We start from the raw sequence: 121,896 nt of genomic DNA on the forward strand, positions 1-121,896 counted from the left end.
TCTGGTCAGGGCAGTGTACAGGACGAGGTAGCGGGCGAAGAGGAGGTGGAGGATGAGGAGGATGATGGGGATGAGTATATTTTTAATAAGGAAGCTTTCCCGGGGGCACTGGAAATTGGTTGCGTGGCAAGGCCGGGTTCTGGTTTTTTGAGGGACACAAGTGACGTAGATTTGCTTGAAACTGCCCCTCAACCAATCACAACCGCAGATTTGACAACTGGAACTTTGGCCCACATGGCGGATTATGCCTTACGTATCCTCAAAAGGGACACACGCATTACTAAAATGATGAACGATGACGATTACTGGTTGGCCTGCCTCCTTGATCCACGCTATAAAGGCAAATTGCAAAATATTATGCCACATGAAAACTTGGAACTAATATTAGCAACCAAACAATCAACTCTTGTTGCACGTTTGCTTCAGGCATTCCCAGCACACAGCGCCCGTGATCGTTCTCACACGAGCTCCAGGGGGCAGCAGACCAGGAGTGTTAGTGGTGCACACATCAGAAGTGGCGTTGGACAGAGGGGTTTTCTGACCAGGTTGTGGAGTGATTTTGCTATGACCGCAGACAGGACAGGTACTGCTGCATCAATTGAAAGTGACAGGAGACAACATTTGTCCAGTATGGTTACTGTTGTGAATTCTGTGGCAGAGCTCCCTCCTGTGATCACAAGTGGTACTTCGGCTGATTCTCTCTGTGAGCTTCTGTTGGTGGAGGGAAGTGGTACTGCGGCTTCTGAGTTTCCTCCCTCAGGTGATCTGGTGAGGTCGTTAGGTGCTTCTCTACTTAACTCCACCTAATGCTTTGTTCCTGGCTTCCTGTCAATGTTCCAGTGTTGGACTTGCTTTTCCCTGGATCATTCCTGTGGCCTGCTGCTCTGCATAGCTAAGTTCTTCTTTGCTATTTGTTTGCTATTTTTTCTGTCCAGCTTGTCTAATTTGTTGCTGGAAGCTCTGGGACGCAAAGGGTGTACCTCCGTGCCGTTAGTTCGGTACGGAGGGTCTTTTTGCCCCCTTTGCGTGGTTTTCTTTAGGGTTTTGTGTAGACCGCAAAGTTACCTTTTCTATCCTCGCTCTGTTAAGAAAGTCGGGCCTCACTTTGCTGAATCTATTTCATCTCTACGTTTGTCTTTTCATCTTAACTCACGGTCATTGTGTGTGGGGGGTTGCCTTTTCCTTTGGGGTATTTCTCTGGGGCAGGGTAGGCTTATTTTCTATCTTCGGGCTGGTTGGTTTCTCGGGCTGTGCCGGGTTGCGTGGGCAGAGTTGGGCGCAGTCCGTGGCTGCCTCTGGTGTTGTTTGGAGAGGATTAGGGATTGCGGTCTGCGGACTTCCCACGTCTCAGAGCTCGTTCTATGATTTTGGGTTATTGTCAGATCACTGTATGTGCTCTGACCGCTATGTCCATTGTGGTACTGAATTGCCTTTCATAACAGGTTACTAACTATTTTTCATCCCTTATCGATGTTCTCCCTCAACCGTCATTCCCATTTGATTACTAGGCATCAAAATTAGACACCTGGCCAGAATTGGCAGAATATGCATTGCAGGAGCTTGCTTGCCCGGCAGCTAGTGTCCTATCAGAAAGAGTATTCAGTGCTGCAGGTTCAATATTAACCGAAAAAAGGACTCGTCTGGCTACCCAAAATGTTGATGATCTAACATTCATTAAAATGAACCACAACTGGATTTCGAATTCTTTTGCCCCACCTTGCCCGGAAGACACCTAGCTTTCCTATGAAAAGCTCTTGCCTGTGGACTACTGTGAATTACTTTTCGAATGTCTAATTTGCAGCAGCTGATTGTCCAGCATACGACATGTTTACACCTCCCTAAATGGCCAAACTCCCCACACGGGGCCGTGGTATCGCGACTTGGCGCAAGCACCCGTGAGAGTGCTGTTTGTCTGAAGAGGTGGGTGTGCCCGCTTTTGTTCGACGGCACTGCCACTGGGCCCCTCATAGTACAATAAAGTGTCTCTGGCGGTGGTGGTGCGCACCCAACGTCAGACACACTGTTGTAACATGAGGGGCCCTGGGCCTGTACCGCCGGCCACAAGAGAGTTCACCCAACCCCAGGTCAAACATTGCTTTACCACTTCCACAGTTATCTCTCACACTTCCACCAATGTTTAGTCTATGCGCTGACATCCTTCCATTCCTGCCACTGACAATACCATTGTGTTGACATGAATGATGGTACTTAACATAGTCAGGGGCAGTGTCCTCTATTTATCACAGTAAATACTTTGCGCTAAATTAGTAGGTCTGAAACTACGCAGAGGATCCCACCCCTGAACCTAATGATTGCACCCTTTAGTGTTTTCGTTTTGTTTTAATGCGAGACATTCACATTTATTTATTGTTTTGGACTACTAACTGGCAGACACTCATTACAATCGGCCTCCGCTGACCAGACCACTGCTGCCCGTCTACCCCTGGAATCAATTTTAAATTGCCTACAGCCAGCCCATTTTATTATGTTAGGCCTTTGAAGCCTGTCTGCGGCCCGTTCTTTCAACTACTACTACACTGACCTGTCTACTGCTGCCCGTGTACCCCTGGAACCAATTTTAAATTGCCAACAGCCCTATTTTTTTATGTTAGGCCTTCGAAGCCTGTCTGCGGTCCCTCCTTCCACTAGGCCTCCACTGACCATTCTACTGCTGCCCGTGTACCCCTGGAACCAATTTTAAATTGCCAACAGCCCTATTTTGTTATGTTAGGCCTTCGAAGCCTGTCTGCGGTCCCTTCTTTCTACTACTACTACACTGACCAGACCATTGCTGCCCGTGTACCCCTGGAACCAATTTTAAATTGCCTACAGCCCAATTTTTTTATGTTAGGCCTTCGAAGCCTGTCTGTGGTCCCTCCTTCCACAAGGCCTCCACTGACCATTCTACTGCTGCCCGTGTACCCCTGGAACCAATTTTAAATTGCCCACAGCCAGCTCAATTTTTTTTATGTTAGGCCTTCGAAGCCTGTCTGCGGTCCCTCCTTCCACTAGGCCTCCACTGACCATTCTACTGCTGCCCGTGTACCCCTGGAACCAATTTTAAATTGCCAACAGCCCTATTTTGTTATGTTAGGCCTTCGAAGCCTGTCTGCGGTCCCTTCTTTCTACTACTACTACACTGACCAGACCATTGCTGCCCGTGTACCCCTGGAACCAATTTTAAATTGCCTACAGCCCAATTTTTTTATGTTAGGCCTTCGAAGCCTGTCTGCGGTCCCTCCTTCCACTAGGCCTCCACTGACCATTCTACTGCTGCCCGTATACCCCTGGAACCAATTTTAAATTGCCTACAGCCCAATTTTTTTATGTTAGGCCTTCGAAGCCTGTCTGCGGTCCCTCCTTCCACTAGGCCTCCACTGACCATTCTACTGCTGCCCGTGTACCCCTGGAACCAATTTTAAATTGCCTACAGCCCAATTTTTTTATGTTAGGCCTTCGAAGCCTGTCTGCGGTCCCTCCTTCCACAAGGCCTCCTCTGACCATTCTACTGCTGCCCGTGTACCCCTGGAACCAATTTTAAATTGCCAACAGCCCTATTTTGTTATGTTAGGCCTTCGAAGCCTGTCTGCGGTCCCTTCTTTCTACTACTCCTACACTGACCAGACCACTGCTGCCCGTGTACCCCTGGAACCTATTTTTTATTGCATAGAGCATCCTTTTTTTAATAGTAGGCGTACAAAGTCTGTCTGCGGTCCACTATTGAAATTGTCCTCCACTGCCCAGAGCAATGCTGCCTGTGTACCCCTGTAACCTTTTTTAAGCTGCAGTGAGCCACATTTTTGGTTTAAGGCCTACTACCTGTGTCTGTCTGCGCCACTCAATTCAGCTGTGTTCCTTTGAAAAAAGCTGAGCGTCAATAGTCTTGTTTTCAGCCTCTAGGAATTTTAAAACTGCATTGGGGGTACAACTTTGGTAGGGCCTACTAACGGTGTCTGCCGCCCCAAGGTGTGCCCCAGGTTTCGTCCACATTGCTTCGGTCTTCCGACTCTCGTTTAGTAGTTGTAGAAAACTACACTGCATTAAGCCTACAAATTGGGTATGGGGTGTAGAGAGATGGTGTGTTCCACTCCAAGGTGTTCCCCAGGTTTCCTCGCCATTGCTTCGATCTTAATGCTCTCGTTTAGTAGTTGTTGGAAACTACGATGCATTAGGCCTACAAATTGGGTATGGGGTGTAGAGAGATGGTGTGTTACACTCCAAGGTGTTCCCCAGGTTTCCTCTCCATTGCTTCGATCTTCTGGCTCTCGTTTAGTAGTTGTTGGAAACTACACTGCATTAGGCCTACAAATTGGGTATGGGGTGTAGAGAGATGGTGTGTTCCACTCCAAGGTGTTCCCCAGGTTTCCTCGCCATTGCTTCGATCTTAATGCTCTCGTTTAGTAGTTGTTGGAAACTACACTGCATTAGGCCTACAAATTGGGTATGGGGTGTAGAGACGGTGTGTTCCACTCCAAGGTGTTCTCCAGGTTGCCTTTCCTGAGCTTCTATCTTCAGGCTCTCGTTTAGTAGTTGTTGGAAACTACACTGCATTAGGCCTACAAAATGGGTATGGGGTGTAGAGAGATGGTGTGTTCCACTCCAAGGTGTTCCCCAGGTTTCCTCGCCATTGCTTCAATCTTAATGCTCTCGTTTAGTAGTTGTTGGAAACTACGCTGCATTAGGCCTACAAATTGGGTATGGGGTGTAGAGAGATGGTGTGTTACACTCCAAGGTGTTCCCCAGGTTTCCTCTCCATTGCTTCGATCTTCTGGCTCTCGTTTAGTAGTTGTTGGAACCTACACTGCATTAGGCCTACAAATTGGGTATGGGGTGTAGAGAGATGGTGTGTTACACTCCAAGGTGTTCCCCAGGTTTCCTCTCCATTGCTTCGATCTTCTGGCTCTCGTTTAGTAGTTGTTGGAACCTACACTGCATTAGGCCTACAAATTGGGTATGGGGTGTAGAGAGATGGTGTGTTCCACTCCAAGGTGTTCCCCAGGTTTCGTCCACATTGCTTCGGTCTTCCGACTCTCGTTTAGTAGTTGTAGAAAACTACACTGCATTAGGCCTACAAATTGGGTATGTGGTGTAGAGAGATGGTGTGTTCCACTCCAAGGTGTTCCCCAGGTTTCCTCGCCATTGCTTCGATCTTAATGCTCTCGTTTAGTAGTTGTTGGAAACTACACTGCATTAGGCCTACAAATTGGGTATGGGGTGTAGAGACGGTGTGTTCCACTCCAAGGTGTTCTCCAGGTTGCCTTTCCTGAGCTTCTATCTTCAGGCTCTCGTTTAGTAGTTGTTGGAAACTACACTGCATTAGGCCTACAAAATGGGTATGGGGTGTAGAGAGATGGTGTGTTCCACTCCAAGGTGTTCCCCAGGTTTCCTCTCCATTGCTTCGATCTTCTGGCTCTCGTTTAGTAGTTGTTGGAAACTACACTGCATTAGGCCTACAAATTGGGTATGGGGTGTAGAGAGATGGTGTGTTCCACTCCAAGGTGTTCCCCAGGTTTCGTCCACATTGCTTCGGTCTTCCGACTCTCGTTTAGTAGTTGTAGAAAACTACACTGCATTAGGCCTACAAATTGGGTATGGGGTGTAGAGAGATGGTGTGTTACACTCCAAGGTGTTCCCCAGGTTTCCTCTCCATTGCTTCGATCTTCTGGCTCTCGTTTAGTAGTTGTTGGAAACTACACTGCATTAGGCCTACAAATTGGGTATGGGGTGTAGAGAGATGGTGTGTTCCACTCCAAGATGTTCCCCAGGTTTCCTCGCCATTGCTTCGATCTTAATGCTCTCGTTTAGTAGTTGTTGGAAACTACACTGCATTAGGCCTACAAATTAGGTATGGGGTGTAGAGACGGTGTGTTCCACTCCAAGGTGTTCTCCAGGTTGCCTTTCCTGAGCTTCTATCTTCAGGCTCTTGTTAAATAGTGGTTAAATGGAACAACTGCATTTGGCGTACTAGTTGGTTTGGGGCCTACTAACAGTGTCTGCCGCTCCTTGCTGTTTTCCTGGTTTCCTGTCCTGAAATTCCATTTTCAGGCTCTCGTTAAGTAGTTGTTAATGTTAGACTGCATTTGGCCTAGTTGGGTTGGGGCCTACTATCGGTGTCTGCCACTCCTTGCTGTTCTCCTCCACTGAACAAAGCTGTGCCGCCTGTTTACTACGGTTGCCAATTTTGAACTGCATTTCGACTACTTACTGATTTGGGCCTACTCTCTGTGTCAGCCTCTCATTCCAGTTGTCCTCCACTGCAATGCCCCCTGGTTAGTCCTGTGTTACCAATTTTGAACTGCATTTAGCCCACTTTATTCTTTGGGCCTATATCTGTGTTTCCTCCTCATCCTGCCCATTGCCCAGCCAGTGATAGATGAGTCTGCTGGTACATTGACCCATAACGCAAAATTCCCCGTGCACGCTACACTGCAAGATTGTGACCCTGCTGAAAGTCAGGTTCCTCTTCCCGCATACCATACCACCTTACACGGGGACAAAGAGGAAGGTGCAGATGAAAGTGCAGGTTCCTTCATCAGGTGGGGGAGGAATACTAGTTGGCGACGTCACTGGCACAGGGCCTCTCATAGTACGCAAAAGTGTTGCTGCCGGTGGGAGGCGCCCCCGCCGTGCAAACACACCGCTGTACTTTGAGGGGCCCTGTGCCAGTGCCAATGCCAACAAGTGGGCCCCCCCTGCTTGCTCAGGATCTCAGCACTTGCAAAGTTGAAATACTTACCTCTCCCTGCTCCACTGCCGTGACGTGTTCCAGATTTCCTGGGCCCACTAATTACTTGAACCAGCCCTACCCCCCACAACTTTAGCCAAATGACCCCCAATTTCAAATGCCTTCCAATTATTATAAGCTAAATTACGATTGACAAGCTTCAGTAAAAAGAATGGATGTTTTTGCCATTAAAATGGGCAGTGTAGGTGTTTTCCTGGCCTCCACTCACTGCCGACTATGCTGCCCCATTGACTTGCATTGGGTTTCGTGTTTCGGGCGATACCCGACTTTTCGCGATAATCGGCCGATTCCACTCGACTCGACTTCTAAGATAGTCAGGTTTCGCGAAACACGACTCGACTCTAAAAAGGTCAAGGTCGCTCAACCCTAGTCCTCTTTACTGTGTCCAGGGGATGTCCTCTTTACTGCGTCTAGGGGATGTACTCTTTATTTCGTCCAGGGGATGTCCTCTTTACTGCGTCCTGGGGATGTATTCTTGACTGCGTCCAGGGGATGTCCTCCTCACTGCATCCAGGGGATGTCCTCCTTACTACAAAGAGAATGTAGGATGACTGTCCCACCCTCGCGGTTAATCAAACGTCTTGAGAAACAATGGAGTTGCTGCAAGTCTGGAGGATATTTAATACTAAGTCAATAGATGGCCAAAACATGACCATATGGACCTCATCCATCACCCCCAAGGATTATGGGATCCTCCATCATCGTCAACATCTCACCGAGGTAGTTTACAAGATCTTACCAGCCGCCCCACGGCTCGCTGCACATCTTTATTCCTCAGACTGTAGATGACAGGGTTTAACATTGGGGTGATGACCGTGTAGAAAACCGCCACCATCTTGTCTGTATCTTCGGTGGCTACGCTCTTGGGTTGAATGTACATGAACATAGCTGTCCCGTAGAATATGGTCACCACCACTAGATGAGAAATACATGTAGAAAAAGCTTTGTATCGTCCAGAATGGATTCGGACAATGGAGACAAAAATCCTGAAATAGGAAATCATGATTAAACTAAGGGGGACGCAGAGCAGCACGGTGCTCCCTACCAGCTTAACAATGTTATTGATGTAGATATCGGTGCAGGAGAGTTGTAGTAACAGTGGGACCTCACAGAAGAAGTGGTTGATTATGTTAGGACCACAGTAGGTGAGACGATAAGTGAAATACATGTCCATGGATGAGATGATGCAGCCGGCCACCCATGAAGAACCGATCATCCAGACGCACACAATGCTATTCATAATCGCATTGTATCGTAGAGGGTCACATATAGCAACAAAGCGATCATAAGCCATGAAGGCCAGAAGAATACACTCCGTCTCCCCCAACCAAAGGTAAAAATAAACCTGCAGGGCACAGCCCATGAAGGAAATGGTCTTCTCCAACACAAGAAAGTTTACCAGCATCTTGGGAACGATGATGATCGTGTAGAAGATGTCCAAAAAGGACAGGCTGGACAGAAAGTAATACATGGAGTTGTGGAGGCGCGAGTCTGTTCTTACGGAAAGGATGAGACAAAGGTTAGCTACCAGAGTGAATGCGTAGATGATCAGGAAGATGTGGAAGAGTAAGACTTGGATTGAAGGGTCAGTAGAGAGGCCGATGAGGATGAACTCTGTTACTGTGCTAGAGTTAGTAGGATACATGGTGAATATCGTCAAACTGTGGGAAAATATCAACATTTTAACATGTTTAAAATAAATATATATGAAATATCAGCATTTTAAGGATTATTAAAAGTGGGTTTCAAAAGCATCCATGACAGAAGCTGCAAAATTCACACTTCTAAGCCTAAACGTCTCCATGCAATGGAGGATTATGATCGAGCCTCAGGAAAGATGCAGGCCTCAGCATTGCATTGGGAACCACATTATCTGAAGATCAGCGATCTGTTGTGTGCAGGCCGGAGTAAAGAGGTGGCCGTTATCCAAAATGTCCCTATTTCGAGAAGCCGAGAGTTGGCGGCTTCATTCCTGGTGGCCTGTAATGGGCTTGTACTGGTGATAGATGCAGTTCCCAGTGGGGTAAGGTTCATGTATCAGGTATTTATGGCAGATCCTGTTGACAACGATAATCAGTGGGATTAATCATTGTGCTCCTGGGTTATACCTGGAGGCCTCGAGTGGCTTATTCCTGAATACGTAGTTTCTCCAATGTCCTAATGTGATGAAGGGTTTGGTATATATATAAATTTATAGTTGATGGTCCACGTTGGTCATACAGTGGTGCTTGAAAGTTTCTGAAGCTTGGAGAACTTTGAACTTTTTCTGCGTAAATCTAACCTAAAACTTCATCAAATGTTCACATCAGTCTTGAAAGCGGATAAAGAACCAAATTAATCAAACAAGTCAACGATGTTAGACTTTGGGTTTTTTTATATTGAGGGAAATGATCCAATTTTACATCTTTGACTAAGAAAAGTATGTGACCCTTTGCTTTCAGTTTGACCTCTTTTTTTGCAGCAAGAATCCAAATGTTTGGCGGCACGGTGGCTCAGTGGTTAACACTGCAGTCTTGCAGCCCCGGAGTCCTGGGTTCAAATCCCTCAAAGGACAAAGAGGCAAGGAGTTTGTGGGGACAGTGATGATGTCTGTAAAGTTGGTTGATGATGGTGCTATAAAAGTGAGTAAAAAACAAATATTTCTGGCAATTGCAGATTATTCCTGCACATCTGCTTGGAGGAATTTTAGCCCAATCCTCCCTATGTTGGTAATTTCTCCATGAACTGCTTCCGTCAGATCGTTCCACGATATTTCTATAGGATTAATCCCCAGAGCTTTTTTCGGTGTTGCGTTTCTGTTTTTCGCTCCCCTCCTTCCCAGAGCCATAATCTTTTTAATTTTTTCATCAATATGGCCATGTGAGGGCTTATTTTTTGCGGGACGAGTTGTACTTTTGAACGACAACATTGGTTTTACCATGTTCTGTACTAGAAAACGGGAAAAATATTCCAAGTGCGGTGAAATTGCAAAAAAAAAGTGCAATCCCACACTTGTTTTGTTGTTTGGCTTTTTTGCTAGGTTTACTAAATGCTTAAACTGACCTTCCATTGTGATTCTCCAGGTCATTACGAGTTCATAGACACCAAACATGTCTAGGTTCTTTTTTATTTAAGTGGTGAAAAAAATTCCAAACTTTGCTAAAAAAAAAGAAAAATTGTGCCATTTTCCGATACCCGTATTGTCTCCATTTTTCATAATTTTGGGTCAGGTGAGGGCTTATTTTTTGCTCGCCAAGCTGATATTTTTAATAATACCATTTTGGTGCAGATACGTTCTTTTGATCACTCGTTATTGCATTTTAATGCAATGTTGTGGCGACCAAAAAAACCCTGTAATTCAGGTATTTCAAATTTTTTTCTTGCTACGCCGTTTGGCGATCAGGTTAATCCTTTTTCTTTATTGATAGATTGGGCGATTCTGAACGTGGCGATACCAAATATGTATATGTTTCATTTTTTTATTGTTTTATTTTGAATGGGGCGAAAGGCGGGTGATATGAACTTTTATATATTTTTTTTTATTTTTTTCACATTTTTAAAAACTTTTTTTTTACTTTTGCCATGGTTTAATAGTCTCCATGGGATAATAGAAGCAGGCACAACCCGATCGCCTCTGCTACATAGAGGCGATGTTCAGATCAGGTCAGAGAGGCCCAGCGCCTGCGCACTGCAGTACTTTGCCCTCAACAGGGCAAAGTACGCCTGCGCCGGAGCCGCGGCATGAAGACAAGAAGAGGACATCATCGTAAGAAGATGGGAGGCCCCAGACCGGACCGCGACGCCCATCAGATCGGACCGCCCCTGGGTGAGTATAATCTAACCTCTTTTTCTCATCTTTCAGGATACATCGGGGGCTTATCTACAGCATTCCAGAATGCTGTAAATAAGCCCCTGATTTCGGTGGGCCTAGCTCACCTTCGATTTTGGGGGTGACAGGTTCCCTTTAAATGCCGCTGTCAGTGTTTGACAGCAATATTTAACTAGCTAATAGGCTCGGGTGGATCGGGATTCCACCCGCGCCTCTTGCGGGCACATGTCAGCTGTTCAAAACAGCTGACATGTCTTGGCTTTGATGCGGCCTCACCGCCGGAGCCCATATCAAAGCAGGGGTTAAGGTCCAGACTGTGGCTCGGCCCTTCCAGAACTTTATCTTCATTCTTTGTAAAAATTATTTTGTAGAACGACTTGTGGCTTTGGGTCATGGTTGTTACAGGAGTTCTGTTCTCTTGAGACAGATCTCAATTTCCCTAGGATTTTCTGGCATAATTCAGACTTTAGATGAGAGCCGTCTGGCCCAGATACAGCAAAACCTCACAATCCACGATACCAACACTTTTGGTCTCATCTATCCTAAAACATTGTTCCAGTAGCCTTCTGGCTTGTCCGGATGATCTTTAGCAAATTGGAGATGCTCAGCAATGCTCTTTATGGAGAGCTGTGACTTTCTCCTTGCTCTTCTTCCATGTGCACAAATATTGTTCAGTGTCCCACTGATGATGGAGATTAACACTAGCTAATGTAAGAAAAAAAAGCCTTTAGTCACTTAGAGGTGACCTTGGGCTCCTTTGTGACCTTGCAGAGTGCTATAAACCTTGCTCTTGGAGTGATCTTTATGGCTAACCACTCCTTGGGAGGGTAACAATGCTCTTGAATTTTCTACGTTTACAATCTGATTGTGATTGGTGGAGTCCAAACTTTCTAGAGATGGCTCTGTAACCTCTTCCAGCCTGTTAAGCATCATCAACTCTTCTGAGGTTCCCAGAAATCTCCTTTGTTCGTGCCATGATACACTTCCACAGACATGTTGTAAAGATCAGACTATGATAAATTATTCCACCTCTTTAAATCAAACAGGTCGCCCACTCACACCCGATTACAATCAATGGGATGACAAATATCAAGCTCTAACTTCATTATCTGTTAATCCTAAAGGTTCACATACTTTTGCCACTTGTAGACATATGATATCAGTTCATTTTCCTCCTAAAAATGTCTCCTTTGTTAGCTTTGGTTAGGTATCTACTTCTAGGACTTGTGTGAAAATTTGATGTAGTAAAATTTAGGGAGCTATAAGAAAATTCTGCAGGATTCCAACTTTCAAACACAGCTGTAAATTATTATCTAACATCCACCGCGCCTGACTGAAGGCCGATATACGGTTATTTTATTTCCCATCATTAGTTGTTCGTTTGAGATTTTATTTTTCGTCCTGCAGCTTTTGACCCAGAATACGACCAGTCGCCTCTCCAGCCCTTCGTTACGATATGTACCCAACTTCTGCTCAGTGAAAATTGTGTAACCCGGCTCCCAGCCCCCATATGTAATACCGGGGGTCTGCCTACTTGGTCCAGTGCCCCCCCCCCAGGGACAAGAACCATGGTGTCACCACTACAGGTTCCATCTACTCTCCAGAGCTATATGCACTGTTTTTGAGGTACATGTAAGATACCAAAATAAAATGAAAAAGTGCATTTTTTTGCAGTTTTGTCACATCGACTTTATTAAAAGCAAATTTTGAAGCAATTTAAAAAAATTCTATAAAGATGGCATCAAAAATGGGCAGAAACTACCATAAACCTATACAAGGAAAGCAGCACAGATGTATCATGAATCTGTCCAAAAATTCCGGAAAAATAAACAAAAACACATAAAAGAGTCTAAAAGTACGGTCTCACCTTATATTTCTGATGTAATGAGCCTTTATGGGAAGTTTCTGCTAATGATCATAATAAATGTACTAAATCAGAGACAATTCACGTTCACAGATTTGTGTTGAAACTATCAGAGGAACCTTAGTATTGGATTTCTCGTTGGAGCAAAAACTAGTCATTTTCTTTGGAAAGAAGCCTAAAACGATGTCCTATTGGCGTTTTCCTTTAGGGACGTTTTTCAGATTGGGTCAACAACCTAAAATCTTAGTAATGCCACTTACGTAAAGAAAATATGAACTGGTCCTACACAGGAAAAAATATAAATATCGTTCCTCACCCAGGTTTAGGCGTTGTCTCTTTGGAGCTTTTTCTGGATGAGTTTCCACCAGTGGTATCTTGCCGGAAGTTCTCGGTTTTTTACATTTCTTGGTTTGTGTTGTATCAGTTTTCTCTCCAGTATATAACATCCCGCAGACTGTGATCTAATTCCCAACCTTCTCATTACTGGTGGCGCGGAGCCGCTTCTACACTTCAGAGACTAAATCACTGGTGGCACCAAAATTCTAGGTCATTACGTCTTGTTGAGCCTCAGAATATTTTTCTTCTAGTCATTAATTTTAAGTGTGATAGGACAGATGGTACGCAGAAATTTTAGATCATCACTGGAAACATAAAATCTTCTAAGGATGACCTTCACCTACGGCCAATTTTGGGACACTGTAACGAGATAAGGATATGGTGCCAAGGCTTAGATACTCAAATTGTGGTACCTCCTACAAGAAATGGTATGGTGGGCTCTCTTGCTTCTTGATGCCCCATGATCAGCTATTAACCGGTGCCTGCCCGGGTGTCCAATGAGCAAGCAAAGTTAACTTCAGATTTCGAAAGAATGAGCAAGTTCATCTGGTCATGTTGGTAAAAGTATGCAGTGTTGGACGCATGAAATTAGAGCATGGAAGTTACAGTTTCTTTTTCATTCCATGAGATGACGGATATAGATGTGGCATAACTTTTGGTGAGTATCATAGATGTCTAGAATTTCGGATATGCAATAATGCCATTGTTGACACAGAAAAAAAATTTGACGTTAATGTATGGAAACCATTGTTGCCCAAAGAAAAAGAGATGCAAAGTTGTAATAGTGGTCATCACACATGACACGGTGTCTGACACCATTGTTGATTCTCTATCGTGATTTCAGTAATCCACAGACCTGAATAGGCTCGGGTCTTCGTTACCCTCACGTTGACCACACCGGCACCGCTTACTTCACACAATCTTACACCGATGTCTCAGTCTCTCCCGCGGACCTTAAATTCTGCCTCTTCAACCCAGACTGTGCTGCCAATTGCTGAGTTTCTGAGACCCTGCTCTTAAATTCAGCCTCAACTTGTACGTTCACTCCAAAATTTCGTAGAGTAGACATGGCCACTCTACATTAATTTCTTCATCTAGGCCAGCCTAATTCAGGACTTTGCTTCCAGGCCACGACATCGGCCAGCTTTGCAACCTGTCATTTTAGGGTTTTGTTTATAGTTTCTATTGACATAAGAGATTTTGCTAACAAACTACTCAGCTACGTAGAGGCTGCCATAAGAGGTGGTGAGCTCTCCTTCAATGGAAGTCTTCAAACAGAAGCTGGACAGACATCTGTCTGGGATGATTTAGTGAGTCCTGCATTGGGCAGGGGGTTGGACACGATGACCCAGGAGGTCCCTTCCAATTCTAACATTCTATGAATCCTTCAACTCTAACCCACCACTGGTTCTTCAAAGGGAATATTATTTCACTCAGGCCTAGGAGACCCTGAACAGCTAAGCCCAAGATTGATGGTACACTCACCGATTGATGAAAATGTACATCAAAAACTTGCAGACCTTACTCTTCCATGACCTGACTATGTCAGCCCTCCTTGGACTCTTTGTTAGCTCAACAGTTGTTCTCGGACATACAGTTTGGCAGGTATCAAAACAGAATACTGGTCTGAACAGGTGCATACTAAGTGCAGCAATCTCCATCCATAACTAACAAAAAAAGTTGTTATAGCATGCAAACATGAAATATATCAAATTAGAGTGGCATTACTGCTCTAGAAAATAGGAAAAAACAAAGATACTTAGTGCGTAATTTGGCCAATTCATCCATGCCCTACAGCCGCGGCACGGCAATCTTCTTTTGCTGGGAACCTAATCTAATGTGAATCCTCTCCTGGACTGATAGCCTACATTTAAAACATTTCCTGCTGTGATCACTATAGGCTGATGTTGGTGGTGGCCCAACAGCTGACCTGACAAACAAAACATTTATATGGCACAACATACAATGGCATGCAAAAAATATTTTTATCTTTTACATTTAAAGATTACAAAAAGGAAAATGGGCCAATGCAAAAGTTTGGGCACACCCCTTTTGCAAGTATCACAGCTTGTAAACTCTTTTTTGTAACCAAAAAAATAATTTTTCAATTCTTTTTTGTGGGATTTTCCTCCATTCTTCCTTGGAGAATTCCTCCAGTTCTGTGAGATTGCTGGGGCATCTTGCATCCTCTGCTATTTTGAGGTCTCGCCACAGATTTTCAATGATGTTCAGATCAGTGAACTGTGAGGGCCATTGCAAAACCTTCCGCTTGTGCCTTTTGAGGTCGTCTATTGTGGATTTTGGCGTGTGTTATGAATCATTCTCCATTTATAGAAGCCATCCTCTTCTTCTCTTCACCTTCACCTTTTTTTTACTGATGGTTATGTTTGCATCAAGAATTTGTTGAAATTTAACTGAATCCATTCTTCCCTCTACCCGTGAAATGTTTCCTGTGCCATTGGCTGTAACACAAACCCAAATCATGATTGATCCACCCCCATGCTTAATGGTTGGCGAGATGTTCTTTTTCTGAATTTCTGTGCCCTTTTTTCTCTGCACATATCTTTGATCATTGTTGCCAAAGACTTCTATTTTACCCTCATCGGTCCACAGGACTTGTTTCCAAAATGCATCAGGCTTGTTTAGATGTTCTTTTGCATACTTCTGATGCTGAATTTAATGGTGAGGATGCAGGGGAGGTTTTCTTCAGATGACTCTTCCGGGAAGGCCATATATGTGCTGGTGTTTCTGAAGAGTAGAACAATGTACCACAACTCCAGAGTCTGCTAAATCTTGCTGAAGGTCTTTTGCAGTTAAGCGGGGGATCTGATTTGTCTCTCTAGCAATCGTACAACCAGCTCTCACTGAAATTTTGCTTGGTCTTCCAGACCTAACGGTACCGTCACACTTTAGCGACGCTGCAGCTATACCGATAACGATTCGGATCGCTGCAGCATCGCTGTTTGGTCGCTGGAGAGCTGTCACACAGACCGCTCTCCAGCGACCAACGATCCCGAGGTCCCCGGTAACCAGGGTAAACATCGGGTTACTAAGCGCAGGGCCGCGCTTAGTAACCCGATGTTTACCCTGGTTACCATCGTTAAAGTAAAAAAAACAAACACTACATACTTACCTACCGCTATCTGTCCCCGGCGCTCTGTTTTCTCTGCTCTGGCTGTGAGCACAGCGGCCGGAAAGCAGAGCGGTGACGTCACCGCTGTGCTTTCCGGCTGCCCGGCGCTCACAGCCAGACCAGAGAAGCAGAGCGCCGAGGACAGATAGCGGTAGGTAAGTATGTAGCGTTTGTTTTTTTTACTTTAACGATGGTAACCAGGGTAAACATCGGGTTACTAAGCGCGGCCCTGCGCTTAGTAACCCGATGTTTACCCTGGTTACCAGCGAAGACATCGCTGAATCGGCGTCACACACGCCGATTCAGCGATGTCAGCGGGACCTCAACGATCAAAAAATGGCCCAGGCCATTCCGACACGACCAGCGATCTCACAGCAGGGGCCTGATCGCTGCTACGTGTCACACATAGCGAGATCGCTACTGAGATCGCTGTTGCGTCACAAAACTTGTGACTCAGCAGCGATCTCGCTAGCGATCTCGCTATGTGTGACGGGGGCTTTATCTTAACCTCCATTGTTCCTGATAACGGCCATTTCTTAATTACATTTTGTACTGAGGAAAGGGAAACTTGGAAATGCTTTGCTATCTTCTTATAGCCTTCTCCTGCTTTGTGGGCTTCCACCATTCTCAGAGTGCTAGGCAGTTGCTTAGAAGAACCCATGGCTGCTGTTTTTGGCACGAGGTTAGAGGAGGCTGGGTTTTTATAAAGCTGGGAAATTTCATCACCTGGCCTTTCCCAACGATGATAGTGAACAAGCCATAACCATAACAGACAGGCAATTAACAGTAAAAAGAAAGCATTTGCACTACTAAAGCAGGATGGCACCATTGAAGCTCTAAAAAACTATAGGGAGAAAAATACTTTATCTAAAAAACTAATTAAAGCTGCCAAAAAGGAAACAGAGAAGCACATTGCTAAGGAGAGTAAAACTAATCCCAAACTGTTCTTCAACTATATCAATAGTAAAAGAATAAAAACTGAAAATGTAGGCCCCTTAAAAAATAGTGAGGAAAGAATGGTTGTAGATGACGAGGAAAAAGCTAACATATTAAACACCTTCTTCTCCACGGTATTCACGGTGGAAAATGAAATGCTAGGTGAAATCCCAAGAAACAATGAAAACCCTATATTAAGGGTCACCAATCTAACCCAAGAAGAGGTGCGAAACCGGCTAAATAAGATTAAAATAGATAAATCTCCGGGTCCGGATGGCATACACCCACGAGTACTAAGAGAACTAAGTAATGTAATAGATAAACCATTATTTCTTATTTTTAGTGACTCTATAGCGACAGGGTCTGTTCCGCAGGACTGGCGCATAGCAAATGTGGTGCCAATATTCAAAAAGGGCTCTAAAAGTGAACCTGGAAATTATAGGCCAGTAAGTCTAACCTCTATAGTTGGTAAAATATTTGAAGGGTTTCTGAGGGATGTTATTCTGGATTATCTCAATGAGAATAACTGTGTAACTCCATATCAGCATGGGTTTATGAGAAATCGCTCCTGTCAAACCAATCTAATCAGTTTTTATGAAGAGGTAAGCTATAGGCTGGACCACGGTGAGTCATTGGACGTGGTATATCTCGATTTTTCCAAAGCGTTTGATACCGTGCCGCACAAGAGGTTGGTACACAAAATGAGAATGCTTGGTCTGGGGGAAAATGTGTGTAAATGGGTTAGTAACTGGCTTAGTGATAGAAAGCAGAGGGTGGTTATAAATGGTATAGTCTCTAACTGGGTCGCTGTGACCAGTGGGGTACCGCAGGGGTCAGTATTGGGACCTGTTCTCTTCAACATATTCATTAATGATCTGGTAGAAGGTTTACACAGTAAAATATCGATATTTGTAGATAATACAAAACTATGTAAAGCAGTTAATACAAGAGAAGATAGTATTCTGCTACAGATGGATCTGGATAAGTTGGAAACTTGGGCTGAAAGGTGGCAGATGAGGTTTAACAATGATAAATGTAAGGTTATACACATGGGAAGAAGGAATCAATATCACCATTACACACTGAATGGGAAACCACTGGGTAAATCTGACAGGGAGAAGGACTTGGGGATCCTAGTTAATGATAAACTTACCTGGAGCAGCCAGTGCCAGGCAGCAGCTGCCAAGGCAAACAGGATCATGGGGTGCATTAAAAGAGGTCTGGATACACATGATGAGAGCATTATACTGCCTCTGTACAAATCCCTAGTTAGACCGCACATGGAGTACTGTGTCCAGTTTTGGGCACCGGTGCTCAGGAAGGATATAATGGAACTAGAGAGAGTACAAAGGAGGGCAACAAAATTAATAAAGGGGATGGGAGAACTACAATACCCAGATAGATTAGCGAAATTAGGATTATTTAGTCTAGAAAAAAGACGACTGAGGGGCGATCTAATAACCATGTATAAGTATATAAGGGGACAATACAAATATCTCGCTGAGGATCTGTTTATACCAAGGAAGGTGACGGGCACAAGGGGGCATTCTTTGCGTCTGGAGGAGAGAAGGTTTTTCCACCAACATAGAAGAGGATTCTTTACTGTTAGGGCAGTGAGAATCTGGAATTGCTTGCCTGAGGAGGTGGTGATGGCGAACTCAGTCGAGGGGTTCAAGAGAGGCCTGGATGTCTTCCTGGAGCAGAACAATATTGTATCATACAATTATTAGGTTCTGTAGAAGGACGTAGATCTGGGGATTTATTGTGATGGAATATAGGCTGAACTGGATGGACAAATGTCTTTTTTTGGCCTTACTAACTATGTTACTATGTTACTATAACAGGCTAATTAAGGTAGGGTTGAAACCTTGATCAAAGTTATCTGAACATAGAAATCTCCAAGGGTGCCCAAACATGTGCATGAGCCCATTATCCTTTTTGTAATTTTTAAAATGTAAAAAAAATGATATTTTTTTGCCTAAAATACAAAGGAAATGTGTCATCTTTAACTTGATGCTTTTTAGAGATCATTCCATCTCAACTTGCTTAACTGTTCTCAATAAGAGTAAATTTTGACCAGGGGTGCCAAAATTTTACACGCCACTGTATGTATATAGCATACCCAGTCAACGTTAACTCCTTACAGGAATAGGCAATAATAACTCATACATGGGCAATCTATAGGCTGCAAATAAAAGGGGGTCTCATTTTTGCCTGTTATTGCTATTTGAATAATTCATTTCATTGCCGGGTACAATAGGTAACGTAGAATGGAAATACCATATGGTGTTTGTGGGTTCAATTTAGAAAATAAAGGCTTGGTGTGCAATCGTATGTCGCCCAAATAAATGCTAAAAGTGCAATATTCTTACTTATATTTGGCTGGTAAGGTCAATGGACTGGTTGGCTTATATGTTGGGAAGCGTTTCTGATTTGTGGTGGTCTGAATACAAGGTCATATTTACACATCCAGGTGGCATGGTCTGTAGTTTATGGACTATCTACCTCCCGACCCAAACTCAGTGCGGAGACCCTCAGTCAGTCCATACATCAAGGTCATTACTCAGGTCAGATTCACACATTCCTATGCCACAGTCTAAGTATGAAGGGCTACCTCAAAAGGAGCAAGACCACCAACAGTACCGGAAAGACTTGTCCAGTCTGTGATTGGTTCCAAGAGTAGTTCGCGAAAATCGTTGAACCAGACTAAAATTACACAAGAGTCAGAGCCATTTCTATCTAAAATAAACCTTTAATGAACCAGAAGCATCGACCATGGGTCCAGCCTTACAGAACAGAGATACATTTCTTAATCTGTCTCAGAGCTCTTTGTACATCCTTATTTCTCAGACTGTATATCAAAGGGTTTAACATGGGGGTAACAACCGTGTAGAAGACAGACATCAGCTTGTCGGTTACCTCCGTGGATGAATACCTGGGCCTCATGTACATGAATGAAGCTGTCCCATAGAAGATGATGACCACGGTAATGTGTGACACACTTGTGGAGATGGCCTTGTGCTTTCGAGAACCGATTTTGACAAGAACTACAAAAATCTGCACGTAAGAAAAAAGAATAAGACATACGGGAACGATGAGCAAGATGAAGCTTCCTACCAAGGTTACAATGTTATTAACGGAGATGTCACTGCAGGACAACTGGAGCAATGATGGAGCTTCACAGAAGAAGTGGTCGATGGTGACGGGACCACAGAATCTCAACTGATACATAAAGTATATATCCGAGGAGGAAATGATACAACCAACAACCCAGGAGACACTGATCATCCTGACACAAGACATCGTGTTCATAATCACGCTGTAATGTAAGGGGTGACAGATGGCAACATATCTGTCATAAGCCATGAAGGCCAACAGGATGCACTCAGTTTCCCCCATAAACAGGTAGAAATAAACCTGAAGAAGGCACCCGGTGAAGGAGATGTTTTTGGAAGACAAGGCAATGTTCACCAACATCTTAGGAACGATAATTGAGGTGTAACAGATGTCAAGGATGGAAAGATTTGAAAGAAAGAAGTACATGGAGTGGTGAAGACGACGGTCTATTCTCACGGCCACAACGAGGAGGAAATTCCCAACAACAGTCGACACGTAGAGCAGTAAAAATAAGTGGAACAAAAGCAATTGGATCTTTGGATTTTCTGATAGTCCAAGGAGGATGAATTCATCGGTCCTGGTCTGGTTGACAATTTCCATGCCAGTTAACGTCAGAAATGGAAAGAAACAGCTAAGAGATCAGAACCGTGCAAGGACTGAGGTCTGTATTTATTTTTTTCATCTTTGTTCCCCAGATGACGACTCAACAACAGATCAAATTTCCCAACAATGGTCCAAGTTTGTTTTTTTTCCCCAAACAATGCAATCAAATTATTTATTCCTACAATGTAGAACATTTACAAGTAAGTTTGTTTTAAGAATTCCAAACTACTTAAAAAAAAACCCAAGTAGATCAGCCGGTAACCGTCATCGATACGCAACTCAGACTACATACGGATGCAAGTCTGAAAGCATTCAACTTTTCATCTTGCCAATTTAAAAAAAAATGCAGGTTTTTAATGTTTTTTCTCAGTTTATAATTGTAGTCATTGGCTTCATCTCTATTTTTATATTTTCAGTTAACTAAGTTAATATTGAAGCTATAATAAGATTCTGCATTTTTGGTAGATTGAAACCTCCAAGATTTAGGAAGGTTACATTGTACTCAAGTTATAATAAAATTCTCCGAGGCTCAAGAGCAACACTGCTGAAAGTGAGATATGAGGCATTACGGTTCAAAAGTTTTAGATGGGTGGAAAAAATGCTTGGAAATAAAAATTATTTAAAAAACAGAAGTTTTAATAGATTACTAATATCAAGTAACAAAATGCAAAAGTGAATGAACAAAAGAGAAATCTAAGTTCCGTCAGCCTTTAGTGACGCCTCATCATCTACATCGCTTATTCTCAGTCACTGGATCATAGTTTTTGAAGGAACTCGGCTGAAGGTTGTGCCAAGCATCTTGGAGACCTGACCCCAGATCTTCTGTGTATGAGGCTTGTGTGGATCCTTCAGTCTCTTCATGAGATCACAGACAGACAGTATGATGTGAGATCAGGGCTCTGTGGGGCCGAATCATCACTTCTCGGAATCCACTTGTTTTTAATGATGTTGGCTGGACATTGGGGGTTGTTGTACGGCTGCAGAATAAATTTGGAGCCGCTCAGACACCTCCTTATGGTATCACATGATGGGTACAGTGTCTCCTGGATTTCTCAGCACTGGGAAAACCAACTGAATGACAGGAGGTCACCAGCTACTGATGATGGAGGTGACAGGAGGTCACCAGATACTGATGATGGAGGTGATGGCAGGCACCAGATACGGATGATGGAGGAGATGGGCGGTCACCAGATACTGATGATGGAGGAGACGGGCGGTCACCAGATACTGATGATGGAGGTGACGGGAGATCACCAGATACTGATGATGGAGAAGAAGGGCGATCACCAGATACTGATGATGGAGGAGACGGGCGGTCACCAGATACTGATGATGGAGGAGACGAGCGGTCACCAGATACTGATGATGGAGGAGACGAGCGGTCACCAGATACTGATGATGGAGGAGACGGGCGGTCACCAGATACTGATGATGGAGGAGACGAGCGGTCACCAGATACTGATGATGGAGGAGACGAGCGGTCACCAGATACTGATGATGGAGGAGACGGGCGGTCACCAGACACTGATGATGGAGGAGACGAGCGGTCACCAGATACTGATGATGGAGGTGACGAGCGGTCACCAGATACTGATGATGGAGGTGATGGCAGGCACCAGATACGGATGATGGAGGAGATGGCAGGCACCAGATACTGATGATGGAGGTGACGGGCGGTCACCAGATACTGATGATGGAGGTGATGGCAGGCACCAGATACGGATGATGGAGGAGATGGGCGGTCACCAGATACTGATGATGGAGGTGACGGGAGATCACCAGAAACTGATGATGGAGGAGACGGGCGATCACCAGATACTGATGATGGAGGAGACGAGCGGTCACCAGATACTGATGATGGAGGTGATGGCAGGCACCAGATACGGATGATGGAGGAGATGGGCGGTCACCAGATACTGATGATGGAGGTGACGGGAGATCACCAGATACTGATGATGGAGGAGACGGGCGATCACCAGATAATGATGATGGAGGAGACGGGCGGTCACCAGATACAGATGATGGAGGAGACGAGTGGTCACCAGATACTGATGATGGAGGTGACGGGCGGTCACCAGATACTGATGATGGAGGAGATGAGCGGTCACCAGATACTGATGATGGAGGAGACGAGCGGTCACCAGATACTGATGATGGAGGTGACGGCCGGTCACCAGATACTGATGATGGAAGTGACGGCCGGTCACCAGATACTGATGATGGAAGCGACGGACGGTCACCAGATACTGATGATGGAGGAGACGGGAGATCACCAGATACTGATGATGGAGGTGACGAGTTGTCAACAGATACAGATGATGGAGGTGACAGGAGGTCACCAGCTACTGATAATGGAGGTGATGAGGGGTCACCAGATACTGATGATGGAGGTGACGGGCGGTCACCAGATACTGATGATGGAGGAGATGAGCGGTCACCAGATACTGATGATGGAGGAGACGGGCGGTCACCAGATACTGATGATGGAGGAGACGGGCGGTCACCAGATACTGATGATGGAGGTGACGAGTGGTCACCAGATACTGATGATGGATGTGACGGAAGGTCACCAGCTACTGATGATGGAGGAGAGGGGCGGTCACCAGCTACTGATCATGGAGGTGATGAGGGGTCACCAGATACTGATGATGGAGGTGATGAGGGGTCACCAGATACTGATGATGGAGGTGATGAGGGGTCACCAGATACTGATGATGGAGGTGATGAGGGGTCACCAGATACTGATGATGGAGGTGATGGGAAGACACCAGATACTGATGGTGGAGGAGACGGGCGGTCACCAGATACTGATGATGGAGGTGATGAGGGGTCACCAGATACTGATGATGGAGGAGACGGGAGGTCACCAGATACTTATGATGGAGGTGATGAGGGGTCACCAGATACTGATGATGGAGGAGACGGGCGGTCACCAGATACTGATGATGGAGGTGATGGGAAGACACCAGATACTGATGGTGGAGGAGACGGGCGGTCACCAGATACTGATGATGGAGGTGATGAGAGGTCACCAGATACTGATGATGGAGGTGATGAGAGGTCACCAGATACTGATGATGGAGGTGATGAGGGGTCACCAGATACTGATGATGGAGGTGACGAGTGGTCACCAGCTACTGATGGTGGAGGTGATGGGAAGACACCAGATACTGATGATGGAGGCTACGCGCGGTCACCAGATACTGATAATGAAGGTTACTTGTGGTAACCAGATTCTGATAATGGAGGCCATGGCGGTGACCAGATACTAATGGGATTTACATTTCTCATTTGTTCATTGACTATGAAAATCGTGTTACTTTGCAGCTTATTTCTACTCCTGGCTAAAACGTTTGCACACCACTGTATACACAGAACTCTTATTCTGAAGATGAAATGAAATGGAGAAAGATCAGTGCAAGGAATTAGAGACTCCATATATGCCCAACGAGAGAAAACGTGTATAAATGAGCAGTTACATTACAATAAAATATCCGCCTTATGTTTCTTGCAGAGACACATGGACCGCCTGAAGTTTGGGACAATCTCCGAGTCACTACTCATGAGTTTTATGTGGTAGATCTTCACTTTGAGCACTTACTATATATACTAACCATTTATCTTTAGCAGATTAACAATCTTATATGTGGCACTTTACTGACACCACCACCCCGATACAAAACAGCCAAAATTCCGATCAGTCGATTATCCTTTTCCAAGACAAACCGTAATTTTACTACCATAGCTCACTTAATGCCTAAGTTACAAAACAATATTTATTAATTCAAAAAAATTTTGCCATTTAATTTGTCAAAATTTCATTTTTTTGCATTTTTGAAAATGAAAGGTAAATAAAAAAAAAAAAACAAGAAGCCTTCATTTAAATTCAAAGTTTAATGATGAAAATACTCACAATTTCCTTACTAATAAAGATCAGTAAAATGATCATTCCTATTTTAAAAAGTAATTTATTTAGAAATTGACATTCTATAATAAATATGCAATATTTAAAAATTCTAATATTAAAAATGTTAAATAAATGCGACGAGCGGTCACCAGATACTGATGATGGAGGAGACGGGCGGTCACCAGATACTGATGATGGAGGAGACGAGCGGTCACCAGATACTGATGATGGAGGAGACGAGCGGTCACCAGATACTGATGATGGAGGAGATGGGCAGTCACCAGATACTGATGATGGAGGTGACGAGCGGTCACAAGATACTGATGATGGAGGAGACGAGCGGTCACCAGATACTGATGATGGAGGAGATGGGCAGTCACCAGATACTGATGATGGAGGAGACGGGCGGTCACCAGATACTGATGATGGAGGTGACGGGCGGTCACCAGATACTGATGATGGAGGAGACGAGCGGTCACCAGATACTGATGATGGAGGAGACGAGCGGTCACCAGATACTGATGATGGAGGAGACGAGCGGTCACCAGATACTGATGATGGAGGTGATGGCAGGCACCAGATACGGATGATGGAGGAGATGGGCGGTCACCAGATACTGATGATGGAGGAGACAAGCGGTCACCAGATACTGATGATGGAGGAGACAAGCGGTCACCAGATACTGATGATGGAGGTGATGAGGGGTCAACAGATACTGATGATGGAGGTGATGGCAGGCACCAGATACGGATGATGGAGGAGATGGGCGGTCACCAGATACTGATGATGGAGGGGACGGGCGGTCACCAGATACTGATGATGGAGGGGACGGGCGGTCACCAGATACTGATGATGGAGGCGACGGGCGGTCACCAGATACTGATGATGGAGGTGATGAGGGGTCAACAGATACTGATGATGGAGGAGACGAGCGGTCACCAGATACTGATGATGGAGGTGATGAGGGGTCACCAGATACTGATAATGGAGGTGATGAGGGGTCACCAGATACTGATGATGGAGGAGACGGGCGGTCACCAGATACTGATGATGGAGGAGACGGGCGGTCACCAGATACTGATGATGGAGGTGAAGGGCGGTCACCAGATACTGATGATGGAAGAGACGAGCGGTCACCAGATACTGATGATGGAGGAGACGGGCGGTCACCAGATACTGATGATGGAGGAGACGGGAGGTCACCAGATACTGATGATGGAGGAGACGGGCGGTCACCAGATACTGATGATGGAGGAGACGAGCGGTCACCAGATACTGATGATGGAGGAGACGGGTGGTCACCAGATACTGATGATGGAGGAGACGAGCGGTCACCAGATACTGATGATGGAGGAGACGAGCGGTCACCAGATACTGATGATGGAGGAGACGGGAGGTCACCAGATACTGATGATGGAGGTGACGGGCGGTCACCAGATACTGATGATGGAGGAGACGGGCGGTCACCAGATACTGATGATGGAGGTGATGGGCGGTCACCAGATACTGATGATGGAGGAGACGGGCGGTCACCAGATACTGATGATGGAGGAGACGGGCGGTCACCAGATACTGATGATGGAGGAGACGGGCGGTCACCAGATACTGATGATGGAGGAGACGGGCGGTCACCAGATACTGATGATGGAGGAGACGAGCGGTCACCAGATACTGATGATGGAGGAGACGGGCGGTCACCAGATACTGATGATGGAGGAGACGAGCGGTCACCAGATACTGATGATGGAGGTGACGGGAGATCACCAGATACTGATGATGGAGGTGATGAGGGGTCAACAGATACTGATGATGGAGGTGATGGCAGGCACCAGATACGGATGATGGAGGAGATGGGCGGTCACCAGATACTGATGATGGAGGTGACGGGAGATCACCAGATACTGATGATGGAGGTGATGAGGGGTCAACAGATACTGATGATGGAGGTGACAGGAGGTCACCAGCTACTGATAATGGAGGTGATGAGGGGTCACCAGATACTGATGATGGAGGAGACGGGCGGTCACCAGATACTGATGATGGAGGAGACGGGCGGTCACCAGATACTGATGATGGAGGTGACGGAAGGTCACCAGCTACTGATCATGGAGGTGATGAGGGGTCACCAGATACTGATGATGGAGGTGATGAGGGGTCACCAGATACTGATGATGGAGGTGATGGGGGGTCACCAGATACTGATGATGGAGGTGATGGGAAGACACCAGATACTGATGGTGGAGGAGACGGGCGGTCACCAGATACTGATGATGGAGGTGATGAGGGGTCACCAGATACTGATGATGGAGGTGATGAGGGGTCACCAGATACTGATGATGGAGGAGACGGGCGGTCACCAGATACTGATGATGGAGGTGATGGGAAGACACCAGATACTGATGGTGGAGGAGACGGGCGGTCACCAGATACTGATGATGGAGGTGATGAGGGGTCACCAGATACTGATGATGGAGGTGATGAGGGGTCACCAGATACTGATGATGGAGGAGACGGGCGGTCACCAGATACTGATGATGGAGGTGATGAGGGGTCACCAGATACTGATGATGGAGGTGATGGGAAGACACCAGATACTGATGGTGGAGGAGACGGGCGGTCACCAGATACTGATGGTGGAGGAGACGGGCGGTCACCAGATACTGATGGTGGAGGAGACGAGCGGTCACCAGATACTGATGGTGGAGGAGACGGGCGGTCACCAGATACTGATGATGGAGGTGATGAGGGGTCACCAGATACTGATGATGGAGGCGACGGGCGGTCACCAGATACTGATGATGGAGGTGATGAGAGGTCACCAGATACTGATGATGGAGGTGATGAGAGGTCACCAGATACTGATGATGGAGGTGATGAGGGGTCACCAGATACTGATGGTGGAGGTGACGAGTGGTCACCAGCTACTGATGGTGGAGGTGATGGGAAGACACCAGATACTGATGATGGAGGTGATGGGAAGACACCAGATACTGATGGTGGAGGAGACGGGCGGTCACCAGATACTGATGATGGAGGTGATGAGGGGTCACCAGATACTGATGATGGAGGTGATGAGGGGTCACCAGATACTGATGATGGAGGTGATGAGAGGTCACCAGATACTGATGATGGAGGTGATGAGGGGGTCACCAGATACTGATGATGGAGGTGACGAGTGGTCACCAGCTACTGATGATGGAGGTGATGGGAAGACACCAGATACTGATGGTGGAGGAGACGGGCGGTCACCAGATACTGATGATGGAGGTGATGAGAGGTCACCAGATACTGATGATGGAGGTGATGAGAGGTCACCAGATACTGATGATGGAGGTGATGAGGGGTCACCAGATACTGATGATGGAGGTGATGAGAGGTCACCAGATACTGATGATGGAGGTGATGAGGGGTCACCAGATACTGATGATGGAGGTGATGAGAGGTCACCAGATACTGATGATGGAGGTGATGAGGGGTCACCAGATACTGATGATGGAGGTGATGAGGGGTCACCAGATACTGATGATGGAGGTGATGAGAGGTCACCAGATACTGATGATGGAGGTGATGAGGGGTCACCAGATACTGATGATGGAGGTGATGAGGGGTCACCAGATACTGATGATGGAGGTGATGAGAGGTCACCAGATACTGATGATGGAGGTGATGAGGGGTCACCAGATACTGATGATGGAGGTGATGAGAGGTCACCAGATACTGATGATGGAGGTGATGAGGGGTCACCAGATACTGATGATGGAGGTGACGAGTGGTCACCAGCTACTGATGGTGGAGGTGATGGGAAGACACCAGATACTGATGATGGAGGCTACGCGCGGTCACCAGATACTGATAATGAAGGTTACTTGCGGTAACCAGATTCTGATAATGGAGGCCATGGCGGTGACCAGATACTAATGGGATTTACATTTCTCATTTGTTCATTGACTATGAAAATCGTGTTACTTTGCAGCTTATTTCTACTCCTGGCTAAAACGTTTGCACACCACTGTATACACAGAACTCTTATTCTGAAGATGAAATGAAATGGAGAAAGATCAGTGCAAGGAATTAGAGACTCCATATATGCCCAACGAGAGAAAACGTGTATAAATGAGCAGTTACATTACAATAAAATATCCGCCTTATGTTTCTTGCAGAGACACATGGACCGCCTGAAGTTTGGGACAATCTCCGAGTCACTACTCATGAGTTTTATGTGGTAGATCTTCACTTTGAGCACTTACTATATATACTAACCATTTATCTTTAGCAGATTAACAATCTTATATGTGGCACTTTACTGACACCACCACCCCGATACAAAACAGCCAAAATTCCGATCAGTCGATTATCCTTTTCCAAAGACAAACCGTAATTTTACTACCATAGCTCACTTAATGCCTAAGTTACAAAACAATATTTATTAATTCAAAAAAATTTTGCCATTTAATTTGTCAAAATTTCATTTTTTTGCATTTTTGAAAATGAAAGGTAAATAAAAAAAAAAAAAAAACAAGAAGCCTTCTTTTAAATTCAAAGTTTAATGATGAAAATACTCACAATTTCCTTACTAATAAAGATCAGTAAAATGATCATTCCTATTTTAAAAAGTAATTTATTTAGAAATTGACATTCTATAATAAATATGCAATATTTAAAAATTCTAATATTAAAAATGTTAAATAAATGCTAAATAATGAAAGAATACAGACATTTTTCATAACATTGTTATTTCATTTTAGTTACTATAACACTGACATTTTTTGGTGTAAAATATCCCAATCTTTCACTACACATTTAAAGTTTTCTAACTCCCTGAAAAAATGTCAAAACCAATATTAAAAATTTCCAATATACATCTTAAAAATAAATAATGCGTAATCTAAGAGAATGTCCATACAGATAGCGGAGACTTGCCTCATAGATTATTTAGAATTTCCTGCAACTCTACAAATGGGAGATTCTGTATCCGTTGTTTTATGGAGTTTTTCTCCAGTAAACCGCGTCTTATATCACCTTTCTACCGATTGTACAAAACATCCAGATTATTGCTGCAATTCCCAATATGGATGAAAATTAATTTCCAGAGATTTCATTAAAAAAAATAAGCAAATAACTAACAAGATCCCAGAAGAATTGTGAATGGAGATGGTTCCTAAAGGGCGGAAGACTCACTCGAAAAGTTCTTTTTGTTACTAAATATTTGTGTTTGAACATACAACCTTCAATATTTGGAAAAAAAAAAACCTCGTCCAGATCGGCCCTCTTCTTCTTCAATGTCTCAGACAGATCGTAAAAGATAATAAATCAACCTCTGTATCCCCCACGTTTGGCTCAGGAGGTGCACCAAACCTGTGTATCCTCCGTACTGGCTCATATGGAGCACCAGACCTTTATATCCCTCAATATTGGCCCATGAGATGCACCAGACCTTTATATGCCTAGTATTGGCTCAGGAGGTGCACCAAACCTTTATATCCCCCAATATTGGCCCATGAGATGCACCAGACCTTAATATGCCCAGTATTGGCTCAGGAGGTGCACCAAACCTGTGTATCCTCCGTACTGGCTCACATGGCGCATCAGACCTTTATATCCCCCAATATTGGCCCGTGAGATGCACCAGACCTTTATATGCCCAGTATTGGCTCAGGAGATGCACCAAACCTTTGTATCCCCAATAGTAGCCCATGAGGTGCGCCAATACTCAGCTGAACAGCCGGGCCAGGCTGCGATGTTTTATAGACGCAAATGGAAGAGTGAAGACTTGAAGCAGTCAACTGGACCTCATCTTTAATTGACACTCACTCATTGAACATTATTCGGAGTACGACGGACACAAGACTTGGTCATAAATAGCAGTATATTCTCATTTAAAAGGAAACTTAACTGAAGTTAAAGGAAACAATTTCTTTGATTTGAATAAAACCTCTTCGCTCGTTCATAAAAATTGGACACAGTAGGACCTCCGAAGGTGATAATCAAAGAAGGCCGAAGATACTATGTCTAAGAATAATCTTCATGGCATCAGTGTTTAAGCCAGGATTACAATATGGTGGGAAGCTAAACGAGCTCATGGAGGATGAATAGGAAGGAAAATAAGAAGTAGAAGAGTCTACTATGGGCTCATATGTTTTGGGGGCTTAGTGTGGTCTGCATGAGAATTCCTTTCAAAAGGATTTTTTCATTCTAGAATTCATTTCGGCCGGTTCAGTCACGATTCTAGGCAAAGTTCTCAAAACAGGAATGAAAGTTCCCATGAAACTAAAAGGTATCAACCACTGAAGACTCTGAATTCTAAATATTTTTCAGGAAGAATTGTGTAATTCAGTTCTAGCTGTTCAATGAACAATCCTTTCCTGCGTGTGCCCATTACTTCAGAAGTCTCCTTACCTGCATGTGCCCATTACTCAGGGGTCTCCTTGCCTGCGTGTGCCCATTACTTCAAAAGTCTCCTTTCCTGCATGTGCCCATTGCTTCAGAAGTCTCCTTTCCTGCATGCGCCCATTACTTCAAAAGTCTCCTTTCCTGCATGTGCCCATTACTCAGGGGTCTCCTTAACTGCATGTGCCCATTGCTTCAGCAGTCTTACCTTCGTGTGCCCATTACTCCTGGAGTCTCCTTACCTGTGTGTTCCCATTTCTCCTGGAGTCTCCTTACCTACGTGTTCCCATTACTTCAGGAGTCTCCATACCTTCATGTGCAAATTACTTCAGTGGTATCCTTACCTGCATGTGGCCATTATTTCAGGGGTCTCCTTACCTTCATGTGCCCATTACTTCAGGGGTCTCCTTACCTGCACTTCCTATTACTTCAGGGGTCTCCTTTCTTGCATGTGCCCATTACTTCAGGGGTCTCCTTTCCTGCGTGTGCCCATTACTTCTGGGGCCTTTTTACCTGCATGTGCCCATCACTTCTGGGGTCTTCTTACCTGTGTGTGCCCATTACTTCTGGGGTCTCCTTACCTGTGTGTGCCCATTACTTCTTTGGTCTCCTTACCTTAGTGTGCCAATTACTTCTGGAGACGCCTTACCTGCGTGTGCCCATCACTTCTGGGGTCTTCTTACCTGCGTGTACCCATTACTTCAGTGGTCTCCTTACCTGCGTGTGCCAATTAATCTGGAGACACCTTACCTGCGTGTGCCCATCACGTCTGGGGTCTTCTTACCTGTGTGTGCCCATTACTTCAGTGGTCTCCTTACCTGCACATTCCCATTACTTCAGGGGTCTCCTTTCCTGCGTGTGCCCATTACTTCTGGGACCTTTTTACCTGTGTGTGCCCATTACTTCTGGGGTCTTCTTACCTGCATATGCCCATTACTTCAGTGGTCTCCTTTCTTGCACATGCCCATTACTTCAGTAGTCTTCTTTCCTGCGTGTGCCCATTACTTTAGTGGTCTCCTTTCCTGCGTGTGCGCAATACTTCAGGGGTCTCCTTACCTGTGTGTGCCATTACTTCAGGGGTTTCATTTCCTGCATGTGCCCATTACTTCAGTGGTCTCCTTTCTTGCACATGCCCATTACTTCAGTAGTCTTCTTTCCTGCGTGTGCCCATTGCTTTAGTGGTCTCCTTTCCTGCGCGTGCGCAATACTTCAGGGGTCTCCTTACCTGTGTGTGCCATTACTTCAGGGGTTTCATTTCCTGCATGTGCCCATTACTTCAGTGGTCTCCTTTCCTGCATGTGCCCATTACTTCTGGGGTCTCCTTTCCTGCATGTGCCCATTACTTCTGGGGTCTCCTTACCTGTCTTTGCCCATTACTTCTGGGGTCTCCTTACCTGCGTGTGCCCATTACTTCTTGGGTCTTCCTACCTGCATGTGCCCATTACTTCTGAAGTAGTGATGAGCAAGTATACTCGTTGCTTGGGTTTTCCCGAGCATGCTCGTGGTCTCCGAGTATTCGTGCTCTGAGATTTAGTTTTAGCTGTCGCAGCTGCATGATTTACGATTGTTAGCTTGATTACATGTGGGGATTCCCTAGCAACCAGGCAACTCCCACATGTACTCAGGCTGGGTAGCAGCTGTAAATCATGCAGCTGCATCAACAAAAACTAAATCTCCGAGTACTAAAATACTCGGAGACCACCCGAGCATGCTCAGGAAAACCCGAGCAACGAGTATACTCGCTCATCACTAGTCTGGAGTTTTCCTACTTGCCTGTGCCTATTATTTCAGGGGTCTCCTTTCCTGCATGTGCCCTATACTTCAGGGGTCTCCTTTCCTGCATGTGCTCATCTCTTCAGGGGTCTCCTTTCCTGCATGTGCTCATCTCTTCAGGGGTCTCCTTTCCTGCATGTGCCCATCTCTTCAGGGGTCTCCTTTCCTGCACGTGCCCATTACTTCAGACGTCTCCTTCCTGCATGTGACCATTACTTCAGGGGTCTCCTTACTTGCATGAGCCCATTAATTCAATGGTTTCCTTATGTACATGTGCCCATTACTTCAGGCGTCTCCTGTGTGTGCCCATTACTCCAGGGGTTTCCTTACCTGTGTGTGCCCAGTACTCCATGGGTCTCCTTAACTGCATGTGCCCATTACTTCAGGGGTCTCCTTACCTTCGTGTGACCATTACTCCTGGAGTCTCCTTACCTGCACATTCCCATTACTTCAGTGGTCTCCTTTCCTCTCTCCCGCACCTGTAATCCGCTACCTCACGGTAACTCTTGACTCTGACCTGTCCTTCAAACCACACGTCCAAACTCTTGCCACCTCCAACTCAAAAATATTGCCAGAATCCGTCCCTTCCTCAGCCCACAATCTACCAAAACTCTTGTGCATGCCCTCATCATCTCCCGCCTCGATTACTGCAACACCCTCCTGTGTGGCCTGCCTGCTAACTCTCTTGCACCGCTCCAGTCTGTCCTCAACTATGCTGCCCGGCTAATCCACCTCTCTCCTCGCTACTCCCCTGCTTCCCCCCTCTGCAAATCCCTCCACTGGCTCCCAATTCCCCAACGAATCCAGTTCAAACTACTAACACTGATCTACAAAGCCATCCGCAACCTGTCCCCTCCCTATATCTCTGAACTAATCTCCCACTATCTTCCCTCACATAATCTTCGATCCTCTTAAGAACTTCTACTCTCCTCCACACTTATTCGTTCCTCACACAACCGCCTCCAAGATTTATCCCGAATATCTCCCATCCTCTGGAATTCCACGCCTCAACACGTCCGATTATCCACCACACTCGGATCCTTCAGACGGAACCTGAAAACCCATCTCTTCAGGAAAGCTTACAGCCTGCAATAACCATTCTGCCGCCTCACCAACCACCCGAGCTGCCGCCTCACCACCACCAGAGTTGTCGCACCCCCAACCTTCTGTCTCTTCTCCATTATCCCATAGAATGTAAGTCCGCAAGACAGGGTCCTCTCCCCTCTGTACCAGTCTGTCACTGTAAATTTGTTTACTGTAAACAATATCTAAAACTATGTACATAACCCCTTTCTCATGTACAGCACCATGGAATGGTGCTATATAAATAAATAATAATAATGTGGCCAATACTTCAGAGGGTCTCCTTTCCTGCAAGTGCCCATCTCTTCAGGGGTCTCCTTTCCTGCATGTGCCCATCTTTTCAGGGGTCTCCTTTCCTGCCTCCGCCCATTACTTCAGGGGTCTTTTTTCCTGCATGTGCCCATTACTTCTGGAGTCTTCTTACCTGCCTGTGCCCATTACTTCAGGGGTCTCCTTTCCTGCCTGTGCCCATTACTTCAGGGGTCTCCTTTCCTGCCTGTGCCCATTATTTCTGGAGTCTTCTTACGTGCCTGTGCCCATTACTTCAGGGGTCTCCTTTCCTGCATGTGCCCATCTCTTCAGGGGTCTGTAAAACACCTGGTTATTGTTCTGTCCTAAAACTCATATGTCCCCTTTGTGATCACAATTGGTGGCTTCTGCTTTGCGGATCCTTTAGGAACTTGGAGCTTCAATAATCAAGCAGAACAGAATCAGAAGCTACTCAGGAACATCATCAGATCCTCCCATAAGATCTCTTGTACATCTGCAGTCGGCAGTAAACCTTGCTCCCAGACAAGTTTGCAGGAAACTACCAGTAGATGTTAAAGTGCCTCAATTAAATCCATTTTTAAGAAGTCATCTAAGACCACTGAAGCTAAATATTTCTAATCTATGGTTCAAGACTACAGAACAAACTTTCATCTTTCCTCAGACACAAGGTGACCCCTGAAGTTGTGGAAGAACCCTCCAAATGGCGGACTGTTTATATAGCTCAGGGTTGAGTCCTACTTCGATCTTCTTTCGTCTCTACCAAGCCCTACAGGACAATGAGCAGATTAGTCTTTTATCACTTATCTTTATACAAAGCATAATTCTCATGTTATCACCCCTACACTGCGGGAAAACACCGAAATTACCTGCCCCACCACTAGCGCCGAGCACCCTTTTTCCGTTGGCTGCCACACTTTGCTGTAATCCATGGAGGATTTTTATAGTAACTCAACAAACTCCTTTGACATAACCACCCAAGGTCCAGTAAGGCTCTTCCTCAGGCGCTTGTGCTGTATGACTATTCAGTAAGCTGTGTATCTGTCACCATGTGATTTCCATTTTGCTTCATCATCTATTTCTCGCAGTTGGTTAATCATCTCTAACTCCTGTTTGGTTACCATATATCTGCATTTACCTCCTGGCTCAGACGTGCATCAACCATTCATCTTATGAAAGCATAGTGTGTTGTAAGATAATAGCATAAAACTCTGCGCTTAACCATTTACTGCTTCACGTACTGGACTGACTGCAGTTCCTCCGTATAATCCACACTCCCGGATCGGTGTCTTGACGCTTCCTGCTCCGCCTGGCTACCTGTCATCTTGCCTATCCTGCTGCTCTTTTCCTCACCAATCCATGTTCCATCCCTCAAGTTCTGCCATCGCCTTCGGTCCGTGTCGCCGACCCTGACCTATGGCTTAGAGAATCCATCGCACTATGTAAGCCTTCAACAGATTGTCTGCCTGTTGTCATCTTCACATCCTTTCTCTGTCTGGATCCTTCAAAACACTGAGCTTCTCACGTTTCCACCATGTACTAACCTACCTAAAACGTATCTTTCCTCTAAGAAAGCATGCCGATTGTATTAGTGGTTTTTTTCCCTTCACTAGATCACTCGACAATGTGCACATCACCGACCACTGTCTACCACCGCTAGCCAGTCACTGTACTGGTTTCCCATTCACTTTATAAACCTCTGTCTCCTACAATGCTCTTTCCCGTGCTGCACTGCAATATAGTTTTCATCTCCATAGTTATGGTCTCCCTTCTGCCACTGATCTAACACTAACATCCTCCATTATCTGATCCTCCCGCTCCGGTCTTCAAGACTTCTCTTGTGCTGCATCTGTTCCCTGGAATGCGCTACACCAGGCAATCATATCAACTTTCATTGTCCACAGTTATAGACATGAATTAAAATCAATATTTTGTTAGGCAGACCGATCGAATTCCCTAATCTTTTCTTTGGTTTTCCCCTTTCTATAGGAATCTGATCTCTTCTTTCGATTTGCTTTCATATTATTTTTATTATTGCAGAAAACAACTCCATGTAAAATTGTTCTTCGAGTATGAGACTCTCTGGTGTGGATGTGTAATTATTTGGATTCATAGCTGAGAATAAAGAAAAAGTTGTCAGGCCTTCACCAGCTTCAGCCAATATGTAGACAGAACCTAAAACATGCGGTTACATTGCAATCTTTGGTTTCGTCTGCGGGGCTTTTGAAAATACTGGGGTTAACTAGTTTAATAGTAGAAATCCAGTTTTTGGAAATATCATACAATAACATTGTTTATTCATTCTATTTTAGTCCTTTTCATAACTGTTCTAGTTCTTATAGATGTTTTTATTGGTCTCATTATCTATTTTTTAGCCTTTTCTTTCATCCATTGTTAGTTTTTCTTATAGACTTATTGTCGTCTTTCCTTTCTTCTACTCCTCTAATAATCATTATTACAGTCCAATTTTAAGTGTCAGTCCAGTCTTGTTTCCCAAAAGTTCCTTCTTGGTCAAATAGCCCTTACACAGCCTGGAGGTGTTTGGGGTCATTGTACTGTTGAAAAATAAATGATGGTCCAACTAAACGCAAACCGGATGGAATAGCATGCCGCTGCAAGATGCTGTGGTAGCCATGCTGGTTCAGTATGCCTTCAGTTTTGAATAAATCCCCAACAGTGTCACCAGCAAAGCACCCCCACACCTCCTCCTCCATTCTTCACGGTGGGAACCAGGCATGTAGAGTCCATCCGTTCACCTTTTCTGCGTCACACAAAGACACGGTGGTTGGAACCAAAGATCTCAAATTTGGACTCATCAGACCAAAGCAGATTTCCACTGGTCTAATGTCCATTCCTTGTGTTCTTTAGCCTAAACAAGTCTCTTCTGGTTGTTGCCTGTCCTTAGCAGTGGTTTCCTAGCAGCTATTTTACCATGAAGGCCTGCTGCACAAAGTCTCCTCTTAACAGTTGTAGAGATGTGTCTGCTGCTGGAACTCTGTGGCATTGACCTGGTCTCTAATCTGAGCTGTTAACCTGCGATTTCTGAGGCTGGTAACTCAGATAAACTTATCCTCAGAAGCAGAGGTGACTCTTGGTCTTCCTTTCCTGGGGAGGTCCTTATGTGAGCCATTTTCTTTGTAGCGCTTTATGGTTTTTGCAACTGCACTTCGGGACACTTTCAAAGTTTTCCCAATTTTTCGGACTGGCTGACCTTCATTTCTTAAAGTAATGATGGCCACTCGTTTTTCTTTATTTAGAATTTGTATTATGACAAGAAAAAAGCAGCTAACAGTCTATTCAGTAGGACTATCAGCTGTGTATCCACCAGACTTCTGCTCAACACAACTGATGGTCCCAACCCCATTTATAAGGCAAGAAATCCCACTTATTAAACCTGACAGGGCACACCTGTAAAGTGAAAGCCATTCCCGGTGATTACCTCTTGAAGCTCATCAAGTTGAATGCTAAGAGTGTGCAAAGCAGTCATCAAAGCAAAAGGTGGCTACTTTGAAGAACCTAGAATATAAGACATATTTTCAGGTGTTTCACACTTTTTTGTTAAGTATATAATTCCACGTGTTGATAGTTTTGATGTCTACAGTGTGAATTTACAGTTTTCATAGTCATGAAAATACAGAAAAATCTTTAAAATGAGGTGTGTCCAAACTTTTGGTCTGTACTCTATATTTTTGGCATAATAGGGAAGGGACGAAAATAATGCATTCACTCACATCTCTGTAAAGCCAGCCGAATACAACATCTTAATATTGATCTGATGGATGATGCTATCCATGCCATGTTTTCATCTCTATAAAAAGGCAAAATCTTAAAAATCTAAAACTTTTTCAATTCCAACAGATAAGAGACATTTCCGGGACATCAGGTTTAGTATTTCTCTTTCGTTAATCCTTTTTATTGTATGTAATTGTATATACCCTATCACATCACATGTATAGCACACAGGCAATCAGGAGGGACGATCATAGCAGGTATTTGGGCTCCTCAATATTCTTATTGTGATTCTGCCATGTTCCCTTCGGTACATATGTTTTTCCTCCAGATTTCATGGTGTCATTTGTAATCTTTTATTTTTCCTTGGGTTCTCTGGTTTCCTCCCCATTCGAAAAAACATATTTAGAGATCCATTGCCACCCTATAAAATGGTTTCCAATGTGTGCATGACATTATAAGTCTCAGATGGGCCAAGCATCCAGAATAAAATGGAGTCCATGTAATATCTGGAAAAGAGATTAGAATAAACTTGTACAACAGAAGCACATGCAGCTCACAAGAAGTTTTATTGGTTTTTTTGTTTTTTTTAATTGCTTACAAATACTTTCTAAAATAAAGAATATGCAGCGTGTATAAATTTCCATACACATCTATGTACAGGACTTTTCCAAAGCCTTACAAGGATTTTTTTTATTTCATTTATTGTAAAATTTTACATAAATTACTTTTATTCTTATAGTCTGAAAAAATAGGATTTATTCTCAATAAAAGGATTTCCTGCCTCCTCCTCCTGCGCTGAACCCTATCTGATTACATCAGTCCCTTTATCCAGAAAATGTCGCTTTAAAAACATTCACACAAAAAAAAAGGAGAAAAAATGAAAAAAAAAAAGGCCAATAAATCACAGCGGGTCGGATCTTCCCTGACAAATCCAAATCTTATTGCATTTGCGTAAAATAATAACATTTAAAAAAAAAAAATTATCTTCTTCGCCGTGTTAACAGCATACCCTGTATATAAACTATAGAATCTCATATATATACGTATATATATATTACTTCAAATATATTATATGTTTTGTATCCATATACATAGTGCGAATCTAAAAACAACTGGATTACCAACAGCCATTGAAAAATTGGGGGCTTCCAATGTAAGCAGAGTCGATGCTCCTCTTTCGAGCCGGTCTTGATCAATTGGTGGTCGAACCTATCGATGAACGCTTACCCTGAGTATCATCTCACCATACAAGAGGCCCAGTGGTCACTGCTGTTGGCCAGCGTCTACATAGTAATATGGACGTGATCGTTGCTAAAGAACGAGAGCAGATCCCACCGGAAGTTTATGCTTTTTACGGATGGGAATCTCCCCAGTTTTGGGCAAGATATAAACGGACCAACGGTAAAGTCTTCGCTACCGGCAAAAGGATGCAACCATCTCTACACACCCAATACCTAGCTATGCTCGAACACCGTTTGCATTACCTGGAATATTTATGTAAAAACCTAAAAAGTTGTTACAAATTTAAAAAAAACATACGTCCGGTCATCGGGGTGGTATTAATGAAGCGCAGGCAGCCGTGTAGGATAATGAGATGTTTTATGCCTTCAGCTCATTAATCATCAGATACTGTGATCAATAGTTACCTACACAAGAAAGTTATCAATTCTCGAAGAAAGAAAAAAATCTAAAGTGCAAAAAGTTTTTTTGTTTGTTTTTTTTAAAAACCCATGATTTTCCCCTAAGATTCTGGGCTGTGTAAATTATCTCTGCAGACTCCAAGGTAGGAAATGTTTTGGTAACGTTTGACGGAAACGTACAGGACATGATTACGAATTCTCCAACAAGATCCCAATAATTGCCTAAAAACGGCAAATGTCTCCCAAAAAAAAAAAACTAATTCTGACAGGAGACCCACCATGTTCCTCAACTGCAGGACCCCTCTATATGTCCTATGATGGAACGATTTCACCCCAGTTGTGCTGCTGACACAGGATAAGTGGGGATTTTACTAAGAGGGGTACTTTCTATGCCATTCCTAAAACAGAAACTCGCTGGACAATGAGAACAAAATGTATTAAATGACAACTTGGTGCATCCACTTTCTCCGAACGTCAAATTGAAAAACGATGCCAGATGCCACAAAACCACCAATTTCTGACATAACTAATATTAAATCTGACAAACTAATAAATAAAAAACCTCCAATTTTGACCAAAACAGCATTTCACAACCATCGCCACTTTTTTTCTGTAACAAAGTGATGGAAATAGTTTAATAATGTTCACAAAATAAATTTAGAATCAACAATCCCCATAGGCCAATTCTTTCATCCCATGTCCCATTCCAAAATTTCCTACATAGATCTTTTAGTCTCGTTCGTTTCTTTGACCTGAAAATCATGCAGTTCCCAGGGTCACAGTAAAACTTTGCAGGTTACAAAGCTTGTGCACTACAACAGCATACCCTGGGTTACCAATGAAGGGGTGAGATGGAACCCCATTACGGTTCCTAAATTACTGCACGACTCTAACATATGATGTAAATACTTTCCTTCAGTCATGTCACTGTGCTGACTCGTATACTTTGTACCCTTTCTGGAGATCTGTAGTACTGTGAACTGATGGAGAAATTATAGGTCTTGCTTCTACAGTGACTTGCACTATCTTATGTTCCAGATATGTGGCCCAGGTCAGTGGTCTGAATCAGCACAAAGTATCTATCTCCTCTCTGTAGGGATGGAAAAACTGGCTTAGTGGTCACATATGACCTTCAATGAATCAAAAGACTATGGATATTGTCATAGCAGGAAATAGCCACAAATTTACTATTGGGTGCCCAAATGGACTGTCAGATTCCGAAATTACAGGGGGTAGTTTGGACATGCAAAACTAAGCAGCCTGAGAGTTAACAGGAAATCAGCTTAATTTTCCCTAACATAACCATATGTATATCAGACTGAGAGAAGACCTGGTCATAGATTTATCCACAGTTTTTTATGGATTTTAGTGTTTTTGACAACATGGGAACAGCTCATAAAATCGGCTATTTCCCATCTGTGAAGGCAACATTATTTACTGTTTATGATAATGAGACATAGGAGGACAGGGAACGCAGGTGAAAATCAGCGGATAACGTTACACACCACGATCAGACACTATAAAAACTCACTAAGAGGGGTCCCTTGGACTTTCCCTTCACCTCCTGAATACAAGGTCTCACTCAGTAGGCATCAGCCTTTGAGACCTTTAGGATCACTATGACTTTCCATTACAAAGCTTACCTTAACTCGGGAGCAAAAATAATCACAGTGTTTATGGAAAATCTGCAGAAGGCTTCACATGAGCTGAGCGCAGCTCAAGTCTTAAGTGCTTATATATTAACCAAAGTGCGGTTTGAACATCGGTAAGTTTCCGATCTTGATGCCCAGTTGCTTATGATGGTCAGGCCACAGCATGCACCACTGCATAGAACATGGTAAACAAGATGATCTTTCTCACCCTACACACAAAATCCTCCATACAGAGCATGGCGGTCTAAGTCAAGTGGTGGTCAGGCAGGTCCAGCTCACACAATGTGCACCTCCATAACTCATATGGTGGCCTGCCTGTTTCGATTCACTCCACACGGAAGCTATGGCTTCTCCCATTACATATTCGACAAAGCTACCGAGTTTCCATGTGGGGAACCTGTTGGGCACCGAGTTTAGGTAGTTTAATATTATTGCTTAGGTTGGGGACCCCATGCCTCCCATAGTGCATACGCTAAAACAAGGGAGTGTAAAACTATTAGGTCGAAGACCTGGGACATATTGCTTCAGTCTTTGGAAATCTGGTCTTAAAATTTTGTAAAAAATAAAAATCAAACACTCATATTATTTACAGTATTAAGTGCAAACACGTCATGATTAATTAGGGTTGACGAGAACCCTACAAATGTACCCGGTAAGATCTCCCAACGATAAAATATCTATGTCCCTTTACAAGGGTTTACCTTACATAAAAGGTAAAATATCTGTCCATGGTTATTGGAGATGGCTTCTTCCCAGAACGTGATTCGGAGTCACCGTACCACAAGGCAGGAAACGCACAGTTTGGAGGGGCCGATGCAATCATCATGGCAGAACGCGCCGCAGCCCTTACACATGATCATAGCTTTCAGCCGACAGTAGCATTTGGAAGGAGACATTTCCATGCTGCTGTCATCGGTGTACGTCTGGACAGAGATGGGTTGTTCACAACCACTAGAGCTTACACTCTGACTGGAAGGGATTGTTGTCACCGTCACGGAGAAGGAAACAACATTGTCAGTATTAGCTGGACTGAAATCTCCGCCAGTGGGGATGGAGGACCTACTCAGGCCCTCTGGTGATGTGGAGATGTTGATTGTGCCACCATAGCCGGATCCGAGCAGACCAGCAGAATTCCCACAAGTCCTTGATGACTGCAGTAACTCGGGATGGGAGGAAGCGGGTGAAGCATGGATTCCGAACATATCACCGGCATTATGCTTCAACTTCATCCCCAAAACATTGGCCATTTTGGCCTGGGCAGCTTGTATCAGATCTCGGGCAATATCGGACTCGTTGTAAATGTTACCTTTTGTGAGGATCTGAACAGTCTCCTTCACATCAAATGTTGGGAGGAATTCACTGTTTGTCATTACTTGGGGTTCGGTATTAGGAGAAGCTCGAGCTTTGGATGTGACTAATGGAGAGGAACAATCGTCAGGTTCGGCCTGATCCTCTCCATCGTGTGTAATCGGCTCCACTTTAGTCTCCCTGTTACCCACATGTTCAGGGTCAGTCACAGAGGTATTGACTGTGCTGTCCGAAGGAGCTTGTCTACACACCTCCGATACCCTACCGTATGTTGAGATGTTGAGCAGATAATGGCCAGACATGGCCGGCTTGGATGTTCTTCTTCCAAGAAAACCGAGCATGAACCTCTGAGAAATGTTTTCTCTCTGGGAGAAGCTTGAGGCTGTACTGAACTCTGCTGGATTGGCATTCTCTTGCCAAACCTTCTTGATCAGGGTCTGTAACACCTGCTCCTGGCCGGTGGCACCCTCCTCAGGACCTTGCATTTGATTGCTACCAGAGCTTGTCAAGTCTTTTCCTGAAAATAGTTGCCATATCCTTTGACCTGTAGGATGTTGCCGGTTGTGGCACAAGAATCTCTCCAACTGCTGAGCAGCCGCATTGGATGGTCGTTCTGCTTCCTCAATTCCACAAGACTCCAAGCCTTTGATCACACCCTGCGGTCTTTCGGCTGACGTCACTTCAACTTTTGTTAGAGGCCTGGGCATGATTTGCTCTAATGGGACGTTCTTTCCTTGAAGAAGCTTAGTAACAAGTGGGTTATTTGCGGGAATGCTGGAGCTTAATTTGCCGAGGTGCCCAACACCCAGCCGTAACTGTTTAACACTTGGGTTGTGTGCTTGGGTGGACGGTATCTTGTCAATTCCATGAGAGGTGGAAGGTGTCCTCGAATTTATGAAGGAAAGTGGCTGAATTGGGGCCATATTTTTAGCAGAAAAAGGTTGTGAGGCAAGGTTGTGTTGGCCCGCTTCTTCATTGTGTGTTCTCATTGTGCTTTGCATTGATGGGATGCCTGTGCCTTCAAGAGATGCAACCCTGCCAGTCTTGAGGGTGCCTCCACCGGTCATGGTCTTTAAAGCTGCAGAAACTCGAATGCATTTATCTGGCGTTGGTGGCTCCTGAGTTAACATCAGATTGCTGATTGACCGGTAGCTTTCTGTACTTTCGGCGACACTTCTCGTGGTTTCAGTGGCTTTGAGTTGATGGGAAGTAGCCGTGAATCCGGGTTGTATACTGGGTTTTTGCAGTAACTGTGCTCTTGCTGGACTGTCAGCTGGTGCCTGCACTGGCTTCTGGACCTCCCTTTGATTTTGGTTATCGGGTATAGAGGATGCAGTTCCCCTTTCACTTCCCCCGCTTCCAGTATTTCCCAAGTCCAGTACTCTGTTCCCGATTTCCCCTCTAGGTCCACCTCCAGGTCCAGGTCCGGGGATGGAACCCCCATGGGCAGCAACAGCCGCTGCTCTCTGTGCACGGGCCAAGCGAGCCTTCGCCTTGATGTCGGCAAGTGTGCGGGCTCCGGTTCTGCCAGGACTGGTACCGGTGGTGAGAAAGGTGGGCCTGGGAGAGACCTGGCTGCTAAGAAATGGCTTTGAGGAGAGCCATGCCACTGGGATCTAGACCGCAAAAGAAACCAAGCAAAGGGTTACTCTACGATACCGATAAAAAAAATCAAAAAAAAAAAATCACAAAAACGTCAAGTATCAATGTGTACTAAACAATAAGGTGATAAGAAGGGGAGTAGGACACCACTGCAGTATCGAGCACAACCATAAACATGCGGAGGGCACTGTACACAAGAAACCGGAGCGCACAAGACTCCTCACTCAGCTGATCGTCCCAGTGCCGTAGCTGGATCCTCAAACCTCAGATATCAATGGCTTATGACTGGGACTTCAGCTCTAGGGGGCATTAGACCGTTTTATTATTTTGTGGCCTAAGCTTATTTTAGCCTATTTTTTCCTAAGGAACATTGTTCCAAAGGATCTACCCCCGCTAGATCTCCACAAGGAGAATTAGTGCACTCAGAACCTAAAAATACTTGACGGGAATGACCAAAATGTGTTCCTGATCCACAACTATGTTCTCACCTTGAGCGGCGGCACCTTCGGTTCGGGTGCAGGCCGCTGCGTCTCGGCGGGAGGCTTACATAAGGCACGAAATGACTGCTGGGACTGGAGGGGCTCCATCATACGTGGACTTTTCTCTGGAGCAGCCGGACTATTCTCTCCAACCTCTAGGCGTCTCTTGGCCCCCGTGTGGATGGTGGTTGTCTTCTCTGGTGACTCTTCAGGTGGACCGTCCTTACTCGTCATGGTGGTTCCTGGTGACTTTGCGGCAGCCGGGCCCATCGGTTGTTGGCTCTTAGGCTCCTCGTTTTTGGACTCACAGGTGGATGGAGCCTCTGTGGAGGCTTCAGTTTCCGCCTTGATGTCTTTATTTCCATCTTGAGGTGCCGTCAGATCAGTGATGTCCCCGTTCTTTATCTCAGGCTCTCTGATGGCTTCTGTAACTTCGGGGATCTCAGTGTTGTCCTGGAGATCTTCAGGCTTGGCAGGCCGCTGCTCTTCTACGACGGGACCATGTGAGGAGTCTTCAGCAGGATCATCTTTGATGTGTATGATGGGTGGTGGGGTATTGTCCTCGATCTCGTTTTCGGAAGTCATCTTGCTCAGATCCTCCTCAGTCAGACCAGAGCTTCAAAGACAAAATCGGTGGACAGACGGTTAGAACAGCATACAGTAAAGTGTGAAGTGGTGGGTGGAGCTTGCAGCTGACAAGCTCCTCCCCTACAGAACCCATGTATATCACATCAGTCTTAAAACCAGCAATATCCGCATTACATCTCCAGCCAGACTCCACCGCTTCATCTAAAAATCCCAATATCCATTTCATTTCTGTGTCTAAGATCTCTGCTTGCTGTCCAGAGAATGGAAACAACGTGAAGGATGACTTACTTCTCCCCATAGTATCTCTCGTAAAACTGCTCCTTCCAGGACTCCATCTTCTTCTCCTTCTCGATCTCCTGTCGAATCCTCATCTGCATCTCCGGTGTAAATTCACCTGCCAGGCAAAATACAAGGAGAGACTGCTCACCCAGGAAAGAGACAATCAAGGAGACTGCCAGGAGTATAGACACTGTTGACCCAGGAGAGAGACAGTCCAGGAGACTGCCAGGAGTATAGACACTGTTGACCCAGGAGAGAGACAGTGCAGGAGACTGCCAGGAGTATAGACACTGCTGGCCCAGGAGAGAGACAGTGCAGGAGACTGCCAGGAGTATAGACACTGCTGGCCCAGGAGAGAGACAGTGCAGGAGACTGCCAGGAGTACAGACACTGCTGGCCCAGGAGAGAGACAGTGCAGGAGACTGCCAGGAGTACAGACACTGCTGGCCCAGGAGAGAGACAGTGCAGGAGACTGCCAGGAGTACAGACACTGCTGGCCCAGGAGAGAGACAGTGCAGGAGACTGCCAGGAGTATAGACACTGCTGACCCAGGAGAGAGACAGTGCAGGAGACTGCCAGGAGTAAAGAAACTGCTGGCCCAGGAGAGAGACAGTGCAGGAGACTGCCAGGAGTACAGACACTGCTGACCCAGGAGAGAGACAGTGCAGGAGACTGCCAGGAGTAAAGAAACTGCTGGCCCAGGAGAGAGACAGTGCAGGAGACTGCCAGGAGTACAGACACTGCTAACCCAGGAGAGAGACAGTGCAGGAGACTGCCAGGAGTATAGACACTGCTGACCCAGGAGAGAGACAGTGCAGGAGACTGCCAGGAGTAAAGACACTGCTGGCCCAGGAGAGAGACAGTGCAGGAGACTGCCAGGAGTATAGACACTGCTGACCCAGGAGAGAGACAGTGCAGGAGACTGCCAGGAGTACAGACACTGCTAACCCAGGAGAGAGACAGTGCAGGAGACTGCCAGGAGTATAGACACTGCTGGCCCAGGAGAGAGACAGTGCAGGAGACTGCCAGGAGTACAGACACTGCTAACCCAGGAGAGAGACAGTGCAGGAGACTGCCAGGAGTATAGACACTGCTGGCCCAGGAGAGAGACAGTGCAGGAGACTGCCAGGAGTATAGACACTGCTGACCCAGGAGAGAGAGTGCAGGAGACTGCCAGGAGTACAGACACTGCTGGCCCAGGAGAGAGACAGTGCAGGAGACTGCCAGGAGTACAGACACTGCTGGCCCAGGAGAGAGACAGTGCAGGAGACTGCCAGGAGTATAGACACTGCTGACCCAGGAGAGAGACAGTGCAGGAGACTGCCAGGAGTATAGACACTGCTGACCCAGGAGAGAGAGTGCAGGAGACTGCCAGGAGTACAGACACTGCTAACCCAGGAGAGAGACTGTGCAGGAGACTGCCAGGAGTATAGACACTGCTAACCCAGGAGAGAGACAGTGCAGGAGACTGCCAGGAGTACAGACACTGCTGACCCAGGAGAGAGACAGTGCAGGAGACTGCCAGGAGTATAGACACTGCTGGCCCAGGAGAGAGACAGTGCAGGAGACTGCCAGGAGTATAGACACTGCTGACCCAGGAGAGAGAGTGCAGGAGACTGCCAGGAGTACAGACACTGCTGGCCCAGGAGAGAGACAGTGCAGGAGACTGCCAGGAGTATAGACACTGCTAACCCAGGAGAGAGACAGTGCAGGAGACTGCCAGGAGTACAGACACTGCTGACCCAGGAGAGAGAGTGCAGGAGACTGCCAGGAGTACAGACACTGCTGGCCCAGGAGAGAGACTGTGCAGGAGACTGCCAGGAGTATAGACACTGCTAACCCAGGAGAGAGACAGTGCAGGAGACTGCCAGGAGTACAGACACTGCTGACCCAGGAGAGAGACAGTGCAGGAGACTGCCAGGAGTACAGACACTGCTGACCCAGGAGAGAGACAGTGCAGGAGACTGCCAGGAGTATAGACACTGCTGGCCCAGGAGAGAGACAGTGCAGGAGACTGCCAGGAGTATAGACACTGCTGACCCAGGAGAGAGAGTGCAGGAGACTGCCAGGAGTACAGACACTGCTGACCCAGGAGAGAGAGTGCAGGAGACTGCCAGGAGTACAGACACTGCTGGCCCAGGAGAGAGACAGTGCAGGAGACTGCCAGGAGTATAGACACTGCTAACCCAGGAGAGAGACAGTGCAGGAGACTGCCAGGAGTACAGACACTGCTGACCCAGGAGAGAGAGTGCAGGAGACTGCCAGGAGTACAGACACTGCTGGCCCAGGAGAGAGACTGTGCAGGAGACTGCCAGGAGTATAGACACTGCTAACCCAGGAGAGAGACAGTGCAGGAGACTGCCAGGAGTACAGACACTGCTGACCCAGGAGAGAGACAGTGCAGGAGACTGCCAGGAGTATAGACACTGCTGGCCCAGGAGAGAGACAGTGCAGGAGACTGCCAGGAGTATAGACACTGCTGACCCAGGAGAGAGACTGTGCAGGAGACTGCCAGGAGTATAGACACTGCTGACCCAGGAGAGAGAGTGCAGGAGACTGCCAGGAGTATAGACACTGCTGACCCAGGAGAGAGAGTGCAGGAGACTGCCAGGAGTACAGACACTGCTGACCCAGGAGAGAGACAGTGCAGGAGACTGCCAGGAGTATAGACACTGCTAACCCAGGAGAGAGACAGTGCAGGAGACTGCCAGGAGTATAGACACTGCTGACCCAGGAGAGAGACAGTGCAGGAGACTGCCAGGAGTATAGACACTGCTGACCCAGGAGAGAGACAGTGCAGGAGACTGCCAGGAGTATAGACACTGCTAACCCAGGAGAGAGACAGTGCAGGAGACTGCCAGGAGTATAGACACTGCTGACCCAGGAGAGAGACAGTGCAGGAGACTGCCAGGAGTACAGACACTGCTGACCCAGGAGAGAGACAGTGCAGGAGACTGCCAGGAGTATAGACACTGCTAACCCAGGAGAGAGACAGTGCAGGAGACTGCCAGGAGTATAGACACTGCTGACCCAGGAGAGAGACAGTGCAGGAGACTGCCAGGAGTATAGACACTGCTGACCCAGGAGAGAGACAGTGCAGGAGACTGCCAGGAGTACAGACACTGCTGGCCCGGAAGAGGGAGTGCAGGAGAGTGCTGGGGGTGTAGAGACTGCAGACCCAGGAAAGAGACAGTCCAGGAGAGTGCTGGGGGTATAGAGACTGCTGACCCAGGAAAGAGACAGTGCAGGAGTATAAAGACGGCTGACTCAGGAGAGAGCATTCAGGAGAGTGCTGGGGGTATAGAGACTGCTGACCCAGGAAAGAGACAGTCCAGGAGAGTGCTGGGGGTGTAGAGATTGCTGACCCAGGAGAGAGAGTTCAGGAGAGTGCTGACAAGGAGAGAGAGTGCAGGAGTATAGACACTACTGAATCAGAAGAGAGACAGTGCAGGAGAGTGCTGGGGGTGTAGAGACTGCTGACCCAGGAAAGAGACAGTGCAGGAGAGTGCTGGGGGTGTAGAGACTGCTGACCCAGGAAAGAGACAGTGCAGGAGAGTGCTGACCCAGGAGAGAGACAGTGCAGGAGAGTGCTGACCCAGGAGAGAGACAGTGCAGGAGAGTGCAGGAGTAGAGACTGCTCATCCAGGACAAAGACAGTACAATAGAGTGCAGGGGTATAAAGACTGCTCACCCAGTGCAGGAGAATGCTGGGGTTAAAGAGACTGCCCAGCCATCAGACCCTGCAGGAGAGTGCTGGGGTACAGAGACTGCTCATGCAGGAGAGTGCTGGGGTACAGAGACTGCTGACCCAGGAGAGAGACAGTGCTGGGGCGGGTATATTAGACCGCTCTGTGTGTTCTCACCTTCGGACAGACGTTCCTTCCAGCTCTGAGATGCTGAAGTAAAAAACTCGTTATTAAGAGCAGAAGTGTTCAGTCTCAGCAGTCCGTCAGGTCCGGCCTATGAGGAGAAAACAACAATGACTCCTCCCATGCACAAATTTGACTCCTCCCACCCATAAGAAAAACCCTCCCATGAAGGACTCCTCCTAAAACATGTAATCAGAGGCAACGCCATCTAGTGTGATGACATCATACCGCCATATCAGTTATACAGACAGCGCCATCTAGTGTGATGACATCATACCGCCACATCAGTTATACAGACAGCACCATCTAGTGTGATGACATCATACCGCCATATCAGTTATACAGACAGCGCCATCTAGTGTGATGACATCATACCGCCATATCAGTTATACAGACAGCGCCATCTAGTGTGATGACATCATACCGCCATATCAGTTATACAGACAGCGCCATCTAGTGTGATGACATCATACCGCCACATCAGTTATAAAGACAGCGCCATCTAGTGTGATGACATCATACCGCCACATCAGTTATACAGACAGCGCCATCTAGTGTGATGACATCATACCGCCACATCAGTTATACAGACAGCGCCATCTAGTGTGATGACATCATACCGCCATATCAGTTATACAGACAGCGCCATCTAGTGTGATGACATCATACCGCCACATCAGTTATAAAGACAGCGCCATCTAGTGTGATGACATCATACCGCCATATCAGTTATACAGACAGCGCCATCTAGTGTGATGACATCATACCGCCACATCAGTTATAAAGACAGCGCCATCTAGTGTGATGACATCATACCGCCACATCAGTTATACAGACAGCGCCATCTAGTGTGATGACATCATACCGCCATATCAGTTATACAGACAGCGCCATCTAGTGTGATGACATCATACCGCCACATCAGTTATACAGACAGCACCATCTAGTGTGATGACATCATACCGCCATATCAGTTATACAGACAGCGCCATCTAGTGTGATGACATCATACCGCCATATCAGTTATACAGACAGCGCCATCTAGTGTGATGACATCATACCGCCACATCAGTTATAAAGACAGCGCCATCTAGTGTGATGACATCATACCGCCACATCAGTTATACAGACAGCGCCATCTAGTGTGATGACATCATACCGCCATATCAGTTATACAGACAGCGCCATCTAGTGTGATGACATCATACCGCCATATCAGTTATACAGACAGCGCCATCTAGTGTGATGACATCATACCGCCACATCAGTTATACAGACAGCGCCATCTAGTGTGATGACATCATACCGCCATATCAGTTATACAGACAGCGCCATCTAGTGTGATGACATCATACCGCCACATCAGTTATAAAGACAGCGCCATCTAGTGTGATGACATCATACCGCCACATCAGTTATACAGACAGCGCCATCTAGTGTGATGACATCATACCGCCATATCAGTTATACAGACAGCGCCATCTAGTGTGATGACATCATACCGCCATATCAGTTATACAGACAGCGCCATCTAGTGTGATGACATCATACCGCCACATCAGTTATACAGACAGCGCCATCTAGTGTGATGACATCATACCGCCATATCAGTTATACAGACAGCGCCATCTAGTGTGATGACATCATACCGCCATATCAGTTATACAGACAGCGCCATCTAGTGTGATGACATCATACCGCCACATCAGTTATACAGACAGCACCATCTAGTGTGATGACATCATACAGCAATATCAGTTATACAAACAGCGCCATCTAGTGTGATGACATCATACAGCAATATCAGTTATACACAGACAGCGCCATCTAGTGTGATGACATCATACCGCCATATCAGTTATACACAGACAGCGCCATCTAGTGTGATGACATCATACCGCCATATCAGTTATATAGACAGCACCATCTAGTGTGATGACATCATACCGCCATATCAGTTATACAGACAGCACCATCTAGTGTGATGACATCATACAGCAATATCAGTTATACAAACAGCGCCATCTAGTGTGATGACATCATACAGCAATATCAGTTATACACAGACAGCGCCATCTAGTGTGATGACATCATACCGCCATATCAGTTATACACAGACAGCGCCATCTAGTGTGATGACATCATACCGCCATATCAGTTATATAGACAGCACCATCTAGTGTGATGACATCATACCGCCATATCAGTTATACAGACAGCGCCATCTAGTGTGATGACATCATACAGCAATATCAGTTATACACAGACAGCGCCATCTAGTGTGATGACATCATACCGCCATATCAGTTATACACAGACAGCGCCATCTAGTGTGATGACATCATACCGCCATATCAGTTATATAGACAGCACCATCTAGTGTGATGATATCATACCGCCATATCAATTATACAGACAGCGCCATCTAGTGTCATGTGTTGTGAATTCTGTTGTCAAGCTCCCTCCTGTGGTCATGAATGGTACTTCGGCTGGTTCTGTCCATGGGCTTCCTCTGGTGGATGTGAGTGGGGCTGCGGCTTCTGAGTTTCCTTCTACAGGTGACGAGGTTAATTCGTTAGCTGGCTGCTCTATTTAACTCCACTTAGATCATTGCTCCATGCCACCTGTCAATGTTCCAGTATTGGTCTAGTTCGCTCCTGGATCGTTCTTGTGACCTGTCTTCCCAGCAGAAGCTAAGTTCCTGCTTGTTTTTCTCTGTTTGCTAGTTTTCTGTCCAGCTTGCTATTTTGATTTTTGTCTTGCTTGCTGGAAGCTCTGGGACGCAGAGGGAGCGCCTCCGCATGGTCTTTTTGTAGTTTTTGTGCTGACCGCAAAGTTACCTTTCCTATCCTCTGTCTGTTCAGTAAGTCGGGCCTCACTTTGCTAAATCTATTTCATCTCTGTGTTTGTAATTTTCATCTTCACTCTCAGTCATTATATGTGGGGGGCTGCCTTTTCCTTTGGGGAATTTCTCTGAGGCAAGGTAGGCTTTATTTTTCTATCTTTAGGACTAGCTAGTTCCTTAGGCTGTGACGAGTTGCATAGGGAGCGTTAGGAGCAATCCACGGCTATTTCTAGTGTGTGTGATAGGATTAGGGATTGCGGTCAGCAGAGTTCCCACGTCTCAGAGCTTGTTCTGTATTATTAGTAACTATCAGGTCATTCCATGTGCTCTTAACCACCAGGTCCATTATTGTCCTAACCACCAGGTCGTAACAGTCATGACATCATACCGCTATATCATGTATACAGTGAGACAGCATCACTTGGTATGATGATATGATATCACACCGTCCAATCATATACAGTGGATACATAAAGTCTGGAAACATGTTAGGGTTTTGTGATGTAAGAGACTCCTACCAAGAAAAATCATTTGAGAACTTTCCTCTCATTAATGTCGTGATAATCTGTACAAATCCATTGAGGAAACAGCTGACAACCCAGCAAAGGAGGTGGCCAAGAGGCGGACAGCAACATTAAAGGAGCTGCAGGAATTTCTGACCGGTCCTGGTTGTGTCCTGCATGTGACAACAATCTCTAAAAGTCTTCATATCTCTGGCCTTTAGGGTCGGGTGAGATGGGAGGGGGGGACAGAGTCTTTTCTTACAAAGAAAAAGATACAATCCCGCTGATGACAAAAACTCCATCACATCTGCCAGAAGCCTGTGGGGAACGTGTTCTGATGGATGAGACCAGGGTAGAACACTGCGCAGCGCCAGATCACCATCCCCACAGTGAGGCATGGTGGTGTCAGCATTGTTATTTGGTGCTGATTATTGGCAGCTGGAACTGGGGCTTTAGTCAAATGGACAGTTCCAAATATCTATCAATTCTGCCACAAAACTTTCAGGTCTCTGCCCAAAAAGCTGAAGATGAACTTCAACTCATCAATGACTCTAAGCGACCTCCAAATCATCCAAAGAGAACGGCTTTTCCAGAAGAAGGAAGTTCTGGAAAGGCCAAGACATGAGCTCAACCCAAGAGGCAATCTTTAGTGACCTGAATGGGGTGCTGTACACAGGAGATGCAACCGCAATCTGACAGATGGTGACCTGTTGCAAGGAGGAGCCGGCAAAGTTGGCCAATTCTAGATGTGCTGAGGGATTGACCCCGACCAAAAATGATTTAACGCTGCCAGAAATTCACAGGGGACTGTGACGGAGTATTAGCATAGGACAGGGGTGGGGAAACTCATGCCCGCAGGCAATATACGGCCCTCAATAACATGCTCCCATCCCCAGGCAGATTCCTGCGGATGATGTCCTTGGGCCGCCAGCCCCGTCTTTTTTTTTTTTTTCACCAGATAAGATTTCATTTTCTCTCTTGATGGATTTGTACAGATTATGGGGGACAATAAAAGTGGAAAAAGTTCTAAATATTTTTTTTTGTCTTGGTAGGGAATTTTTACATGACAAAAACCTGGAGTTTTATCAGGGCGTGAAGACTTTATATATCCAGTGAGACAGCGCCATCTAGTGTGCTGACACCGTACTGCCATATCCCGGCGGCATGTGCCATATATAAAGGCTGCAGTTCCGTCCCCAGGACTCCCACGGGCAGGGTCACTGTGGACGCTGACGTCTCACCGGACGGTCCACCTCAGGTAAGAGTCGGAGCAGCCGCTGCTGGCTGTCCCCCGGCAGCAGGGAGAACGTGTGCTTATTAATCAGCGCCCGCAGGTTCGTGTTCACCAGGATCGATTCCGGCGTCTCCACATCGATCTCCGCTCCTCGTGTCCTCCGCAACTGTTCTGCGATACAAAGGTGTGATACGGGTAACTGAAGCAGAGCTCCTCCTGGCGGCCCTACAGAGCCACCTCGCCTGACAGCCCTACAGAGCCCCCTCGCCTGACAGCCCTACAGAGCCCCTCGCCTTGGCCGATGGCCCTACAAAGCCCCTCGCCTCCCATGACGGCCCTACAGAGCCCCCTAACTCGCCCGATGGCCCCACAGAGCCTCTCACACGACAACCATAGACAGCCCATTCGCCTCGCACAACGGCCCTGCAGAGTCAACTTGCCTCGCACAAAAGCCCTACAAAGCCCCCTCGCCTGGCATGACGGCCCTACAGAGCCCCGTTGCCTCGCCATACGGCTCTACGCAGCCCCCTCACCTCGCCCGAAGGCCCTACGCAGCCCCCTCACCTCACCCGATGGCCCCACAGAGCCATTAGCACGACAACCCTAGACAGCCCCTTCACCTCGCACAATAGCCCTACAGAGCTCCCTCGCCTCGCACGACGGCCCTACAGAGCCCCCTCACACAACGGCCCTACAGAACCAACTCGCCTCGCACAACGGCCCTACAGAGCTCCCTCGCCTCGCACGACGGCCCTACAGAGCCCCCTCACACAACGGCCCTACAGAACCAACTCGCCTCGCACAACGGCCCTAAAGAGCTCCCTCGCCTAACGGCCCTACAGAGCTTCCTCGCCTCGCACGACGGACCTACCGAGAACCCTCGCACAACGGTCCTACAGAACCAACTCGCCTCGCCTAACGGCCCTACAGAGCTTCCTCGCCTCGCACGACGGCCCTACAGAGAACCCTCGCACAACGGCCCTACAGAACCAACTCGCTTCACCTAACGGCCCAACTGGGTCCCCCTCGCCCGACCACCCTACAGAGTCCCCTCGCGTTGCACGACGGCCCTACAGAGCCCAATCGCATTGTATGATGGCCCTACAGAGCCCCATCACACAACGGCCCTACAGAGCCCCCTCGCCCGACTGACCTACACAGCCCCCTCACCTCGCCCGACGGCCCTACGCAGCCCCCTCGCCTCACCCGATGGCCCCTGAGCCCCTCTCACGACAACCCTAGAAAGCCCCTTCGCCTCGCACAACGGCCCTACAGAGCCAACTCGCCTCACACAATGGCCCTACACAGCCTCCTCGCCTCGCACAAAGGCCCTACACACAGCCCCCTCGCATGACTGCCATACAGAGCCCCTTCGCCTCGCACAACGGCCCTACAAACCAACTCGCCTCGCATAAGAGTCACCTCGCACGGCGGCCCTACAGAGAACCCTCGCCTTACACGATGGCCCTACTGGGCCCCCTTCGCCTCGCACGACTGTCCTACAGAGCCCCCTCGCCCGAATGACCTACGCAGCCCCATCACCTCGCCAGACTGCCATACACAGCCCCCTCGCCTCACCCGATGGCCCCACAGAGCCCCTCGCATGACAACCCTAGACAGCCCCTTCGCCTCACACAACGGCCCTACAGAGCCAACTCGCTTCATACAATGGCCCTACACTGCCTCCTCGCCTCACACAACGGCCCTACAGAGCTCCCTCGCCTCGCATGAAAGCCCTACAGAGCCTCCCTCGACCGACCACCCTACAGAGCCCCCTCGCACGGCGGCCGTACAGAGCCGACTCACCCCCGGCGGCCCTACAGAGCCCCTCGCCTCGCACGATGGCCCTACAGAGCCCCATCGCACGACGGCCCTATAGAGCCCCTTGCCTCGAACGACGGCCTTACAGAGCCCCCTCGCCACGCACAATGGCCCTACTAAGTCACCTCACCATGCATGACAGCCCTACAGAGCCCACACGCCTTGCTCGACGGCCCTTCAGAGCCTAGCCCAATAGAGGCTTACGCCTCGCTAGAAGGCCCTATCGAAACCCTTGCTTTCCTTGACGGCCCTACACAGCCTATCACCAAACCCAATGGCCCTACAGAGCCTTGCACCTCGCTTGACGGCCATCAAAAGCACAGATGTAGCACGGCGATGAGTACGCACTGTGAGCCGCTGCTGGTTTCGCTGGGGCGATGCTGCTGACAGTTTTCACACTTTTCAGCATGAGGTGTGGAGTGGACGGAACTGCGATCCCAGGTCTCCGCTGCTGCCGCTTCTTCTGCTGCTGCTGCATAAGCGCCTGCGGGAAAGAAGGGGTGTACTGTATTATATACAACACGTAGGGGACATCTTCACTATCGCACTAAACCCTGAAAACAGGTAACATTTTGTCGGTGTGGCCCGGCCGCGTCTCCTCGCACACGCGGTGATCTAGGACGAGGCGTCGGCACATTGAGGAGGTCCCGGGAGGAGCTCACACCTGCTCATGATCACATCTTCAAGACCCTCGCTCCAATCGAAGAACAAGGGCCGGGTTAAAACTAAATGGGTTTTAGCCACATGGAATATCAACAATCGGATCCGGTCTTGTGGGAGGACGGTGCGAAACCTCCTGTTCATAAACGCATCAGTTATCATCACTTATCACAACTTCAGAGGCACGGGAACGTTGTTCTTAGAGTTTATCACTCCGGCAGATGGCGACGCTCGCAGGCCGAGAGGTCAGCGCCGATCAAGGGTCTGTGTCCCAGCAGCATGGAAAAAACGATGAACTGAACTGAGAGCAGGAGGTTCATAGAGGCGAAATACGGACAGGGGGGGTGAAGTGTGCACAGAGGCGAAATGTGCATATATGGGAAAAGTGCATATAGAGGAAACGAGTGCAGAGGGGAAGCGTGGACAGAGGCGAAACGAGCGCAGAGGGGAAACGTGCATATAGTGGAAACGAGTACAGAGGGGAAGCGTGGACAGAGGCGAAATGTGCGCAGAGTGGAAACGTGCATATAGTGGAAACGAGTACAGAGGGGAAGCGTGGACAGAGGCGAAATGTGCGCAGAGGGGAAACGTGCACAGAGGTAAAATGAGCACAGAGGGGAAACCATCAGATATGAAGAATGGAGCATGGCAATACATGCTGTGCAGCAGGGGAGGACAGACATAGCACAGGCCAGAGGCCGCAGTGAAAGCACAAACCCCCAGAAGACATCTGCACATTTGCCTACAGGAGTCCATGGACCTCGCTCCGCCACAATTACAGACCATCATGGTGCAACACAAGACAGCGATGGCAGCTGGGATGCAGGTCTGTCCTCTTCAGTGTTGAGTATCACTTTCATCACCAGAGATTGGTCTGGAAACCACAGCGCCATGAGGAGGTCTTCATGACGGAGCGTCACACCGGCCCCCCTAGTCTCTTCTGGACTCTAGCACCTCAGCGTTACAGTGACTTAGTGGTGGAGCCAGAGCTTCAGCCTTTTCTCCATTGTCCTAGGAGCGGCCTTTATGCTCCCGTGGCTGCAGCATCTCTTGTCTCCATTGACTGCATCAGGGACGTCATTGCTCGGTGATCGCACAGGAGCTGCCAGCAGCGGATCTTGATGATTTGACCATGTGCAAGCAGCGGCCAAACCTTCCTCAGACGACAACTAATGACCTCAGTGATAGCATCCGAGGCCGGAGGTGCCGGGATTTCTGCACGTGGCTCAGACTCCAGCGTTGAGCAGTGAATATACCGCAGGCTCCGGCCCCGGGGTGAACGGTGAGCGACTACTCCACTAGCACCAATATTGTTCTTACCCCGAATATGGACGATGAGAGTGATACATGTGGAAACCCCCCCAAATGTGAACAGATAAATGCCCACCCCCGTTACCTGCTTCAGGGCCTTCTTGCTGAGCTTCTGAGATGGAGAGATGACTTTACCCGCAGTGATGGGGGGAGATGGACAGCTCGACTGGGGGGATGATGGCTGGGAAAAGCGAGATGTAACTACAAAAACAAATGAGAACAGAACAATGTGTTATGTCGCCAGCGAGGCACAAGAAAAAGCAAGTGTATGGCGGAGCAATGAGCTAAGGAAGAGGGTGGAGAACTACAATTCCCAGCACAATAGGAGGTAAATAAAAACACTATAATACTTCCCCCATGTACAAGAATATAACTACTATAATACTGCCCCTATCTACAAGAATATAACTACTATAATATTGCCCCCTATGTACAAGAATATAACTACTATAATACTGCTCCTATGTACAAGAATATAACTACTATAATACTGCTCCTATGTACAAGAATATAACTACTATAATACTGCTCCCTATGTACAAGAATATAACTACTATAATACTGCCCCTATGTACAAGAATATAACTACTATAATACTGCCCCTATGTATAAGAACATAACTACTTTAATTGTTATGATCCGGTGACCTTGGAGCCGCATGAAACTTTCTCTGGAGTAGGTGGAAACTGTACTGACCGCAAATCCTAAACTAACACCGCAACTAGAAGTAGCCGTGGGGTGTGCCTAACAAACCCTAGACACCTCGACACAGCCGGAGGACTAAATACCCCTATAGATGGAAATAGGAATTCTACCTTGCCTCAGAGCAGAACCCCAAAGGATAGGCAGCCCCCCACAAATATTGACTGTGAGTAAGAGAGGAAAGACACACGCAGGCAGAAAACAGGATTTAGCAAAAGAGGCCACTCTAGCTAAATAGGAAAGGATAGGACAGAATACTAAGCGGTCAGTATTAAAACCCTTCCAAAAATATCCACAGCAGAAAATACAAAAAATTCCACCATCTAACTAAAGACGTGGAACGTATATCTGCAACTCCTGAGAATCCAACAAGACTGAGAAAATACTGACACAATCTAAGCTGGACAAGAAAAAACAAATGAATAGCACTGAATTATCAAGCACACAGCATGTGTGCCCAAGAAACAAAAACCAGACACTCATCTTTGCTGATTTGGCAGCAAGGCAGGAGGAACCAGACAGAGGTCCAACACCTCCCAACAACCATGGACAACTGGCAAGGACTAATGAATCCTGCACACCTAAATACCCCAGTCAGAACTGCAATCAGCAGATACACCTGACCAGGACTGCAACCCAGGGACAACTGCATTACCACCTACAACCACCGGAGGGAGCCCAAAAACAGAATTCACAACAGTACCCCCCCCCTTGAGGAGGGGTCACCGAACCTTCACCAGAGCCCCCAGGCCGATCAGGATGAGCCAGATGAAAGGCACGGACCAAATCAGCAGCATGGACATCAGAGGCAAAAACCCAAGAATTATCCTCCTGGCCATAACCCTTCCATTTGACAAGGTACTGAAGCCTCCGCCTCGAAAAACGAGAATCCAAAATCTTCTCAACCACATACTCCAACTCCCCATCAACCAACAAAGGGGCCGGAGGATCAACAGAGGGAACAACAGGCTCCACATATTTCCGCATTAAAGATCTATGGAATACATTACGGATAGCAAAAGAGGCCGGAAGCGCCAATCGAAAAGACACCGGATTAATAATCCCAGAAATCCTATAAGGACCAATAAACCGAGGCTTAAACTTAAGGGAAGAAACCTTCATAGGAACATGACGGGAAGACAACCAGACCAGATCCCCAACCCGAAGCCGGGAACCAACACACCGACGACGGTTAGCAAAACGTTGAGCCTCCTCCTGAGACAACACCAAATTGTCCACCACATGAGCCCAAATCTGCTGCAACCTGTCAACCACAGAATCCACACCAGGACAGTCAGAAGGCTCAACCTGCCCAGAAGAAAAACGAGGATGAAAACCAAAATTACAAAAGAAAGGCGAAACCAAAGTAGCCGAACTAGCCCGATTATTAAGGGCAAACTCGGCCAATGGCAAGAAGGCCACCCAATCATCCTGATCAGCAGACACAAAGCATCTGCGGAATATGTTGGCGCTATATAAATAAAAAAAATTATTATTAAATAAGTCTCCAAAGTCTGATTAGTTCGCTCGGTCTGGCCATTTGTCTGAGGATGAAATGCAGAAGTAAAAGACAAATCAATGCCCAGCCTAGCACAAAAGGCCCGCCAAAACCTAGAAACAAACTTGGAACCTCTGTCGGACACAATATTCTCCGGAATACCATGCAAACGATCCACATGCTGAAAAAAACAACAAAACCAAATCTGAAGAGGAAGGCAATTTAGGCAAAGGCACCAAATGAACCATCTTAGAGAACCGGTCACAAACAACCCAGATAACCGACATCCTCTGGGAAACCGGAAGATCAGAAATAAAATCCATAGAAATATGCGTCCAGGGCCTCTCAGGGACCGGCAATGGCAAAAGCAACCCACTAGCACGGGAACAACAAGGCTTGGCCCGCGCACAAGTCCCACAGGACTGCACAAAAGAACGCACATCACGTGACAAAGAAGGCCACCAAAAGGACCTACCAACCAAGTCTCTGGTACCAAAAATACCAGGATGACCAGCCAACACAGAACAGTGAACCTCAGAAATCACTCTACTAGTCCATCTGTCAGGAACAAACAGTTTTCCCACTGGACAGCGATCAGGTCTGTCAGCCTGAAATTCCTGAAGAACCTTCGCAAATCAGGGGAAATGGCAGAAAGGACCACCCCTTCTATCAGAATACCGACCGGTTCAAGGACCTCAGGAGAATCAGGCAAAAAACTCCTAGAGAGGGCATCAGCCTTAATATTCTTAGAACCCGGAAGGTACGAGACCACGAAATCAAAACGGGAAAAAAACAAGGACCATCGAGCCTGACTAGGATTCAGCCGTTTGGCAGACTCGAGGTAAATCAGATTCTTATGATCGGTCAAGACCACAATACGGTGCTTAGCTCCCTCAAGCCAATGTCGCCACTCCTCAAACGCCCACTTCATAGCCAACAACTCCCGATTGCCGACATCATAATTGCGTTCCGCAGGCGAAAACTTACGGGAAAAGAAGGCACACAGTTTCATCAAGGAACCAACAGGATCCCTCTGAGACAAAACGGCCCCTGCCCCAATCTCAGAAGCGTCAATCTCAACCTGAAACGGAAGAGAAACATCCGGTTGGCGCAACACCGGAGCAGAAGTAAATCGGCGTTTAAGCTCCTGAAAGGCAGAGACAGCCGCAGAGGACCAATTCGCCACATCAGCGTCTTTCTTCGTCAAATCGGTCAAGGGTTTAACCACGCTGGAGAAGTTAGCAATGAAACGGCGATAAAAATTTGCAAAACCCAAAAATTTCTGAAGGCTCTTCACGGATTTGGGTTGAATCCAATCATGAATGGACTGAACCTTAACCGGATCCATCTCTATAGACGAGGGAGAAAAAATGAAGCCCAATAAAGAAATCTTCTGCACCCCAAAGAGACACTTAGACCCCTTCACAAATAAAGCATTGTCACGAAAGATCTGAAATACCATCCTGACCTGTTCCACATGAGACTCCCAATCATCGGAAAAAATCAAAATATCGTCCAAATATACAATCAAGAATTTATCAATATAAGTCCGGGAGATATCATGCATGAAGGACTGAAAAACAGATGGAGCATTAGTGAGCCCGAATGGCATCACAAGGTATTCAAAATGGCCTTCGGGCGTATTAAACGCAGCTTTCCATTCATCACCCTGCTTAATACGAACAAGATTATATGCCCCCCGAAGGTCAATCTTCGTAAACCAACTAGCCCCCTTAATCCTAGCAAACAAATCGGAAAGCAAAGGTAAAGGGTATTGAAACTTGACCGTGATCTTATTCAAGAGGCGATAATCAATACAGGGTCTCAAGGAGCCATCCTTCTTAGCAACAAAAAAGAACCCCGCTCCCAACGGTGAAGAAGATGGCCGAATATGCCCTTTCTCCAAAAGATTCCTTAATATAGCTCCGCATGGCGGTATGTTCAGGCACAGACAGGTTGAAAAGTCGGCCCTTAGGAAACTTACAGCCTGGAATCAAGCCAATAGGACAATCGCAGTCCCTGTGCGGTGGAAGGGAACTGGACTTGGGCTCATCGAATACATCCTGAAAATCAGACAAAAACTCTGGAATTTCAGAAGAGGGAGAAGGGGCGATAGACATCAAAGGAACATCATTATGAACCCCCTGACAACCCCAACTAGTCACAGACATGGACTTCCAGTCCAACACAGGATTATGAACCTGCAACCACGGAAAACCCAGCACGATAGCATCATGCAAATTATGCAACACCAGAAATCGACAATCTTCCTGATGGGCTGGCGCCATGCGCATCGTCACCTGTGTCCAAAACTGGGGCTTATTTATAGCCAAGGGTGTAGCATCGATGCCCCTTAAAGGAATAGGGTTCTGCAAAGGCTGCAAGGGAAAACCAAAACGCCTGGCAAACTCAAAGTCCATTAAGTCCAAGGCGGCGCCTGAATCCACAAACGCCATGACAGAAAATGATGACAATGAGCAGACCAAGGACAGAACAGGAACAGAAATTTAGGTTGTACAGTACTGATGGTAAATGAACTAGCAATCCTCTTTGTCCGCTTAGGGCAGACAGAAATGACATGAGAAGCGTCGCCACAATAATAACACAACTCATTCTGACGTCTGAAACCTTGTCGTTCCGTTCTAGACAGAATCCTATCACACTGCATTGGCTCAGGAATCTGCTCTGAGGACAACGCCAGAGCGCGCACAGTTCTGCGCTCCCGCAAGCGTCGGTCAATCTGAATGACCAGAGACATAGAATCACTCACACCGAAAGGCGTGGGAAACCCCACCATAACATCTTTAACGGATTCAGAAAGACCCTTTCTGAAAAATGCCGCCAAAGCATCGTCATTCCATTTAGTCAACACAGACCATTTTCTGAATTTCTGACAATACAATTCTGCCGCCTCTTGACCCTGAGACAGGGCCAACAAGGTCTTCTCCGCTTGATCCATAGAATTCGGTTCATCATATAATAAACTTAAAGCCTGAAAAAAGGAGTCTACATTAAGCAAAGCCGGATTCCCAGATTCCAGGGAAAATGCCCAATCCTGTGGATCGCCACGCAGCAGGGAGATGACGATTTTAACCTGCTGAATGGAATCACCGGAGGATCGAGGTCTCAGAGCAAAAAACAGTTTACAGTTGTTTTTAAAACGCAAAAATTTGGACCTGTCACCAAAAAACAAATCAGGAGTAGGAATCTTCGGCTCTAAAACAGGAGTCTGAACAATATAATCAGAAATACCCTGTACCCTAGCAGCAAGCTGGTCTACACGAGAAGCTAATTCCTGAACATCCATGCTAGCACAAGACTCCTCAGCCACCCAGAGAAAAAGAGGGAGGAGAAGACAAAGCAGACTGCAGAAAAAAAAATGGCTCAACACCTTTCTTCCCTTCTTCTGAGATGCATTTAACTCATTATTGGCCAGTTGTACTGTTATGATCCGGTGACCTTGGAGCCGCATGAAACTTTCTCTGGAGTAGGTGGAAACTGTACTGACCGCAAATCCTAAACTAACACCGCAACTAGAAGTAGCCGTGGGGTGTGCCTAACAAACCCTAGACACCTCGACACAGCCGGAGGACTAAATACCCCTATAGATGGAAATAGGAATTCTACCTTGCCTCAGAGCAGAACCCCAAAGCATAGGCAGCCCCCCATGAATATTGACTGTGAGTAGGAGAGGAAAGACACACGCAGGCAGAAAACAGGATTTAGCAAAAGAGGCCACTCTAGCTAAATAGGAAAGGATAGGACAGAATACTAAGCGGTCAGTATTAAAACCCTTCCAAAAATATCCACAGCAGATAATACAAAAAATTCCACATCTAACTAAAGACGTGGAACGTATATCTGCAACTCCAGAGAATCCAACAAGACTGAGAAAATACTGACACAAACTAAGCTGGACAAGAAAAAACAAATGAATAGCACTGAATTATCAAGCACACAGCATGTGTGCCCAAGAACCAAAAACCAGACACTTATCTTTGCTGATTTGGCAGCAAGGCAGGAGGAACCAGACAGATGTCCAACACCTCCCAACAACCATGGACAACTGGCAAGGACTAATGAATCCTGCACACCTAAATACCCCAGTCAGAACTGCAATCAGCAGATACACCTGGCCAGGACTGCAACTCAGGGACAACTGCATTACCACCTACAATCACCGGAGGGAGCCCAAAAGCAGAATTCACAACATATAATACTGCCCCCTATGTACAAGAATATAGCTACTATAATACTGCCCCTATGTACAAGAATATAGCTACTATAATACTGCCCCTATGTACAAGAATATAACTACTATAATACTGCCCCTATGTACAAGAATATAACTACTATAATACTGCCCCTATGTACAAGAATATAGCTACTATAATACTGCCCCTATGTACAAGAATATAACTACTATTATACTGCCCCTATGTACAAGAATATAACTACTATAATACTGCCCCTATGTACAAGAATATAGCTACTATAATACTGCCCCCTATGTACAAGAATATAGCTACTATAATACTGCCCCTATGTACAAGAATATAACTACTATAATACTGCCCCTATGTACAAGAATATAACTACTATAATACTGCCCCTATGTACAAGAATATAGCTACTATAATACTGCCTCTATGTACAAGAATATAGCTACTATAATACTGCCCATATGTACAAGAATATAACTACTATAATACTGCTCCTATGTACAAGAATATAACTACTATAATACTGCTCCTATGTACAAGAATATAGCTACTATAATACTGCCCTCTATGTACAAGAATATAACTACTATAATACTGCCCCTATGTACAAGAATATAACTACTATAATACTGCTCCTATGTACAAGAATATAACTACTATAATACTGCCCCCTATGTACAAGAATATAACTACTATAATACTGCTCCTATGTACAAGAATATAACTACTATAATACTGCTCCTATGTACAAGAATATAGCTACTATAATACTGCCCCTATGTACAAGAATATAACTACTATAATACTGCTCCCTATATACAAGAATATAACTACTATAATACTGCTCCCTATATACAAGAATATAACTACTATAATACTGCCCCTATGTACAAGAATATAACTACTATAATACTGCTCCTATGTACACAGAATCCATACACACATGCATACTGCCATCATACATACACACAGAAGTGTCTTACATATTATGACACGTATACGGTGTAGCACATGTACTATCACACATGGTGGATGATAGGAGTGAGTCCAGCTTTCTCGCACCCCAGCAGGGCAGATCGGATGAGTTGCAGCGTATCACACCCTATGCAGGGTGTGTAGCAGAGCCGAGTGATGGCAGCAGTGTGGCGCTCTGTGCCTCTCACCTGGGGGCTGCTGACCTCGGTCCATCCTCTGTGGGGGGCACACAGTATAGGGGGCCCGGCAGGCCGCTCTCGGGGCCCTTATGATACGTCGCCTGGTTCTGCTCTTATAAGGAAGTGGTGGTTTCACTGCTCGGCTTCCTGTTTCACACACGTCTGTGCATCGCACGGTGATGTCATGTGCACAGAGGCCGCCGCCTGCGCAGAGGTGAGGGGACGCGGGGGGCGGCGACCCGGTTACACCCCCACTGGAGACCACGCGTCTCTCACAACCATCACAGCAGGTCTGTTACAATGTGTCAGTGCAGGCAGATTTCTCCAGCACTGCATGCAGAATGACAGTTCATGTCTGCACCGACACATTGTAACGAGCCCCGCAGCTCTCACATCTGCAGGCCGGAGAGTCACCTCCTCCTTACCTTTGCTCTTCCAGCAGCTCCTCCGCCGCTCCTTACTGGTCGCACTGGTGCTGCTACTGGAGCCGCTGCTCTCCGAGCTCTGAGAATCCGACGGAGCGTCACTGCTGTCACCTGAGCAGTCCGAGAGGTCCGGCACCGCATCCGAGACATCCCTCTGTAAGAGCAGAGACGACGAGAGGACACTCACTGCACCGCCTGGAGAACAGCGAGCGCAGCTCTGGAGTATAATACAGGATCAGTAATGTATGACTGCACCAGCTGAACAGTGAGTGCAGCTCTGGGGTATAATACAGGATGTAACTCAGGATCAGTAATGTAATGTATGTACACAGTGACTGCACCAGCAGAATAGTGAGTGCAGCTCTGGAGTATAATACAGGACGTAACTCAGGATCAGTAATGTAATGTATGTACACAGTGACTGCACCAGCAGAATAGTGAGTGCAGCTCTGGGGTATAATACAGGATGTAACTCAGGATCAGTAATGTAATGTATGTACACAGTGACTGCACCAGCAGAATAGTGAGTGCAGCTCTGGAGTATAATACAGGATGTAACTCAGGATCAGTAATGTAATGTATGTACACAGTGACTGCACCAGCAGAATAGTGAGTGCAGCTCTGGGGTATAATACAGGATGTAATTCAGGATCAGTAATGTAATGTATGTACACAGTGACTGCACCAGCAGAATAGTGAGTGCAGCTCTGGGGTATGATACAGGATGTAACTCAGGATCAGTAATGTAATGTATGTACACAGTGACTGCACCAGTAGAATAGGGAGTGCAGCTCTGGGGTATAATACAGGATGTAACTCAGGATCAGTAATGTAATGTATGTACACAGTGACTGCACCAGCAGAATAGTGAGTGCAGCTCTGGGGATAATACAGGATGTAACTCAGGATCAGTAATGTAATGTATGTACACAGTGACTGCACCAGCAGAATAGCGAGTGCAGCTCTGGAGTATAATACAGGAGGTAACTCAGGATCAGTAATGTAATGTATGTACACAGTGACTGCACCAGCAGAATAGTGAGTGCAGCTCTGGGGATAATACAGGATGTAACTCAGGATCAGTAATGTCATGTATGTACACAGTGACTGCACCAGCAGAATAGTGAGTGCAGCTCTGGAGTATAATACAGGATGTAACTCAGGATCAGTAATGTCATGTATGTACACAGTGACTGCACCAGCAGAATAGTGAGGGCAGCTCTGGAGTATAATACAGGATGTAACTCAGGATCAGTAATGTAATGTATGTACACAGTGACTGCACCAGCAGAATAGTGAGTGCAGCTCTGGGGTATAATACAGGATGTAACTCAGGATCAGTAATGTAATGTATGTACACAGTGACTGCACCAGCAGAATAGTGAGTGCAGTTCTGGAGTATAATACAGGAGGTAACTCAGGATCAGTAATGTAATGTATGTACACAGTGACTGCACCAGCAGAATAGTGAGTGCAGCTCTGGAGTATAATACAGGATGTAACTCAGGATCAGTAATGCAATGTATGTACACAGTGACTGCACCAGCAGAATAGTGAGTGCAGCTCTGGGGTATAATACAGGAGGTAACTCAGGATCAGTAATGTAATGTATGTACACAGTGACTGCACCAGCAGAATAGTGAGTGCAGCTCTGGGGATAATACAGGATGTAACTCAGGATCAGTAATGTCATGTATGTACACAGTGACTGCACCAGCAGAATAGTGAGGGCAGCTCTGGAGTATAATACAGGAGGTAACTCAGGATCAGTAATGTAATGTATGTGTACACAGTGACTGCACCAGCAGAATAGTGAGTGCAGCTCTGGAGTATAATTCAGGATATAATATTGGTCCCAATGTTACGTGTGTGACCACAGCACAGGTGGTCTTTTGCAGATCTTACCTTCAGTGTGTAGACCCCCATCCTGCCCGGCACCTTGTAGAACATGCCCTCCTCACCACGGGAGTTAGTGTGTAGCATGGCGTTCAGACAGGCCAGGGGAGACGTGCCGCTGTAAGACAGTCACAAACATGAAGATGTAGAACCCGGAGAGCGGCACTTACCGGGAGTGGATTGGGAGCACGGCAGGATCCTCCACACTGACCTGATCTCCTTCAGTCCTTCTCGCTGGATCACCTGCAGGATCTCTTTGTGGCTCATAGGTGTGTTGTGGTACTTCTCTAACACCTGAAGATGGAAAGAAGGACGAAACAGTCAGCACAGAAGAGTGCCGCACCCGCGCCCCACTGATAATACTCCGCTACGGCTTCTCTCATCACACCACAAACGGAATGTATTTTATTGTGATTTCTGTGGTACAAACACAAAGCAACAAGTATTTGTAACCTGTAAAGGAAATGATACAGGGTTTTCTAATTAGTCTAAAAATATATATATATGAACAGTGTCAGGAGCATTAGTATTCAGCCCCCTGCTATATCTGATACCCCTAAATAAAATCCGGAGTGACTAGTCGCCTCCAGAAGTCACAAAATTAGTACATTGTGTCCCCCTGGGTGTGATTTATCCTCAGTATAACTAGAGCTGTTCTGTGAAGGCCTCAGAGGTTTGTGTGAGGACATTAGGGATCCAACAGCATCATGGAAACCAAGGAGCTCACCAGACAGGTCAGGGATAAAGTTGTGGAGAAGAGTAAAGCAGGGTTAGGTTATAAATAATACCCCAAGATCTGAACATCTCACAAAGCACTGTCCAATCCATCATCCAAGAATGGAAGGAGTATGGCAAAACTGCAAACCTACCGAGACATGGATGTCCACCTAACCGGACCTCCCAAGCAAGGAGAGCACTGCCCCATGGTCACTGAGGAGGAGCTGCAGAGCTCCACGGCTCAGGAGGGAGAATCTGTCCACAGGATAACTATTAATCGTATTAACCACATATCTGGCCTTTATGGAAGAGAGGCAAGAAGACATTTTTTGAAAGCCCTGGTCAGAAGAGACCAAATGAGAACTTTTTTGGCTAAATCGAAAACACTATGTGTGGTGGAAAACTAACACTGCACATCATCCTGAAAACACCATACCCACCGTCACACATGGTGGTGGCAGCATCCTGCTGTGGGGAGGCTTTTCTTCAGCAGGGGCTGGGAAGCTGGTCAGAGATGATGAGAAGATGGATGGAGGTAAATACAGGACAATCTTGGAGGAAAACCCGTTAGAGGTTGCAAGAGACTTGACTGGGGCAGCGTAGGTTCACCTTCCAGCAGGACAACAAACCTCAACATCCTGCCAGAGCTACAATAGAGGGTTAGATCAGAGCATATTCCGGTGTGTGACCGGTCCAGTCACCGTCCAGACCCAAATCCCAGAGAATCTGTGAGAAGACGGGAAAATTACTCATCACAGACGTCTCCATCCAATATCACTGAGCGAGAGTCAGCGGGAAAGAAGAAGAGGCAAAATGTCACCTCTAGATGTGCAAAGCCTCCCAAAAAATAATATTCGGTTTGTGGCTGTAACGTGAAAAAATGTAGGAAAGTTCACGGGGTATTAAGACTTTTTCAAGGCTCTGTATGTCCGTGCATTGGAGAAAAATACGAATCTTCTACTAAATGTAAATTAAATATTGTGCTACAGTCAGGGCAAAAAGTGTTGGCACCTTTCATATTGTTCCAGAAAATGAAGTATTTCTCCCCAGAGAATTATCCTCATATGTTGTTATACAGGTTTATTTCCTTATTGTGTATTGGAACAACAGTAAAACATGGCAAATTGGACAAAATTTCACATAAAACCCTCCTTAACCCCTTTACCCCCAAGGGTGGTTTGCACGTTAATGACCGGGCCAATTTTTACAATTCTGACCACTGTCCCTTTATGAGGTTATAACTCTGGAACGCTTCAATGGATCCTGGTGATTCTGACATTGTTTTCTCGTGACATATTGTACTTCATGACAATGGTAAAAATTATTTGATAGTACCTGCGTTTATTTGTGAAAAAAACGGAAATTTGGCGAAAATTATGAAAATTTCGCAATTTTCCAACTTTGAATTTTTATGCAATTAAATCACAGAGATATGTCACACAAAATACTTAATAAGTAACATTTTCCACATGTCTACTTTACATCAGCACAATTTTGGAACCAAAATTTTTTTTTGTTAGGGATTTATAAGGGTTAAAAGTTGACCAGCAATTTCTCATTTCTACAACACCATTTTATTTTAGGGACCACATCTCATTTGAAGTCATTTTGAGGGGTCTATATGATAGAAAATACCCAAGTGTGACACCATTCTAAAAACTACACCCCTCAAGGTGCTCAAAACCATATTCAAGAAGTTTATTAACCCTTCTGGTGCTTCACAGGAATTTTTTGAATGTTTAAATAAAAATGAACATTTAACTTTTTTTCACAAAAAATTTAATTCAGCTCCAATTTGTTTTATTTTCCCAAGGGTAAGAGAAGAAATTGGACCCCAAAAGTTGTTGTACAATTTGTCCTGAGTACGCTGATAGCCCATATGTGGGGGTAAACCACTGTTTGGGCGGATGGGAGAGCTCGGAAGGGAAGGAGCGCCGTTTGACTTTTCAATGCAAAATTGACAGGAATTGAGATGGGACGCCATGTTGCGTTTGGAGAGCCACTGATGTGCCTAAACATTGAAACCCCCCACAAGTGACACCATTTTGGAAAGTAGACCCCCTAAGGAACTTATCTAGAGGTGTGGTGAGCACTTTGACCCAACAAGTGCTTCACAGAAGTTTATAATGTAGAACCGTAAAAATAAAAAATCATATTTTTTCACAAAAATTATCTTTTCGCCCCCAATTTTTTATTTTCCCAAGGGTAAGAGAAGAAATTGGACCCCAAAAGTTGTTGTACAATTTGTCCTGAGTACGCTGATACCCCATATGTGGGGGTAAACCACTGTTTGGGTGGATGGGAGAGCTCGGAAGGGAAGGAGCGCAGTTTGACTTTTCAAAGCAAAATTGACAGGAATTGAGATGGGACGCCATGTTGCGTTTGAAGAGCCACTGATGTGCCTAAACATTGAAACCCCCCACAAATGACACCATTTTGGAAAGTAGACCCCCTAAGGAACTTATCTAGAGGTGTGGTGAGCACTTTGACCCACCAAGTGCTTCACAGAAGTTTATAATGCAGAGCCGTAAAAATAAAACAAAATATTTTTCCCACAAAAATTATTTTTTTAGCCCCCAGTTTTGTATTTTCCTGAGGGTAACAGGAGAAATTGGACCCCAAAATTTGTTGCCCAATTTGTCCTGAGTGCGATGATACACCATATGTGGGGGGAACCACTGTTTGGGCACATGGGAGGGCTCAGAAGGGAAGGAGTGCCATTTGAATGCAGACTTAGATGGAATGGTCTGCAGGTGTCACATTGCGTTTGCAGAGCCCCTAATGTACCTAAACAGTAGAAACCCCCCACAAGTGACACCATTTTGGAAAGTAGACCCCCTTAGGAACTTATCTAGATGTGTGCTGAGCGCTTTGACCCACCAAGGGCTTCACAGAAGTTTATAATGGAGAGCCGTAAAAATAAAACAAAAATTTTTTCCCACAAAAATTATTTTTTAGCCTCCAGTTTTGTATTTTCCCGAGGGTAACAGGAGAAATTCGACCCCACAATTTGTTGTCCAATTTGTCCTGAGTGCGCTGATACCCTATATGTGGGGGGGAACCACTGTTTGGGCGCATGGGAGGGCTCGGAAGGGAAGGAGATCCATTTGGAATGAGGACTTAGATGGAATGGTCTGCAGGTGTCACATTGCATTTGCAGAGCCCCTAATGTACCTAAACAGTAGAAACCTCCCACAAGTGACACCATTTTGAAAACTAGACCCCCTAAGGAACTCATCTAGATGTGTTGTGATAGCTTTGAACCCCCAAGTGTTTCACTACAGTTTGTAACGCAGAGCCGTGAAAATTAAAAAAAAAAATCTTTCCCCCCAAAATTATTTTTTAGCCCCCAGTTTTGTATTTTCCCGAGGGTAAGAGGAGAAATTCGACCCCAAAAGTTGTTGTCCAATTTGTCCTGAGTACGCTGATACCCCGTATGTTGGGGGAAACCAACGATTGAGCGCATGGCAGAGCTCGGAAGGGAAGGAGCGCCATTTGGAATGCAGACTTAGATGGAATGGTCTGCAGACGTCACATTGCGTTTGCAGAACCCCTAATGTACCTAAACAGTAGAAACCCCCCACAAGTGACCCCATATTGGAAACTAGACCCCCCAGGGAACTAATCTAGATGTGTTGTGAGAACTTTGAACCCCCAAGTGTTTCACTACAGTTTATAACGCAGAGCCGTGAAAATAAAAAATCTTTTTTTTTCCCACAAAAAATGTTTTAGCCCCGAGTTTTATATTTTCCCAAGGGTAGCAGGAGAAATTGGACCCCAAAAGTTGTTGTCCTATTTGTCCTGAGTACGCTGATACCCCATATGTTGGGGTAAACCCCTGTTTGGGCACACGGGAGAGCTCGGAAGGGAAGAAGCACTGTTTTACTTTTTCAACGCAGAATTGGCTGGAATTGAGATCGGACGCCATGTCGCGTTTGGAGAGCCCCTGATGTGCCTAAACAGTGGAAACCCCCCAATTATAACTGAAACCCTAATCCAAACACATCCCTAACCCTAATCCCAACAGTAACCCTAACCACACCTCTAACCCTGACACACCCCTAACCCTAATCCCAACCCTATTCCCAACCGTAAATGTAATCTAAACCCTAACTGTAACTTTAGCCCCAACCCAAACTGTAGCCCTAGCCCTAACCCTAATCCTAACCCTAGCCCTAACCCTAGCCCTAACCCTAGCCCTAACCCTAGCCCTAACCCTAGCCCTAACCCTAGCCCTAACCCTAACCCTAGCCCTAACCCTAGCCCTAACCCTAGCCCTAACCCTAGCCCTAACCCTAACCCTAGCCCTAACCCTAGCCCTAACCCTAGCCCTAACCCTAACCCTAGCCCTAGCCCTAACCCTAGCCCTAACCCTAGCCCTAACCCTAACTCTAACCCTAGCCCTAATGGGAAAATGGAAATAAATACATTTTTTTAATTTTTCCCTAACTAAGGGGGTGATGAAGGGGGGTTTGATTTACTTTTATAGCGGGTTTTTTAGCGGATTTTTATGATTGGCAGCCGTCACACACTGAAAGACGCTTTTTATTGCAAAAAATATTTTTTGCGTTACCACATTTTGAGAGCTATAATTTTTCTATATTTTGGTCCACAGAGTCATGTGAGGTCTTGTTTTTTGCGGGACGAGTTGATGTTTTTATTGGTAACATTTTCGGGCACGTGACATTTTTTGATCGCTTTTTAGTCCGATTTTTGTGAGGCAGAATGACCAAAAACCAGCTATTCATGAATTTCTTTTGGGGGAGGCGTTTATACCGTTCCGCGTTTGGTAAAATTGATGAAGCAGTTTTATTCTTCGGGTCAGTACGATTACAGCGACACCTCATTTATATAATTTTTTTATGTTTTGGCGCTTTTATACGATAAAAACTATTTTATAGAAAAAATAATTATTTTTGCATCGCTTTATTCTCAGGACTATAACTTTTTTAATTTTTTGCTGATGATGCTGTATGGCAGCTCGTTTTTTGCGGGACAAGATGACGTTTTCAGCGGTACCATGGTTATTTATATTTGTCTTTTTGATCGCGTGTTATTCCACTTTTTGTTCGGCGGTATGATAATAAAGCGTTGTTTTTTGCCTCGTTTTTTTTTTTTTTTTCTTACGGTGTTTACTGAAGGGGTTAACTAGTGGGCCAGTTTTATAGGTCGGGCCGTTACGGACGCGGCGATACTAAATATGTGTACTTTTATTGTTTTTTTTTATTTATTTAGATAAAGAAATGTATTTATGGGAATAATATTTTTTTTTTTTTTTCATTATTTTGGAATATTTTTTTTTATTTTTTTTTACACATTTGAAATTTTTTTTTTTTACTTTTTTACTTTGTCCCAGGGGGGGACATCACAGATCAGTGATCTGACAGTTTGCACAGCACTCTGTCAGATCACTGATCTGATAGGAGTGCAGGCTGCTTCACAGTGCCTGCTCTGAGCAGGCTCTGTGAAGCCACCTCCCTCCCTGCAGGACCCGGATCCGCGGCCATCTTGGATCCGGGGCTGGAGGGAGCAGGGAGGGAGGTGAGACCCTCGCAGCAACGCGATCACATCGCGTTGCTGCGGGGGGCTCAGGGAAGCCCGCAGGGAGCCCCCTCCCTGCGCGGTGCTTCCCTGCACCGCCGGCACATCGCGATCATCTTTGATCGCGGTGTGCCGGGGGTTAATGTGCCGGGGGCGGTCCGTGACCGCTCCTGGCACATAGTGCCGGATGTCAGCTGCGATAAACAGCTGACACCCGGCCGCGATCGGCGGCGCTCCCCCCGTGAGCGCTGCCGATCGCATATGACGTACTATTGCGTCCTTGGGAAGTAAAGCCCACCCCACATGGACGCAATAGTACGTCTAATGGCAGAAAGGGGTTAATAGTTGGTTGCCCCCTTTGGAATAAATAACTGCAATCCATCGCTCCCTAGAACCATCCACAAGCTTCTTCCTCCTCTCAGCCGGGATCTTCGACGTCTCTTCTTACAATCTGCTCCCGCTCTCATATTTCGTCTTCCCCTAAGATCTCTCCACAGGTGATCTATGAGATTCAGATCCGGACTCAGTGCTGACACTTCAGAACTCTCCAGTGATTTGTTTCCATCCATTTCTGAGGGCTTCTTAAAGTATGTTTGAGGTCATTGTCCTCCATGACCTGGGACACAATCCCAGTTTTCTCTGGACACTACATTACCACCCAAAATCCTTTCATGATCTTCAGATTTCATGATGTCAAGGCCCCCCTGGGCCAGAGGCCGCAAAACAACCCCCAAACACCTCTGAACCTCCACCATATCTGACTGTAGGTACTGTGTTCTGCTCTTTGTAGGCCTCATTCTGTTTTCGGTAAATAGAATGATGTGCTTTACCAAAAAGCTTTATTTTGGTCTCATCTGTCCACAGGATGTTTTCCTACAAGCCTAGAAGGACTTTAGCTTACTCACGTTCATTTTGCCACACTGCAGTCTAGTCTTTTTATGTCTCTGTGTCAGCAGTGGGGTCCTCCTGGGTCTTCTGCCATAGATTTTCATTTCATTCACATGTGGAAGGATAGTTCCTACTGACACTGATGCCCCCTGGACCTATGGGACAGCTGGAATTTCTTTGGACCTGGATTGGGGCTTATCCACCATCCACACTATCCTGTGTTACAACCTTTCATCAATTTTATTCTGCCGTCCACATCCAGGAACATAAGCTACAGTGCTATTGGTTGTAAATTCCTTGATCATGCTGTACTCCGTGGACAAAGGATCAACAAGATCTCTGGAGATGGATTGTAACTATCAGATTGTAAATATTTTTCAACAATTTTGGTTGTCAAGTCCTCAGACAGTTCTCTTCTCCTCTTTCTGTTCTCCATTCTTAGTGAGGCACACACAGACACACAAGGCAAAGATTAAGGCAACTTCAACCCTTTTTATCTGGTTTCAGGTGTGATTTTCATATTGCCCACACCTGTTACTTGCCACAGGTGAGATCGACCAAACATCAAATGCTGGAAACAGTTATTTACCGGCAATTTTAAAACTCAAACTTGGGGGGTTTTGTGTGAAATTATGTTCAATTGTGTAACTGCAATAATTTTCTGAGAAAAATATCGAGCATGCCAAAACCTTCACCCAGGACTATACACTGCAGAGCTGAACTCACTATTCTGCTGGTGCAGTCACTGGGTACATACATTACATTACTGATCCTGAGTTACGTCCTGTATTATACCCCAGAGCTGCACTCACTATTCTGCTGGTGCAGTCACTGTGTACATGCATTACATTACTGATCCTGAGTTACATCCTGTATTATACTCCAGAGCTGCACTCACTATTCTGCTGGTGCAGTCACTGTGTACATGCATTACATTACTGATCCTGAGTTACCTCCTGTATTATACCCCAGAGCTGCACTCACTATTCTGCTGGTGCAGTCATTGTGTACATGCATTACATTACTGATCCTGAGTTACCTCCTGTATTATACCCCAGAGCTGCACTCACTATTCTGCTGGTGCAGTCACTGTGTACAGACATTACATTACTGATCCCGAGTTACATCCTGTAGTATACCCCAGAGCTGCACTCACTATTCTGCTGGTGTAGTCACTGTGTACATACATTAAATTACTGATCCTGAGTTACATCCTGCATTATACCCCAGAGCTGCACTCACTATTCTGCTGGTGCAGTCACTGCGTACATACATTACATTACTGATCCTGAGTTACATCCTGTATTATACCCCAGAGCTGCACTCACTATTCTGCTGGTGCAGTCACTGTGTACATACATTACTGATCCTGAGTTACATCCTGTATTATACCCCAGAGCTGCACTCACTATTCTGCTGGTGCAGTCACTGTGTACATACATTACATTACTGATCCTGAGTTACATCCTGTATTATACCCCAGAGCTGCACTCACTATTCTGCTGGTGCAGTCACTGTGTACATACATTACATTACTGCTCCTGAGTTACATCCTGTATTATACCCCAGAGCTGCACTCACTATTCTGCTGGTGCAGTCACTGTGTGCATACATTACATTACTGATCCTGAGTTACATCCTGTATTATACTCCAGAGCTGCACTCACTATTCTGCTGGTGCAGTCACTGTGTATATACATTACATTACTGATCCTGAGTTACATCCTGTATTATACTCCAGAGCTGCACTCACTATTCTGCTGGTGCAGTCACTGTGTACATACATTACATTACTGATCCTGAGTTACATCCTGTATTATACTCCAGAGCTGCACTCACTATTCTGCTGGTGCAGTCACTGTGTACATACATTACATTACTGCTCCTGAGTTACATCCTGTATTATACCCCAGAGCTGCACTCACTATTCTGCTGGTGCAGTCACTGTGTGCATACATTACATTACTGATCCTGAGTTACCTCCTGTATTATACCCCAGAGCTGCACTCACTATTCTGCTGGTGCAGTCACTGTGTACATAGATTACATTACTGCTCCTGAGTTACCTCCTGTATTATACCCCAGAGCTGCACTCACTATTCTGCTGGTGCAGTCACTGTATACATACATTACATTACTGCTCCTGAGTTACCTCCTGTATTATACTCCAGAGCTGCACTCACTATTCTGCTGGTGCAGTCACTGTGTACATAGATTACATTACTGATCCTGAGTTACCTCCTGTATTATACCCCAGAGCTGCACTCACTATTCTGCTGGTGCAGTCACTGTGTACATACATTACTGATCCTGAGTTACATCCTGTATTATACCCCAGAGCTGCACTCACTATTCTGCTGGTGCAGTCACTGTGTGCATACATTACATTACTGATCCTGAGTTACCTCCTGTATTATACTCCAGAGCTGCACTCACTATTCTGCTGGTGCAGCTGTAACGTGTAGTACAGGGTGTGCACAGTGACGCGGTGTTATGGTGTATTCGGTGCGGGCGCAGCAGGCGGTCATGTACCTGACATTACGGCGGTGATATTAATAGAGGCTGCTGACTAATCCCGGCTCTCCGGCCCTAATCCTGCGTCGTGCAGATATTCCCTAGAAGCCAGAGCTGCGGTTCCTACGAAACCCAGCAGAGAATTATCCTGGAAATTGCGGCCTCTGGGAGATAAAACAGCGCGGAGAGCGAGCGTCATCCATCACTGCTACAATCTGTGCATGCGGTGGGGGGGGTACATCCATACCCCAGACACATGATACAGCGGTGACATATGGTGGTCTGCGGTGACACGTCTCACCTGCCACTGACACGCGGGGACGATGGCGCCTCTCGGAGGTGGGACAGTGCGGGGCTGATGGGGTAGACGCAGGTTGACTGGCACAGTGGTCCTGACTCGCCACACAGGCAGCTTGCTGATGGTTTCCCTGCGGCAGGAGATCTCATTTCCTCCAAAGCCACATTAAAGACTGCGACCACGAGCAAAAAGAGTGAAGGAGATGTGACGGCGCTGCAGTACCTGGCACTGCCACTCTCCTGTGCGGCACTGTGTCTGCGACAGCCAAGAAGGCACCGAGGGCACAACAGGAGGAAACGGGGCGAGGGGCAGGGAGTCACCACTGAGACAGAGATACCACCCTCTACCTCCAGGGGACAGAATGTACGCCGCAGACAACATACACAGGCAGCACGGCCCGAACCACGAGTCCTAGGGGTTAATACTGAGCCTGACACCGTATACAGGGGCACTAGGGGATAATACTGAGCCTGACACCGTATACAGGGACACTAGGAGATAATACTGAGCCTGACACCGTATACAGGGACACTAGGAGATAATACTGAGCCTGACACCGTATACAGGGACACTAGGGGATAATACTGAGCCTGACACCGTATACAGGGGCACTAGAGGATAATACTGAGCCTGACACCGTATACAGGGACACTAGGAGATAATACTGAGCCTGACACCGTATACAGGGACACTAGGGGATAATACTGAGCCTGACACCGTATACAGGGGCACTAGAGGATAATACTGAGCCTGACACCGTATACAGGGGCACTAGAGGATAATACTGAGCCTGACACCGTATACAGGGACACTAGGAGATAATACTGAGCCTGACACCGTATACAGGGGCACTAGAGGATAATACTGAGCCTGACACCGTATACAGGGGCACTAGAGGATAATACTGAGCCTGACACCGTATACAGGGACACTAGAGGATAATACTGAGCCTGACACCGTATACAGGGACACTAGAGGATAATACTGAGCCTGACACCGTATACAGGGACACTAGAGGATAATACTGAGCCTGACACCGTATACAGGGACACTAGAGGATAATACTGAGCCTGACACCGTATACAGGGACACTAGAGGATAATACTGAGCCTGACACCGTATACAGGGACACTAGAGGATAATACTGAGCCTGACACCATATACAGGGACACTAGAGGATAATACTGAGCCTGACACCGTATACAGGGACACTAGAGGATAATACTGAGCCTGACACCGTATACAGGGACACTAGAGGATAATACTGAGCCTGACACCGTATACAGGGACACTAGAGGATAATACTGAGCCTGACACCGTATACAGGGGCACTAGAGGATAATACTGAGCCTGACACCGTATACAGGGACACTAGAGGATAATACTGAGCCTGACACCATATACAGGGACACTAGAGGATAATACTGAGCCTGACACCGTATACAGGGACACTAGAGGATAATACTGAGCCTGACACCATATACAGGGACACTAGAGGATAATACTGAGCCTGACACCGTATACAGGGACACTAGAGGATAATACTGAGCCTGACACCGTATACAGGGACACTAGGAGATAATACTGAGCCTGACACCGTATACAGGGGCACTAGAGGATAATACTGAGCCTGACACCGTATACAGGGACACTAGGAGATAATACTGAGCCTGACACCATATACAGGGACACTAGGGGATAATACTGAGCCTGACACCGTATACAGGGGCACTAGAGGATAATACTGAGCCTGACACCATATACAGGGGCACTAGGAGATAATACTGAGCCTGACACCATATACAGGGACACTAGAGGATAATACTGAGCCTGACACCGTATACAGGGGCACTAGAGGATAATACTGAGCCTGACACCGTATACAGGGGCACTAGAGGATAATACTGAGCCTGACACCGTATACAGGGACACTAGAGGATAATACTGAGCCTGACACCATATACAGGGGCACTAGGAGATAATACTGAGCCTGACACCATATACAGGGGCACTAGAGGATAATACTGAGCCTGACACCATATACAGGGGCACTAGGAGATAATACTGAGCCTGACACCATATACAGGGACACTAGAGGATAATACTGAGCCTGACACCATATACAGGGGCACTAGGAGATAATACTGAGCCTGACACCGTATACAGGGGCACTAGGGGATAATACTGAGCCTGACACCGTATACAGGGGCACTAGAGGATAATACTGAGCCTGACACCATATACAGGGGCACTAGGAGATAATACTGAGCCTGACACCATATACAGGGACACTAGAGGATAATACTGAGCCTGACACCATATACAGGGGCACTAGGAGATAATACTGAGCCTGACACCGTATACAGGGGCACTAGGAGATAATACTGAGCCTGACACCGTATACAGGGGCACTAGGAGATAATACTGAGCCTGACACCGTATACAGGGACACTAGAGGATAATACTGAGCCTGACACCGTATACAGGGACACTAGAGGATAATACTGAGCCTGACACCGTATACAGGGGCACTAGAAAATAATACTGAGCCTGACACCGTATACAGGGACACTAGGAGATAATACTGAGCCTGACACCATATACAGGGGCACTAGGAGATAATACTGAGCCTGACACCATATACAGGGGCACTAGGAGATAATACTGAGCCTGACACCATATACAGGGACACTAGAGGATAATACTGAGCCTGACACCATATACAGGGACACTAGGGGATAATACTGAGCCTGACACCATATACAGGGGCACTAGGAGATAATACTGAGCCTGACACCATATACAGGGACACTAGAGGATAATACTGAGCCTGACACCATATACAGGGGCACTAGGAGATAATACTGAGCCTGACACCGTATACAGGGACACTAGAGGATAATACTGAGCCTGACACCGTATACAGGGACACTAGGAGATAATACTGAGCCTGACACCGTATACAGGGGCACTAGGAGATAATACTGAGCCTGACACCGTATACAGGGACACTAGAGGATAATACTGAGCCTGACACCGTATACAGGGGCACTAGGAGATAATACTGAGCCTGACACCGTATACAGGGACACTAGGAGATAATACTGAGCCTGACACCGTATACAGGGGCACTAGGAGATAATACTGAGCCTGACACCATATACAGGGGCACTAGGAGATAATACTGAGCCTGACACCGTATACAGGGACACTAGAGGATAATACTGAGCCTGACACCGTATACAGGGACACTAGAGGATAATACTGAGCCTGACACCGTATACAGGGGCACTAGGAGATAATACTGAGCCTGACACCGTATACAGGGACACTAGAGGATAATACTGAGCCTGACACCGTATACAGGGACACTAGAGGATAATACTGAGCCTGACACCGTATACAGGGGCACTAGGAGATAATACTGAGCCTGACACCGTATACAGGGACACTAGGAGATAATACTGAGCCTGACACCGTATACAGGGGCACTAGGAGATAATACTGAGCCTGACACCATATACAGGGGCACTAGAGGATAATACTGAGCCTGACACCGTATACAGGGGCACTAGGAGATAATACTGAGCCTGACACCGTATACAGGGGCACTAGGAGATAATACTGAGCCTGACACCATATACAGGGGCACTAGAGGATAATACTGAGCCTGACACCGTATACAGGAACACTAGGAGATAATACTGAGCCTGACACCGTATACAGGGACACTAGAGGATAATACTGAACCTGACACCGTATACAGGGGCACTAGGAGATAATACTGAGCCTGACACCGTATACAGGGACACTAGAGGATAATACTGAGCCTGACACCGTATACAGGGGCACTAGAGGATAATACTGAGCCTGACACCGTATACAGGGGCACTAGGGGATAATACTGAGCCTGACACCGTATACAGGGGCACTAGAGGATAATACTGAGCCTGACACCATATACAGGGGCACTAGGAGATAATACTGAGCCTGACACCATATACAGGGACACTAGAGGATAATACTGAGCCTGACACCGTATACAGGGACACTAGAGGATAATACTGAGCCTGACACCGTATACAGGGGCACTAGGGGATAATACTGAGCCTGACACCGTATACAGGGGCACTAGAGGATAATACTGAGCCTGACACCATATACAGGGGCACTAGGAGATAATACTGAGCCTGACACCGTATACAGGGGCACTAGGAGATAATACTGAGCCTGACACCGTATACAGGGACACTAGAGGATAATACTGAGCCTGACACCGTATACAGGGACACTAGAGGATAATACTGAGCCTGACACCGTATACAGGGGCACTAGGAGATAATACTGAGCCTGACACCGTATACAGGGACACTAGGAGATAATACTGAGCCTGACACCGTATACAGGGGCACTAGGAGATAATACTGAGCCTGACACCATATACAGGGGCACTAGAGGATAATACTGAGCCTGACACCGTATACAGGGGCACTAGGAGATAATACTGAGCCTGACACCGTATACAGGGGCACTAGGAGATAATACTGAGCCTGACACCATATACAGGGGCACTAGAGGATAATACTGAGCCTGACACCGTATACAGGGGCACTAGGAGATAATACTGAGCCTGACACCATATACAGGGGCACTAGGAGATAATACTGAGCCTGACACCATATACAGGGACACTAGGAGATAATACTGAGCCTGACACCGTATACAGGGACACTAGGAGATAATACTGAGCCTGACACCGTATACAGGGACACTAGAGGATAATACTGAGCCTCACACCGTATACAGGGGCACTAGGAGATAATACTGAGCCTGACACCGTATACAGGGACACTAGGAGATAATACTGAGCCTGACACCATATACAGGGGCACTAGAGGATAATACTGAGCCTGACACCGTATACAGGGACACTAGGAGATAATACTGAGCCTGACACCGTATACAGGGACACTAGGAGATAATACTGAGCCTGACACCATATACAGGGGCACTAGGAGATAATACTGAGCCTGACACCATATACAGGGGCACTAGGAGATAATACTGAGCCTGACACCGTATACAGGGACACTAGGAGATAATACTGAGCCTGACACCGTATACAGGGACACTAGAGGATAATACTGAGCCTCACACCGTATACAGGGGCACTAGGAGATAATACTGAGCCTGACACCGTATACAGGGACACTAGGAGATAATACTGAGCCTGACACCATATACAGGGGCACTAGGAGATAATACTGAGCCTGACACCATATACAGGGGCACTAGGAGATAATACTGAGCCTGACACCGTATACAGGGACACTAGGAGATAATACTGAGCCTGACACCGTATACAGGGGCACTAGGAGATAATACTGAGCCTGACACCATATACAGGGGCACTAGGAGATAATACTGAGCCTGACACCATATACAGGGGCACTAGGAGATAATACTGAGCCTGACACCGTATACAGGGACACTAGGAGATAATACTGAGCCTGACACCGTATACAGGGACACTAGGAGATAATACTGAGCCTGACACCGTATACAGGGACACTAGGAGATAATACTGAGCCTGACACCATATACAGGGGCACTAGAGGATAATACTGAGCCTGACACCGTATACAGGGACACTAGGAGATAATACTGAGCCTGACACCGTATACAGGGACACTAGGAGATAATACTGAGCCTGACACCATATACAGGGGCACTAGGAGATAATACTGAGCCTGACACCGTATACAGGGACACTAGGAGATAATACTGAGCCTGACACCATATACAGGGGCACTAGGAGATAATACTGAGCCTGACACCGTATACAGGGGCACTAGAGGATAATACTGAGCCTGACACCGTATACAGGGGCACTAGGAGATAATACTGAGCCTGACACCGTATACAGGGGCACTAGAGGATAATACTGAGCCTGACACCGTATACAGGGGCACTAGAGGATAATAGTGAGCCTGACGCCGTATACAGGGGCACTAGAGGATAATACTGAGCCTGACACCGTATACAGGGACACTAGAGGATAATACTGAGCCTGACACCGTATACAGGGGCACTAGGAGATAATACTGAGCCTGACACCGTATACAGGGACACTAGAGGATAATACTGAGCCTGACACCGTATACAGGGGCACTAGAGGATAATACTGAGCCTGACACCGTATACAGGGGCACTAGAGGATAATAGTGAGCCTGACACCGTATACAGGGGCACTAGAGGATAATACTGAGCCTGACACCGTATACAGGGACACTAGAGGATAATACTGAGCCTGACACCGTATACAGGGGCACTAGAGGATAATACTGAGCCTGACACCGTATACAGGAACACTAGAGGATAATACTGAGCCTGACACCGTATACAGGGGCACTAGGAGATAATACTGAGCCTGACACCGTATACAGGGGCACTAGAGGATAATACTGAGCCTGACACCATATACAGGGGCACTAGAGGATAATACTGAGCCTGACACCGTATACAGGGGCACTAGGAGATAATACTGAGCCTGACACCGTATACAGGGGCACTAGGAGATAATACTGAGCCTGACACCATATACAGGGGCACTAGAGGATAATACTGAGCCTGACACCGTATACAGGGGCACTAGAGGATAATACTGAGCCTGACACCGTATACAGGGGCACTAGAGGATAATAGTGAGCCTGACACCGTATACAGGGGCACTAGAGGATAATACTGAGCCTGACACCGTATACAGGGACACTAGAGGATAATACTGAGCCTGACACCGTATACAGGGGCACTAGGAGATAATACTGAGCCTGACACCGTATACAGGGACACTAGAGGATAATACTGAGCCTGACACCGTATACAGGGGCACTAGGAGATAATACTGAGCCTGACACCGTATACAGGGACACTAGAGGATAATACTGAGCCTGACACCATATACAGGGACACTAGAGGATAATACTGAGCCTGACACCGTATACAGGGGCACTAGGAGATAATACTGAGCCTGACACCGTATACAGGGACACTAGGGGATAATACTGAGCCTGACACCATACACAGGGGCACTAGAGGATAATACTGAGCCTGACACCGTATACAGGGACACTAGGAGATAATACTGAGCCTGACACCGTATACAGGGGCACTAGGGGTTAATACTGAGCCTGACACCGTATACAGGGGCACTAGAGGATAATACTGAGCCTGACACCATATACAGGGGCACTAGGAGATAATACTGAGCCTGACACCGTATACAGGGGCACTAGGAGATAATACTGAGCCTGACACCGTATACAGGGACACTAGAGGATAATACTGAGCCTGACACCGTATACAGGGACACTAGAGGATAATACTGAGCCTGACACCGTATACAGGGGCACTAGGAGATAATACTGAGCCTGACACCGTATACAGGGACACTAGGAGATAATACTGAGCCTGACACCGTATACAGGGGCACTAGGAGATAATACTGAGCCTGACACCATATACAGGGGCACTAGAGGATAATACTGAGCCTGACACCGTATACAGGGGCACTAGGAGATAATACTGAGCCTGACACCGTATACAGGGGCACTAGGAGATAATACTGAGCCTGACACCATATACAGGGGCACTAGAGGATAATACTGAGCCTGACACCGTATACAGGGGCACTAGGAGATAATACTGAGCCTGACACCATATACAGGGGCACTAGGAGATAATACTGAGCCTGACACCATATACAGGGACACTAGGAGATAATACTGAGCCTGACACCGTATACAGGGACACTAGGAGATAATACTGAGCCTGACACCGTATACAGGGACACTAGAGGATAATACTGAGCCTCACACCGTATACAGGGGCACTAGGAGATAATACTGAGCCTGACACCGTATACAGGGACACTAGGAGATAATACTGAGCCTGACACCATATACAGGGGCACTAGAGGATAATACTGAGCCTGACACCGTATACAGGGACACTAGGAGATAATACTGAGCCTGACACCGTATACAGGGACACTAGGAGATAATACTGAGCCTGACACCATATACAGGGGCACTAGGAGATAATACTGAGCCTGACACCATATACAGGGGCACTAGGAGATAATACTGAGCCTGACACCGTATACAGGGACACTAGGAGATAATACTGAGCCTGACACCGTATACAGGGACACTAGAGGATAATACTGAGCCTCACACCGTATACAGGGGCACTAGGAGATAATACTGAGCCTGACACCGTATACAGGGACACTAGGAGATAATACTGAGCCTGACACCATATACAGGGGCACTAGGAGATAATACTGAGCCTGACACCATATACAGGGGCACTAGGAGATAATACTGAGCCTGACACCGTATACAGGGACACTAGGAGATAATACTGAGCCTGACACCGTATACAGGGGCACTAGGAGATAATACTGAGCCTGACACCATATACAGGGGCACTAGGAGATAATACTGAGCCTGACACCATATACAGGGGCACTAGGAGATAATACTGAGCCTGACACCGTATACAGGGACACTAGGAGATAATACTGAGCCTGACACCGTATACAGGGACACTAGGAGATAATACTGAGCCTGACACCGTATACAGGGACACTAGGAGATAATACTGAGCCTGACACCATATACAGGGGCACTAGAGGATAATACTGAGCCTGACACCGTATACAGGGACACTAGGAGATAATACTGAGCCTGACACCGTATACAGGGACACTAGGAGATAATACTGAGCCTGACACCATATACAGGGGCACTAGGAGATAATACTGAGCCTGACACCGTATACAGGGACACTAGGAGATAATACTGAGCCTGACACCATATACAGGGGCACTAGGAGATAATACTGAGCCTGACACCGTATACAGGGGCACTAGAGGATAATACTGAGCCTGACACCGTATACAGGGGCACTAGGAGATAATACTGAGCCTGACACCGTATACAGGGGCACTAGAGGATAATACTGAGCCTGACACCGTATACAGGGGCACTAGAGGATAATAGTGAGCCTGACGCCGTATACAGGGGCACTAGAGGATAATACTGAGCCGGACACCGTATACAGGGACACTAGAGGATAATACTGAGCCTGACACCGTATACAGGGGCACTAGGAGATAATACTGAGCCTGACACCGTATACAGGGACACTAGAGGATAATACTGAGCCTGACACCGTATACAGGGGCACTAGAGGATAATACTGAGCCTGACACCGTATACAGGGGCACTAGAGGATAATAGTGAGCCTGACACCGTATACAGGGGCACTAGAGGATAATACTGAGCCTGACACCGTATACAGGGACACTAGAGGATAATACTGAGCCTGACACCGTATACAGGGGCACTAGAGGATAATACTGAGCCTGACACTGTATACAGGAACACTAGAGGATAATACTGAGCCTGACACCGTATACAGGGGCACTAGGAGATAATACTGAGCCTGACACCGTATACAGGGGCACTAGAGGATAATACTGAGCCTGACACCATATACAGGGGCACTAGAGGATAATACTGAGCCTGACACCGTATACAGGGGCACTAGGAGATAATACTGAGCCTGACACCGTATACAGGGGCACTAGGAGATAATACTGAGCCTGACACCATATACAGGGGCACTAGAGGATAATACTGAGCCTGACACCGTATACAGGGGCACTAGAGGATAATACTGAGCCTGACACCGTATACAGGGGCACTAGAGGATAATAGTGAGCCTGACACCGTATACAGGGGCACTAGAGGATAATACTGAGCCTGACACCGTATACAGGGACACTAGAGGATAATACTGAGCCTGACACCGTATACAGGGGCACTAGGAGATAATACTGAGCCTGACACCGTATACAGGGACACTAGAGGATAATACTGAGCCTGACACCGTATACAGGGGCACTAGGAGATAATACTGAGCCTGACACCGTATACAGGGACACTAGAGGATAATACTGAGCCTGACACCATATACAGGGACACTAGAGGATAATACTGAGCCTGACACCGTATACAGGGGCACTAGGAGATAATACTGAGCCTGACACCGTATACAGGGACACTAGGGGATAATACTGAGCCTGACACCATACACAGGGGCACTAGAGGATAATACTGAGCCTGACACCGTATACAGGGACACTAGGAGATAATACTGAGCCTGACACCGTATACAGGGGCACTAGGGGTTAATACTGAGCCTGACACCGTATACAGGGGCACTAGAGGATAATACTGAGCCTGACACCATATACAGGGGCACTAGGAGATAATACTGAGCCTGACACCGTATACAGGGGCACTAGGGGTTAATACTGAGCCTGACACCGTATACAGGGGCACTAGAGGATAATACTGAGCCTGACACCATATACAGGGGCACTAGGAGATAATACTGAGCCTGACACCGTATACAGGGGCACTAGGGGTTAATACTGAGCCTGACACCGTATACAGGGGCACTAGAGGATAATACTGAGCCTGACACCGTATACAGGGGCACTAGGAGATAATACTGAGCCTGACACCATATACAGGGGCACTAGGAGATAATACTGAGCCTGACACCGTATACAGGGGCACTAGAGGATAATACTGAGCCTGACACCGTATACAGGGACACTAGGAGATAATACTGAGCCTGACACCGTATACAGGGACACTAGAGGATAATACTGAGCCTGACACCATATACAGGGGCACTAGGAGATAATACTGAGCCTGACACCATATACAGGGGCACTAGGAGATAATACTGAGCCTGACACCGTATACAGGGGCACTAGAGGATAATACTGAGCCTGACACCATATACAGGAACACTAGAGGATAATACTGAGCCTGACACCGTATACAGGGGCACTAGAGGATAATACTGAGCCTGACACCGTATACAGGGGCACTAGGAGATAATACTGAGCCTGACACCGTATACAGGGACACTAGGAGATAATACTGAGCCTGACACCATATACAGGGGCACTAGGAGATAATACTGAGCCTGACACCATATACAGGGGCACTAGGAGATAATACTGAGCCTGACACCGTATACAGGGGCACTAGAGGATAATACTGAGCCTGACACCGTATACAGGGGCACTAGGAGATAATACTGAGCCTGACACCGTATACAGGGACACTAGGAGATAATACTGAGCCTGACACCATATACAGGGACACTAGAGGATAATACTGAGCCTGACACCGTATACAGGGGCACTAGGAGATAATACTGAGCCTGACACCATATACAGGGGCACTAGGAGATAATACTGAGCCTGACACCATATACAGGGGCACTAGAGGATAATACTGAGCCTGACACCATATACAGGAACACTAGAGGATAATACTGAGCCTGACACCGTATACAGGGGCACTAGGAGATAATACTGAGCCTGACACCATATACAGGGGCACTAGAGGATAATACTGAGCCTGACACCGTATACAGGGGCACTAGAGGATAATACTGAGCCTGACACCGTATACAGGGACACTAGGAGATAATACTGAGCCTGACACCGTATACAGGGGCACTAGAGGATAATACTGAGCCTGACACCGTATACAGGGGCACTAGAGGATAATACTGAGCCTGACACCGTATACAGGGACACTAGAGGATAATACTGAGCCTGACACCATATACAGGGACACTAGAGGATAATACTGAGCCTGACACCATATACAGGAACACTAGAGGATAATACTGAGCCTGACACCGTATACAGGGGCACTAGGAGATAATACTGAGCCTGACACCATATACAGGGGCACTAGAGGATAATACTGAGCCTGACACCGTATACAGGGGCACTAGAGGATAATACTGAGCCTGACACCGTATACAGGGACACTAGGAGATAATACTGAGCCTGACACCGTATACAGGGACACTAGACGATAATACTGAGCCTGACACCATATACAGGGGCACTAGGAGATAATACTGAGCCTGACACCGTATACAGGGGCACTAGGGGTTAATACTGAGCCTGACACCGTATACAGGGGCACTAGAGGATAATACTGAGCCTGACACCATATACAGGGGCACTAGGAGATAATACTGAGCCTGACACCGTATACAGGGGCACTAGGGGATAATACTGAGCCTGACACCGTATACAGGGGCACTAGGAGATAATACTGAGCCTGACACCGTATACAGGGGCCCTAGAGGATAATACTGAGCCTGACACCGTATACAGGGGCACTAGGAGATAATACTGAGCCTGACACCGTATACAGGGGCACTAGGAGATAATAGTGAGCCTGACACCGTATACAGGGACACTAGAGGATAATACTGAGCCTGACACCATATACAGGGGCACTAGGAGATAATACTGAGCCTGACACCATATACAGGGGCACTAGAGGATAATACTGAGCCTGACACCATATACAGGAACACTAGAGGATAATACTGAGCCTGACACCGTATACAGGGACACTAGAGGATAATACTGAGCCTGACACCGTATACAGGGGCACTAGAGGATAATACTGAGCCTGACACCGTATACAGGGGCACTAGAGGATAATACTGAGCCTGACACCGTATACAGGGGCACTAGAGGATAATACTGAGCCTGACACAGTATACAGGGACACTAGGGGATAATACTGAGCCTGACACCATATACAGGGGCACTAGGAGATAATACTGAGCCTGACACCATATACAGGGGCACTAGGAGATAATACTGAGCCTGACACCGTATACAGGGGCACTAGGAGATAATACTGAGCCTGACACCATATACAGGGGCACTAGGAGATAATACTGAGCCTGACACCGTATACAGGGGCACTAGAGGATAATACTGAGCCTGACACCATATACAGGGACACTAGGGGATAATACTGAGCCTGACACCGTATACAGGGGCACTAGAGGATAATACTGAGCCTGACACCGTATACAGGGGCACTAGAGGATAATACTGAGCCTGACACAGTATACAGGGACACTAGGGGATAATACTGAGCCTGACACCATATACAGGGGCACTAGAGGATAATACTGAGCCTGACACCGTATACAGGGGCACTAGGAGATAATACTGAGCCTGACACCATATACAGGGGCACTAGAGGATAATACTGAGCCTGACACCGTATACAGGGGCACTAGGAGATAATACTGAGCCTGACACCATATACAGGGGCACTAGGAGATAATACTGAGCCTGACACCGTATACAGGGGCACTAGAGGATAATACTGAGCCTGACACCATATACAGGGACACTAGGGGATAATACTGAGCCTGACACCGTATACAGGGGCACTAGAGGATAATACTGAGCCTGACACAGTATACAGGGACACTAGAGGATAATACTGAGCCTGACACCATATACAGGGACACTAGGGGATAATACTGAGCCTGACACCGTATACAGGGGCACTAGAGGATAATACTGAGCCTGACACAGTATACAGGGACACTAGGGGATAATACTGAGCCTGACACCATATACAGGGACACTAGGGGATAATACTGAGCCTGACACCATATACAGGGACACTAGGGGATAATACTGAGCCTGACACCGTATACAGGGGCACTAGAGGATAATACTGAGCCTGACACAGTATACAGGGGCACTAGAGGATAATACTGAGCCTGACACAGTATACAGGGGCACTAGAGGATAATACTGAGCCTGACACAGTATACAGGGACACTAGAGGATAATACTGAGCCTGACACCGTATACAGGGACACTAGGAGATAATACTGAGCCTGACACCGTATACAGGGGCACTAGGAGATAATACTGAGCCTGACACCGTATACAGGGGCACTAGGAGATAATACTGAGCCTGACACCGTATACAGGGGCACTAGAGGATAATACTGAGCCTGACACCGTATACAGGGACACTAGGAGATAATACTGAGCCTGACACCGTATACAGGGGCACTAGGAGATAATACTGAGCCTGACACCGTATACAGGGACACTAGAGGATAATACTGAGCCTGACACCGTATACAGGGACACTAGGAGATAATACTGAGCCTGACACCGTATACAGGGGCACTAGAGGATAATACTGAGCCTGACACCGTATACAGGAACACTAGAGGATAATACTGAGCCTGACACCGTATACAGGGACACTAGAGGATAATACTGAGCCTGACACCATATACAGGGACACTAGGAGATAATACTGAGCCTGACACCGTATACAGGGGCACTAGGAGATAATACTGAGCCTGACACCGTATACAGGGACACTAGAGGACAATACTGAGCCTGACACCATATACAGGGACACTAGAGGATAATACTGAGCCTGACACCGTATACAGGGACACTAGAGGATAATACTGAGCCTGACACCGTATACAGGGACACTAGAGGATAATACTGAGCCTGACACCGTATACAGGGACACTAGGGGATAATACTGAGCCTGACACCGTATACAGGGACACTAGAGGATAATACTGAGCCTGACACCATATACAGGGGCACTAGAGGATAATACTGAGCCTGACACCATATACAGGGGCACTAGAGGATAATACTGAGCCTGACACCGTATACAGGGACACTAGGGGATAATACTGAGCCTGACACCGTATACAGGGGCACTAGAGGATAATACTGAGCCTGACACCGTATACAGGGACACTAGAGGATAATACTGAGCATGACACCGTATACAGGGACACTAGGGGATAATACTGAGCCTGATACCGTATACAGGGGCACTAGAGGATAATACTGAGCCTGACACCGTATACAGGGACACTAGAGGATAATACTGAGCCTGACACCATATACAGGGACACTAGAGGATAATACTGAGCCTGATACCGTATACAGGGGCACTAGAGGATAATACTGAGCCTGACACCGTATACAGGGACACTAGGAGATAATACTGAGCCTGACACCGTATACAGGGACACTAGAGGATAATACTGAGCCTCACACCGTATACAGGGGCACTAGGAGATAATACTGAGCCTGACACCGTATACAGGGACACTAGGAGATAATACTGAGCCTGACACCATATACAGGGGCACTAGAGGATAATACTGAGCCTGACACCGTATACAGGGACACTAGGAGATAATACTGAGCCTGACACCGTATACAGGGACACTAGGAGATAATACTGAGCCTGACACCATATACAGGGGCACTAGGAGATAATACTGAGCCTGACACCGTATACAGGGACACTAGGAGATAATACTGAGCCTGACACCATATACAGGGGCACTAGGAGATAATACTGAGCCTGACACCGTATACAGGGGCACTAGAGGATAATACTGAGCCTGACACCGTATACAGGGGCACTAGGAGATAATACTGAGCCTGACACCGTATACAGGGACACTAGAGGATAATACTGAGCCTGACACCGTATACAGGGGCACTAGGAGATAATACTGAGCCTGACACCATATACAGGGGCACTAGAGGATAATACTGAGCCTGACACCGTATACAGGGGCACTAGAGGATAATACTGAGCCTGACACCGTATACAGGGGCACTAGAGGATAATACTGAGCCTGACACCGTATACAGGGGCACTAGAGGATAATACTGAGCCTGACACCGTATACAGGGACACTAGAGGATAATACTGAGCCTGACACCGTATACAGGGGCACTAGGAGATAACACTGAGCCTGACACCGTATACAGGGACACTAGAGGATAATACTGAGCCTGACACCGTATACAGGGACACTAGAGGATAATACTGAGCCTGACACCGTATACAGGGGCACTAGAGGATAATACTGAGCCTGACACCGTATACAGGGACACTAGGAGATAATACTGAGCCTGACACCATATACAGGGACACTAGAGGATAATACTGAGCCTGACACCGTATACAGGGGCACTAGGAGATAATACTGAGCCTGACACCGTATACAGGGACACTAGAGGATAATACTGAGCCTGACACCATATACAGGGACACTAGAGGATAATACTGAGCCTGACACCGTATACAGGGGCACTAGGAGATAATACTGAGCCTGACACCGTATACAGGGGCACTAGAGGATAATACTGAGCCTGACACCATATACAGGAACACTAGAGGATAATACTGAGCCTGACACCGTATACAGGGGCACTAGAGGATAATACTGAGCCTGACACCATATACAGGAACACTAGAGGATAATACTGAGCCTGACACCGTATACAGGGGCACTAGGGGATAATACTGAGCCTGACACCGTATACAGGGGCACTAGGAGATAATACTGAGCCTGACACCATATACAGGGGCACTAGGAGATAATACTGAGCCTGACACCGTATACAGGGACACTAGGAGATAATACTGAGCCTGACACCGTATACAGGGACACTAGAGGATAATACTGAGCCTGACACCGTATACAGGGACACTAGGAGATAATACTGAGCCTGACACCATATACAGGGGCACTAGGAGATAATACTGAGCCTGACACCATATACAGGGGCACTAGGAGATAATACTGAGCCTGACACCGTATACAGGGGCACTAGAGGATAATACTGAGCCTGACACCGTATACAGGGGCACTAGAGGATAATACTGAGCCTGACACCGTATACAGGGGCACTAGAGGATAATACTGAGCCTGACACCGTATACAGGGGCACTAGAGGATAATACTGAGCCTGACACCGTATACAGGGACACTAGAGGATAATACTGAGCCTGACACCGTATACAGGGGCACTAGGAGATAATACTGAGCCTGACACCGTATACAGGGACACTAGAGGATAATACTGAGCCTGACACCGTATACAGGGACACTAGAGGATAATACTGAGCCTGACACCGTATACAGGGGCACTAGAGGATAATACTGAGCCTGACACCGTATACAGGGACACTAGGAGATAATACTGAGCCTGACACCATATACAGGGACACTAGAGGATAATACTGAGCCTGACACCGTATACAGGGGCACTAGGAGATAATACTGAGCCTGACACCGTATACAGGGACACTAGAGGATAATACTGAGCCTGACACCATATACAGGGACACTAGAGGATAATACTGAGCCTGACACCGTATACAGGGGCACTAGGAGATAATACTGAGCCTGACACCGTATACAGGGGCACTAGAGGATAATACTGAGCCTGACACCATATACAGGAACACTAGAGGATAATACTGAGCCTGACACCGTATACAGGGGCACTAGAGGATAATACTGAGCCTGACACCATATACAGGAACACTAGAGGATAATACTGAGCCTGACACCGTATACAGGGGCACTAGGGGATAATACTGAGCCTGACACCGTATACAGGGGCACTAGGAGATAATACTGAGCCTGACACCATATACAGGGGCACTAGGAGATAATACTGAGCCTGACACCGTATACAGGGACACTAGGAGATAATACTGAGCCTGACACCGTATACAGGGACACTAGAGGATAATACTGAGCCTGACACCGTATACAGGGACACTAGGAGATAATACTGAGCCTGACACCATATACAGGGGCACTAGGAGATAATACTGAGCCTGACACCATATACAGGGGCACTAGGAGATAATACTGAGCCTGACACCGTATACAGGGGCACTAGAGGATAATACTGAGCCTGACACCGTATACAGGGGCACTAGGAGATAATACTGAGCCTGACACCGTATACAGGGACACTAGGAGATAATACTGAGCCTGACACCATATACAGGGACACTAGAGGATAATACTGAGCCTGACACCGTATACAGGGGCACTAGGAGATAATACTGAGCCTGACACCATATACAGGGGCACTAGGAGATAATACTGAGCCTGACACCGTATACAGGGACACTAGAGGATAATACTGAGCCTGACACCGTATACAGGGACACTAGAGGATAATACTGAGCCTGACACCATATACAGGAACACTAGAGGATAATACTGAGCCTGACACCGTATACAGGGGCACTAGGAGATAATACTGAGCCTGACACCATATACAGGGGCACTAGAGGATAATACTGAGCCTGACACCGTATACAGGGGCACTAGAGGATAATACTGAGCCTGACACCGTATACAGGGACACTAGAGGATAATACTGAGCCTGACACCGTATACAGGGGCACTAGGAGATAATACTGAGCCTGACACCGTATACAGGGACACTAGACGATAATACTGAGCCTGACACCATATACAGGGGCACTAGGAGATAATACTGAGCCTGACACCGTATACAGGGGCACTAGAGGATAATACTGAGCCTGACACCGCATACAGGGACACTAGGGGATAATACTGAGCCTGACACCGTATACAGGGACACTAGGAGATAATACTGAGCCTGACACCGTATACAGGGGCACTAGAGGATAATACTGAGCCTGACACCGTATACAGGGGCACTAGGAGATAATACTGAGCCTGACACCGCATACAGGGACACTAGGGGATAATACTGAGCCTGACACCGTATACAGGGGCACTAGGAGATAATACTGAGCCTGACACCGTATACAGGGGCACTAGGGGATAATACTGAGCCTGACACCGTATACAGGGGCACTAGGAGATAATACTGAGCCTGACACCGTATACAGGGGCACTAGAGGATAATACTGAGCCTGACACCGTATACAGGGGCACTAGGAGATAATACTGAGCCTGACACCATATACAGGGGCACTAGGAGATAATACTGAGCCTGACACCGTATACAGGGGCACTAGAGGATAATACTGAGCCTGACACCATATACAGGAACACTAGAGGATAATACTGAGCCTGACACCGTATACAGGGGCACTAGGAGATAATACTGAGCCTGACACCGTATACAGGGACACTAGAGGATAATACTGAGCCTGACACCATATACAGGAACACTAGAGGATAATACTGAGCCTGACACCGTATACAGGGACACTAGAGGATAATACTGAGCCTGACACCGTATACAGGGGCACTAGAGGATAATACTGAGCCTGACACCGTATACAGGGGCACTAGAGGATAATACTGAGCCTGACACCGTATACAGGGGCACTAGAGGATAATACTGAGCCTGACACAGTATACAGGGACACTAGAGGATAATACTGAGCCTGACACCGTATACAGGGACACTAGGGGATAATACTGAGCCTGACACCATATACAGGGGCACTAGGAGATAATACTGAGCCTGACACCGTATACAGGAACACTAGAGGATAATACTGAGCCTGACACCGTATACAGGGACACTAGAGGATAATACTGAGCCTGACACCGTATACAGGGACACTAGAGGATAATACTGAGCCTGACACCGTATACAGGGGCACTAGAGGATAATACTGAGCCTGACACCGTATACAGGGGCAGTAGAGGATAATACTGAGCCTGACACAGTATACAGGGACACTAGGGGATAATACTGAGCCTGACACCATATACAGGGGCACTAGGAGATAATACTGAGCCTGACACCATATACAGGGACACTAGAGGATAATACTGAGCCTGACACCATATACAGGGGCACTAGGAGATAATACTGAGCCTGACACCGTATACAGGGACACTAGAGGATAATACTGAGCCTGACACCATATACAGGGGCACTAGAGGATAATACTGAGCCTGACACCATATACAGGGGCACTAGAGGATAATACTGAGCCTGACACCATATACAGGAACACTAGAGGATAATACTGAGCCTGACACCGTATACAGGGACACTAGAGGATAATACTGAGCCTGACACCGTATACAGGGGCACTAGAGGATAATACTGAGCCTGACACCGTATACAGGGGCACTAGAGGATAATACTGAGCCTGACACCGTATACAGGGGCAGTAGAGGATAATACTGAGCCTGACACAGTATACAGGGGCACTAGAGGATAATACTGAGCCTGACACCATATACAGGGGCACTAGGAGATAATACTGAGCCTGACACCGTATACAGGGGCACTAGGGGATAATACTGAGCCTGACACCATATACAGGGGCACTAGGAGATAATACTGAGCCTGACACCATATACAGGGGCACTAGGAGATAATACTGAGCCTGACACCGTATACAGGGGCACTAGAGGATAATACTGAGCCTGACACCGTATACAGGGGCACTAGGAGATAATACTGAGCCTGACACCATATACAGGGGCACTAGGAGATAATACTGAGCCTGACACCGTATACAGGGGCACTAGAGGATAATACTGAGCCTGACACCATATACAGGGACACTAGAGGATAATACTGAGCCTGACACCGTATATAGGGGCACTAGAGGATAATACTGGGCCTGACACAGTATACAGGGACACTAGAGGATAATACTGAGCCTGACACCATATACAGGGACACTAGGGGATAATACTGAGCCTGACACCGTATACAGGGGCACTAGAGGATAATACTGAGCCTGACACAGTATACAGGGACACTAGGAGATAATACTGAGCCTGACACCATATACAGGGACACTAGGGGATAATACTGAGCCTGACACCATATACAGGGACACTAGGGGATAATACTGAGCCTGACACAGTATACAGGGGCACTAGAGGATAATACTGAGCCTGACACCGTATACGGGGGCACTAGAGGATAATACTGAGCCTCACACCGTATACAGGGGCACTAGAGGATAATACTGAGCCTGACACAGTATACAGGGACACTAGAGGAAAATACTGAGCCTGACACCGTATACAGGGACACTAGGAGATAATACTGAGCCTGACACCGTATACAGGGGCACTAGGAGATAATACTGAGCCTGACACCGTATACAGGGGCACTAGGAGATAATACTGAGCCTGACACCGTATACAGGGGCACTAGAGGATAATACTGAGCCTGACACCGTATACAGGGGCACTAGGAGATAATACTGAGCCTGACACCGTATACAGGGGCACTAGGAGATAATACTGAGCCTGACACCGTATACAGGGACACTAGAGGATAATACTGAGCCTGACACCGTATACAGGGACACTAGGAGATAATACTGAGCCTGACACCGTATACAGGGGCACTAGAGGATAATACTGAGCCTGACACCGTATACAGGGGCACTAGAGGATAATACTGAGCCTGACACCGTATACAGGGGCACTAGAGGATAATACTGAGCCTGACACCATATACAGGGGCACTAGGAGATAATACTGAGCCTGACACCGTATACAGGGGCACTAGGAGATAATACTGAGCCTGACACCATATACAGGGGCACTAGGAGATAATACTGAGCCTGACACCATATACAGGGACACTAGAGGATAATACTGAGCCTGACACCGTATACAGGGACACTAGAGGATAATACTGAGCCTGACACCGTATACAGGGGCACTAGAGGATAATACTGAGCCTGACACCGTATACAGGAACACTAGAGGATAATACTGAGCCTGACACCGTATACAGGGGCACTAGGAGATAATACTGAGCCTGACACCGTATACAGGGGCACTAGGAGATAATACTGAGCCTGACACCGTATACAGGGACACTAGAGGACAATACTGAGCCTGACACCATATACAGGGACACTAGAGGATAATACTGAGCCTGACACCGTATACAGGGACACTAGAGGATAATACTGAGCCTGACACCGTATACAGGGACACTAGAGGATAATACTGAGCCTGACACCGTATACAGGGACACTAGGGGATAATACTGAGCCTGACACCGTATACAGGGACACTAGAGGATAATACTGAGCCTGACACCGTATACAGGGACACTAGAGGATAATACTGAGCCTGACACCGTATACAGGGACACTAGGGGTTAATACTGAGCCTGACACCGTATACAGGGGCACTAGAGGATAATACTGAGCCTGACACCGTATACAGGGACACTAGAGGATAATACTGAGCCTGACACCGTATACAGGGGCACTAGAGGATAATACTGAGCCTGACACCGTATACAGGAACACTAGAGGATAATACTGAGCCTGACACCGTATACAGGGACACTAGAGGATAATACTGAGCCTGACACCGTATACAGGGGCACTAGGAGATAATACTGAGCCTGACACCGTATACAGGGGCACTAGGAGATAATACTGAGCCTGACACCGTATACAGGGACACTAGAGGACAATACTGAGCCTGACACCATATACAGGGACACTAGAGGATAATACTGAGCCTGACACCGTATACAGGGACACTAGAGGATAATACTGAGCCTGACACCGTATACAGGGACACTAGAGGATAATACTGAGCCTGACACCGTATACAGGGACACTAGGGGATAATACTGAGCCTGACACCGTATACAGGGACACTAGAGGATAATACTGAGCCTGACACCATATACAGGAACACTAGGAGATAATACTGAGCCTGACACCATATACAGGGGCACTAGAGGATAATACTGAGCCTGACACCGTATACAGGGGCACTAGAGGATAATACTGAGCCTGACACCGTATACAGGGACACTAGAGGATAATACTGAGCCTGACACCGTATACAGGGGCACTAGGAGATAATACTGAGCCTGACACCGTATACAGGGACACTAGAGGATAATACTGAGCCTGACACCATATACAGGGGCACTAGGAGATAATACTGAGCCTGACACCGTATACAGGGGCACTAGGGGTTAATACTGAGCCTGACACCGTATACAGGGGCACTAGAGGATAATACTGAGCCTGACACCATATACAGGGGCACTAGGAGATAATACTGAGCCTGACACCGTATACAGGGGCACTAGGGGATAATACTGAGCCTGACACCGTATACAGGGGCACTAGGAGATAATACTGAGCCTGACACCGTATACAGGGGCACTAGAGGATAATACTGAGCCTGACACCATATACAGGGGCACTAGGAGATAATACTGAGCCTGACACCGTATACAGGGGCACTAGAGGATAATACTGAGCCTGACACCGTATACAGGGGCACTAGGAGATAATACTGAGCCTGACACCGTATACAGGGGCACTAGAGGATAATACTGAGCCTGACACCATATACAGGAACACTAGAGGATAATACTGAGCCTGACACCGTATACAGGGGCACTAGGAGATAATACTGAGCCTGACACCGTATACAGGGACACTAGAGGATAATACTGAGCCTGACACCATATACAGGGGCACTAGGAGATAATACTGAGCCTGACACCGTATACAGGGACACTAGAGGATAATACTGAGCCTGACACCGTATACAGGGGCACTAGAGGATAATACTGAGCCTGACACCGTATACAGGGGCACTAGAGGATAATACTGAGCCTGACACAGTATACAGGGACACTAGGGGATAATACTGAGCCTGACACCATATACAGGGGCACTAGGAGATAATACTGAGCCTGACACCGTATACAGGGACACTAGAGGATAATACTGAGCCTGACACCGTATACAGGGGCACTAGGAGATAATACTGAGCCTGACACCATATACAGGGGCACTAGAGGATAATACTGAGCCTGACACAGTATACAGGGACACTAGGAGATAATACTGAGCCTGACACCATATACAGGGGCACTAGGAGATAATACTGAGCCTGTCACCGTATACAGGGGCACTAGAGGATAATACTGAGCCTGACACCGTATACAGGGGCACTAGGAGATAATACTGAGCCTGACACCATATACAGGGGCACTAGGAGATAATACTGAGCCTGACACCGTATACAGGGGCACTAGAGGATAATACTGAGCCTGACACCATATACAGGGACACTAGGGGATAATACTGAGCCTGACACCGTATACAGGGGCACTAGAGGATAATACTGAGCCTGACACCATATACAGGGACACTAGAGGATAATACTGAGCCTGACACCATATACAGGGACACTAGGGGATAATACTGAGCCTGACACCGTATACAGGGACACTAGAGGATAATACTGAGCCTGACACCATATACAGGGACACTAGGGGATAATACTGAGCCTGACACCGTATACAGGGGCACTAGAGGATAATACTGAGCCTGACACAGTATACAGGGACACTAGGGGATAATACTGAGCCTGACACCATATACAGGGACACTAGGGGATAATACTGAGCCTGACACCATATACAGGGACACTAGGGGATAATACTGAGCCTGACACCGTATACAGGGGCACTAGGGGATAATACTGAGCCTGACACCGTATACAGGGGCACTAGAGGATAATACTGAGCCTGACACCATATACAGGGACACTAGAGGATAATACTGAGCCTGACACCGTATACAGGGACACTAGAGGATAATACTGAGCCTGACACCGTATACAGGGGCACTAGGGGATAATACTGAGCCTGATACCGTATACAGGGACACTAGAGGATAATACTGAGCCTGACACCGTATACAGGGACACTAGGAGATAATACTGAGCCTGACACCGTATACAGGGGCACTAGGAGATAATACTGAGCCTGACACCGTATACAGGGGCACTAGGAGATAATACTGAGCCTGACACCGTATACAGGGGCACTAGAGGATAATACTGAGCCTGACACCGTATACAGGGACACTAGGAGATAATACTGAGCCTGACACCGTATACAGGGACACTAGGAGATAATACTGAGCCTGACACCGTATACAGGGACACTAGAGGATAATACTGAGCCTGACACCGTATACAGGGACACTAGGAGATAATACTGAGCCTGACACCGTATACAGGGGCACTAGAGGATAATACTGAGCCTGACACCATATACAGGGACACTAGGAGATAATACTGAGCCTGACACCGTATACAGGGGCACTAGGAGATAATACTGAGCCTGACACCGTATACAGGGACACTAGAGGACAATACTGAGCCTGACACCATATACAGGGACACTAGAGGATAATACTGAGCCTGACACCGTATACAGGGACACTAGAGGATAATACTGAGCCTGACACCGTATACAGGGACACTAGAGGATAATACTGAGCCTGACACCGTATACAGGGACACTAGAGGATAATACTGAGCCTGACACCGTATACAGGGACACTAGGGGATAATACTGAGCCTGACACCGTATACAGGGACACTAGAGGATAATACTGAGCCTGACACCATATACAGGGGCACTAGGGGATAATACTGAGCCTGACACCGTATACAGGGACACTAGGAGATAATACTGAGCCTGACACCGTATACAGGGGCACTAGAGGATAATACTGAGCCTGACACCATATACAGGGGCACTAGAGGATAATACTGAGCCTGACACCGTATACAGGGGCACTAGAGGATAATACTGAGCCTGACACCATATACAGGGGCACTAGAGGATAATACTGAGCCTGACACCGTATACAGGGGCACTAGAGGATAATACTGAGCCTGACACCGTATACGGGGGCACTAGGAGATAATACTGAGCCTGACACCGTATACAGGGGCACTAGAGGATAATACTGAGCCTGACACCATATACAGGGGCACTAGAGGATAATACTGAGCCTGACACCATATACAGGGACACTAGAGGATAATACTGAGCCTGACACCGTATACAGGGACACTAGAGGATAATACTGAGCCTGACACCATATACAGGGGCACTAGAGGATAATACTGAGCCTGACACCGTATACAGGGACACTAGAGGATAATACTGAGCCTGACACCGTATACAGGGACACTAGAGGATAATACTGAGCCTGACACCGTATACAGGGGCACTAGAGGATAATACTGAGCCTGACACCGTATACGGGGGCACTAGGAGATAATACTGAGCCTGACACCGTATACAGGGACACTAGAGGATAATACTGAGCCTGACACCGTATACAGGGGCACTAGAGGATAATACTGAGCCTGACACCGTATACAGGGACACTAGAGGATAATACTGAGCCTGACACCGTATACAGGGACACTAGAGGATAATACTGAGCCTGACACCATATACAGGGGCACTAGAGGATAATACTGAGCCTGACACCGTATACAGGGACACTAGAGGATAATACTGAGCCTGACACCGTATACAGGGACACTAGAGGATAATACTGAGCCTGACACCGTATACAGGGACACTAGAGGATAATACTGAGCCTGACACCGTATACAGGGACACTAGAGGATAATACTGAGCCTGACACCATATACAGGGGCACTAGGGGATAATACTGAGCCTGACACCGTATACAGGGGCACTAGAGGATAATACTGAGCCTGACACCATATACAGGGACACTAGAGGATAATACTGAGCCTGACACCATATACAGGGGCACTAGAGGATAATACTGAGCCTGACACCGTATACAGGGACACTAGAGGATAATACTGAGCCTGACACCGTATACAGGGACACTAGAGGATAATACTGAGCCTGACACCGTATACAGGGGCACTAGAGGATAATACTGAGCCTGACACCGTATACAGGGGCACTAGGGGATAATACTGAGCCTGACACCATATACAGGGACACTAGAGGATAATACTGAGCCTGACACCGTATACAGGGGCACTAGGGGATAATACTGAGCCTGACACCGTATACAGGGGCACTAGGGGATAATACTGAGCCTGACACCGTATACAGGGGCACTAGGAGATAATACTGAGCCTGACACCGTATACAGGGACACTAGGAGATAATACTGAGCCTGACACCATATACAGGGGCACTAGGAGATAATACTGAGCCTGACACCGTATACAGGGACACTAGGAGATAATACTGAGCCTGACACCGTATACAGGGGCACTAGGAGATAATACTGAGCCTGACACCGTATACAGGGGCACTAGGAGATAATACTGAGCCTGACACCGTATACAGGGACACTAGAGGATAATACTGAGCCTGACACCGTATACAGGGACACTAGAGGATAATACTGAGCCTGACACCGTATACAGGGACACTAGAGGATAATACTGAGCCTGACACCGTATACAGGGACACTAGAGGATAATACTGAGCCTGACACCATATACAGGGGCACTAGGAGATAATACTGAGCCTGACACCGTATACAGGGACACTAGAGGATAATACTGAGCCTGACACCGTATACAGGGACACTAGAGGATAATACTGAGCCTGACACCGTATACAGGGACACTAGGAGATAATACTGAGCCTGACACCGTATACAGGGGCACTAGAGGATAATACTGAGCCTGACACCGTATACAGGGACACTAGGAGATAATACTGAGCCTGACACCGTATACAGGGACACTAGAGGATAATACTGAGCCTGACACCGTATACAGGGACACTAGGAGATAATACTGAGCCTGACACCGTATACAGGGACACTAGAGGATAATACTGAGCCTGACACCGTATACAGGGACACTAGGAGATAATACTGAGCCTGACACCGTATACAGGGACACTAGGAGATAATACTGAGCCTGACACCGTATACAGGGACACTAGGAGATAATACTGAGCCTGACACCGTATACAGGGACACTAGAGGATAATACTGAGCCTGACACCGTATACAGGGACACTAGGAGATAATACTGAGCCTGACACCGTATACAGGGACACTAGGAGATAATACTGAGCCTGACACCATATACAGGGACACTAGAGGATAATACTGAGCCTGACACCGTATACAGGGGCACTAGAGGATAATACTGAGCCTGACACCATATACAGGGGCACTAGGAGATAATACTGAGCCTGACACCGTATACAGGGACACTAGAGGATAATACTGAGCCTGACACCATATACAGGGACACTAGAGGATAATAGTGAGCCTGACACCATATACAGGGACACTAGAGGATAATAGTGAGCCTGACACCGTATACAGGGGCACTAGAGGATAATACTGAGCCTGACACCGTATACAGGGGCACTAGAGGATGATACTGAGCCTGACACCGTATACAGGGACACTAGAGGATAATACTGAGCCTGACACCATATACAGGGACACTAGAGGATAATAGTGAGCCTGACACCGTATACAGGGGCACTAGGGGATAATACTGAGCCTGACACCGTATACAGGGACACTAGAGGATAATACTGAGCCTGACACCATATACAGGGGCACTAGAGGATAATACTGAGCCTGACACCATATACAGGGGCACTAGAGGATAATACTGAGCCTGACACCGTATACAGGGACACTAGAGGATAATACTGAGCCTGACACCGTATACAGGGGCACTAGAGGATAATACTGAGCCTGACACCGTATACAGGGACACTAGAGGATAATACTGAGCCTGACACCGTATACAGGGGCACTAGGAGATAATACTGAGCCTGACACCGTATACAGGGGCACTAGAGGATAATACTGAGCCTGACACCGTATACAGGGACACTAGGAGATAATACTGAGCCTGACACCGTATACAGGGACACTAGAGGATAATACTGAGCCTGACACCGTATACAGGGACACTAGGGGATAATACTGAGCCTGACACCATATACAGGGACACTAGAGGATAATACTGAGCCTGACACCATATACAGGGGCACTAGAGGATAATACTGAGCCTGACACCGTATACAGGGACACTAGAGGATAATACTGAGCCTGACACCGTATACAGGGACACTAGAGGATAATACTGAGCCTGACACCGTATACAGGGGCACTAGAGGATAATACTGAGCCTGACACCGTATACAGGGACACTAGGGGATAATACTGAGCCTGACACCATATACAGGGACACTAGAGGATAATACTGAGCCTGACACCGTATACAGGGACACTAGAGGATAATACTGAGCCTGACACCGTATACAGGAACACTAGAGGAGAATACTGAGCCTGACACCGTATACAGGGGCACTAGAGGATAATACTGAGCCTGACACCGTATACAGGGACACTAGAGGATAATACTGAGCCTGACACCGTATACAGGAACACTAGAGGATAATACTGAGCCTGACACCGTATACAGGGGCACTAGAGGATAATACTGAGCCTGACACCGTATACAGGGACACTAGAGGATAATACTGAGCCTGACACCGTATACAGGGACACTAGAGGATAATACTGAGCCTGACACCGTATACAGGGGCACTAGAGGATAATACTGAGCCTGACACCGTATACAGGGGCACTAGAGGATAATACTGAGCCTGACACCGTATACAGGGACACTAGAGGATAATACTGAGCCTGACACCGTATACAGGGACACTAGAGGATAATACTGAGCCTGACACCGTATACAGGGACACTAGAGGATAATACTGAGCCTGACACCGTATACAGGGACACTAGGGGATAATACTGAGCCTGACACCATATACAGGGACACTAGAGGATAATACTGAGCCTGACACCATATACAGGGGCACTAGAGGATAATACTGAGCCTGACACCGTATACAGGGACACTAGAGGATAATACTGAGCCTGACACCGTATACAGGGACACTAGAGGATAATACTGAGCCTGACACCGTATACAGGGGCACTAGAGGATAATACTGAGCCTGACACCGTATACAGGGACACTAGGGGATAATACTGAGCCTGACACCATATACAGGGACACTAGAGGATAATACTGAGCCTGACACCGTATACAGGGACACTAGAGGATAATACTGAGCCTGACACCGTATACAGGAACACTAGAGGAGAATACTGAGCCTGACACCGTATACAGGGGCACTAGAGGATAATACTGAGCCTGACACCGTATACAGGGACACTAGAGGATAATACTGAGCCTGACACCGTATACAGGAACACTAGAGGATAATACTGAGCCTGACACCGTATACAGGGGCACTAGAGGATAATACTGAGCCTGACACCGTATACAGGGGCACTAGAGGATAATACTGAGCCTGACACCGTATACAGGGGCACTAGAGGATAATACTGAGCCTGACACGGAATACAGGGGCACTAGAGGATAATACTGAGCCTGACACGGAATACAGGGGCACTAGAGGATAATACTGAGCCTGACACCGTATACAGGGACACTAGAGGATAATACTGAGCCTGACACCGTATACAGGGGCACTAGAGGATAATACTGAGCCTGACACCATATACAGGGACACTAGAGGATAATACTGAGCCTGACACCGTATACAGGGACACTAGAGGATAATACTGAGCCTGACACCGTATACATGGACACTAGAGGATAATACTGAGCCTGACACCGTATACAGGGACACTAGAGGATAATACTGAGCCTGACACCGTATACAGGGGCACTAGAGGATAATACTGAGCCTGACACCATATACAGGGACACTAGAGGATAATACTGAGCCTGACACCGTATACATGGACACTAGAGGATAATACTGAGCCTGACACCGTATACAGGGGCACTAGAGGATAATACTGAGCCTGACACCGTATACAGAAGCACTAGAGGATAATACTGAGCCTGACACCGTATACAGGGACACTAGAGGATAATACTGAGCCTGACACCGTATACAGGGGCACTAGAGGATAATACTGAGCCTGACACCATATACAGGGACACTAGAGGATAATACTGAGCCTGACACCGTATACAGGGACACTAGAGGATAATACTGAGCCTGACACCATATACAGAAGCACTAGAGGATAATACTGAGCCTGACACCGTATACAGGGACACTAGAGGATAATACTGAGCCTGACACCATATACAGGGACACTAGAGGATAATACTGAGCCTGACACCGTATACAGGGACACTAGGAGATAATACTGAGCCTGACACCGTATACAGGGGCACTAGGAGATAATACTGAGCCTGACACCATATACAGGGGCACTAGGAGATAATACTGAGCCTGACACCATATACAGAAGCACTAGAGGATAATACTGAGCCTGACACCATATACAGGGACACTAGAGGATAATACTGAGCCTGACACCATATACAGGGGCACTAGAGGATAATACTGAGCCTGACACCGTATACAGGGGCACTAGGAGATAATACTGAGCCTGACACCGTATACAGGGGCACTAGGAGATAATACTGAGCCTGACACCATATACAGGGGCACTAGAGGATAATACTGAGCCTGACACCGTATACAGGGACACTAGAGGATAATACTGAGCCTGACACCATATACAGGGACACTAGAGGATAATACTGAGCCTGACACCGTATACAGGGACACTAGAGGATAATACTGAGCCTGACACCGTATACAGGGACACTAGAGGATAATACTGAGCCTGACACCATATACAGGGGCACTAGGAGATAATACTGAGCCTGACACCGTATACAGGGGCACTAGGAGATGATACTGAGCCTGACACCGTATACAGGGGCACTAGGAGATGATACTGAGCCTGACACCGTATACAGGGACACTAGGAGATAATACTGAGCCTGACACCGTATACAGGGACACTAGGGGATAATACTGAGCCTGACACCGTATACAGGGACACTAGGGGATAATACTGAGCCTGACACCGTATACAGGGACACTAGGAGATAATACTGAGCCTGACACCGTATACAGGGGCACTAGGAGATAATACTGAGCCTGACACCGTATACAGGGACACTAGGAGATAATACTGAGCCTGACACCGTATACAGGGACACTAGGGGATAATACTGAGCCTGACACCGTATACAGGGATACTAGGGGATAATACTGAGCCTGACACCGTATACAGGGACACTAGAGGATAATACTGAGCCTGACACCGTATACAGGGACACTAGGAGATAATACTGAGCCTGACACCATATACAGGGACACTAGAGGATAATACTGAGCCTGACACCGTATACAGGGGCACTAGGAGATAATACTGAGCCTGACACCGTATACAGGGGCACTAGGAGATGATACTGAGCCTGACACCGTATACAGGGGCACTAGGAGATGATACTGAGCCTGACACCGTATACAGGGACACTAGGAGATAATACTGAGCCTGACACCGTATACAGGGACACTAGGGGATAATACTGAGCCTGACACCGTATACAGGGACACTAGGGGATAATACTGAGCCTGACACCGTATACAGGGACACTAGGAGATAATACTGAGCCTGACACCGTATACAGGGGCACTAGGAGATAATACTGAGCCTGACACCGTATACAGGGACACTAGGAGATAATACTGAGCCTGACACCGTATACAGGGACACTAGGGGATAATACTGAGCCTGACACCGTATACAGGGACACTAGGGGATAATACTGAGCCTGACACCGTATACAGGGACACTAGAGGATAATACTGAGCCTGACACCGTATACAGGGGCACTAGGGGATAATACTGAGCCTGACACCATATACAGGGACACTAGAGGATAATACTGAGCCTGACACCGTATACAGGGACACTAGAGGATAATACTGAGCCTGACACCGTATACAGGGGCACTAGAGGATAATACTGAGCCTGACACCGTATACAGGGACACTAGAGGATAATACTGAGCCTGACACCGTATACAGGGACACTAGGAGATAATACTGAGCCTGACACCGTATACAGGGACACTAGAGGATAATACTGAGCCTGACACCGTATACAGGGGCACTAGAGGATAATACTGAGCCTGACACCGTATACAGGGGCACTAGGGGATAATACTGAGCCTGACACCGTATACAGGGACACTAGAGGATAATACTGAGCCTGACACCATATACAGGGGCACTAGGAGATAATACTGAGCCTGACACCGTATACAGGGGCACTAGGAGATAATACTGAGCCTGACACCGTATACAGGAACACTAGAGGATAATACTGAGCCTGACACCGTATACAGGGGCACTAGAGGATAATACTGAGCCCGACACCGTATACAGGGGCACTAGAGGATAATACTGAGCCTGACACCGTATACAGGGGCACTAGGAGATAATACTGAGCCTGACACCGTATACAGGGGCACTAGGAGATAATACTGAGCCTGACACCGTATACAGGGACACTAGAGGATAATACTGAGCCTGACACCATATACAGGGGCACTAGAGGATAATACTGAGCCTGACACCATATACAGGGGCACTAGGAGATAATACTGAGCCTGACACCGTATACAGGGGCACTAGGAGATAATACTGAGCCTGACACCATATACAGGGGCACTAGAGGATAATACTGAGCCTGACACCGTATACAGGGGCACTAGGAGATAATACTGAGCCTGACACCATATACAGGGACACTAGAGGATAATACTGAGCCTGACACCGTATACAGGGACACTAGAGGATAATACTGAGCCTGACACCATATACAGGGACACTAGGAGATAATACTGAGCCTGACACCGCATACAGGGACACTAGGGGATAATACTGATCCTGACACCATATACAGGGGCACTAGAGGATAATACTGAGCCTGACACCATATACAGGGGCACTAGGAGATAATACTGAGCCTGACACCGTATACAGGGACACTAGAGGATAATACTGAGCCTGACACCGTATACAGGGACACTAGAGGATAATACTGAGCCTGACACCATATACAGGGACACTAGGAGATAATACTGAGCCTGACACCGTATACAGGGACACTAGAGGATAATACTGAGCCTGACACCGTATACAGGGACACTAGAGGATAATACTGAGCCTGACACCGTATACAGGGGCACTAGAGGATAGTACTGAGCCTGACACCGTATACAGGGACACTAGGAGATAATACTGAGCCTGACACCGTATACAGGGGCACTAGGAGATAATACTGAGCCTGACACCATATACAGGGACACTAGGAGATAATACTGAGCCTGACACCATATACAGGGACACTAGAGGATAATACTGAGCCTGACACCGTATACAGGGACACTAGAGGATAATACTGAGCCTGACACCGTATACAGGGACACTAGAGGATAATACTGAGCCTGACACCGTATACAGGGGCACTAGAGGATAGTACTGAGCCTGACACCGTATACAGGGGCACTAGAGGATAATACTGAGCCTGACACCGTATACAGGGGCACTAGAGGATAATACTGAGCCTGACACCGTATACAGGGACACTAGAGGATAATACTGAGCCTGACACCGTATACAGGGACACTAGGGGATAATACTGAGCCTGACACCATATACAGGGACACTAGGGGTTAATACTGAGCCTGACACCATATACAGGGACACTAGAGGATAATACTGAGCCTGACACCGTATACAGGGACACTAGAGGATAATACTGAGCCTGACACCATATACAGGGGCACTAGAGGATAATACTGAGCCTGACACCGTATACAGGGGCACTAGAGGATAATACTGAGCCTGACACCGTATACAGGGACACTAGAGGATAATACTGAGCCTGACACCATATACAGGGACACTAGGAGATAATACTGAGCCTGACACCGTATACAGGGACACTAGGGGATAATACTGAGCCTGACACCGTATACAGGGACACTAGAAGATAATACTGAGCCTGACACCGTATACAGGGACACTAGGGGATAATACTGAGCCTGACACCGTATACAGGGGCACTAGAGGATAATACTGAGCCTGACACCGTATACAGGGGCACTAGGAGATAATACTGAGCCTGACACCGTATACAGGGACACTAGAGGATAATACTGAGCCTGACACCGTATACAGGGGCACTAGAGGATAATACTGAGCCTGACACCGTATACAGGGGCACTAGGAGATAATACTGAGCCTGACACCATATACAGGGACACTAGAGGATAATACTGAGCCTGACACCATATACAGGGGCACTAGAGGATAATACTGAGCCTGACACCGTATACAGGGGCACTAGAGGATAATACTGAGCCTGACACCGTATACAGGGACACTAGGAGATAATACTGAGCCTGACACCATATACAGGGGCACTAGAGGATAATACTGAGCCTGACACCGTATACAGGGGCACTAGAGGATAATACTGAGCCTGACACCGTATACAGGGACACTAGGGGATAATACTGAGCCTGACACCGTATACAGGGACACTAGGGGATAATACTGAGCCTGACACCATATACAGAAGCACTAGAGGATAATACTGAGCCTGACACCGTATACAGGGACACTAGGAGATAATACTGAGCCTGACAACATATACAGGGACACTAGGAGATAATACTGAGCCTGACACCGTATACAGGGGCACTAGGAGATAATACTGAGCCTGACACCGTATACAGGGGCACTAGGAGATAATACTGAGCCTGACACCGTATACAGGGGCACTAGAGGATAATACTGAGCCTGACACCGTATACAGGGGCACTAGAGGATAATACTGAGCCTGACACCGTATACAGGGACACTAGAGGATAATACTGAGCCTGACACCGTATACAGGAACACTAGGAGATAATACTGAGCCTGACACCGTATACAGGGACACTAGAGGATAATACTGAGCCTGACACCGTATACAGGGACACTAGGGGATAATACTGAGCCTGACACCATATACAGAAGCACTAGAGGATAATACTGAGCCTGACACCGTATACAGGGACACTAGAGGATAATACTGAGCCTGACATCATATACAGGGACACTAGGAGATAATACTGAGCCTGACACCGTATACAGGGACACTAGGAGATAATACTGAGCCTGACAACATATACAGGGACACTAGGAGATAATACTGAGCCTGACACCGTATACAGGGGCACTAGGAGATAATACTGAGCCTGACACCGTATACAGGGGCACTAGGAGATAATACTGAGCCTGACACCGTATACAGGGGCACTAGAGGATAATACTGAGCCTGACACCGTATACAGGAACACTAGGAGATAATACTGAGCCTGACACCGTATACAGGGACACTAGGAGATAATACTGAGCCTGACACCGTATACAGGGACATTAGAGGATAATACTGAGCCTGACACCGTATACAGGGACACTAGAGGATAATACTGAGCCTGACACCATATACAGGGACACTAGAGGATAATACTGAGCCTGACACCATATACAGGGACACTAGGAGATAATACTGAGCCTGACACCGTATACAGGGACATTAGAGGATAATACTGAGCCTGACACCGTATACAGGGACACTAGGAGATAATACTGAGCCTGACACCGTATACAGGGACACTAGAGGATAATACTGAGCCTGACACCGTATACAGGGGCACTAGGAGATAATACTGAGCCTGACACCGTATACAGGGGCACTAGAGGATAATACTGAGCCTGACACCGTATACAGGGGCACTAGAGGATAATACTGAGCCTGACACCGTATACAGGGGCACTAGGAGATAATACTGAGCCTGACACCGTATACAGGGGCACTAGAGGATAATACTGAGCCTGACACCGTATACAGGGACACTAGAGGATAATACTGAGCCTGACACCGTATACAGGGGCACTAGGAGATAATACTGAGCCTGACACCGTATACAGGGGCACTAGAGGATAATACTGAGCCTGACACCGTATACAGGGGCACTAGAGGATAATACTGAGCCTGACACCGTATACAGGGACACTAGGAGATAATATTGAGCCTGACACCATATACAGAAGCACTAGAGGATAATACTGAGCCTGACACCGTATACAGGGACACTAGGGGATAATACTGAGCCTGACACCGTATACAGGGACACTAGAGGATAATACTGAGCCTGACACCGTATACAGGGACACTAGGAGATAATACTGAGCCTGACAACATATACAGGGACACTAGGAGATAATACTGAGCCTGACACCGTATACAGGGGCACTAGGAGATAATACTGAGCCTGACACCGTATACAGGGACACTAGGAGATAATACTGAGCCTGACACCGTATACAGGGACACTAGGAGATAATACTGAGCCTGACACCGTATACAGGGACATTAGAGGATAATACTGAGCCTGACACCGTATACAGGGACACTAGAGGATAATACTGAGCCTGACACCGTATACAGGGACACTAGAGGATAATACTGAGCCTGACACCGTATACAGGGACACTAGAGGATAATACTGAGCCTGACACCGTATACAGGGACACTAGGGGATAATACTGAGCCTGACACCGTATACAGGGACACTAGAGGATAATACTGAGCCTGACACCGTATACAGGGACACTAGAGGATAATACTGAGCCTGACACCATATACAGGGACACTAGGAGATAATACTGAGCCTGACACCGTATACAGGGACACTAGGAGATAATACTGAGCCTGACACCGTATACAGGGACATTAGAGGATAATACTGAGCCTGACACCGTATACAGGGACACTAGAGGATAATACTGAGCCTGACACCATATACAGGGGCACTAGAGGATAATACTGAGCCTGACACCGTATACAGGGGCACTAGGAGATAATACTGAGCCTGACACCGCATACAGGGACACTAGAGGATAATACTGAGCCTGACACCATATACAGGGACATTAGAGGATAATACTGAGCCTGACACCGTATACAGGGACACTAGAGGATAATACTGAGCCTGACACCATATACAGGGGCACTAGAGGATAATACTGAGCCTGACACCGTATACAGGGGCACTAGGAGATAATACTGAGCCTGACACCGTATACAGGGACACTAGAGGATAATACTGAGCCTGACACCATATACAGGGGCACTAGAGGATAATACTGAGCCTGACACCGTATACAGGGGCACTAGGAGATAATACAGAGCCTGACACCATATACAGGGGCACTAGGAGATAATACAGAGCCTGACACCATATACAGGGGCACTAGAGGATAATACTGAGCCTGACACCGTATACAGGGGCACTAGGAGATAATACTGAGCCTGACACCATATACAGGGACACTAGAGGATAATACTGAGCCTGACACCATATACAGGGACACTAGGAGATAATACTGAGCCTGACACCGTATACAGGGACACTAGGAGATAATACTGAGCCTGACACCGTATACAGGGACATTAGAGGATAATACTGAGCCTGACACCGTATACAGGGACACTAGAGGATAATACTGAGCCTGACACCGTATACAGGGACACTAGGAGATAATACTGAGCCTGACACCGTATACAGGGACACTAGAGGATAATACTGAGCCTGACACCGTATACAGGGGCACTAGAGGATAATACTGAGCCTGACACCGTATACAGGGGCACTAGGGGATAATACTGAGCCTGACACCGTATACAGGGACACTATTAACCCTCTGTATGCCCCTCTGATGTATTTACCCCCTGTGTGCCCCGTATACAGCCAGGGATCAGTATTAACCATCTGTGTGCCCCGTATACAGCCCAGGATCAGTATTAACCCTCTGTGTGCCCCGTATACAGCCCAGGATCAGTATTAACCCTCTGTGTGCCCCGTATACAGCCCAGGATCAGTATTAACCCTCTGTGTGCCCCGTATACAGCCAGGGATCAGTATTAACCCCCTGTGTGCCCCGTATATAGCCCAGGATCAGTATTAACCCTCTGTGTGCCCCATATACAGCCAGGGATCAGTATTAACCCCCTGTGTGCCCCATATACAGCCCGGGATCAGTATTAACCCTCTGTGTGCCCCGTATACAGCCAGGGATCAGTATTAACCCTCTGTGTGCCCCGTATACAGCCCGGGATCAGTATTAACCCTCTGTGTGCCCCGTATACAGCCCGGGATCAGTATTAACCCCCTGTGTGCCCCATATACAGCACGGGATCAGTATTAACCCCCTGTGTGCCCCGTATACAGCCCGGGATCAGTATTAACCCCCTGTGTGCCCCGTATACAGCCAGGGATCAGTATTAACCCTCTGTGTGCCCCGTATACAGCCCGGGATCAGTATTAACCCCCTGTGTGCCCCGTATACAGCCCGGGATCAGTATTAACCCCCTGTGTGCCCCGTATACAGCCCGGGATCAGTATTAACCCTCTGTGTGCCCCGTATACAGCCAGAGATCAGTATTAACCCCCTGTGTGCCCCGTATACAGCCCGGGATCAGTATTAACCCTCTGTGTGCACCGTATACAGCCCGGGATCAGTATTAACCCTCTGTGTGCCCCGTATACAGCCAGAGATCAGTATTAACCCCCTGTGTGCCCCGTATACAGCCCGGGATCAGTATTAACCCTCTGTGTGCCCCGTATACAGCCCGGGATCAGTATTAACCCTCTGTGTGCCCCGTATACAGCCCGGGATCAGTATTAACCCTCTGTGTGCCCCGTATACAGCCCGGGATCAGTATTAACCCTCTGTGTGCCCCGTATACAGCCCGGGATCAGTATTAACCCTCTGTGTGCCCCGTATACAGCCCGGGATCAGTATTAACCCTCTGTGTGCCCCGTATACAGCCCGGGATCAGTATTAACCCCCTGTGTGCCCCGTATACAGCCCGGGATCAGTATTAACCCCCTGTGTGCCCCGTATACAGCCCGGGATCAGTATTAACCCTCTGTGTGCCCCGTATACAGCACAGGATCAGTATTAACCCTCTGTGTGCCCCGTATACAGCCCGGGATCAGTATTAACCCTCTGTGTGCCCCGTATACAGCCCGGGATCAGTATTAACCCTCTGTGTGCCCCGTATACAGCCCGGGATCAGTATTACCCTCTGTGTGCCCCGTATACAGCCCGGGATCAGTATTAACCCTCTTTGTGCCCCGTATACAGCACAGGATCAGTATTAACCCTCTGTGTGCCCCGTATACAGCACAGGATCAGTATTAACCCTCTGTGTGCCCCGTATACAGCACGGGATCAGTATTAACCCTCTGTGTGCCCCGTATACAGCCCGGGATCAGTATTAACCCTCTGTGTGCCCCGTATACAGCACAGGATCAGTATTAACCCTCTGTGTGCCCCGTATACAGCCAGGGATCAGTATTAACCCTCTGTGTGCCCCGTATACAGCCCGGGATCAGTATTAACCCTCTGTGTGCACCATATACAGCCAGGGATCAGTATTAACCCTCTGTGTGCCCCGTATACAGCCTGGGATCAGTATTAACCCTCTGTGTGCCCCGTATACAGCACAGGATCAGTATTAACCCTCTGTGTGCCCCGTATACAGCACAGGATCAGTATTAACCCTCTGTGTGCCCCGTATACAGCCCGGGATCAGTATTAACCCTCTGTGTGCCCCGTATACAGCACAGGATCAGTATTAACCCTCTGTGTGCCCCGTATACAGCCCGGGATCAGTATTAACCCTCTGTGTGCCCCGTATACAGCACAGGATCAGTATTAACCCTCTGTGTGCCCCGTATACAGCACAGGATCAGTATTAACCGTCTGTGTGCCCCGTATACAGCACGGGATCAGTATTAACCCCCTGTGTGCCCCATATACAGCCCGGGATCAGTATTAACCCTCTGTGTGCCCCGTATACAGCACAGGATCAGTATTAACCCTCTGTGTGCCCCGTATACAGCACAGGATCAGTATTAACCCTCTGTGTGCCCCGTATACAGCACGGGATCAGTATTAACCCTCTGTGTGCCCCGTATACAGCCAGGGATCAGTATTAACCCTCTGTGTGCCCCGTATACAGCCAGGGATCAGTATTAACCCTCTGTGTGCCCCGTATACAGCACAGGATCAGTATTAACCCCCTGTGTGCCCCGTATACAGCCCGGGATCAGTATTAACCCTCTGTGTGCCCCGTATACAGCCCGGGATCAGTATTAACCCTCTGTGTGCCCCGTATACAGCCAGGGATCAGTATTAACCCTCTGTGTGCCCCGTATACAGCACAGGATCAGTATTAACCCCCTGTGTGCCCCGTATACAGCCCGGGATCAGTATTAACCCTCTGTGTGCCCCGTATACAGCCCGGGATCAGTATTAACCCTCTTTGTGCCCCGTATACAGCCCGGGATCAGTATTAACCCTCTGTGTGCCCCGTATACAGCCAGGGATCAGTATTAACCCTCTGTGTGCCCCGTATACAGCCAGGGATCAGTATTAACCCTCTGTGTGCCCCGTATACAGCCCGGGATCAGTATTAACCCCCTGTGTGCCCCGTATACAGCACAGGATCAGTATTAACCCCCTGTGTGCCCCGTATACAGCACAGGATCAGTATTAACCCCCTGTGTGCCCCGTATACAGCACAGGATCAGTATTAACCCTCTGTGTGCCCCGTATACAGCCCGGGATCAGTATTAACCCTCTGTGTGCCCCGTATACAGCCCGGGATCAGTATTAACCCTCTGTGTGCCCCGTATACAGCCAGGGATCAGTATTAACCCTCTGTGTGCCCCGTATACAGCCCGGGATCAGTATTAACCCTCTGTGTGCCCCGTATACAGCCAGGGATCAGTATTAACCCCCTGTGTGCCCCATATACAGCACAGGATCAGTATTAACCCCCTGTGTGCCCCGTATACAGCCAGGGATCAGTATTAACCCTCTGTGTGCCCCGTATACAGCCCAGGATCAGTATTAACCCTCTGTGTGCCCCGTATACAGCCAGGGATCAGTATTAACCCCCTGTGTGCCCCATATACAGCACAGGATCAGTATTAACCCCCTGTGTGCCCCGTATACAGCCCGGGATCAGTATTAACCCTCTGTGTGCCCCGTATACAGCCCAGGATCAGTATTAACCCTCTGTGTGCCCCGTATACAGCCAGGGATCAGTATTAACCCTCTGTGTGCCCCATATACAGCACAGGATCAGTATTAACCCTCTGTGTGCCCCATATACAGCACAGGATCAGTATTAACCCTCTGTGTGCCCCGTATACAGCCCGGGATCAGTATTAACCCTCTGTGTGCCCCGTATACAGCCCGGGATCAGTATTAACCCTCTGTGTGCCCCGTATACAGCCCGGGATCAGTATTAACCCCCTGTGTGCCCCGTATACAGCCAGGGATCAGTATTAACCCTCTGTGTGCCCCGTATACAGCCCAGGATCAGTATTAACCCTCTGTGTGCCCCGTATACAGCCAGGGATCAGTATTAACCCCCTGTGTGCCCCATATACAGCACAGGATCAGTATTAACCCCCTGTGTGCCCCGTATACAGCCCGGGATCAGTATTAACCCTCTGTGTGCCCCGTATACAGCCCAGGATCAGTATTAACCCTCTGTGTGCCCCGTATACAGCCAGGGATCAGTATTAACCCCCTGTGTGCCCCGTATACAGCCCGGGATCAGTATTAACCCCCTGTGTGCCCCGTATACAGCCCGGGATCAGTATTAACCCTCTGTGTGCCCCGTATACAGCCAGGGATCAGTATTAACCCTCTGTGTGCCCCGTATACAGCCAGGGATCAGTATTAACCCCCTGTGTGCCCCATATACAGCCCAGGATCAGTATTAACCCTCTGTGTGCCCCGTATACAGCCCAGGATCAGTATTAACCCCCTGTGTGCCCCGTATACAGCCAGGGATCAGTATTAACCCTCTGTGTGCCCCGTATACAGCACAGGAATCAGTATTAACCCTCTGTGTGCCCCGTATACAGCCCAGGATCAGTATTAACCCTCTGTGTGCCCCGTATACAGCCCGGGATCAGTATTAACCCTCTGTTTGCCCCATATACAGCCCGGGATCAGTATTAACCCTCTGTTTGCCCCATATACAGCCCGGGATCAGTATTAACCCTCTGTGTGCCCCGTATACAGCCAGGGATCAGTATTAACCCCCTGTGTGCCCCGTATACAGCCCGGGATCAGTATTAACCCTCTGTTTGCCCCATATACAGCCCGGGATCAGTATTAACCCCCTGTGTGCCCCGTATACAGCCCAGGATCAGTATTAACCCTCTGTGTGCCCCGTATACAGCCCGGGATCAGTATTAACCCTCTGTTTGCCCCATATACAGCCCGGGATCAGTATTAACCCTCTGTGTGCACCATATACAGCCCGGGATCAGTATTAACCCTCTGTGTGCCCCGTATACAGCCCGGGATCAGTATTAACCCCCTGTGTGCCCCGTATACAGCCCGGGATCAGTATTAACCCTCTGTACACATTAACCCCTCAGTGCCCGGTCCTCTCTGCCCGGGCTCGGACACCTGTGACGGCTCCTGCTCTCTCTCACCGTCTTGGCGGCCTCTGCCCACGTCCTTCCCTTCTTCTTCTTTCGCCTTTTCCTCCTCTTCCTCCGGGCCGCGTCCCTCATGGTGTGGCCGGTTCCCCCCGGGACGGGCCGCGCTCACTGCCTCGCAGCTGCCATGTTGTCGGGGCCGTTACTGTACGGAGAGGTCATGTGACCATGCGTGACGTCACCTACTGTACAGCGGCGGCTGTCAAATGGCAGGGGAGGAGCTGTGCATTGGAGAGGCGGGGCCGCTTGAGGGGGTGGAGTCACAGAGATGGCAAAGCAGGTGCAAACAGTCACTACTGCGCATGTGCATGGTTTTAATCGCGTGGTAAAGCAAAAGCTGTCTGTGCCGAGACGAGATCGCAGAGGAAACCGGAGAGAGGAGGTCAGATACCGAGACCGAGACAGCCTATAACTGGTCCTGTATTATCCCCAGAGCTGCACTCACTATTCTGCTGGTGCAGTCACTGTGTACATACATTACATTACTGATCCTGAGTTACATCCTGTATTATCCCCAGAGCTGCACTCACTATTCTGCTGGTGCAGTCACTGTGTACATACATTACATTACTGATCCTGAGTTACATCCTGTATTATCCCCAGAGCTGCACTCACTATTCTGCTGGTGCAGTCACTGTGTACATACATTACATTACTGATCCTGAGTTACATCCTGTATTATACTCCAGAGCTGCACTCACTATTCTGCTGGTGCAGTCACTGTGTACATACATTACATTACTGATCCTGAGTTACATCCTGTATTATACTCCAGAGCTGCACTCACTATTCTGCTGGTGCAGTCACTGTGTACATACATTACATTACTGATCCTGAGTTACATCCTGTATTATACTCCAGAGCTGCGCTCACTATTCTGCTGGTGCAGTCACTGTGTACATACATTACATTACTGATCCTGAGTTACATCCTGTATTATACCCCAGAGCTGCACTCACTATTCTGCTGGTGCAGTCACTGTGTACATACATTACTGATCCTGAGTTATATCCTGTATTATACCCCAGAGCTGCACTCACTATTCTGCTGGTGTAGTCACTGTGTACATACATTACATTACTGATCCTGAGTTACATCCTGTATTATACTCCAGAGCTGCACTCACTATTCTGCTGGTGCAGTCACTGTGTACATACATTACATTACTGATCCTGAGTTACATCCTGTATTATACCCCAGAGCTGCACTCACTATTCTGCTGGTGTAGTCACTGTGTACACACATTACATTACTGATCCTGAGTTACATCCTGTATTATACTCCAGAGCTGCACTCACTATTCTGCTGGTGCAGTCACTGTGTACATACATTACTGATCCTGAGTTATATCCTGTATTATACCCCAGAGCTGCACTCACTATTCTGCTGGTGTAGTCACTGTGTACATACATTACATTACTGAT

General features: G+C 47.1%; 3 protein-coding genes across 4 annotated transcripts; all 3 read right to left on the reverse strand.

The window, feature by feature from the left end:
• Positions 1 to 7,457: 7,457 nt before the first annotated feature.
• On the reverse strand, positions 7,458 to 8,390 carry LOC138637954 (olfactory receptor 2D3-like). Its single transcript, XM_069726874.1, has one exon. It carries the CDS (start codon positions 8,388 to 8,390, stop codon positions 7,458 to 7,460), a length of 933 nt encoding a protein of 310 aa, XP_069582975.1.
• An 11,219-nt stretch (positions 8,391 to 19,609) lies between these two features.
• LOC138637955 (olfactory receptor 10A7-like) lies at positions 19,610 to 20,539 on the reverse strand. The gene has a single exon (XM_069726876.1). It carries the CDS (start codon positions 20,537 to 20,539, stop codon positions 19,610 to 19,612), a length of 930 nt encoding a protein of 309 aa, XP_069582977.1.
• Positions 20,540 to 38,238: 17,699 nt separating this feature from the next.
• Positions 38,239 to 120,626, reverse strand: ASXL2 (ASXL transcriptional regulator 2). Of its 2 annotated transcripts, XM_069728490.1 has the most exons (11): positions 120,467 to 120,626; positions 67,592 to 67,674; positions 67,390 to 67,498; positions 65,485 to 65,638; positions 57,568 to 57,683; positions 55,860 to 55,995; positions 53,698 to 53,861; positions 49,103 to 49,199; positions 45,249 to 45,354; positions 44,382 to 44,988; positions 38,239 to 43,907 (listed from the first exon to the last, which is right to left on the reverse strand). In XM_069728490.1, exons 1-11 carry the CDS (start codon positions 120,545 to 120,547, stop codon positions 41,754 to 41,756), a joined length of 3,807 nt encoding a protein of 1,268 aa, XP_069584591.1. In that variant the 5' UTR covers positions 120,548 to 120,626; the 3' UTR covers positions 38,239 to 41,753. The 2 variants fall into 2 exon arrangements, with proteins under 2 accessions (XP_069584591.1, XP_069584592.1); XM_069728491.1 differs by lacking the exons at positions 67,390 to 67,498; positions 67,592 to 67,674.
• Between the last annotated feature and the right edge of the window lie 1,270 nt (positions 120,627 to 121,896).

The sequence above is a fragment of the Ranitomeya imitator genome, chromosome 5 (genome assembly GCF_032444005.1).
Source record: "Ranitomeya imitator isolate aRanImi1 chromosome 5, aRanImi1.pri, whole genome shotgun sequence".
NCBI classification, from domain to species: domain Eukaryota; kingdom Metazoa; phylum Chordata; class Amphibia; order Anura; family Dendrobatidae; genus Ranitomeya; species Ranitomeya imitator.

Bases quoted from the DNA above. Each gene is read 5' to 3' on its own strand.
- LOC138637954 (XM_069726874.1), bottom strand. From the start codon at position 8,390: ATGTATCCTACTAACTCTAGCACAGTAACAGAGTTCATCCTCATCGGC.
- LOC138637955 (XM_069726876.1), bottom strand. From the start codon at position 20,539: ATGGAAATTGTCAACCAGACCAGGACCGATGAATTCATCCTCCTTGGA.
- ASXL2 (XM_069728490.1), bottom strand. From the start codon at position 120,547: ATGAGGGACGCGGCCCGGAGGAAGAGGAGGAAAAGGCGAAAGAAGAAG. The intron at 57,684-65,484 runs GTAAGGAGGAGG...TTGTTTTTGTAG, and splicing joins GAGCTGCTGGAAGAGCAAAG to TTACATCTCGCTTTTCCCAG. The intron at 45,355-49,102 runs GTGAGAACACAC...TTTGCCTGGCAG, and splicing joins GAAGGAACGTCTGTCCGAAG to GTGAATTTACACCGGAGATG.